Below are 121,896 nucleotides of genomic sequence, written 5' to 3'. Positions count from 1 at the left end.
AAAAATGAAATGCTGAAAAGGGTAAATTCGTTGCTACTGAAAGTATGTGTGTGCATTAATGGGCTCTCGGGTGGGGCGACTGACACTTTATAAAAACACAGACAATATACCCTTATAGCAGTGTCTCCAGAAGCAATGCTTCGTTTGTGTTTAAATAAAAAATAAGTCTGAGGCAAAAACAAGAAAAGGTGAGCAAGACATAATAGAATAAATAAATAATTACAATACATTATCGTTCAGTTTACCAAAATGTTTTACATAATAAACTTTAAATAAAGTTTTCACTTGTCGATTGGGTGCAACTGCTGTATTCTTATAGAATAGCCTACATTTATGTTTAAATCGCAATTATATATAACTTTGCTGAGGCGTTCAAATGTCACGAGTCTTCTTGATTATATCATTTCCGACAGCACTGGAAGGGGTCATGAGATATCTAATCTTAGCTAATCGTCTCCAACGAAAACCAGCTGAGAGAAAGGGTAGAGAAGACAAGATGGCGGAGTGAGTGGGTTGCGCTTTGTACATACGGTTGCGACCCTTGGAGCTAGAAGAAAACGCCCTTTGAGGAGTGAAAAAGCAACAATATAATCGGGAGTTTAATGAAAAGGCAGTTTCTTCCCCTCACTACGGAGGCGGTCTGGACTTTTTTTCCCCCGCGGCGGTCCTTGCGACAGCGCTAGCTCGATGCTAACGTGACCCAACGTTAGATTTTACTAGCTGCTACTTCGAGGTAGCTGGATGGTTGTTGAAGGCCGTAAACTTCAGATTTTTTTTTTTGGATGTATAGAATACGATACTGACACTTATTCCGTCAGGCAATTTTACTTGAACGAAGATCCATTGTAGTCGGTAGCCTATGAATAAAGCAAATAACGCCACGGGAAATCTTTTAAACACTTCCTTATTACGTTGGCTGGCGATTATATTGTTTGGAGTAACCGCTAACAAACGTTAGTAACCCTCACCAACACCAGCTGGAAATACAGGACATTATTTGTCCGCTGACAAACCGGCTAAACAGATTTTCCTTACGTGAATCGGGTGGGGATTTTCATTTGGTGGATATAATGGCGAGCAGCGGTGGCTCCAAAGCCGAATTCATAGTCGGTGGAAAATACAAGCTTGTCAGAAAAATTGGATCGGGATCTTTCGGTGACATATATCTTGCCATCAACATCACAAATGGAGAGGTAATTTACCACATCAACTCTGTTTTTTTGTCGGAGAATCAAAGTATGAGGCAGATTGTTGCATAGCTTTGTAAGTTAGTAAGGATATAGTTATCAAGCTTTAACATGTATTTGGATGAAGATGCCACGATTTTAAACTGCTCAGGTTACAGCGTGTGTAAATATATTTGTCATTGTATCTGGCGCAGTGAGAACTGAGTTGTAAGTATAAATATACTCGTTTGTTTGTGTCATTTTCAGGAAGTAGCTGTAAAATTGGAATCACAGAAAGCCAGACATCCACAGTTGTTATACGAAAGTAAGCTGTACAAAATCCTACAAGGTGGTGTCGGGATTCCACACATCAGGTGAGGCGAATTATTTGTGCACTGTGCTGTGCTTATCTACAATAACGTGAGCAAATACATTTAATTGTGTTTATATTATTGTGGTGAATAGGGAAAAGACAACCCAGTAATGTCAATGTGGCAGCAGCCTTGTTTGCATTAGGCCTGCTAATCTCCCTAACATTTCTTGTTCTATTCTGGTAACTGCCTTTATCGCGAATGCTTTAAAATTCCGTTGTGTGAACAGTCTACGTCCTAGGTCGTTTTGTATGAGTCGGGTGAAGACTCCAGGTGTGGGCTTATCTTGATTGACAGCTGTTAGGGGCGAGGGAAAGCAACTATGTCTATGGAAATGGCCGCTCCTTTTGTTAGCTCCCAACATGTCTTCCTCTACCCTGTTAGAAAATGGCGGCGGAGCTCAGACGCGAAAACAACAATCTAAGCTCCACAGTAGAAACGTGTCTTCACTGCTCGCTTTCGGTCCTTACGTGGCTTCGCTCTACCCTTTACTGCCTCACAATATGTTTGCTGGCTGTTTTTTTTTTCAAGTAGCTGGTAAGATTGGGATGTAGCCCAACCGAGCAAACGATAACGTTTGGGAGAAACACGCAATGCCACATTGTACACAGTTACAGTAGTATTCATACCTTGCAGTTTTACCTTTTTAATATGTTGTTAATTTTATAAATTGCTACATTAAATTGATGTGTCAATGCTGAGCAGCAACTGACTTATTTGAAGCTTTTGGTTTTAGTTAATTGTCTATATTGTGGATAAAGGCAAAATGCTGTGTATGCGTCTCCATTGAGGAAGACAAGAAAAATGGCCACCAGATGTACTAAAGTGGAAGTACAATGAACATAATTACATGGGTGTGTGCACTCTATCAGAGATGGTATAGACAAGTTGCACAAGTCTTGAATTCATTTGAAATTAATGCAAGGAGAAAAAAAAGTCAGGATTTTATGCATGATCTTGCAGATGGATTGTTAACTTATACCCATGTTATATGAGATGCATTAATATGTATCAAATGTATCTAAATAAATTGGAACTGTCACACAATTAAAAGCTGTCATTACAGAATTTTGAAAGAGCAGACTGAGTGAAATATTCGTTAACATACCTTACAGTCAGGGCGAGCCCACAGACATCACACAATCCTAGTGCTGATCACCTAGGAGACTTTTTGTAGTCACCTGGAAGTGAGTTGTTATAAGGGCACTGTTTAATAATTACTTCAAAACAAAATAGAAAGTTTATTAGTTCATAGCCTGTAGTTGAGACCCTTGTTTGTTTTTATATTGTATGTTTAAACCCATTTCAAATGATGAAACCTGTATTTTAACAATATGATATGCCAAAATTACAGCTGTTTTTTTTCCTTCTGGAACCTTAGCTGAAGTTCCCTACTCAAACAATACTTATATTTGATGAGGCTGAGAAAGCCAGCCATGTTTGTGGTTTCCTTTGGTTTATTATTTCAGATTATTTTGTAGCAAAGTTTTCCAGTGATCCACCTTTTTACTGTGGCAAAAGATTGCTTGTTGAATTTTTGTACTGGGAATACTGGTTTAATGTTGCAGCAAAGTCGTGTTCGAGCCTGTCCAACCTGCTGATCCTGCTGCCCCTCCTCCACTTTTATTACAACCTGGTTTACCTTTTCACATAGTCACCACCTATCATACTATCTGTCTTTTCCCAATTCTTGCTTTGTTCTTTAACACGGAATCAACCCTTTTGGAAAAAATATTTTTTCAGCTTTACAGTCTCATTAAAACAAGTTCGCGAGGGATTGGTTTTGTCTGCTTTTTTATTCACCATTTACAGCTGATAGTAGGCATAGCCGGGCATCATATCATCATCATCATCATCATTCAAAAAAAGGATAATTCTGTCCTTTGTAGGACCAGGCATACAGAGTTCCAGTGTTAATATCTGAACTTTAATATTCATAAGATTTTAAAGCTAGTTCCTGGCCTCAAATCCAAATACCTCAACCGCTCCACTTGTTCTCTTTGGTCCCTCCCTGACACGCTCTTCTACACCAACAAAGTTGTGCCAAAGTGAATGGACAGTCCCAACGGCCAATAAGAACAGAGAATCGGAGCCTCGCTCTGATTGGTCAAAGTGTGGTCAAAGTGTCAGCTTATGTTAACTTTGACCAATCAGAAATCGCATACCCCAGCTTTAAGAACCAACAGGTTGAGATTATTTCATTGTACAAATATATGGAGGTTCATATTGATCTGGTCATAATGTGATTTGTTTTTCTGTGGTCATTGTGCATATGGGGTGCTGTGATTTGAAGTGATAGCTTAGTATTTATGAAGTGGGGTTGTATGGGGTACTTGGGTATAGTTAATATGTTACCTTATTGAGATGGCTGTCAACGCAGGTTGAAGAAGTTTGCCTTGTACTGCACGCTAGATTGATGCTCTTTTTCACTGCTTTAGGGTGCCAGGCAACAGTTTATTTTTGCTCTTTTTTTCAGGTGTAGTTCGGCCATTGTAATTACTATGGCAATTTGCGCCGGTGCAGTCTTACGTATCACTCCACCAATCAACAAACTCAGAGCTACAGCGGCTTATTCAAGAAACACAAGAAAAAAACATAAGCTTAAGTGATTTTAAAGGTGACGAAAACTACCTGTAGTTCTGCGTTTCGCGGCAGTTCAAACAAACAAGTTTCACCAGAAGTTTCCCCTTTTTCTCGGCCCGTTCATTTTCCCTCTCCAAAAGTTATTCTTCTGTACACTCTGGTTCATAAAGGAACCCTATCCAGTGTTTCCCCCAGGAAATGTCTTAGTCAAGGTGGTCACTGTCCAGGGTCACAGGAGGAGCGACGCAAAGCGCCGCAGTGAACATTTTGGGGGTATTTTGCGCAAAGAAATAGACAAATGTTTATTTAAATGCAAAAATACAACAGACGCTGACCTTACAGTTGTGCAATTGTTTGCTATGTGCAGGTACAAATTTTGTGCAAACATGCAGACAGTACAACATACAATTAAAGAAAAATTCTACTGTTTTGATGCAATACCATGCACAGACACACTAAATACAAATAATGGACCATTCACTTAACATGTGTGTGCACATCAAAGTGCAAGTTCAACTTTTTAAAGTTCCTTTTTGGATGGGGGCTGTTGTGCGATTATTGTGGACAATAGGACTACTGTGATGCGATAGCCCAGGGTTCAACATAACTTTTTTTTCCCACTGGCCCGCTGGGCCAGTGGATCCGAGTTTTACTGGCCCCTTGTATATTTTCACTGTCCCTGCACACACTTTTTTTTTTCTTCATAATTTAGTGTCAATAATTATAATACCTTTTTATTAGAAAAATAACCAGATCTAAAGGGAATATCTATACTGTAACAGTATAGATATTCCCTTTAGATTTGGTTATTTTTCTTTTAGTTAATTACATGAAATGTTGATATTGCTCATACACATAATATAAAACCAGGCAAGCATATTGAATTAGAAGCCTACAACTGAAAGCATGTTGAACGAGTGGGCCAGTATTTTAAAGTCCAGTAGTTTGATGGTTGTTTTTATTCTTGAATTTGGGCAGTTTAATGAATAGTTCACCTGCAGAAGTCATGTTCAAACATAAAAAAAAATAAGAGATGAAGGTCTGATCATTCTTTGTGGTGTGGTAGGCTGTTTTTATTACTTTCTCTATATGCATTAGGGATGTGAATGTGTCGACCGAATGACCGGTTTTCCACTTGCGCTCAAGTTGACTTTAAAAATAGAATAGAAATCCGAAAATCAGGGGGTTATGCCGTTTTTTTAATGGGAGATTTCATTCATCTGGTCGTGGGCGCGCTGCAGGAGTGTCACTTCTCCATGAAGTGTCAGCTTCACATAAGAGTCCGGTGTGGGACCATTTTTTCAAACTATTGATTAAAAACCAATGCAGTGCAAAATATGCAGCATAAGTTAAACGCTCGTCTAAGACTATGACGTTAAATCACCTTAGAAACACACAATGCCTTCGTCCGATCACAGCAGCGTTTCACCGTGTGATCTCGCCAGCGAGTGAGCCGCCGCGCAGATGAACTGTGGTTTGTGGCTAAAATAATAACCGGGGATATTCTCCCCGTTAGCGATTTCAATGGGAAAGACTTCCGCGATTTGATTGAATGTCTCGAGCCTGAAAACACAGTGCCAAACTGCGCGACTATAGGAACTGTACAGTGAGCGGAGTCCCTCCGTTCGTTTCTGTCTACAACCGACACAATCACCGGAGACGCATTCACAGCGTTTAAATAACGCCTCTCATTTGTGTTACCATTGGGGCTTGGATGCAAGTACTGTAACATTACGGCGGCAGATAAAGGAAAAGCGCAGTTATCATTTTCTGCACCTCAACCTCTGCTGTGGGAAGAAAGAAAGGGAGCAAAGCAAGTCGATTGATTTGTCGACTCACAGGCGGACGGTAGGCAGCTCTGCCAACGGAGCGAGAGTGCACCCGCTTGTTGCTCCGCCTGTCAAAACGCCCACGCATCGGTTGTCCACTGGCCTTTCATTAAAAAATATATTTTATATTAGGTTTATTATATTGAGTCTTAAATAAACACTGCTTTCATTCCGACTCTCAACGCGCATTTCAATGAACCATGATATAGTCTACAAAAAGATACTGAACTGTGATTGGCCAGTCACTGGCCCGGGCGGGACAGTGACTGGCCAATCAACTTGCCCTGCATATGATTTTACTGGCCCCGGGCCATCGGGCTATACGTTGTGTCGAATCCTGTAGCCTATAATTCATTAATGGTTATTATTAGCCTACTTGCTTGATTTATTTTTAAATACAGAGGTTATTGGTCGGAACATGTATTTCCCAATATAAAACATAAAAATAAAGCGGCATTGATAATTCAGAAAATAAATCTTGTTGGCCTGCACTAGCATGCTGTTTTACAAATAACTCAATAGTTGAAATAATACAATGTGTTTTCCCCTTAAAATGACTAAATGCATTTCAAAGACAGTAACAGTGTGGCACTTCTGTAAACTTACTGAAACTTGCCTGAGCCATCACTCACCAGCATTCATCAGACTTTTCTCTGCGCTGTCAGAGCTGATAACTTGTGTTGCCACAGTGATGTGGAGTCTTAAACTAGTCTAGTTTTGCACAGCACTTCTTTCTGTTCAGCTAAATATCCCCATAGAACAGCGTTGCGTTTCTTTTAGCCACCCATGGCTCGACTCAATCAATGGCCCGCTGGCCCGGGGCCAGTAAAATCATATGCAGGGCAAGTTGATTGGCCAGTCACTGTCCCGCCCGGGCCAGTAACGGCCAATCACAGTTCAGTATCTTTTTGTAGACTACATCATGGTTCTTTGAAATGCGCGTTGAGAGTCGGAATGAAAGCAGTGTTTATCAATATAATACACATAATATAAAATATATATTTTTAATGAAAGACCAGTGGACAAACGATGCGTGGGCGTTTTGACAGGCGGAGCAACAAGCGGGCGCACTCTCGCTCTGTTGGCAGAGCTGCCTACCGTCCGCCTGCGAGTCGACAAATCAATCGACTTACTTTGCCCCCTTTTTTTCCTTCCCACAGCAGAGGTTGAGGTGCAGAAAATGAAGTGATAACTGCACTTTTCCTTTAGCTGCCACCGTAATGTTACCGTATTTGCATCAAATAAAGCCTCTCATTTGGTAATAAAAATGAGAGGCTTTATTTAAACGCTGTGAATGCGTCTCCGGTGATTGTGTCGGTTGTAGACAGAAACGAACGGAGGGACTCTGCTCACTGGACAGTTCCTATAGTCGCGCAGTTTGTCTGCCGACATGGCTCTGTGTTTTCATGATCTACAATCAGATCGCGGAAGTCTTTCCCAGTGAAATCGCTAACGGGGAGAATATCCCCGGTTATTATTTTAGCCACAAACCCCGCAGTTCTTCTGCGCAGCGGCTCACTCGCTCACTCACTGGCAAGATCTCACTGTTATCCGTCAGTTTCTTGGCCCGAACTGTAGTTGGGAGCGTGCTGGTCCCTCTTATCTTATCTCTTAAGCGGGTGTCCATGTTTTGGCTCTGCTAAGCTAACTAGCTTTAGCTGCCCGATCAACTTCACAGTAGCGTTAATGTCTTTGATCAGAGTGTACACTTAAACTGGGTGCATGAGTCACTTAAACGCAAAGTGAGAACAAACACACCTGTAGCATGGGCTGCACACATGGCTGTACCACAATAACACTCACACTGACTAATACATTTGTTTTTGTTTTTTTTTACTTTTTGAAAATAATGGGATACAGGCTTTATCTTCCTGGGCTGGCTGCCCAAGTAGAGCCTATGTATGGGAAACGCTGCTCATACAACCCCACCTCATAATTACTGATTTATCCTGTTTAAGTTCAGATAAAGCACAGACACCTCCTCATGATATCACTTTTGTGTCACCAGGTGGTATGGCCAAGAGAAGGACTACAATGTCCTAGTCATGGATCTGCTCGGACCCAGTCTGGAGGACCTGTTCAACTTCTGCTCTCGCCGCTTCACCATGAAGACGGTCCTAATGCTGGCAGACCAGGTAGCTACCACATCAAACGCCTTTATAGTCTTCTGAAGCAGTGAATGTGATTGACAGTGCTTACAAGGGCTGCACCCCCTCCTCAGCAATAATGTCCTGGTTCCAATCTGCTAGCTTTTGCCTTGTGTGTGTGTGTGTGTGTGTTGAGTAAGAGTAATATCTGCCTGCGTTTACTGTGGGTACTCCACTTCCCTCCCACAGTCCAAAGACTAGGCTTTTTTAACAGAAGACATTTGTCTTAGTAGGAAAAGTAGGTGTAACAAATAGCATTGTTAACATCAAAATGGCCTCTGCTAAAAAGCTCTATTGGTGACATGTAAATTGCCCATACTTGTGAATGGCATTAGGAACTTATCGTCCTGATGTTGCCTCTACATTTCTGGGCTGGATAAGAGATGTGTTTTCAAGCTGAATCGGTCCTCATTCATTAAAATATAAATGCATTTCAGGACGAGTGAAATATTTAACTTAACTATTGGGCCTTTTTTCGTCTTCAGATGATCAGCAGAATTGAATATGTACACACAAAGAACTTCATCCACAGAGATATCAAACCAGACAACTTTCTCATGGGTATCGGCCGGCATTGTAACAAGGTAAGGCATGTTCGCGCCCTATACATACTCTCAAGTATGTCTTAAGTATACTGTTGAAGATCTGGCCGACAGCTGTATTTCATGATAACCATGTTAACTGATCTATAAATTAAGCTTTTGATATTTCTCCATAGTGATGTCATATGTTCTATCTGCATTTAAAGTTGGTTTGAAGATGATGAGCTTCAAAGTTTACATTTTAAGTAGCAAAACTGATGAAGCAAGCAAAGACTAGGCCTGTCACGATAACGATTTTTTCTGTGCGATTAATTGCCCCAGAAATTATTGCGATAAGCGATAATATTGCCGTTTTGAGACCATTTTCAACAAATATAATGATAATGGCATAATAATGCAAGTACACCCTTTCGAAGATCAATAAACTTTCATTTTTAAAGAACACTGGAACTGGACGTCTGGAAGACATTTAAAATATCCAGAATAAATTAACAAAACAACCAAAAACAATAAATAAAATTGACTCAGTCTATTTGTTTTTTTCCCAAGCTGGGAAAACTGCATTGGGTGATTGTGTTTAAGGTGAAGATTCAGGTGTGTTGTATTGGCGCATTTGGTTGATATTAGAAAATGCTGTGCTCTAGGGATGTAACAATATACCGCAAAACGGTCGTTCGCGATATGAAAACGCCACGAATGTCAACCGTAAGTTTTTTCTTGTTATACCGCGTCACGGTATTGAGGCGAGCGTGCATGGTAAATGCGCTCCGTCATTGTGGAGAGTCTGGTAAGCAACGTTGTCATAAACGTAGCACTCAATCTAACACTGTATGGGCCACACCAACATTGGAAACCAAACAATAACACATTGACACAACATCTTATCACTGAAACATGACTTCTAACTTTAAGCTGAACAGTCACGTCTCACGTGGGCCGTTGTTTACACTAGCGCGTGCAGCTTCACAACATTGAGTCACGTAGCAGCAAAGAAGAGAGAGAAAGAGAAAAGGGAGAGATAGAGAAAAAGATCGACTAGCTTACCAGACTGAAGAGAAAGTTGCTCGCGGGTCAATTATATCATTATGAATCCAGGCGAACGTGAGGAAATGAGATTATTAAAAATAAAAAAAAATAAAAAAATAGAACAGAATAGAATAGAATAGAATCCACCGCCACCGCGCGTTAAATCCCCGGTAAAGTCGGCGAACTTCCGTGAAAGGCAGATGAAGGAAATAAGTCCAAAGATCCTTGATATATTCATCACAACTTCACGTGAACTCAGCAGACAGTAGCTAACAGCATGTTGCGCAATACTATGGAATCCCTACTATGTCAAACTTAGGTGACACTACTTTGGTCAAATGAAGGTGACGTTGCGAAAGTGTGAGGAAGGGAGGGTGAGAGGAGTGCACTCAAAAACATTGATTTTGAGACTGCAATTTAAGTTAATAACAAATAAAAATCATAAATAAATATTTTACAGAGTTAATTGTGCTTGTCATAATGTAGGCCTAATAAGGTAAAAGCATGGCTTGCAAAAATAGAGTTGATAAGCAAATAAAACATAAATAAATGGGGAAATTATCACACTATTTAAATTATTTTTATCTTATACATACTTTTACAGTTACAGACAAGTGACTAAATTAAGTTTAGATTTAAAATTCCTATTTCAGTTTGAAACATATGGATGTAAAGCTTCTTTAAAAACAGCAGTAGAGAAGCAGTGTCTTTGTTTTGGTGATAAGTTGTTTAAATCTCTCAGAAATCTCTTCTTCATATTAAGATATAAAAAATTTGAATTATTCTTGCGTTTATGTTTTATTTAAATCAGCGGTACAACATTTCATTTGAGGGGGTAGAAATGAATTCCGCGCTTAATATCGTATCGTGATATCGTGATATCAATCGCAATATCGTATCGTACCCAAAATTTCATATCGTTACATCCCTACTGTGCTCTCAGCAAGCGCATCATAATTGCGCAGGTCTGAGCAAGACGGCTCCTACTCAAACAAGGCTATTGTTTTTAAACAAATGCGACATGTAGGCTCGCTCAGGTTAGTTGGTTCGCCCCGGCCGTTGGGTTTGAAGCCGATGTGCTACCACACGGCAGCTGTCGCGTTCGGCTTAGACACCAACTTTTTATTCCTCCACATTTTTGTTTTGTTGCTCTCCTCCTCACGGGGCTCTCATGCTGCACTCTGTGTAACGCCAGGGCTCCGCCTCCCACACAGAGTCCATGCAAAAAGTGACTGACACGTGACAAGGTGGTTTACTCGTTGTGCCCTCAACTCGGCCTTAAAGGCAGCGCTGCAGGAAAGGCACCATTAACCATCACCGAATGCCCTAACCCTGCGCGCTGCCTTGAAGAATTCAGTTGTGGCAAAAAAACACCAATCCCGGCGAGAGGGCAGATACACCGGAGTAAAAACGTTTGATATCCAGTGTCTTTGATAGAGAGAGACACGAGGAAAACAAACAAGCAAATTATCGCAGCTGGCAAAAAATTATCGCTAATTTTAATTTATCGCGCAATTAATTAATTTATTGCATATCGCGACAGGCCTAGCAAAGACACCCCAATATTGGAACAGGCACCCTAATACTGAAGACATAATAGGCCATATATATTATTTTGTAAAGAAAATACACTGAAAGTAATAGATTGACAAAGTGATGAAATGTGATTAAATAATACACTATCAATAATATCACATTTTGAGTACCATTTTTATAGCTTGTACTTTGCAGGTCAAACACTACAGGGCTCCAGACTAACTTTTTCATCTAGGTGCTCCAGCATATATTTTGGGTGCACCCAATTAGTCCAGCATGATTTGGAGAAGTTGTGCATTTGCAATTATACTGGCCAATATTGCGATTTGCGATATGATTGTACTTGCTTGGTTTTCAAGGAAAATGAGAGATTATTGATAGTTTTGAAACACGAAATTGAATATCTCAATTTCAAACATATACATATTAAGAATCATTAAACACAACCTTTTCCCCTAGAATTTTTTAGGCCCGGTGTTAAGAGCTGATGAAGTGTATGTGTGCCGGGTGCGTATCAAATTTCTAGAAAAAATGGACCAAATTGAACCCCACTTGGGATGAGCCTCTTGACAGCCCGCTAAAAATGAGGGCATATGGTTGTGCTTTCACATTCGGTACAGTTTGTACATGTGGTGTTTCTCACAGGATTTTTAGATCCTGCTGTGTGAGAATGGACCTTCTAGGGGGGTCTGGGGGCATCCCCCTGCAGAAGAAAACCTCATCCTTTTAAAGTTAAATGCATCAATCTGGTGCACTTTGAGAGGCTAAATCTGATAAATGTTGTGCTCTGTAAACAACTGTCATATGTCCTGCGGCGACGCCTGCCACCGGAAGCGGCCGCGATGTCCTCGGGCCTGGGTTCTCACTGGGCGGGTGAAGTCTGGAGCGCGTGGGAGAGCACGGAGCGAAATGACTGCGACTACCTGTTTCGCGGCGGCGACGCCGAGAAACCACGAAGGCCACGGAGCCGACGGAACCGCCTTCCCGTGTTATCGTTGTCTCTGGACCTCCCTGAGCTGCTTTGCGGTTGATTTGATCAAGTGTGTAGGACGTGGAGGTGAATAACCAACGTGCGATATTTGCTTTGTCCAGCAGGTGGCGCTCTCACTTTATATCAATCAATCAATCAAACAACTTTATTTATCCAGAGGGCAATTCAGTTCAGCAGTCCTACACACACTAAGCAACACATAACAGACAATATACAGCGAATAAAAAACAATGAACAGGACACAGGATATGTCAGAGAGACACAATGGCTGGGCATGAGTAGGCCTGCACAGTTAAAAGAATAAAAAACATCAGATCCAAGTGAATAAATAAATAAATAAGGTACCTAACAACGACACTGATACCCAAGTGGTACAGCAACAAGAATCATGTCCAGACACTGCTGTCCAGGTTTAACAGCCTGACAGCAGACGGAATAAAAGACTGAGAATAGCGCTTCGTTTTCCTGCTTGGTGCTGCAAAGCGCCGGCCTGAAGGCATTAATCTGAATTCTGGGAAGAGGATGTGGTCCTTTTGGTTTACTATTGTTTTAGCTTTTTGGACCACGCGCCTCTCCCAAAGGGAGAATAAGTCGTTTTGTCGAACTCCGATTATTTTGGAGCACACCTTTACAATGCTGTTCAGGCCATTCCTGTCCTTAACACAGAGGCCATTGAACCAGCAAATGAAAGAAAAGGTTAAGAGACTCTCGATAAATGACTGGTAGAACACGATTAGAATTTTGTTGCAAATATTGAAAGATTTTAACTTCCTAAGTAAGTGGACTCTCTGTTGACCGCGTTTGACAATAGAATCACTGTTGACATCAAACTTTAACTGCGAGTCAAACACAGTTCCCAGATATTTGTATGTGTCAACAATCTCGACCTCCTCACCGTGAATAATGCTAGCCTTCGGTATAGTGTTGTCTTTTCTAAAATCAACGATGAGTTCCTTTGTTTTTGTCACGTTAAGGTCAAGGAAATTCTCATCACACCAAGTAACAAATGTAGATAGGGCGCTACCATGGTCTGAATCTGAACCCTGAAGGAGAGGCAAGAGGGCGGTATCATCAGAAAATTTTATCATGCAGCTTCCCTCCTTATGAGACCTGCAACTGTCTGTATAAAGAATAAAAAGGAGTGGTGACAGAACACACCCCTGGGGAGAGCCGGTGTTGGAGACCAGAACATTTGATATAGCTCCATTAACTAAAACTTGCTGCTTCCTCTCCATTAAGAAGTTTAAGAGCAACAATAAGAGCTGATCGGGTAAGTTAACCCTTTAGGCGCCGGGTTTAATTTTGAAAAATACTTTATTTTGACACCTACATTTCAGAAGGCTCTGGATTGAAAGTGGTTTGAGATAGAGACAAAAAGTTAATGAGACAAATATTGAGAATGTCCTGAAGTTTATCTAGGAATACATTTTTTCATCTAATTTGCATATTATGACGTCATATGGCGGCGGCCATATTGGATTATGTAATTTCCATGAAATACCTGATATTTTGAAAGAGAGTTGAATTTATTTCATCAGATTCACCCCCTCCATCTATTTGTAATGATGCCCACTTTGTTGTAAGCCAACATTTGTAAACTAGAACTAGAACTAAAACACAAAACGCATGTAAACAGCAGGCGTTTTTTTTTTTTTTTTTTTTTACACACTACAACTTTTACAGTACTTTTCGTCTTCTATTCTCCATTATTATTATTATTCATTATTGTAATTATCATTATATCATTATAATATAATAATAATAATAATAATAATAATAATAATAAAATAATTATAATAATAACAGTAGGCGTCTTTTTGCTGCAGAGGCCTAATCTGTGCCTATCTATTCAGATGACACTGTTTATAGTTTGTCACAGTGTGGAACCTCTCATTGCATGGCACAGCACACAGGCTGGGCAGAAATGGCAACGCATGCGCGATTCATTTGCAGCCTGGACGCGGAGGTGTCAGCGGAGCAGAGAGGAGAAACACACCCGCTCTGCCCTGACTGCTGCGCGGGGCTCAGGGGCTCCGGGAGCTGCTCGTTGAGCACAGTAAAAGCAGAGTGATACATGCTTTCACATCAGAGTCTCCAAACACCACAAAAGTCTCCAATAACACCAGAAAGGGTCGCTAGGAGGAGCGGGTGTGTGTGTCCTCTCTGCTGGCTGCAGGCTGGGACCGCTGCGCTGAGCTTCTGTGAGACTGACCGCCCGCGAGTGCTTTTGGACGGGGTAGGGGCTCCGTGAGCACCCGCTCCTCGTTGAGCACAGAAACAGCAGAGTAAACGGAGTGATACGTGCTTTCCCGTCAAGTCTCTAAACACCACAAAAGTCTCAAATAACACCAGAAAAAGTCGCTAGGAGGATATGACAAAAAAAATAAAAAATAATTTTTATGTTTTTTGGATGGGATTTTGCTCGAACATTTTGCATTGAAGGGTGACGTTTTTCTGAGCTAAGGTCTAGGTATGGGATGTCTGCCAACTAGTGGAGGGGAGTTTGAACAAAATATAACACTCTATTTAGAGAAAACAGCTGTTTGATTCAGTAAAACGTCTTGTCGCAATTTTGCGACTTTGGCGCCTAAAGGGTTAAAATAAGCAAGTAGACGAGTTGATCAGAATATTTGATTTGATTTATTAGGATCCCCATTAGCAACACACCGGAGTGAGAGCTAGTCTTCCTGGGGTCCGAAACATACAATATAGACAACAGACAATCACTTGTTTGACATTATGTCAAACCGAAATAGACAAATAATAACAACAATATTACACAACACTATGATTTAAAAACATCATAATTACAAATATAACAAAAGAAAATAAAGATAAGAAATCTACAAAAGGAAATGAAACATTTAAAATGTATACATTACATATGGACCAGATGTTTTTTTGCAGACTTTTTAAAGTTGTATTTGCTATTAATGCTAAAAGTAATGTTTTTTGGCAGTTCATTCCATAATGAAATTGATCTGTAAATTATAGTATTTTTAAGTACATTGGACCTTGGTCTAGGTAAAGCTAGATGTCCATTACTTGCACCTCTAGTGCTATGACCGTGTGTGTCAGACACACTAACTAAACCTTCAGCAAAGAAGGCAGGTATTTTGGTGGTTATGACTGACCTTAGGAACATCAAGAGATTAAGAGAGATCTTTTGTTTTACTGTGAGCCATGAAAGGCTAGAATGCATTACATCAGTGTTAGTGTGAATGGAGCAGCTCAGTGCCAAATGGGCTGCTTTGTTCTGAGCTACCTGAAGTTTATGAAAGTCTTTTTTGTTTACCGATGACCAGATAATTGTACAATACTCAAGGTTTGACAAGACCAGAGCATGTACAACTTGTTTGATTATAGACGGTGTAAGATACAATGAACATTTTCTTGTCATGCCAATCCCTCGACCCATTTTTGTTACAATGTTGTCAATGTGAACTGACCAGGACAGTGAATCAACAATGGTAAGACCTAAGAGTTTTATCGTGTTAACTTGTTGAATTGGTGTACTACATATAACTAAATTTAACTGAGGTTTTTTTGCCAGCATATATCTTGAGCCAAACACAAAAGATTTTGTCTTTTCAGTGTTGAGAGCCAGTTTGTTCTCATTGACCCAGTTAGACACATCATTTAATGAACCATTCAAGTTAGCTGTAAGCTCATTACACAGAGTGTCAGCACAGAAAACAGTGGTGTCATCAGCATACATTACAATATTGACATTCTTTGTGCACAGAGGCAAATCATTAGTAAATATGGGGAACAGTAACGGACCAAGGCAACTACCTTGTGGCACACCACATTGTATGACCTTTGAGTCAGAAAAACTGCCATTGAAAAAAAAAAAAAACTTTTGTTTTCGTCCTGTAAGATAGTCCTCTACCCAGGCTATTGCTGTAGATGAAAAGCCATAGCTCTTAACTTTTCCAATTAGCAGCTCATGGTCAATTAGATCGAATGCTGCACTAAAATCAAGCATAACTGACCCCACTAATTTCCTACTATCAATATTAGTCATCCAGTCGTCAGTCATTTCTGCAAGTGCAGTGCAGGTGGAATATCCTTCTCTATATGCATGTTGTGAGTCAGATATTAATTTATTACTGGTGAAATAATCCTGAATTTGTTTAAAGACAATTTTTTCAATTAATTTGCTCAATTCTGGTAAAATACTTATAGGCCGACTATTGGGGCCATTAAAAGCACAATTCTTATCTTTTATAAGTGGAATAATTTTAGCTTCCTTCCAATGAGCTGGATGCACACCTTGGGTTAGATGTGGTTGCATCTTGTTAAAAGCGGACGAGAAGTCGGCAAATAAAAGTCTTGCATGTGATTTTGGTTTTTCCAAGTGTTTGTAGACCCTGTCCAGGATGAGGAGTTTAGCGTCCTCCACCCCTTTACCTGCTTGATAAGCAAACTGTAGGGGGTCAAGTTTGTCTTTAACCAAGGAGCCAACTTCATCTTTTAAAATTCTTTCAAAATGTTTCATCACCAGTGATGTAAGAGCGACAGGTCTGAATTGGTTCGGTTCTCTTGGATTTTTTATTTTTGGAATTGGGATAATAGTTGAGGTCTTCCATAATGAGGGCAACTTGCAACCATCAGCACACATCTGAAATAATTTTGAAAACACCCCACTGAGCTGGTCGGCACAGTATCGGAGAGTGCGCCCGCAGACTGCATCTGGGCCAGCAGCCTTCCTTATATTTGTTTTTTTGAACAAGGCTGTGACAAATCCTTGAGATATCACCAAATCTTTCTGGGGTACAAGAGAATCCTTTAATTTGGAGACATTGTGCGTGAGGTCAGACCTTTCAAAACGAGAAAAAAAAGAATTAAAATAGTTTGGCAGATCTGCCTCAACTACTCCACTGATTCCGATCGGTTGCTTGGCCTCGCCTGCGTGGTTAATAGATGCCATCGATTTAATTCCCTGCCAGGCTGCTCTGATGTTAGTGGTGAATTGCATTTCTATTTTGTTCTTATAGTTCATGCCTATTGCATTCTTTACTTCTCTGGAGACAGCCTTCTTCTCAAAAATATTTTTTTCTTTTTGTTGATACTTGTTTTTAGCTCTTTCGTTACCCAAGGTTTATTATTTGGAAAGATAATAATTTTTTTGTTCGTAATTACAGAGTCCACACAAAAAGATATATAGGATGAAACTGTGTCAGTGAGTTCATCAACATTGTCACAAGAATCAAAAAAGCAATCCCAGTCGGTGCATTCAAAACATGCCTGGAGAGCTAAGACACTCTCCTCAGACCAGGTTTTTACATCCTTCTCTCTGCACTCGAGGCGTCTGAATGAGGGTATGTACATGGGCATTAAATACACGCTGTTATGGTATGACGCACCAAGAGAAGGCATGGGTAGAGATTTATAAGCGCCAATCACTGATCCATAACAGATCCAATGTGGAATGTGTGTTGGTTGTAGAGCAAGTGACATATTGTTCATAAGTCCTCATAGTTTTCCCTAGAGAACAATGGTTAAAATCGCCAAGAATGAATTTAGGGGCATCCGGGCAGATTGAGTCGAGTCGGTGAGTGACGTCAGCGATCAGCTGTGCAGCAGCGGACGCGTTGGCTCTCGGGTGGATGTAAACAACCGTGAAGAAAAGTTGCTGAAATTCACGGGGCAAGTAGTAGGGGCGCAGTGAGACAAAAGTTCAATATCGGGAGTACAGAGCTTTTCCCGAACAACGACGGTGTTACAGTACCGCTTGTTTACATAAAAACACACTCCTCCACCTCGACTCTTCCCGGTGATTTTGGGTGACCGGTCCAGCCGAAGTGGGCTGCCAAAGCCACTTATTTCAAGGTCCTCATCCCGGTCCTCTTCACTGAGCCACGTTTCAGTAAGAGCTAGGAGGCAGGATTCCTTGATTTCTTGCTTGAATTTGGCCCAAGCTTCCAACTCGTCTACCTTGTTCCTGATTGACTGCACGTTGGATAGCAGGACTGTGGGGAGCGGGGGAAGCCTGCGGCGGTTATCCAGACTTAGACGTTTCAGTCTTCGGCGTACTCCACCCCTCCTTCCTCTTTTCCGACGGGGAGGAAAAAGTCTGTTCGGACTGTGCGGTACAAAGAGCTCAGTCGGTAATCCCACCGGCACGTCGCCTCTAATCGATGCTCGTAATGACAGAAGAAGCTCGCGGCTGAAAGTCACTCGGCTGGCTGAGCCGCCATGTAGCCCTTCCACGTCTTGACAGAAGAACGCCAGCAACAGCGTTGACACGAATAAAAGTCCATAGAACTGTGCAAAAGAGCCCAAACTCCATAATGAATCTTGACATAAAAACCTCTCCACTCACGAAACGTTAAAAACAAACAAGACTAAAGGCCAGGACACACCAGCCCGATAATCGCCGTCGTCAAAAAAAAAGACGAATCTGTTTGGTGTGTGCCGTGACGTCGGCCGACGTAGAGGTCGTCGGGCTTGTTTTGAGCCTGTCGGCCGCCGATTGAACATGTTCAATCGGCGGCCGACCGTCTTTCATTTGGAGCAATTTGATTGGTGGAGGGCTAGCGAATCAGTGAAGCCCGGAAGTGAGGCGGGTAGCACAAACAGCTAACAACAGCTAGCCATCGTTTTAATGTGTTTGTTCGTTTCGTTTTGAGAGTACTCACATGCATCAACCCTTGTTGACTGCTCGACACCATGCTCGACACTCTCTGCTAAAAATTGTGCTCTTATGGTCCATAAATATAAATACGTATTTCTATCTATGTTTATGCTCTAGAGAGATGTCCAATCATTTCCGGCTTTCGTATTTTTTCGGGCCACAATACAGATTAGCGCCGCCTGCTGTTGTGGAGACATTACGTCCCGCGAGCGTACGGAAAATAAACAGTCGTCTAGGTGTGTTCTTTGGCCGCGACGGGAAGACTGGAGCTTCCTGAAACGGCCGACTCCATTTTTTGCGTAGTCGGAACATGTCGGACTGGTGTGTCCTGGCCTTTAAACAACAGTTAGTAGACTGCTAGGGTCGCACACGAGGAGCGCCCCACTCACCACACAGGCAGCGCCAGGAGCGTCATAGCAATATGAATATTAGCGTGCGGGACTCCTCAGGCCTTGGTTCTCATTGACCATAAAAAATTTGGAGAAGATGAGACAGAAGCTGCATTCCAATAGTAGTTGCACTTCCCTTCGTTCATTTACCCTCAGCCCTTGGTATGACGTAACAGCATACGTTGCACGGAGGGAACTTGGAGAGCGGAGGGAGACTGGGCGGGGGAGGAGCGGAGGATTTAAATGGACCGTCAGTTACATAGGTAAATCTGAATGCAAATAATACAGAATTATAACATTCTGCTAAGGTAGCTTATGTTGCAGAAAGCCATTTCCATAGCATAACAAACATTGAATTTCGACACGGTAACTCAGATTATCAAGATATTGTTACTTACACATGTAAATTGTTTGCTCCGACATATATTCTTATTTATGTTAGTCTCAACCAAAAACATTTGTTTTAAATAGTCCTCTAATTGGCAGCCATCTGTGTTATAGCAGCAATGTGTAAACTGCAATACATTCACTGGATTGTTCGTATGGAAATAGGATAGCCTAATTGAGGCGTTTTGGAATATATTTATATATATATATTTGTCCTGCGGGTGGCCGCGATGTCCCTTAAAGCATACAGTCTACCGGAAAATAAAAGGAGAAGAACACGAACTGCAATGCACTGTGGGTGATATCCACCTCGGAGTGACCATGGATGTTCACTTGATCACTCAGCCCTCCGAAGGTCTATATCACGAAGTTCACTTCAGTTTCCAGACAATTGGAACGACACTTAAGATGGCGGCGGGGATTCCCCCGAGGGCAAGTGCCTAGGACAAGTGAACGAGGGCATGTTGAACGGGTATTGGAACGCAGGGATAGTATGGTGGAGTTAGGCCAACTTCCTGTATTTTTGGCGAATACGTCAAAATAGAAGACTTCCTGTGTATTTTAGGGTGGGGCATCAAGAGGCTTTTTTGTTTGTACTGGGATTGTACATTGCTGTATAAAATTTGGTGCATCTAAGTGTAACACAGCCTGAGTTATGATCAATTAAAGGGTTCATGAGGTCCGTTTTTGATGTTTTTTGGCGAATGAGGCGCCGGTGCTGCAAGACGGTGGTTCCGATTAAAACGAGCTTTCGGGTATATCTTATACATCTTCCATGTCGGAGGACTTACCCTATCATGTATTTTTTTGCACAAAAAGTTGTTATGTGTGCACTTTACTCTGCAATCCTGCAGAGTAATGTGGAGTTATGACATTTGGCGACATTTTGGCGAATATTTGCCGGCATCTCGTCATAGTTATTTGGAATCAAACAACTTTTTTTGGTGTATCTTCCATGTCTGATTAGTGTCCCTAGAGTTTCCGTTTTGCTAAATATGTTCCTTCTAGGAGTTGGGAATTTTTGAACATTGTGATGATTTGAGAGTCAGAAATTCACATATTTCAAAAGACTTCCTGTTGATTTTGGGGCAGGGCTTCAAGAGGCTTTTTTGTGGGGCCTGCAAAGATACATTTGGGGTTTAAATTTGGTGCAGCTAGGTATAACACAGCCTGAGTTATGATGGATTAAAGTTTCATGAGGTCGGTATTTTGTGATGTGTACGTCAACTTTGACCCCCTTTAACTCCCTGGTACTAATGTGAATTTGAAATCTTTCCGCAATTTAACATCGGGCAAGCGTCTTGAGTACTTGAGCAGTGGTTTGACGTCCCTGCCGTAAAAACTCTAGGAGCCTTTCGTCGAAATGCAAAATTATGTAATATGGCGATTTTAGGCACTTAATCCAAAATGGCCAACTTCCTGTTGATTTTGGCCCAGGACATAAGGACATTGCATTTATGTGCGCCTTGGGCCATTACATGTTGTCCTAAAATTTCAGGCTTCTAGCCCAATTTGAGCATGCATTTCATGAAAAACTGTTTGGGGCCCCTGGGGGCCCATTGTTTTTGGAAACCACTGATAAATTGCAATTTCTTGCAGGTCTGACCTGTCCGCAAAGTTTTTCAACTTTTGCATGACGGGAAAGGGGTGAAAAGTGCCAAAAATTACTAAGAAGAAGAAAAATAAAAATCTGACCGATTTTCAATAGGGCTTCGCACCACTTCGGTGCTCGGGCCCTAATAAACACTAAGATCTAATATAGACAGGTTCTGTCTAGCACTAATTTCTGGAATAATCAGAATCACCTCACCTTGAAGCTAGCCTATTGAAAATTTTTTTATTTTAATTTTTTAATGCAAATAGCCTTGTTAAAAATAAATCTATTAACATAGGCTACACATCATGATTAGCCTATCAACATGTGTGCTACAGAAGGCAAATTCCATATTCCGACCATTATATTTCATCTAGCCCATTTCTCAATTTAAAACATAAAAATAAAGTAGCATTTGAAAATACAAAAAACTAAAACTTGCAGGCCTACAAAAGCCTGCTGTTTTCAAGATAACTTAACAGTTTAAACAATAAATAAATATGTCCCTTGAAAATAAATTAATGCTTTTCGGAGAATCTCAAATAGCTTAAAATATATATTTGCTTAGTATCTTTATAGATAGGATTTTTCACGTCTGTCTTTTGAGTCTTAAATTAGTTTTTTATTGTATTTCTGTAGAAATATCAGATAATGAAATGCCACAACACAAAATTATGTACAGAATTTATTTAACAGGCTTCTAAGTTAACAAAGTTGTTAGTGTTAGCTTGTACCTGGCCTTCATTTCGTGGTCTAAGGGGCAGTTTACACGGTGAAAACGCAACGGTTTTCCCCTTTACTTTTTCAAAAGTTTCCATGTTCAGATGCAATTGATTTGAAAAATTCACTCATGCACATGGTTTCGCTTCATGGAGGAAACGGGACGAAATCGCTGTAGGACGCATGCCAAGCCAGTAGCTGGCGGTGACACTTAGCTTATTACAATTTGATGCATAAAACCTTACTGTAACTGAAAATGAATGCAACTAAGCGGTTGGTCTAAGCTTAAGGTTGCATATATAGTATTGCAAATGACAAGCTTTCTGTCCTCTTATTTCACCGTGTAGAACCCGTGAACTGAAAACTGCTGCTAGTGACATAGCACTGCAGAGCTGTGAAGGGGCTGTGTCAGCAGCTACTTTCATGTTAGGTGTACTTAAAAATAAAAGTCAACTCACGTTTGTCCAGGGAAATGCTATTAATGTGAAGCCAGTGAAATGCTTTTATTGTAAAACCGCAGCCTTATTGCTCTGTTTGTTTTAACAGTAACTTAACTGCTGCGCACTAATCTATATATAGTGTTTTTTAATGTAGAAAGCTGTCCTTGGCATCACTGGTGGTGACACACGTTTAATTTGCATTGTTTCGGTTTTTAGTGTTAACAGCCTCTAAGGGTGCACTCGGGCCCAGTTGCCCCGTACCATGCCGAAGCATCATAGAACCCCACTCCCCCGCTAGCCAGTACTCTGACTGTGCACCGTTGCTTTTGGTCCATACGTCACCATGTCTATATATGTGCACTAGGGCTGGCCCGAATACCATTTTACAGGCTTCTAATACTCATTGGATTTTCCGAGCAAGTATTCGAATACTCGTTCTAAAGAAACACACCATCAAAACCAACATTAATAATACCAATACACTCCCTTTGTTGATGCTTACTTTTTCCCCATGGAAGTGAACAGCTGTTCCAAATCAGCTGTCCTTTGTGCCATCATAACCTTTGCAGGAGCTTTTCAATTCATCCCGTAACATTCATCTTTTCGGGGATTTCTAAATCCATACAAGGATCCAATATTGATAGTCTTTTGTGTCCATATTATATCCATTATTGACTGTGTATTCCCATTGTGCAAGCAAGTCACGGTTGATGGGCAATAGCAGCCCTGCATAGCAAACGTACACACACAGCTAAGCTAACGTTAGCTTTTTGCCAAGCATTGCTTTTCCTTCTGAGATTGCGCTAATGTTGTGTTATAAAGTTAAGAGAAACACATTCTACTCTCTCTACTGAGCTTGGTGCCACATTTAGTTTACCTCGCTCTGACAACGGCTGTGTTCAAAAAGCCATACTACTCGTCCTACTCGTACTCATTTTGAAGTCAATTTGAGTATCTGACGGTTGTGTATGCAAGTTTGTGTAGGCGAGAAATGCCCGGATGAGTACTAACTTCCGGGAAGATTTTGTGTATCGATAGATGGGATACTTTTCCTACTCAGCCACCCCACAATGCATTGCGTCTTTTCAAACGGATTGTAATTATTTTTTTTTCTTACACAATCGATCGTTAAGTAGATAGCATGGAGTAGATGTTGAGTATATACGGTCCCCTCTGAGGCCAATTCCTTTATTTTTGCTGTAGACTGGAAACATTTGGGTTTGACACCAACATATGAATATGAGACAATAGATCAACATTTCAGCTTTCATTTCCAGGTATTTACATCTGGATCTGATACACAACTGAGAAGATATCATTATTTGTAAAGGAACACCACATTTTTAGGGGAGCAAAAGTATTGGAACAGATACACTTAACATTAAGTTTTATTCACTTAAATTTATTTTGTTGCAATCAAATTATTTTGTGATGCTTTTCCAGGCTTTCACCGCAGCTTCATTCAGTTGCTGTTTGTTTTGGGGGGTTACTCTCTTCAGTCTCCTCTTTAGCAGGTAAAATGCATGCTCTAAAGGGTTTAAGTCTGGAGATTGACTTGACCAGTCTAAAACCTTCCACTTCTTGCCCCTGATGAACTCCTTTGTTGTTTTTGCAGTTTTTTTGGATCATTATCTTGCTGCATGATGAAGGATCTTCCAATCAGTTTGGTTGCACCTTTCTTTAAATTGGCAGACAAAATGTTTCTGTAGACTTCTGAGTTCATTTTGCTGTTGCTATCATGTCTTACTGTGTTGTTGTCAAGATGAACCTTTTACCAAAGTGATGGAAAGGCTAAAGTTTGGCGAAAGAAAGGATCTGCTTATGATCCCAAACATACAAGCTCATCTGTGAAACACGGTGGAGGCAATGTCATGGCTTGGGCTTGCATGGCTTCTTCTCGGATGGGCTCATTAATCTTCATTGATGATGTGACACATGATGGCAACAGCAAAATAAACTCAGAAGTTTACAGAAACATTTTGTCTGCCAAATTAAAGAAAGATGCAACCAAACTGATTGGAAGATCCTTCATCGTGTACTTCTTTATTTATTATTATATTATTTATTATTTACTCATTTTCCACTATTATGTTGGTTTGCACTGTCTTGTCCTGTCTGCACCTGTCTTGCTGTAAACTCCACTGCACCAAAACAAATTCCATACATGTTTACATGTCATGGCAAATAAAGACATCTGAATCTGAATCTGAAGATAATGACCGAAAACACACTACAAAAACAAAAAAATTGTTAATCAGGGGCAAGAAATGGAAGGTTTCAGACTGGCCAGGTCAATCTCCAGAGTTAAACCCTATAGAGCAGTGGTTCTCAAAGTGCGGACCGCAGGCCAATGGCGGCCCGCGGAAACATATCTGGCCGCCCGCATTGAATTATGGATTATATATAAAAAAAATATATATATATTTTATAATTATTATTTTTTATTTTTTTATTGAAACGCACGGAGGGGATGCATCCCCCGTAACAGTAAAAACAGTACAGGGGTCGAAACACTTAAATATCCCTCTTAATTGTTTATATTCATTCCCCAATTATTAATAATAACACCCCTACAGTGGACCATACCATCTTAAACTTGCCGACGTTCGGCTTGCCTCTGCCTCTCGTTGCAGACGGCTGGTCAGCCTCCCGCAGTGTAGTGGTCCCAATGTAAGTTGTTAGATAGTGAGCTTGTTAAGCCCAATACGATACACTTTCTCACCTTCAAGGTGAATTACATTGGGTTAAGTGTCTAAGGATGGATGCTAAAATTATCTGGTTTCTAACTCTTTTGCCTAAAGTTTAGCTAACAAGCTAACGTTAGCTGGCTGCTGATAGCTATGGAACTATCTGCCAGTTGACTGCTGAGAGCCCACCCTGTTTATTTCCAATGTATAGTGTCATAATAGTTAACACTGCTGCTGCATCATGAGTAGTGAGTCCTACAAAAAACACTCCAAAAGGTGATACGTTTTCAATGTGCAGAAAGTTTTGAACAATAAAGTAGAATAAATATTTGAATGCAATACAGAATGCCTCAGTGCCTTACTGATTTATATTCCATTAGATTTGCGTCAATGGGAGCTAGTTGTCTTTTCCTTAACATGTCCACCATACATGAATACAGAAGACACAAATTACTGCATAAAAATTAACCAGAATGCACAAAATGAAGTGTTTGAACCTCAAATTTTTCGGGGGGACAACCCCCAGACCCCGCTTTTAATGTTTCCCCCCCAATGTTGAAATACATTGGGGGGGGGGGGAACCTAGCCCTTCATTAATTAATTAAAATGTGTTAATTACACATTACTGGATGAAGACCAATACATGTAAACTGTAAAGACGCAACCTGGCCATTGAAATTATTTAATTTTCCTTCGGCGGCCCTCGGTCCAATGTTGGGTTCCTAAATTGGCCCTCAGCTATCAAAAGTTTGAGAACCCCTGCTATAGAGAATGCATTTTACCTGCTAAAGAGGAGACTGAAGAGGATAAACAAACAACAACTGAAAGAGGCTGCAGTGAAAGCCTGGAAGAACATCACAAAAGAGGAATGCAAAAGTTTTGTGATGTCAATGGGTCACCGGCTTGATGCAGTTATTGCAAGGGAAGGATTTGCAACAAAACATTAAGTCTTATTTACTTTAATTTATTTTAAGTGTATCTGTTCCAATACTTTTGCTCCCCTAAAAATTTGGTGTTCCTTTACAAATAATATCTTCTCAGTTGTGTATCAGATCCAGATGTAAATACCGTACTTTCCGCACTATAAGCCGCACTGGACTATAAGCCGCAGGTGTTATAATGTTTAATTACCATATGTAAGAATTTGTGCACAGAGGGGATTGTCGGGAAAGAGATGGTAGAGCACCTTGCATGGTCACCTGGAGTCTAGGCTACTCATTACTAACTGAGAGTAACAGGTGTCATCTCCCCTTTTTATAAACGTAATTTTATCATCTGCTTTGAAATAATTGGACAGTTATATTCCTGACAATGTTCTGGAGAAAGGAGAGACCGTGTTCAGCTCTGCGGTGCTGTGGAGAACACAGGCTGCGCTACGGTGACACGGAGGTGGCAGTTATTTGCAGTTGCTTTTTGACACAACGCTCAGTTTATTGCACTTGCATCAAAATATTTAATTTTGTTAAACTTTATTTTATCCGTTTTGTACACGTATATAACATTTTAAAATAGGGGCGGCCGCGGCCCGCCGGCCTAAAGGCTACAGACACTAAAAAAAAACAAAAAATGATTTTCCTCATCCACCAATCGAGTTAATTTGAAACGATGAGTACTCGATTACTAACGCCCATCCCTAGTAGCTACAGAACATATACTGTGCTGTGTAATAACAGGGTCGAAAAATTGGGAAAAAGTCGCGGCTTATAGTCCGAAAAGTACGGTACCTGGAAACGAAAGCTGACATGTTGATCTATTGTCTCATATTCATATTTTGGTTTCAAATCCAAATGTTTCCAGTCTACAGCAAAAATAAAGGAATTGGCCTCAATGTTCCAATACTATTGGAGGGGACTGTAGGAGGGAGGACGTTAGTATGGCTTTTCGAACACAGCCAGAGTCAGGTAGCCTACAGCTGGTATTACACCGGTTGCGCTTTGAAAGGTCAGCGGCAAACTAGGTCAAAGTTCAAATAATTTGATAATTTATTTGAGTGTTAAATTTGTATTTTAAAAATTGCTATATATATAATTTATGTATCTGAATATTAGTCTTTGCTGACAACATATATTGAAGATTAAGATACCTTTGCAAAAAAAAGAATGAATATTTCCAATACTGAATTGAGCTTCGAATACTAACTTAACAAACGAGTGTTCGAATACTCGGATAATTCGGGCCAACCCTAATTGGGATTTGGCGTGTTTTTGTACCCTATTTTTCATCCAAACAATTTTGCAGCAAACATTCCACTCTCATTCCACATCAGACCAGCACAAACCCTTCCGCAATTTAAAAAAAAAATGTCAGTCGCGTAATGGACGTATTGGGTCGCGGGGAGCAGTCTCATACAAATTGACGTCAGGATTGCTTTCTACGCTCCTGCTCGTGTGCATGTAGGCTCATTAGCATCTGTAACGTGCCCAAGCACCCCCCTCCTTACTGTGCAGGAGCTGAGGAAGTGTACCTTGAGTACAGAACGGAGCACTCTCACTGAAACAAACTAGACTTGAGGGGGCAAACATACTTGGGCACAGTACAGATGGCTTAGTGTGAGGGCGCCCTAAATGAACATTGGTGAACTCTGATGTATAACAAAGTTTTATACATATATATGCCTTACTGTTTAAACTCAGCAATTTTTTTATATGTACTGGTGATGACTGTATTGCAAAATCCATGTTGTTGAATGACCGACACAGATGCATGCTTTTTCTTGTTAAAAAAGATAGACGGCCAGGTACTCCTCTGCTCTTGATCCTTGGCATACCATCTAAACATACTTTGATTGTATCACGTATGCATCTGGCTCTGGTAAGGTTACGACAACAACAAAAAAACTGTTTGCTTTGTTAAAAGGTAATAAATACACTAGTCCACGATTCAGATTTGAGGGGGCTCGGTTTTACTTACAAAAGTTAACAATATAACTTGGTATAATTATTCTGGGATCAGGCCGCAGAGCATTGCTGGGACCTACATTTTTTGGTTTGGCCAGAAGAGGACAAGTCTAGCCAAGTGTTTGCACAGGTACTGAATGGGACCTGCTACAGTGTTTGGATACCATTCTCCCATAGCCATGATGTTACTTTAACCGCAGTAAATTGTGCTCCAACACATGTGCTATTTGTTTATAATTAAGTTAGCTAACTATATGTGGTGCTGACCAATAGATATGGTAACGAACAGTTTTAGGGCATATTCACACGTCATTTGTACCGTGCCCAAGCACGATTGAGGGTAGAAGTCTACTTTGCTTGACTAGTGCAAGTGGTCCATCCTGCTCAAGCACGCTACACTTCCTTGGCCCTGGCAAAGGTGTGCTTTTGCACTGTACGGATGCTAATGTACGAGCCGGCACGAGCATGCACAAATACTTGATCCTGTCGTCAATATGAGACTGTTCCCCACGACCCAATACCTCCATGGACCAACCGAGATTTAAGAAAATGTTGCTGAAGGGTCTGTGCTGGTCTGATGTGGAAATGGAATGTTTGCTGCAAATTTGGCTGGGGGCAAACTGGCTTAAGAACGACGCAGATCAATCGGGCCAAGTGTGAGTGTGCCCTTAGTTTAACAGTGGTAAGGATACAGTACATCAGAGGATATATCGATGTGATACAGATTGTTGCTAGTGTAAGATAGTCAATTAAATACAACTGGCTTATAACCCACTTTTCTCCAATATTAGCTCAACTACTACATATTTAACCCATTTATCTGTTTAGTTGTATATTATTTAAGTCTGTCATGTGAACAAGAGGAATGCACCTTATGTCAGTGGTGGGCTGTTAACAACTTTGATTAATTAATTAAAGCTTTCCTTTAAGTACATATTTAGTATGCTCTCTATGATTTGCTCGTCGAGGATGCATAACCATGAGGTCTTCTGCCCGAATTCCCCCTCTCCCGCAGGTATTTTCTGAACCATGGGGTTGCCTGTCTGCACTGGTCTTTATAGTTACTGTTGGACATGATATTGAAGTTTCAACATGTTCTTGCCTTCAGAGAAATGTTTGGCTACTTGTTGTACAGGGTTGATCGATGGTTGTCCTTAACAGAAGAAAATCACTGTCATGTGGTTTATTCTAGAATGATGGCCAGAATGATCATATCTGTACTAAAAAGATTTAAAGTGGATTTGTTTTGCCTGTTTAGGTTCAGTCTAGGGTGTACATAAGGAGGTACATATCCTAGCTGTACTGGACACTGTTAGTTGTGTCAAAGGGGGCAAACAATGTGGGTGCAACTAGAAGTGCCTCTTGTACTCATGCTAACTGTGACTGAAGGTGGATAGAGGCTGTGTGATTTTTGACCCCTGCCCCTCTACTGTCTGCCCTAGTGTTTAGACTCGTCAGTGGGGAAGAGGAAAAGAAGCTTGGCTGTTAGCTCTTCTCAGGACCCATCTTTCTCAGGATTAAACCAGGTGTGACCTTTACCACAACACCAGCTGCCTCACAACAGCAGTTGTCGCTTTGCCATCATACCTAACTACACTGGTTTAAAGTGAATCAGACCAACAGCACTTGCACTCATTATACCCAATTAATGTACTCATCCATTTAGTTTGCACGTTATGATAGTTGGAGAGGAAAGCAAACTTTCCATCAGTATTGCCTAAGGAGTAGCTATTTGTTGTAACAAGGGGTCCGTATGGTTGCTCAAAGTAAGAGCATCTTGCCAACGATGAAAGCCAGTTCCGTGCCTTAAATGTGTCCTGAAAATAGTCAAAGTAATTATTCAAATGTAATTCAATTATATATTCTAGTTATTACTATTCAACCAAAATCAAAGCTGATGTCAGAGCTAAGGAAGTATTGGATATAACTGAATTAAACCTGGTGCTAAAAATATATAGCAGGCTAGCTGACAAACACTTTTTTTAATGGAAGTCATAATGACAATAACAAAAAACGGTATGCATCCTATCAAAAAGGAGGGGAAGAAAGCTTGTCTTAAAACGTATTTATATTTTCGATGCAAGATTTATATATTTTGTATCCTTTCATGAAAACAAAAAGTCAGCATTAATCCTATGTTGGGTAATGGCATCCGAATCCTTGTGGGTAAACATTGGGAACATCCAAATGATGTGTTAGAAGAGGTTTTATTCTGGAACATTAAATTAAACTGTTTTTGATTTAAGAAAGTGCTCTACACGCAAATTATAAACAACCTAGTTTTTTCTATGTTAGTAGTTTGTGAATATTTCTATTCGTGTTTGAATCACATGTGAATCACAGCAACTTAGATTTGTAGTACAACTTAAAGTGCCCATTTTCTCTTGTAAAAAATAAGGTGCCTGTTTGTGTAATTAACTGCCGGCTATAGAAGAGTATTGCGGCCATGGGAGAAAAAGAAAAAAAAGTCTTATTGATGTTTTTTTTCATTATGCACTTCGAGAAAAAAGTCAATGTCGCAAATGAAGACGTAATGCGTTCTCGAGAACACACTCGACCGTTTAAGACAGCTGGAACTATCCTCTAAGCTCAACTAATAACTGCACTGCTATGTATAAGAGTGAATGAATTGAACAGGGCTCGACAATAAGGATGGCCCGAGGCAAGTAAAACGCCACATCGGGCCAGTAACTATGACAACCCGCTTGCCTGAACAGGAAACCGGGAGTCTCCGCTGAAATAATATTTAAAAAAATGTATAGCGCCAAATACAAGTCATCTATCCACGGTCTATTTTCACACAGAACTGGTGCTAATTATTAAATAAACGCTTATGTTATTTATCTTATTTATGTGCGCGTAGTAGTGTCTGCCGCGTTGCATTTCTACTCTGCTCCATTTTGTGAATGGGGGCGGGGCTCCACCGCCGCACACACACACACACAGTCAGAGAAATAGAGAAGATAACTACACGCGTTATGTTGGTGTGACAGAGTCCAAAAGCCAACGAGTAAATTAGTCTACCCCAACTGTCTGAAAGCCGTGAAAACATCCGCCTTTTTTAAATGCACCCAACGTGAATCTAGTAGTAGCGAGGATGCTAATGTTAGCTCTGTTGCTAGAAGCCTACTACCAGTTAATGTGCATGTCAACACAAACATCAGCAACAGTTATCAGAGGAACATCTTTACAGCCTGCATGTAGATCTCAATAAATGGGCCAGAGGTGTCTGACTTCACATACCAGGAGGCAGTGGAAGCTTGAAAGTAGGCTACTGCTGAGCGCCCCTAGCTCAGTTGGTAGGGCGTCCCCCCCGGGCCAGGCCCAGCAGCAGACCCGTGTTCTATTCCCGCCCGCGGTCGTTCTCTGCATGTCACTCCCCTTTCTGCCCTATTTCACCTCTGTCTCTCTGCACTATCAATAAAGCATAACAATTCCAAAAAAATATCTTAAAAAAATAATAATAAAGAAAGTAAGCTACTGGAAAAGTGTTCAAAACAGCCTATCCTAAGCAAAATTGAGATTGAGAAAATAGTTTTAAAGAATTGCTGTTGTAAAACGAATAAGGTAAAAAAAAAACATTGGTGTGACCAATGCTTTTTTTTAAGTGCTGTTAAAGTTCTTTGATTTTTGACATGATTTGTTTGCATAAAACATGTCTCATTTGCAGTTATTGTAGGTTAAGAAACTAAAAAATTACAAATGTTCCAACTCAAATATTTGGATAATGACCTCCACTTTCAGTATGACCCTTAACTCATCTATAACACTGTCCATGATGCGTTTATACAATGTAAATAAAGAGCAAATATAACAATTATTTGAACACCACTAATAAAAAATTAAAAAATTGTATAGGGGCCAGTAAAAATGTACTTCGGGCAAGCAGAATTCAGACCCACTTGCCCGCCCTGGCAAGTAAAAAAAACCTTAGCGTTAAGCCCTGTTGAATATTTTTTCGCTTATTAGTGTCTCTGTGCTCTCATCTCACAGCCCACTACACAGACAGAAATGTTATTAGTGGAGCTTAGAGGATGTCTTGTTTTCGTCAAAATTATGTTACAGCCCATTGTCTGCATTATGACGATAGCAAAGATAAATTGTGCTTATGAGTTCCTGATGCCTGAAGTTCGAATCGGTCAATATCTTTCCAACTTTTCTCTAACAGTCGAATTTATTCATGACATCATATTTCATCTTTATTCTCAACATTTCGAGTTTTTTCTCGAAATGCATAACGGAATATTATTATATATTTTTTTCGTTGCCCAAATATAAGGCTTACTTGATCATCTGCTTTGTGCCAGTGTTCAGATGTCATTTAAAATGTGTTAATGAGTGCTGCTAAAATACGAAGGATATTTTTATCGATACATTTTTTTTTAAAATGTTGCTGCTGCTGTCTAATTTCCATAGGTACCATATGGCCATGTGACTCACATTTATCTAGCATTAGCCCCAGAGAGCTTTCATCATCCTGCTAGTTGGTTAGCAGAAAGCACCACAAAACCCACTCCTTTTTTATGTTTTATCATTTTGGTCCTGCCACAAACTTAAGACTATTCTCATGGCAATACAAATATCACAGGCTTTACCAGGAACAAGCAATGTCCTTGTTTTTGTTTCAATCTGTAAAGTATTAATTACATTTATTTTTAATTGAAAGGTATTGGTGTGCTGCATTGAGTTGGCAAAATTGTGCAAATGAAAATCTCATTGGGTAGCACCCTGAAATACGTCTTCATGAGCCTAAATTACACAAACTATAAAAGCTGAACTCCATTTAAAGTTTGAAGCTAACTGAAATTGTACATTTAAATCACAGCTATCTAAAGTTTGCCCTGAAGCAGGTTGCTGACTTAGTAATTTCACAATTGTAAAAGATAATGGATAGTGATCAGTATGGGGATGTACTTCATCTGAACTAGGGGGATGTGGACCTAAACTATCAGAAATGCAGCCCATTCCCACCTGTAGTTTGTCATAATTGACCAGAATTTCCAGACAATGTGTAAATTGCTATTACAGATTATCTGGTATGTTTACAATTGTTCGTGGATGTTTTAGTGTGTATGTGGAATGTATGGAGTATAATGTTGTCATGCTTTCTATGTTGTGACCACTTCAACATGTGAAATACATTAAGGATTCTCTATGATAATGCAGCATTTGTGGGTGGGTGCTGCTCTGATTCTGTCTCCCTTCCGGTTGTGTTCCCTCTGACAGTACAAGTTGCACTGTAAATCACTTTCCTTTTGACATTTTACAGCTTTCTGCTTCAGTGTAGGATGTCACATAAATGTTTATTTTATGTAATATAATGACAAAGCCCTAGTGTCAAGATGTTACCCAAATCTAGGACATTTTGTTGATGTTCATTTGCACTGTTTGCATTCCCAAACAACATGGCATATACTATTTAAATGATAAGGACAATTGACGTTGATGAATAAAGTGAAACACTTTTATGAGATCTATTTGTTAAATTCAGGTTGAAGATGCAGAAAAAAAACTCAATGTTGTAGTTAGAGAACAGCTGTTATTCTAACAGTTGCAGTCTGAACAGCATAACATCTTGAAGTTTGTTGTGCATTTACCATTGAGGAATTATACGAGTAGATAAGCTGACACAGGATAACTTGAAGTCAGAGCTCTTAGCCTGCCAATGGTAGCTCTGTTTAACTATTACGCTGACACAGATACTCTTGCTTCTAGTCCCAGACGTCATACGTTTGCTTTTTGGGGCCAGGCCCAGGAAAAACATAATTTTTGGCTGTTGCTAGATACGCATTTAGGACACAGCCATGGTGAGTTTGGGGTATGTTTAATGTGTCTTTTTGGTCTGCTGGTTTATAATGCACTCAACTTGAGTATGATCAATGAGCATACCTTATCATACCATCATTGACCCGTAAAAAAAAATTAGACTGCAACCCAGTTGCAAAAGCTCTCAATATTATTTTAAGTCGCATAATCATCCCACAATATAGCTAACTAAAAAGCACAGTTTGAGCAGAGCATCTGTTTGACTGGACAAGTCTCTAAAACATTGTAGGAAATTTAATATGAGCATCTTGCTTTTGAGTCAAATGCAAAACTGAGCAACCTCACAGTCATACTATGGATCAGCACAGTGTTAACTTTATTCCACTGCCGATTCTTATTCGAAAAAAATCATGTGTACCACATTTTTTAATAGGCCATTTCATCAAGTGTGGTCCTACAGCCTAATGTCAACAATGTGTTGTTGAATACCACCGTATTTATTTTTAAGTTTTTAAGAACATCCTTAAAGTTCTTTACTGATTAAAACAAAGCAACCACATGGTACAATCATAAAGTGAAAGTAAAAACCTGCTTCCACAGCTATTGTATAAGAATATAGTTGCTACATTGAAGCTATAAGAAGGGATGTAGTTTTTAATACAACACTTTACCCCATGGACATGTAAACGTCATAAGGATCTCTTCAATGAATGCAGTAATGTTTTTGACATTTGTTTTTTACAGCAGGAGTCTAATTATTGTATTTATAATGAACATATGTTGATTTTATTTTCTGATTAACTATTGGAACTGTGTGCAATGTCACTAACAGATAACCACTTTGTGTTCTCTCCCTGTGTCAGTTGTTCCTTATTGATTTTGGTTTGGCAAAAAAGTACCGAGATAACCGAACACGACAGCACATCCCCTACAGAGAAGACAAGAACCTGACTGGCACAGCACGTTATGCCTCCATCAATGCACACTTGGGCATTGAGCAGAGGTCTGTGCATACATTTAATATTTTAAATCAATGTTTTTTGTTGTTTTCTTAAATGTTTCTAGAAAATCAATGCAGTAATTATTGTCCTGTGTTTGGACTGTTTGGCATTTGAAAACTTGGGAACTTGTTTCTCAGTTGAGCACATCAACCCAACTAAGAATTTAAGTTGGCTTTCAGTGGAACCTTTTGAAGTTGCAGTGTTTTAGGAAAAATGGTGCAACCAGCCTTTCACAAAATTTTAGAATTTCCATCCCTGTAATAAATAAAATGTTACACACACATTCCTTTTTTTATGTTGGATGTAGTGACAAGAAACAGACTTGTGTACTTGACAACTAATAAAACATTTTTCTCTAGTCGCCGTGATGACATGGAGTCACTAGGCTACGTGCTCATGTACTTCAACAGAACCAGTCTGCCATGGCAAGGATTAAAGGTATCAAAATGTCTTTTATTACCCTTCATTGTCAAACCTAGTTTTGCTCTTTTTTTTTTTGCATTGCTTTGAAAGCTTTTATTTGACTTATGAATTCACAAACACATTGTTTTTTAGTGTTTATTTTTTAGAGCTAAGTTATAAAGGCTTTAACAACTTAAAGCGAACCGTAACTATTGTTAGTGGTCCACTTGTCATGTCTAGGTAAGAAGCATGCAGGGCAGTTAAAATAGGGTAAGTGAGCATTGTACATGTGTTGTGTTTCACAGGCTGCAACAAAGAAGCAAAAGTATGAAAAGATCTCAGAGAAGAAGATGTCCACCCCTGTTGAGGTCCTCTGTAAGGTAAGAAAATGTTAAACAGTAGCCGTGGTGGAAGTTCTTACTTAACGTCAATACAACTCAATTGTATGAACGCATGTTCCCAGGGTTTCCCAGCGGAGTTTGCCATGTATCTGAACTACTGCCGTGGCTTGCGCTTTGAGGAGGCTCCAGACTATATGTACCTGCGCCAACTATTCCGCATTCTCTTCAGGTAAATACACCTACTCATAATTGTTGGCAGTGGCCACTTTGACGGGAGGGATAATTGAGCTCTGTCCTCTATGCTAATGACAAAATTAACTTAAGAAGTTTGTAACACAGGACAGAATTATTGCAATACTACATATTGTTCAGAATATTCTGTTGATGATGTGTTTGTATGTTGTAGGACTCTGAACCACCAGTATGACTACACATTTGACTGGACCATGCTCAAACAGAAAGCAGCACAGCAGGGGGCCTCCTCCGGGGGCCAGGGCCAACAGGCACAAACCCCCACAGGCAAGCAAACTGACAAACCCAAGCCTAACATGAAAGGTTAGTAGCAAACAGCCAAGCGACGTTTTTTCCAGACACCAATTGCTCATATATATATTTATTAAGTATTGTATTAAGCACTATTAGATTGTTTTATTTCCTAACCCACACCCCAGTGCCCATTTTTTTTTTTAAGAAAAATAATAATATTAATTATAAAAAGTACAAACACTAAATTGGAAATCAAATGCAATTGAAGCTTATTATTCCCATTGGAATGATGAAGCCCAACAGCATTATAAGTTTGAGGAGGCACCCGTAAAAGAACAGAACATTTTAAATGAAAGCATTTGACACAATTGGTCTGTCTTGCAGAAGCAAAGACGTCCTTGGGGAATTTGACTACTAACTTTGCTACCGTGCTATTCTGTTCCTTTGTTGGGGCTGGAAAATGGGCTCTCTCCGTTGTGATACTGCTCTAATGCTGACAAACTCACTCAGATCACACACCAATGACCCTTCTGCAGTCTGTCTCTATTAACATTCCCTCTCCAATTATCCAAACTGGATAATGTTGATTATATATTTTTTTCCCTCTGTTCTTGACACTATTTTCCATTGCCATGTGACTTTGTTAATGATCCACACCTAGTGTAAAGCAGATGGGGACTGGTTGTGGCACATCAACCTGAGGATAATTGGTCCCTCTGGATTGGAATAAGGCTGTTTCCCACTTCCCATGACTTTTCTTACAAGGATCAGGGATTTTCCTGCATAGAGACATTTTTGGTGGCCGCCAAAGAGGATTTATCCGGCGCCAAAGGAAGATCTCCAGCGCCAAAATGATAAAGATTGAGAATAGATATAGCAATTTAAAACCTCTCTAAATTGTGCCCTATTTGAGTCATCCTTCTTGTTGGACTGGGCGATAACTTGAATTTCAATCTCGATCACTATAATGGCTTCCATCTATCATGAAAACAAAATCAGTAATTAAACTATAATTGTACCGCACGCTGAGGCATGCAGGCTTTGCAGCGAACCCTTAATTCAGCCTTGCGCTCTGCCCCTCCCCTCCATCACCTGATACTTTAGCTTTTGGCTGGTGCAGAGTAGGAGGGAGACGGTGCGTTTGCCGGGTGTTTTGAAAAACTTCTAAAAGACGGCAGAAAGTCCGCCTTTGGTTGAGAAGAAAAGTCAAACTAATTGTATTGTCTGAAAACACTTCAGATTCACAACAGAATACATTTTTTATTTGTATTTATCCTATATTTAACCAGGTTAATCTCATTGAGATTAAAATCTCTTTTTCAAGAGAGACCTGGCCAAGATGGACAGCAGAACAGTTACACATAAAACACAATACATCAAAACAGACATGGGAAGGATTTTTACCTGCTCCGCCATTGTAGGCGCATAAACATTCACCGATCTGTCGCTCTGCGCGTGCACCGGCAGTGAGACGGGTGCTGGTTTGTAGCGTTCTCTCTTCTGATTGGACATCAGTTTCGGGATCCCCGAAAAGTTTATTTGTCGATTACATGCAGAGCGGGTGACTGAGAGATCGGCTTTTTGAAACGTGCACATTATGTCAGTGATCACTGTATGAATAAAGAGTGATTTAACACTTATATTAACATAAATAAATCGCTTACTTCACCTTTAATTCTCCTCTCAAAGTGCACCAGATTCATGCATTTCTCTTTTTAAAACGGTAAAAAACACAGAGGAGTGATGCACAACACTACTCTACATTAACACTCGCCAAATGCGGTCGCAGTCTTAGGCGAGTAAGTTATTGAGTCCACCCGCCACTTTGGCTGGTGAAAGATGTGTGCTCGTGCGCCTTTTCTAACGTCTGATAAACTCTTGTCACCGCTGGTAGCCTATGGGAGACACACGGCTCTCTACCTTAACGCAGTTAAGAAATGTTCCGTTTGTGCAAACAGAACATTTCCTGTGCACCTTCACATTGAAAGCCTGTTACTAGCCAAAACGCTAGTTGACTTTTATTTTGAAGCGGATAGGAACAGGAAGTTCTACTTCACAGCCCTGCAGCGCACCATTTAATAGCAGCATCTTCAGTGTTATCAGAATTACGCTGCGAAAACAGAGGACAAAAAGCTTGTCATTTGCAATACTTGCGGATGCAACTAATATTCATGAGGCTTTTATAAAAGCTGCATGACTTGAACAGCTCTTGAAAAAAAAATTGGTCACACCATTGTTTTTTTTTTACCCTTTTCTTTTTTTAACATAAATTCTTTATTTTAAATAAAAAAAATAAAATTATTTTAAATTTTTATTCAAAATCTCAAATTGTGGCTTAGGACAGGCTTTTTTGAGCACTTTTCCAGTAGCTTACTTTCAAGCTTCCTGGCCTCCTGGTAGGCCTAAGTGACACCTCTGGCCCATTTATTAAAGCTCACATATTATGCACTTTGCTGTCAATTTTATATGGTCTAAGTAGTCCCTAATACTTATTTTTTTAGATGTTTGCTGAAAAACCCGTTCAGATCATTTATTGTAGCAAGCCTCTATACCCTAATTGTCCTCTGGTCTCAGGATGACCTATATTTGTGCGATCTGGCTGGCCCCTCCCACCTCTCTGCCGGGCTTTCTTTATATGTCCATGGGGCTCTCCCACCGTCTCTGCCGTGCTCTCGCGATACTAGAGAGACACTGCGTGACTGCGAACACAGTGTTTACCCGGCCGGAGCTAAGCCATACTTTGAGAACAGTTTGACATGACCTGACATGATTAAAACCAGTGAAAACAGTAGCTTCAAAGTTTTATTTCTACAGGAATATCTTCCCATCCTTTGTCATGTTAAAAACAAGTCATTTTCAGACTGCTGTGGGGAATATAAACAGCGTGTTATGAGCAAAACTTGGTGCTACAACCGAAGCTACATGGGCGCTAACGCTAAACATAAGACTAAAATCAGTGAAAAAAATATCTTCAAAGTACAATTCCACAATATTAAGTTCCAATCCTTTGTCCTGTTAAAAACAAGGCATTTCCAGACTGGTGTGGGTAATAGAATTGTGTTTTTATGCGCAAAAGCTGAATGCTTGTCTCGAAGCTAGCTCGGAAGCTACCGGCTAAAAATACCACACAAATCAGTGAAAAAAAATATCTTCAAAGTTGACTTCCACACTATTAAGTAGGGGTGGGAAAAAAAATCGATTTTCCGATTAATATCGATTCTCTCTCGAACGATTCTGAATCGATTCAGAAAAGTTAATCGATTTTTTTTTTTTTTTTTTTTTTTTTTTTTTTTGTAAATACTAATACTTCCTGCGCCATTGCGCATGCACACCACATGTGCGAGTTGTTTCCAAAGTGGCTTCAAAAGGGCTGAGAGCAGCAAACCCATGACCTGCACCGGCTTTATCTCTGTTTACGTTTTTGTATGAGAGCTGAATTCCAAGCCATACTTTTTGTACAATGTGTTGAAATGACATAGAAAATAATAGATAATAGAATAGAAATCCTATAGAAACATGATTTACGAGATTAGAAATAAAATAAAACTGAATCGGTTTAGTTTTTACATACTTCCATATTGTGTTGAAATGAAAGCTGCATTGATTATTGCACTGGTCATAGAAAGTCATATTTGTGACAAAAAGCTTTTTCTCTAATATAATATTAGAGAAGGTAATTCATCTGTTGATTGTATTTAATGATCATCACATAAGTAGGAAGTGATTAGCAAACTCTGAGTAGCAAACTCAGATGTGCATATAAATATATTTTTGAAATTCACACATGGGTATGTACATAAAAAATGTTTTGCATTGAGATGCATTGAAAATCGATTTTGAATCGAATCGTTGACCTCCGAATCGGAATCGAATCGTGAGGTGCCAAGAGATTCCCACCCCTACTATTAAGTTCCAATCCTTTGTCCTGTTAAAAACGAGGCATTTCCAGACTGGTGTGGGTAATAGAATTATGTTTTTATGAGCAAAAGCTGAATGCTTGTCTCGAAGCTAGCTCGGAAGCTACCGGCTAAAAATACCACACAAATCAGAGAAAAAAATATCTTCAAAGTTGACTTCCACATTATTAAGTTCCAATCCTTTGTCCTGTTAAAAACGAGGCATTTCCAGACTGGTGTGGGTAATAGAATTATGTTTTTATGAGCAAAAGCTGAATACTTGCTTGTCCCAAAGCTAAATAGCTATACACCAGTCAGGCAAAAATACCAGTAAAACATTTCTTTCAGTTTCACCGTTTGAAAAAACCCACAAGTAGCTTCCTATCCGTTGTTATTAAAAACAAGGCATAGACTGCTGTGGTTAAGATAAATTAGTGGAGTATGAGCAAAAGCATTCTGTGTTTATGTATGTAACATTCAGGCTGTAGGCTACTATGGGCATCTTGTCGCTTAGCGGGGAAAGCAACATGGCTGTCACTCGGAAAATTTTCCAACAGATCTCGGGGCCGTGGACCAATAAGACATGGGGGGTTGGGTTATCAAAGACTACTGCTAATGTGGGGGGGAAGCATGGACATATAAAGAAAATATGTGGCTGTGCAGTTTATGACGTCATAAACCGCGAGAATTCTGAACGGAGTATATTGGGGGGGAGGGGTGGGGGTTTCAGAAAGGGGGAGAGTGAGAAAAGGAGAGATTGTTATTTTTTTGATATTTTGGCAGTCTCTAGGCACACCGTGGACCCATGGATATGTTGGAACACATTTAAAAAGTGCATTTACAGGGTTCAACATAACTTTTTTTTCCTACTGGCCCGCCGGGCCAGTGGATCTGAGTTTTACTGGCCCCTTGTATATTTTCACTGGCCCTGCACACACTTTTTTTTTCTTCATAATTTAGTGTCAATAATTATAATACCTGTATTAGAAAAATAAAGAAAGATAACCAGATCTAAAGGGAATATCTATACTGTAACAGTATAGATATTCCCTTTAGATTTGGTTATTTTTATTTTAGTTAATTATATGAAATGTTGATATTGCTCATACACATAATATAAAACCAGGCAAACATATTGAATTAGAAGCCTACAACTGAAAGTATGTTGAAAGAGTCGGCCAGTATTTTAAAGTCCAGTAGTTTGATTTTATGATTTTTGATTGTTTTTATTCTTGAATTTGGACAGTTTAATGAATAGTTCACCTGCAGAAGTCATGTTCAAACATAAAAAAAAAATAAGAGATGAAGGTCTGATCATACTTTGTGGTGTGGTAGGCTGTTTTTTACTTTCTCTATATGCATTAGGGATGTGAATGTGTCGACCGAATGACCGGTTTTCCACTTGCGCTCAAGTTGACTTTAAAAATAGAATAGAAATACGAAAATCAGGGGGTTATGCCGTTTTTTTAATGGGATATTTCACCGTGTATGTGAGTTCACGTCTGGTCGTGAGCGCGCTGCAGGAGTGTCACTTCTCCATGAAGTGTCAGCTTCACATAAGAGTCCGGTGTGGGACCATTTTTTCAAACTATTGATAAAAAACAATGCAGTGCAAAATATGCAGCATAAGTTAAACGCTCGTCTGAGACTATGACGTTAAATCACCTTAGAAACACACAATGCGTTCGTCCGATCACAGCAGCGTTTCACCGTGTGATCTCGCCAGCGAGTGAGCCGCCGCGCAGATGAACTGTGGTTTGTGGCTAAAATAATAACCGGGGATATTCTCCCCGTTAGCGATTTCAATGGGAAAGACTTCCGCGATTTGATTGAATGTCTCGAGCCTGAAAACACAGTGCCAAACTGCGCGACTATAGGAACTGTACAGTGAGCGGAGTCCCTCCGTTCGTTTCTGTCTACAACCGACACAATCACCGGAGACGCATTCACAGCGTTTAAATAACGCCTCTCATTTGTATTACCATTGGGGCTTGTATGCAAATACTGTAACATTACGGTGGCAGATAAAGGAAAAGCGCAGTTATCACTTTCTGCACCTCAACCTCTGCTGTGGGAAGAAAGAAAGGGGGCAAAGCAAGTCGATTGATTTGTCGACTCGCAGGCGGACGGTAGGCAGCTCTGCCAACGGAGCGAGAGTGCACCCGCTTCTTGCTCCACCTGTCAAAACGCCCACGCATCGGTTGTCCATTAAAAAATATATTTAATATTAGGTTTATTATATTGAGTCTTAAATAAACACTGCTTTCATTACGACTCTCAACGCGCATTTCAATGAACCATGATAGTCTACAAGAAAGGTAGTCTACAAAAAGATACTGATCTGTGATTGGCCAGTCACTGGCCCGGGCGGGACAGTGACTGGCCAATCAACTTGCCCTGCATATGATTTTACTGGCCCCGGGCCATCGGGCTATACGTTATGTCGAACCCTGATTTAGCATAATATGTGACTTTAAGATGTACATGCAAGCTGTAAAGATGTTCTTCTGTGAACTGTTGCTGATGTGTGTGTTGACTTGCACACATTAACTGGTAGCAGGCTATGTTACTAGCAGCAGCGCTAACGTTAGCATCCTCGCTACTTCTAGATTCCCGTTGGATGCATTTAAAAAAACGCGGAGATTTTTGCTGCTTTTCAGGCGGTTGGGGTCGACTAATTTACTTATTGGCTTTTGGACTTTGGCACACCAACGTAACGCGTGTAGTTCTCTTTCTATCTCTCTGACCGTGTTAGCACCAGTTCTATATGAAAATAGACCGTAGACGATGACTTGTATTAAAAATTATATTAAAAAATAATAATAATAATTAATTATTTCAGCGGGTTGTCATAGTTACTGGCCCGGCGTGGCGTTTTACTTGCCCCGGGACGTCGGGCAATTTTTATTGTTGAGCCCTGTAATTTTTTTTTCTTTCAGGACTTTTAGAGAAGGAAATGTAGAGAGGCTAATATCTTACTAGCTGCTGACACCTACACTAGAGGCAGGACGGACGTGTGGCTGTGATCCTCATTTAAACGTAGAAGAAGAATTTCAGGTTGCCATTACAGTCATCTTTTATATTTATTTGATGGTAAATGCAGAGGCACATTGTCTTCATTCAGACTACTGAACATTTTTATTTTCTGTCATTAGACAGATTAGTAGTTGTTGGCTAAAGTGCATTGAATATTTGTTATTCAAACTTAAAGGTGCTGTAAGCGGAATGGTTATTTTAGCTAACTTCCTGTCAGTTACTGCAGTTAGCAGCAGTCCCCTTGCTCGTCCCTACGTCACCACATATTAATGTGATGACCGCATAATGCATTGCGGTCTTCAAGCAGCGAGTTATCTAGCATCATCTCAGATCCAAAAGTGTGATAAAACATGATAAAAACCATCAAAACAGACAGTGGGAAGGATTTTTACCTGCTCCGCCATTGTAGACGCATACACATTCACCCATCTGTTGCTCTGGCGTGCACCGGCAGTGAGACCATGGAGTGTATATACTATATGAGTGAGACGAGTGTCGGTTTGTAGCGTTCTCTCTTCTGATTGGATAAAAATTTTGGGATACTACAATAAGTTTATTTGCCGATTACATGCAAAGCAGCTGACTGATAGATCGGCTTTATGAAACGTGCACATTATGTAAGTGATCACTGTATGAGTAAAGAGCGATTTAACACTTATACAGGTCCTTCTCATATAATTAGCATATTGTGATAAAGTTGATTATTTTCCATAATGTAATGATAATAATAGAACTTTCATATATTTTAGATTCATTGCACACCAACTGAAATATTTCAGGTCTTTTGTTGTTTTAATACTGATGATTTTGGCATACAGCTCATGAAAACCCCAAATTCCTATCTCAAAAAATTAGCATATTTCATCCGACCAATAAAAGAAAAGTGTTTTTAATACAAAAAAAGTCAACCTTCAAATAATTATGTTCAGTTATGCACTCAATACTTGGTCGGGAATCCTTTCGCAGAAATGACTGCTTCAATGCGGCGTGGAATGGAGGCAATCAGCCTGTGGCACTGCTGAGGTGTTATGAAGGCCCAGGATGCTTCGATAGCGGCCTTAAGCTCATCCACAATGTTGGGTCTGGTGTCTCAACTTCCTCTTCACAATATCCCACAGATTCTCTATGGGGTTCAGGTCAGGAGAGTTGGCAGGCCAATTGAGCACAGTAATACCATGGTCAGTAAACCATTTACCAGTGGTTTTGGCACTGTGAGCAGGTGCCAGGTCTTGTTGAAAAATTAAATCTTCATCTCCATAAAGCTTTTCAGCAGATGGAAGCATGAAGTGCTCCAAAATCTCCTGATAGCTAGCTGCATTGACCCTGCCTTTGATAAAACACAGTGGACCAACACCAGCAGCTGACATGGCACCCCAGACCATCACTGACTGTGGGTACTTGACACTGGACTTCAGGCATTTTGGCATTTCCTTCTCCCCAGTCTTCCTCCAGACTCCGAATGACATGCAAAATTTGCTTTCATCCGAAAAAAGTACTTTGGACCACTGAGCAACAGTCCAGTGCTGCTTCTCTGTAGCCCAGGTCAGGCGCTTCTGCCGCTGTTTCTGGTTCAAAAGTGGCTTGACCTGGGGAATGCGGCACCTGTAGCCCATTTCCTGCACACGCCTGTGCACGGTGGCTCTGGATGTTTCTACTCCAGACTCAGTCCACTGCTTCCGCAGGTCCCCCAAGGTCTGGAATCGGCCCTTCTCCACAATCCTCCTCAGGGTCCGGTCACCTCTTCTGGTTGTGCAGCGTTTTCTGCCACACTTTTTCTTTCCCACAGACTTCCCACTGAGGTGCCTTGATACAGCACTCTGGGAACAGCCTATTCGCTCAGAAATGTCTTTCTGTGTCTTACCCTCTTGCTTGAGGGTGTCAATGATGGCCTTCTGGACAGCAGTCAGGTCGGCAGTCTTACCCATGATTGCGGTTTTGAGTAATGAACCAGGCTGGGAATTTTTAAAAGCCTCAGGAATCTTTTGCAGGTGTTTAGAGTTAATTAGTTGATTCAGATGATTAGGTTAAGAGCTCGTTTTGAGTACCTTTTCATGATATGCTAATTTTTTGAGATAGGAATTTGGGGTTTTCATGAGCTGTATGCCAAAATCATCAGTATTAAAACAACAAAAGACCTGAAATATTTCAGTTGGTGTGCCATGAATCTAAAATATATGAAAGTTCAATTATTATCATTACATTATGGAAAATAATCAACTTTATCACAATATGCTAATTATATGAGAAGGACCTGTATATGTATTGTGTTTTAGGTCTTAAATTTCATTCAAGGTGGTATTAAAAAGGTCTTAAAAAGTCTTAAATTTGACATGCTGAAACCTGCAGATACCCTGATTAAAGAATAACCTATCTGCATGTTATTGGATTCATTCTGATAATATTGAGGTGGAATACAGCCTATTACTTTTACACTGACGCTGTTCTCGATGCCTCAGTCAGGCAGACAGGAGTGCACAGTTCCATACACTAATCATAAGCCTACTGTACATCACATACTGTGCTAATTTTTCACGGCTTTTAGTCCGTTTTATCTTTGTGTTTAAGCACGTCGTAACGGTGTTTTTGAAAGGGACTGTGAAGTTTATTATTAACCCTCCGCCGCCCGTCACTGCACCGGGATGAATTCTCCGAATCTGTATCTCATGGGGGGTCTCAGTGTCCCCCGCTCGTGGCACAAACACTGCTGTGTGAGGATATGCACTTTTTTGCGTCCACTTTTATGTCGGATCGCTTCTTTTTATTTCGACCACAGCGTTCAGAGATCGCCACAGGCTGCACTCTGACGCCTTTACCCTCACACTGTGCCACCAAACTAAATTTTCCCTGGTCGCCACTTCTCCAACGGGTACTTCGGCGTGACTGCAGTGACCCACACCGTGTGGAGTCTATTTTTCCATTTCCCTTTCATTCGGCGATTGCCACTACCGCCTTCATGCACTCAGTAAATTATATTAATTTGGGCGTGTCAATGACTATGTATGGGTAAATATGGGTGTTACGTGAAGCCCGCAAAGGCTGCGCCACATTTAGAGTTGATTGTGATTTATAAAGGGAAACAGGTGTAGGACGTGAGTGTGCACTGTTTTATAAATCAGAATATTTTTGTTCGCACGTACATCCTACATTTCTTCCGTACGCCAGCTTCCACGTGAATCCCACGCAAAGCTTTATAAATGTGGCCCCAGAGCACCATACAAAGGGCTCTGGCCCACCCATATCAGATAGAAATATTTGATTGGTAGCTCAGGATTTCATGATATATTTAATGAGCTTCAATGGAGAGTGCCCAGACCAACAGGCACATCAAATTTAATTTGCCAGCGCCTAGTGGCAGGTCTGGAAATGCCAGGCTAGCAGATACCCTGTGATAGGCTACTTTCTTACTAGCTGCTGATATACAGTGCTGCTTGAAAGTATGTTAACCCCTTGAGCCTTATGGAATTGTATTTATTTTAACCATTATTAATTTATTTTTATCAATACCAGTATTTTTTACATGTAACAGATGTTTGTTTATCAATTCCACATTTTTCTTTTCCGGAAATCAATTGTTAAAACTGATAAAACAAATGGTTTGCCAACTTTTGTATGTGCAAAAGTTTGTGAACCCTGAGCTGCATTGCTTAAATCGAGTAGGTAAACACAATCAGGTGGGCCAAATTGAGTGATGACAAGGACCAATGTAATGAGAGATCTTTAGGGAAGAAATTAGGCGGCCCTAGATAAAACAGAGATCAAACCAGATCAGTTTAGGCCCACCAAAGTGAACCCATACAGGTCAGACATGCCATAGGGAAAGAAAATCTCTGCGGATCTCAGGAATAGAGTTGTGATGTTGCACATTAGTCTGGGGACTAATTAATAAACTAACTCATTAATCTGCATATCATCTGCAAATGGAGAGCTCTATGAGTGACTGAACATCTGCCTAGAAGTGGACTTCCTTCAAAGATATCCACAAACGCCACATGAGAGTGATTTTTCAGTTAAAAGCCAACCCAAACATTACATCTTGTGATTTGAAGACCTCTCTTGCAGCATCTGGGACAGTTCCACAATAAGAAGAAACCTCAGTCAATGTGGCTTTCATGGGAGGGTTGCTGAAAAGGCCTCTGCTCTCAAAAAAGAACAAAACTGCTCGTCACAACTATGCCAGAGAGCACCTGGAGATACCTGAAGTCTTCTGGAAGTCTATTCTGTGGACAGATTAGTCCAAAATTGAACAGTTTGGGCATAACCAAAACCGCCATGTTTGAGTAAAACGCAACTCTGCCTACCACCAAAAAAACCTAATCCCAAGTGAAGAATGTTGGTGGAAAATGGTCTGCAAATCTCCAGATGTAATGTTTGGGTTGGCTTTTACCTGAAAAATCACTTTTCTTGTGGTGCTTGTCGATATTTTTGAAGGAAGTACACTTCTAGCCAGATGTTCATTCACTCTTAAAGCTCTCCATTTGTAGATAATTTGCCTCACGGTGGGTCGATGGAGCTCAAACTTTTTCTAAATTAATGTATAGCTGTCCCCAGCAAATATGCAACATGTCTGACCTGTATGGGTTCACTTTGGCGAGCCTAAACTGACCTGGTTTTATCTCTGTTTTATATATTGCCGACCAATTTCTTCCCTAAAGATATCTCATTACATTGGTCCATTTCATCACTCAATTTGGCCCACCTGATTGTGTTTACTTGCTCGATTTAAACAATGCAGCTCAGGGTTCACAAACTTTTGCACATACAAGAGTTGGCAAATCATTTGTTTTATCTGTTTTAACAATTCATTTCCGGAAAAGAAAAAGTTACTTTCAAAGGAGTCAGCCAAGGTAGATGAGATACAATCAGAGGGCTCAGGTTAAAGAGGGGTTGTGGCGAATATGGGTAAAGGTTCACATGGCAATTAGGTGTCGCAAAATCAAAAGCACAATGAACAGTATCATCTGCTGTCGGTTTAGTCCAAAACATGCTGGTAATACATCAGTAGGCCTAATATAGTTAAAATTGGGAAAAATCTGAATAGTTGTATTGCAGGTCGATTAATGTGTGCCCCTAAATTTTCCTAGTAAAAAAGGTTAGTCTGGACTGGAGCCCTTATTTTGAGGATGCACTACAATGTTACTAATTGTTAGAAATGTCTTATTAATTACTCAATAAATTTAATTTTCTGACATGTCTTAATATTTGTGGTGGTCTTAACAAGGTCTTACAATGTCTTAAATTTGAAGAACCCTGATAACTTCATGCTGCATCATTAATTATTAAGTACGGGCCATCGGCCCGTAACTTATTGTTATCCACCATACTTATTCTTCTTCTGTTTCTTATTCTTCCATGACATTTTTCTAGCTCCTACTCATCCCACACCGTTACGCGCAGACATTCCAAATTTTCACAGAACGTGCGTCCGTACCCCACGGGGTGTGCTACCTATTATACAGTTTTTTGATTTTCCACAAGGGTGCGCTGTTAAGCCCTGGCTGAAGAAACTTTGAGAGGCCGCGCACCGTAAGTCCGATTCACTTGAAATTTCTCACACGTGTATGTTAGGGTGCTCTACAAAAAAGCCTCGGGGACCATATACGTTGCCTGGGAATATTTTCCGCTAATTAGCCAAATTGCTCACAAAGCCCCGGGGCACTATGGTTCACATGTCCATACAATATTAGTAATATAGGTTGAAAAACATGGCCGCCAAAGCGTTTACGCAGGGCCGGGGCTTATTAGAAAATCGCCCATAACTCCTTAACCATATGTCCTTTCATCATAAAACTAGTTGGATATGTGCAGAAGACATGTGGTAGCATGTCCGTCAAAGCTTATCGAGATTAACCCATAGGGGGCGCCACAAATGCAATGTTTGACAGGCCACGCCCCTTTCCCCCCTGACTCTGATTGACTTGAAATTTCTTACACGTGTACAGCTCATGGTGCTCAATACAATAAAGCCTCTTTGACCATAGGGGTCAGCCATGATTTTTTTTTCTTCCCCAATTTGCATGACCAGAAATACAGTCCTACTTGGTGGATTGGGACCCATCTTCCAAAAGAGTGCGGTGATGATTGGTTAAGGCGTTTCTAGCCGGGCCGACGGGGGTGGGGGTGCCGCAGATGCAGGGCTGGCTGTCGGCTCCGTCGTGTCGTGTTTTCCAAGTTGTGTTTATTTTCTTTTTTTAATCGGGTGGAACACTGGCTGTGCTCTCAGAAGCGGCCGGAGCGTTTGTGCGCTAAGAGAGAGAACGCTTTGTGTGGAGAGAAAAAAGAGGCACGGGACAAAGCCGATTCAAAGCCTCAAATCATTATGTTGCGAGCCAACGTGTCAGAGGCAGGAATCGGCAGAGCGATCGACTGTGGCTTTTTAGCTGCTGCAGTTGTGCTGAGGAGAGATGCCAACTGCGCTGTCCTTTTACGCACTAGCACTGCTGCTGTAATGTTCAGATTTCATCATTTGCATCAAAGCCCTAATGATTTTAAGAATGAGACGCTTTATTTAAACGCTGTCCATGTGATGGTGGTGATTGTCACTTTGTGAGCTGTAAACTGAAACCAACGGAGATCTCGGAGGGCTTCCCCTCGACAACGTTAACGTGCCCCGGTTATCATTTCAGCCTTAAACCACGGTGTTATAGCTTTCGTTTCAGCACTAGGCTATGTGATTAACTATGAGCATTAAACAAATGCTGCGTCTCAGATGCCGAGGACAGCAGCGAGGATGACCGAACCAGAGCATAGGAGAGATGACAGCGAGAGCGATCACAGCGGGGCAGAGGAATTTGCGTGTGAAGAATAGTCTGTGGTGAACACATCAGAGTTCGGTCTATTTGCACTATCCTACTGTTTATTTGCAATGAAGAAAAGTGTTTTTTTCAATGCGTTTTTATTTTCGTATATTATTTAAATAAATAAAATTGATTGAGTTGAGTTTTGAAAAACGGGTGGTTCGTCTTATAATCGGGGGTTGTCTTAAACTCGGACCAATACGGGTACAGTGTTTTTTTCCCCACACAATAAAGACATGTAAATAAACATTTCCTTTGTAAAATTTAGAATCAAAAACTTGAATTTTAATTGATAAATAAATGGGGGCGAAGTTATCATCTTCTACGCATATGCGCACCTAGTTTGTGGCCTCTACATTCATTCTCGCAATTTATTTAAAATAACTGGCGTTCTAATTTTATTTCCATAACAAGTGTTATGATGACGGGGTTGTTTGCTCCACGGTCATTTAAACTTGATGCAATTGTTGCTCAACGTGACAAAATATTAGGCTATAATATTTTCCCCATGTTATCTGCTTTTTGCCCCTTGTTGTGATCGTGATTATTTTATTATGTGTGTTCTGGTCATTAGAGCATGATTGAACATGCCACCTTTAATATGCCTATTAAAAAAGCTTGTTGCATTTTTATTTTTTTTTAAGGTGTGGGGGTGCGTCAACCCGTTTGGGACATAGAAGGGGGTGCGTGGCTAAAAAAGTTTGGGAACCGCTGCACTACACCAAGCGCTTGGTCAGCATCGTGAAAGGGACTCTTTTGCCAGGCACCTGGCCTGGTTTTGGGGGTCTCAGAAAACTCAGTCTAGCTCAGAGTCAAGCTGAATGTTAGCTTCCACACAAATGTGTTCAGATTTTCTTTTACTTATTTAAAACGGTCTCATTGTGCCAAAAAGTGATTGTGTGCCATAAAATTATTAAAGTCCACCATGTTAAAGCTATTGCCCAGTTATACTGTAAGCAGGGAGGGGGATCATTCATTTATTTTCATATTGATACCATTATAAAGACTCAATAATCCAAATCTTTATCGATACTTTTCTATTATTTTGTTAAAAGAAAACTGGTATTATTGCTTTAATTGCTTATAAGATGAGCAGAGCTAAGGATAGGACTTTAAACGGGTCATAATTCCATATTTAGGCCTAGTATTTATTTTATATTTCTGGGAAAACAAGTTTTTCACCCAAACTGTATTATTCAAGCTTCTTGTGAAAAACTAAAATTTCTTTTTTTCTTGATGTTACATTTGAACACATCATGTCATTTTCTTGACCTTTGCCTAATCATTTTACTGAGCCGACCTGAACACATCACATGTGAACCGTTTGCGATTTTTTTTTTTTAAGCTAACTAGTTCTTATCCTGCAGATTTGAATAAGGATTTAAAAACAATCAAATTGTTTAACTGCGGGACTTGCTGCACAGTCTCTAGTTTGTTGATCACCGCTGCTTTGAATGAATGTTGAGACGGTGCTGAGCCCGTCTGCAGCTCTGGGAGACAGAGTTGAAGCAGGTTGAAGGAGTTTCTTCAAGACAGTCGAAGGAAGAATACTTTTATTCTACGATTCTCTCTCTCCAAGATAGAGAGAGAGAGCGTGATGCTGCTGCGCACAGCTGCTCAATTGCAAATATAGCCGATCTATTTGGTGTGAGTTAGCGAAAAAAAAATGTTTTGCAGACTCTAAAACACATGAATAAATAGCCAAGACTACTGACAATCCCTCTAAAATCCACTTGCCCGTTCGGGCAACCAAAAAGCAATCTCAACTTGCCCGAACATTATTTACAGTTGCCCGGGCAAGCGGGCAACCGTTAGTGTCAACCCCTTTAGGCGCATACACATTCACCCATCTGTTGCTCTGGCGTGCACCGGCAGTGAGACCATGGAGTGTATATAATATGTATGAGTGAGACGGTGTCGGTTTGTAGCGGTCTCTCTTCTGATTGGATAAAACATTTCGGGATCCTCCAATAAGTTTATTTGCCGATTACATGCAAAGCAGCTGACTGAGAGATCGGCTTTATGAAACGCGCACATTATGTAAGTGATCACTGTATTAATAAAGAGCGATTTAACACTTATATTAACATAAATAAACCGCTTACTTCACCTTTTTAAGTTAGTGTTTTGTCTGATGTTGCTTTTTCTTGTCCCTCAGTACTAACATTATTGTGCTGTTTGTTGAGCATTTGAGATTCATCAAGTCATGAGGCAGATAGTTTTTCCACTGGTGTTTTGCTGTCCAGTTTGGGCTTCAGCTGATGATTTCAGGCAGAATCATGACAGGAGAAACTTAACTTGAAAAGGAAACTTTTGTGAAGGGCTTTGAATGTTAGCAGCAGAGTTTTGTTGTTCTGTTGCAGAGTTATGAATAGCTTGGAGACGATACAGAAGTTTATTTGTGGTGTCGGTCAGCATTGCGTTGCAGTAGTCAATGTCAGATATGACCAGGGCGTGAATAAGGACTTATGGTGTAGTGAGTTGTAGGGGTGTAACGGTACACTAAAGTCACAGTTCGGTACGTATCTCGGTTTTGAAGTCACGGTACGGTACAGTACGGTACGCTTCATAGTTAACGGAGAATGAACAGCTTTAGCTGTCAGTAACTAGCTGACAGTATGTAACATACAAATAAAATGCATAACACATGCAATTCTCCAATAAATAAAATACTTATTAAATACTAGTGTAGGTGCAGCATAAACTAAAATTGCAATGAAAAATTATAGTGTTAATGCTCAGCAGGCTCTGTAAGCTGGTGTAAACAAAGAGTATGTCATCTTTAAGGGTCTTTTTGACTTTAAAAAAATATTGCTGCAGCTCTCTTAAACTCTAAAGTGCTCTTAAAAATATAACAATTATCAAATAAAAGTGCTACTGCTGCATTAATTGAATGACAGCTTGTTTATGTTCAGTATAAAAAAGAAAATAGTGTCTGGGTTTTGCCCAGCTCGTTTTTCTTCACAGTAATGGTGATAGTATGCGCATGCATGTTCGACGTGTTGCCTCCTACATAAGCGATCGCGGTGAAACAATAACCTGTGTGCCGACATTGTTCCACACGTCTATCACTGTTTTCATAATTCACCTGGAATCCGAAGTTATCCCCCAAACGGGATTTGAATGACAGGGGGGCGCCTGCTCCGGTTTCCTGTTGTCTTTCGCCATGCAGTTCGCTCTCTGTTCGAATGTATAACATTTTGATTTGCACTACGCATAGACAGTAAAAGAGGGGGGAAATGCTGCTACAACAACTGCTAATAGTGATGCAAACGGAACACTAGAGCGGAGAGGTGTGTATCTCTTGCTCTGACTGCAGCTGGGAGGGACTGCTGCGTGAGGACTCGGCCGCCTGTCAGTGCTCTGGGAGGGGGGGGAGTGGCCGTTGAGCACCCGCTGCTCGTTTAGAAGTGTTAAGAGCGATACATGCTTTAGCGACAGGGTCTCTAAAAGTCACCAATAACACCAAAAAAAGTAGCTAGATTGGTCGCTGATGGCTTTTTTTTTTTTAAGAGTCGCCAGAGGGGTTTGAAAAGTCGTTGAATATAGCGGCTAAGTTGCTAACACTGCCTGACCCTCATGCTCACCATGGAGCTAATAGACTCTCAATCGCTGGCTGCTACTGCGCACGTGCGAGCCGAGCCGGAGGCTAAATGGTCCGGGGGGAACTCCGACGACAGGTTTTAAGTTCCACACCGCAAAACAAGCCTGTACATTCGCCATATATTAACGCTATGTAGGCTACGCCACAAACGGACCGCGGTCCACCTCTGTAACACCAAATACGTGCCTGTACCGTCACGGTACGGTACAAATACGTGTATCGTTACACCCCTAGTGTGTTGGGAGAGGGAGATACAGAGTCTGGAGATGTTGCGGAGGTGGTAACATGCAGTGTGTGTGATGTTGCTGATGTGGAAACAAATTTCTTACATTGTTAGTTTTAATAATTTGTTAAGTACGGGTCCTCAGTTTACTTACTTATCTCGCTCTTTCCTGTGGCTCTCTGCCTCACAGACTCACATGCATTGGCAACTCACTCACTCCCCCTCCCCTGTGACATAGCCTGCAGTGAGCGCTGTATGTGTGTTAACTTTTGCTTTTACCGCTATCTGAAAACAACGAGAGGGGGAGAAAAAGACGAGACGGAAGAGGGGGGCAAATTCACACAACCACGGCAGTACATTTATTATGGGCAGCCTCTTATAATAGATCCATGGCAGCACCAAGGGAGGTACACACACCGTTTATTGTGAACAATTTACTAAAAGTCTATGAAAAGTAAATTTGCCTGTATTTTTTTATAAAATAAAACATACTATTATGGAGCAAAACCTGTTCTGCATGTAAAGTGATGCTGCTATCTTAGGGGTTAGTGGTGATAAACTGTGGTTGTAATGAGTCATAATTAGTCCCCACTTTACAGATTAACAGAAGATGGAAAAAGACAAATATGTTTCCAAATAAAATAGTGCTGGATCCATTGTATGGGAGTGGTGAAGGATGTGGAATAATCAATGAAATGCGCAAACTCTTTGCCATGTGCAAGTTTCAAATTGTTCCAATAGAAAGCACTAAAGAATATACTGTAAACAAGATGTTGTTCCATGTCATGCATCGTTAGAGTGCAGACACATTTTGCAGGGACTATTTAAATCATATTACTGGTGTGATGTTATGCAAATAATTAATTAAATTGAGCTTTATGTGCTTTAGAGGAGATTTGAAATATATCGATATATATATATCGTGTATCGAAAAATAGTCCAAAACTATCGAGATATTGATTTTGGCCCATATCGCACAGCCCTAGTTGATACTATAGTTGTATCGTTACAAGCACCAGGCAAGTAATGGCATTTTTTGCATTTAAATGTGCGGGCTCGCCTTTGCTTGGCTCAGCTCGTCCCGTCAGCCCAGTGCGGAAGGGGTTTGCTTTTCGTTAACAGCAGGGCTACATTTCTGTGGGTGTGCATTCAACTGATGATGCACTGCCCTCTGGGGCTTATGTGAATGTACTTACCACATGGTGTCGCCTCTGTTAACCTCACAAAAACACAAGTTAAAAATGATGCGCCGCCCTGCGAAGATGAAGTATAAAAGCACTGACCTCGTTTGCCGTTCATAGCGATGTGGACACGGGCTTTATACGTCCATGGTTTAAAACCGTAAGCGAAATGCTAATTGTTGTTTGCGCATCTATGGCATTTCAATTTATAAGCTAGCGGACTTTTCTTCTTTTTTTAGGCCCAGTTATTTGGCACATGTGGTTGTAGCAGTTATGCAGGGCATTATTTGGGCTTCTATGACAAACTGTATTGTGCGTTGAATATTTATTAGGGCTGTCAAGCGATTTAAAAAAATGGATCTAATTAATTACAGGCTCTGTGATTAATTAATCTAAACTAATCGCATACTTATATGACACTTTTATGCCTCTTTATAAACAACTGTACAGGCTAGCTTTTGTTTCTAATATTTATACATTTAAATAGGCTATGGGTTTCTTATTTGGATGTCTGGTTCATCTGACTAAGCAATGGAGACTATTCACATATCGCTAGAGGGTCGGGGGTCACTGAACAATGACACTGTTTCGTCAGCCCATTTGGAGGCGGGGCCGGCCTGCTTCGGCCCCACTCAAAAGAAGGTCCATCCTGAGCGCGGCTCGGCGCAGTTAAAGTGGTTATGGAACACAATATCAGCACGGCAAGGCGCAGCCAAAAGTGGCAGTGGAGTAATGCCATAAGTGACTACGTACTTTCCTGGTAAGGGTCCACTCACAACATATTTGGGACTGAAACTATATTGTTTCAGAAGGTGAAACTGGTTTGTGGGGTTGCCTCCCTTATGTGGCACACTTCAGCAGTTTGCAGTGGCACCCTGCTGTCAGATTTTTTGTTATGGTAAAAAGCCAATTGGCTGTTCTTTTTTTGGACATCTGCTCAGTTTAGAAGAAAGAACATGATTTCAAGAATTACAGGTATTCTTTTATGGCCCACTCCTACTGTCATTTTCTCTTGCACCTTTATGGAGACTATTACTTAATTGTATGACTATTATGTACCATTCGTTCCTTCTTGTTTCCCATTCTTCACAGCTGAGCTTCTGCTATCAAACACTAACCTACTGGTGTGGCTGAGTGGCTTTATGAACACTAGTAATGATGCTGCTTGTCTTTGTCTGTTTATAGGTTTCTGAGAGGTCTGTGCCTACAGCAGAGTTGCAGAAGCGTTGGTGACCAGGACCAACAAGTCTCTTCCTGGACAAGCGACAAACAGAAAGTCTATGTCTCTCCTTCCATAATAACTATCTATGTAATGGAAATATATAGATTTACACATGGCCTTTGTCAGCTGTGTTGTCTATATATTCAAATGTATATATAATAAATCTCTGCACTCCGAAATAAGAATGAAAAAACAGGTTTTTTTTGATGTGGAGGCTGTAGACCCCTGCCCCCACCCCAAATACACACACCTCCCCTATTCATCCCCTTTTCTTTCCTCCTTGAGTGTTGACTTATTGTAAGGTTTCTTCGGAAACTGAAATTCAGAAGATTGTCAGCTGAGCGTCTGTTTTTCTCTCCCAGTGGAAACTCAAATCATCTCTTATTCACTTCATCACTCCCTCCGCTAATGTTAAACAATGTAAACCTGAAAACTGTTCTCCCTTTTTGTTTCTGAAATAATTGAATGATGCAACCCTGGATGTTATTTACTAAAAATCAAAAATGTTGGATTCTTCTTTTCTTTTTGTTTTCTTATGGTGATTAGGAGTTTGCCTGTTGACGATATACGCAGCTTATGGCAACAGTCAATGGTAGAATGATTCTCTGGCTCTCTCTCTCTTTAGAGCTCTGAATTATTATTATTATTAAATCTGTTGTAAAACCCATGGTCTTCTCCGAAAATACCAATAAAAACATGACATAACTCAGACCTCCAAGCAAAAGTCATTATCAATAACCTGCACAATAAAAACACCCGGGGAAGATTTGAAGAACCAGTCATGTATAATCTGTCTGGCCATGCCCAGCTCAACACCATGAGCACCTTTTTAATGATATGCATTTGCAGTTTAAAATCAAGTTCTTTAAATTAGTTTAAAAAGTTCTCATTTTACGGCTATAGTGTTTTTTCCCCAGTTAATTTGCCCCTTCACACCATTCTATTTTAAGAATATGGTAAACATATCTAGTTAAATGTGTTGTACCAAAAGTGGGTCAGTTATTCTGCTCTCACTTAATCTCTACACTCCTGCTGCACATTCACACACCCTTCAGGATTGAGTCACATATTAACTGGAATTATTTAAAAAAAAATCATATTGTGCATCATTTTTCTGTGCAGCTTTGAGGATTTTCTGGACGACATGTAGTTAATACAGGCTCAACATAGAGGGAACCTAACGCATTTTTGTAACATAATTTACGAATCATCTGCATTATCAGATCAGGATACAGGTGTACTGTATGATATAACTAGTCTGGATAATGTCACCCTTATGTCCGTCATTAGATTAATTTTGATTAAGTTCTCAAGTGATTATTTAATCGATTAAAGGTAGAGTCAGCGATACTGCAAAATTGTCAAATTTCTTTGGTCTTAATCGGTGAATACTCCTCGATCCGCTACCTCAACGTACTGTGTGTGCACTGAAAATAAATCTGGTGTTAAGGGGGGTCTTGTGGTGTAGTGGTTAGAGGGTCCCCTAGGCCTAGAGGCTCAGTCCTCCTTGCAGCAAAAAACGCCAAAACATAATCTAAAAAATAATATTAATAATCTGGTTTAAATTTCATATCCTTTGTTTACATACACACTTATAGAGCCTTGGCTGCGTAATAACACCGGATTTTTTTCCAGCAGGGACACAGTACAGACAGGTAGTGGATCATGATGAGATATTCACTGATTTAGACGGAGTGATTTTGACAACACGCATTCTCCAGAATTACTGACTCCACCTTTAAATTTGTATAGAGTATAGAAATATATATATTTGAGTTAAATGCATAAGTATTGGTTTTTGTATTGTGGATAACAGTGGCAAGGCCATGAAAAGATAAATTAATATTAAATAATAGTTTTATTCTCCCATTTGTAGGCTACCAACAAGAATGGTATGTTTATCCAAAGCCTGATAGCCATAGTTTATTTTGACTAAATCCAATTTACCGTCCAGATTCCAGATATATTCACCAGTTTTTCTAGTCTTTAATTCATTCTTGTTTTGCTTTTTTTGTGAACAAAAAAGAGGAACTTGTTTGATATTGAGTTTATAAAACTACACAACATGCAACATAGAAAATTATAAAGAAACACAGAGGTTCTACTATACTGTAATTTTAGCAGCTGTGGCTACTCTCGTAGTTTACCACCACCGGTATGACTGTGTGTGAACGAATGGAACCTGGAACCCTGTAAAGCGCTTTGAGTGCCTTGAAAAGCGCTATATAAATCCAATCCATTATTATTATTTAATTATTTTCGCAAAATCATTGAAAACACTGTTTTTGACGTTTGTGTTATAATTGACGTAGGCGGGCCTGTCACCGCCCGCCTACATACTTCTGCTCAATTTTCATTTCCCTTCAGTAGTCAGTCTGGGCCTGCGGTCAGGGCCGGATCTAGGCATAGGCATTCTAGGCACGTGCTTAGGGCCCTTTTCTTCTAGAGGGCCCAGTGAGAGGGAATACTTTATTTTTTTAATTATATATTTTATATTAATATTTTTATGGAAAATCCATGTGTCTTTCTTCAATAGTTTTTAATTCTAATTCATCCGAGCCAGTATCTCCAAATTATTTGTTCCCACAAAATTCCTCAGATTTAGCCTCTTAATTTCCCTCTCAAAGTGCACCAGATTCATGCATTTCACTTTAAAAAGGGAATGAAGGCTTGTGCCGGCTCTGCTCCCCGGTTATTATTTTAGTCGTCAAACCAGAGTTTTTCTGTGCAGCGGCTCACACCGGCGATGTCTGTGAATTTCGCCGTTACCCACCACAGAGTTCCACACCAGGTTTTACCAGGTATCGCTGCTTCGCTCGCGCAAGGCTTTTGTGTTTGGATCAGTCTTGGACGACGTTTTTAACTTTATGCTGAATAAAGCATTGCACTGCACTGTTTTTCATCCAGTTCGAAAAATTGCTCCCAAAACTGGACTCTGCACGCACCTTACAGAAATGCTCCTGCAGTGTGCTCACGAACAGACGTGAACTTGCATACACGGTTACGTTTCTCTTTACTCCCGTTTACAAACACGCAACTCTTAAACAAAGATTTCATCAGTAGTTTGTCAATATTTGGTATCTGAACATAATTTATTTTGCCATTTCGGTGGCCGAACTTTCGGTGAATCCCTAAAATATATAGGGCTATGTTTTCAGCTATTGTTACAATATAACAATTTGCATATAAACCGTGTAACAAAGCCTGAAAGGTGCTTGAAAATACCTGAATAAATAAATGAGCATAATAATCTTGTGGCAGTTCAAATGTATGTAGTTTTTTCACCAAATCATAAAGTATCCGTTTGGAGAGGGCCCGAAAAAATTTGGTATGCCTAGTGTAATCTTTCCACTTAATCCGGGCCTGCCTGCGGTATATTCTTAGGTTTTCTCCGACCAGATTTTTGCAGGTCCAATCAGCAAACAGGGAGTGGCTCAGAAGCCGGAGCATGACATACGTCGTGACCAAACATTATGGGATTGGTTAGCAGATCCAGTGGCACTGGGCAGGTCCAATAGTTTTAAACTTCAACAGACACCCGCCTTCAAGTGAGTTAACGTTTGTCAATTGAGCGTTTCCAGACCTTCTGTACAAATTAAATGAGGGGAAAATGAGGTCATGTGAGACATCGGGTAATGTGAGACACCCCCTGTATCTAGGCAACGGAACACATTTTTGGTCATGTGAGCATTGTTTTCAAACCCCTCTCAGTTCCCCTTGGCCATGAAGGATAGGACCTCATTGTGCTTTTGTAAGCAGTTTTTTTTCACAAAAATATTTTTTTTTTTGCATGTAAAAGTAAATTTTCTTGCTGTCAACTTAATCAACTGTTGTGCCAAAACGAATTGATTCAGGTAGAAAAACTTCTATCGTAAACGTTGATGAACTACCAACATATTAAACCATGTGATGATGATAACTGAAGATTAGCCTGAATTGCCAAGAGAGGTTGTTTTTCCTCAAATTGTGGCGGTGGGGTAAAGTGAGACAGTGTCTTTGCCCTCTTTTAACGAATCCATTATATTTATGGTAGCAAGGAGACTAGTTTGAATAGAGACAATGCGGGCCTGAGGTGGGGGTTGAATGGTTGAAGGGGTGTCGGCAAGGGCACGGTTTGGCAGGTATGTGTGTGGGGGACAGGAGAATTACCTTTAATATCAATGGACTCGAAGCAATGCGTCTATTAAGGACAAGTGGAGTGTTCTCCATTTCTTTAGATCTAATTTGACTTTATGAAGTAGAGGAGCAAAATTTTCCAGGTAGAGGTTTTTCATATCTCTTGTGATGTTAATGCCCAAATATTTAAAGCTGTTTCTAGACATTTTAAACGGTAAAACATTATCCTGGATTTGAAGAGCCAAGTTGTTAACAGGGTAGTATTCACTTTTACTAAAGTACTGTGGGATGGGACCCCAAACGCGTTTGCCTTCGTTGTAGCGCCACCTAGTGGCCGGCATGTCTGAATTTTTTTGTCTGCGTACCCAGCCTGAACCTGGATCTAGTCATCCAATGGCATGTCCCAACCTTTTACGGTTTGGGCTGTGAATGCAGTTTTATTGGACCAAAAATAATAAAAATCTGAATAATAATAACTAGAACTGCAAGCAGTTATGACCGGGGGCCAAGCCTCCGACGCAACTCGGACCCGAGCGTCATCAACCGCGGCGCCGGCCGCTCACTTCACAGAATCCGGGGATGTAAAGTTTTTGAATGTGGGATGTTTGGTTGGGAAGATATGTGAAAAAAAAGATTGGCTGTGTTCGGAAAGCCATACTAGCGTCCTACATCCTACATCCTCACCATCTATATACTACATACTGTCTACTCAAAGATCGATTGTGTATGCGAGGTGCGTCGAAACGTTTTCAGTTGACGTATACTCAAGCAATAAAGAATTTCTTCTTCTTCTTATAAGATTCAGGCTGTTTAGACTGTTTAGCATATAACCACCCTCCACAGGTTAGATATTGAACTAGATTTTTACAGTCCTGTGTTCATCATCTGTGTTTTAGACCTCTTGTTTTATAATCTAAGTTGGCCTATCTTTAAGAACACTAATCACGTTTCGTGGCGACTCAGTAATGAAACTGAAAGTAGATATAATATCGCTAATAGCCTAAATGAAAAAAGACGGTCAAAACAGCGTCCAAATGAGCTAAATACAATAAACAGTAACATGGCATGTCTGAATTTTTTTGTCTGCGTACCCAGCCTGGACCTGGATCTAGTCATCCAATGGCATGTCCCAACCTTTTACGGTTTGGGCTGTGAATGCAGTTTTATTGGACCAAAAATAATAAAAATCTGAATAATAATAACTAGAACTGCAAGCAGTTATGACCGGGGGCCAAGCCTCCAACGCAACTCGGACCCGAGCGTCATCAACCGCGGCGCCGGCCGCTCACTTCACAGAATCCCGGGATGTAAAGTTTTTGAATGTGGGATGTTTGGTTGGGAAGATATGTGAAAAAAAAGATTGGCTGTGTTCGGAAAGCCATACTAGCGTCCTACATCCTACATCCTCACCATCAATATACTACATACTGTCTACTCAAAGATCGATTGTGTATGCGAGGTGCGTCGAAACGTTTTCAGTTGACGTATACTCAAGCAATAAAGAATTTCTTCTTCTTCTTATAAGATTTAGACTGTTTAGCATATAACCACCCTCCACAGGTTAGATATTGAACTAGATTTTTACAGTCCTGTGTTCATCATCTGTGTTTTAGACCTCTTGTTTTATAATCTAAGTTGGCCTATCTTTAAGAACACTAATCACGTTTCGTGGCGACTCAGTAATGAAACTGAAAGTAGATATAATATCGCTAATAGCCTAAATGAAAAAAGACGGTCAAAACAGCGTCCAAATGAGCTAAATACAATAAACAGTAACATGGCACACTTATTTTTAGGTAAGCTCTAATTGATTATTTATAAAATTTTTCCCACGTTTATGTTTTGAGGCAGAGGATCCCTCCGACGCTCTCTGTCCGGCTCATCAGACAGCACTCAGCTGTCTGTCAGTTGAGCTGGACAAGCCGTGTGGAACACAGCATTCAGTTCTGATCTGATTTTATATAGGCTACTATCTATGGTTCTGATCTCTTTCCACTATCAGACTGGAATCACTCATTTCACTTAGTAACTCTAATGTTGTTAGGTATTTATCTTCATCTCTTAGCCTATCTATTGTAAGAGTTTATGAATGACTGCACGTACAGTTGTCAGATCGCGGACCCCAAACAATGTCGTTGCCTAGCAACTTGCTCGAAAATATTTCATTTTCCTGTGCGGGTAGAATTGACCCAGTGCATTGTGGGGCGGTTGAATAGGGAAAGTATCCAATCGATCCATACCCAAAATCTTCCCGGAAGTTACACTCAACAAAAATATAAACGCAACACTTTTGTTTTTGCTCCCATTTTTCATGAGATGGACCTAAAGATCTAAAATTCATTTCAGATACACAATTGTACCATTTCTCTCAAACATTGTTCAAAAATCTGTCTAAATGTGTGATAGTGAGCACTTCTGCTTTGCTGAGATAATCCATCCCACCTCACAGGTGTGCCACATCAAGATGCTGATCTGACATCATGATTAGTGCACAGGTGTGCCTTATACTGTCCACAATAAAAGGCCACTCTGAAATGTGATTTGTTTTGCTTTATTGGGGGTCTGGGGACTCAGAACCAGTCAGTATCTGGTGTGACCACCATTTGCCTCATGCAGTTCAACACATCTTCTTCGCATAGAGTTTATCAGATTGTCAATTGTGGCCTGTGGAATGTTGGTCCACTCCTCTTCAATGGTTGTGCGAAGTAGCTGGAGACGGCTTATGGTGGAGAAATTAACATTCAATGCACGAGCAACAGATCTGGTTGACATTCCTGCTGTCAGCATGCCAATTGCACGCTCCCTCAATGCTTGTGGCATCTGTGGCATTTTGCTGTGAGACAAAACTGCACATTTCAGGGTGGCCTTTTATTGTGGACAGTCTAAGGCACACCTGTGCACTAATCATGATGTCAGATCAGCATCTTGATGTGGCACACCTGTGAGGTGGGATGGATTATCTCAGCAAAGCAGAAGTGCTCACTATCACACATTTAGACAGATTTGTGAACAATGTTTGAGAGAAATGGTACAATTGTGTATCTGGAATGAATTTTAGATCTTTAAGTCCATCTCATGAAAAATGGGATCAAAAACAAAAGTGTTGCGTTTATATTTTTGTTGAGTGTAGTACTCATCCGGGAATTTCTCGCATACCCATCCGTCACATACTCAAATTGAAGTCAAAATTAGTATGAGTAGGACGTTAGTATGGCTTTCCGAACACAGCCATTGTCAGCATTGACAAAATGGCGGCCGGAAGTCCCGCTAGCCATTGCTAACAACACAATTGCCTATGCCAGAATTCAGTGAATCTGTGGATATAAATTTTTTGGATGTGAGATGTTTGGTTAGGGAGTTATGAGCAAAAAGAGATTGTCAGCCTCTACATTGTAAAGACACTTTTTGCAATTTGCCGCCCTCATTTTTTTTTCTTAATAACTCCCGCCCACATTAATTTTTCTTGACCATATTTTTCATATAGACTCAGGTATGCCCCATGGTGGTCCCCCTTGAGTTTTATGCGACTAATTGCGAGAGAACAACTTTCCCCGTTTATAGCGCCCCCTTATGGCGAAACTTCCGAAAAATATTTAACATAACTAAGGTTAGCACCAACATATGTCTTAAATTTGGACTTGATCCGATTTATAATTTTGGATTTATGATTTTTTTGGCATGGTGACGATCAGTCTGTGGCACTGCTGAGGTGTTATGGAAGCCCAGGTTGCTTTGATGGTGTGTCTCATCTGCCTCTTGACATTAATCCATAGATTATCTATGGAGATACGGTCAGGAGAGTTCTAAGGCCAATCCAGCACAGTAATACCATGGTCAGCTATCCAGTTACTAGTGGTTTCTGGCACTGTGGACAGGTGTCAAGTCTTGCTTGAAAAGGAAATGGTCATCCCATAAAGGTAGTCAGTATACAGAAGCATGAAGTGCTCTAAAATCTTCTGGTTGACGGCTGTGTTGACTTTGGAATTGATAACACAACAGCAGCAGATGACATGATACCTCAAATCATCACTGATCCAAATGAAATGTTGCGTTTCATTTGGAAAGCAAGGTCCCACAGTCTAGAAGAATAGTGGAGAGGCACATAATCCAAATTGCTTGAAGACCACTGTCAAGTTTCAACAGTCAGTGATGATTTGGCGCACCATGTCATCTGCTGGTGTTGGTCCACTGTGTTATCAAGTCCAAAGTCAACACAGCCGCCTATCAGGAGATTGTAGTGCACTTCATGCTTCCATCTGCTGACAAGCTTTATGGAGATGCTGATTTCCTTTTCCAGCAAGACTTGACACCTGTCCACAGTACCAGAAACCACTGGTATCTGGTTGACTGACTGGGGTATTACTGTGCTTGATTGGCCAGACAACTCTCCTGACCTGAACTCCATAGAGAAACTATGGAGTAATGTCAAGAGGCAGATGAGACACACCAGACCCAACAATACAGCCAAGCTGAAGGCCACTATCAAAGCAACCTGGGCTTCCATAACACCTCAGCAGTGCCACAGGCTGATAGCATCCATGCCATGCGGCGTTAAGGCTGGAATTCATGCTAAAGGGGCCCAAACCAAGTACTGAGTACATATGCATAATTGTACTTTCTAGAGGGCCGACATTACTGTATTGAAAATCCCTTTTTTATTGGTTTCATCATGTAATATTCTAATTTTCTGCTTTAAACCATAATTATCAAAATTATAATAAAGGCTTGACATATCTCACTTTGCATGTAATGAGTCTATTTAATATATTAGCTTCACCTTTTAAGTAAAATTACTGAAATACATCAACTTTTTCATGATATTGTAATTTATTGAGCAGCACCTGTAATTTGCATGTAATTTTAGCACCTGTAATTTGCATGTAATCTTAATTTAGTGTAATGGTTATGAACACATTACATGCTGAAATAAAAGGGGAGTACTTCAATTTGCCATTGTACTTTGATGAAAAGTTATTTTTTTACCTGAGAAAGAATCTATAACACAAAATGAGTCTGGCTCCACGGATTTAGAAAGTTGAGATTGGGCCAATAGCCAATTATAAATCTGATGCTCTAGGGCAGCTTTGCCTCCTCTGTCACTGGAAAACTGCAATGTGTGGAGGGCAAGATGAATTCTATCAAATATCAGGAAATCTTTGGAGAAAAGGTAATATGATCTGGGAGGAAGCTGAAGCTTGGTCGTAATTGGACCTTCAACTGGACAATGATTCCAAAAATACCTCACAGTCCACTCAGGATTGGTTTCAGAAGAAGCCCTGAAATATTCCTACAGTGGCCATCACTGTCGCCTGACTTGAATCCCTTAGAAAATCTGTGGTGGGATTTGTAAAAGACAGTTGCAGCACGGAAACCAAGAATTAACATGAACTGGAGGCCATTGCCCCCGAGGAACAGGATAAGATTCAGAAAAGCGGCATTTTTCATGGATTTGGAGAAACCACTTGTGATATTAGTTATGTTGAGCTTTATTAATCATTCTTGTTTTATTTGTTTATTGTAACGGCTTAAAGTCTGTACATTTTGCCAATAAACCTTATTCACAATGTGTTTGAAACATTTTAATTGGAACTATCTAAAAACTGTTATCTAAGAAAGGGTTTCCCAATACACATGCATGTCAAAATTACTCAGATGTCCCATTGTATCTGGTCCCATTTTGCAAGCCAGCATTATTTTTTGGCTATTCTGCCCCACAGTCTGTTGTGCAGCGAAACTTGCGTAATGTCACATGGAATGAGTCACAGAGGGCAACCATGGACTGACATATAAACAAGATGATCAAAGTTCAAGGTGCAATGTAATAACTAAATGGTATATACCAATTGTGAACATACCATATGCAAAGTACATGCTTTTTTAAGACGGATACAGTAGTATAGTACAATGAAAAAGTATGCTATGATTTCGAATGAGGGCGAGTTTCCCATAATCTCTGACCTATATAACCTATAATACACTCACCGGCCACTTTATTAGGTACACCTGTTCAATTGCTTATAAAAAATATATATATATATATATCTTCCAATCACATGGCCGCAACTCAATGCATTTAAGCATGTAGACGTGGTCAAGACAACATGCTGAAGTTAAATCCGAGCATCAGAATTGAGAAGAAAGGGTATTTATTTTATTTATGTAAGATATTTTTTTGGTATTTTTCATGCTTTATTTGACAGTGTGAAGAGACAGAGGTGAAATGGGGCAGAGAGGGGAATGACATGCAGAGAACGACTGCAGGTGGGAATCGAACCCGGGTCTGCTGCTGGGCCGGGCCGGGGGTGGGGGGGGGGACCCTACCAACTGAGCTAAGGACACCACCAACAAAGGGGATTTAAGCGACTTTTAACGTGGCATGGTTGATTGTGCAAGGCAGGATGGATCCATGCTTTCATGTTGTTTACGCCAAATTCTGACCCTACCATCTGACTTTTGCAACTGCAATCGAGACTCATCGACCAGGCAAGACTTTTCCAATCTTTTATTGTCCAATTTTGGTGAGCCTGTGCGAATTGTAGCCTCAGTTTCCTGTTCATAGCTGACAGGAGTGGCACCCGGTAGGGTCTTCTGCTGCTGTAGCCCATCTGCTTCAAGGTTGGTTGTGTTTTGCGTTCAGAGATGGTGGTATTCTGTATACCCTGGTTGTAACCAGTGGTTATTTGACTTACTGTTGCCTTTCTATCATCTCGAACCAGTCTGCCCATCCTCCTCTGACATCAACAAGGCATTTTTGTCCATACAACTGCCGCACACTGGATACTTTTTCATTTTCGGGCCATTCTCTGTGAACCCTAAAGATGGTTGTGAGTGAAAATCCCAGTAGATCAGCAGTTTCTGAAATACTCGGACCAGCCCGTCTGGCACCATCAACATTGCCATGTTCAAAGTCAGTTAAACCCCTTTCTTCCCCATTCTGTTGCTTGGTTTTAACTTCAATAAGTTGTCCTGTCCAGGTCTACATGACGCTGTACCGAGTGTACATTCACCGGCCACTTTATTAGGTACACACAAGCTCAATTTCTTAACACATATCACTTATCAGCCAAACGCATGGCAGGAACTCAATGCATTTAGGCTGGTGCAGGCAGTTCTCATTTCTAGCCCAGCTCAATCCTGGGTTGGGATCAAAATGGTTTTTCGGCGGTGTGAAAGGGGCAATAGTAGGGTCAGAATTTGTCGTAAACAACATGAAAGCATGGATCCATCCTGCCTTGCACCATCAACCATGAGACGTTAAAAGTCACTTAAACCCCCTTTCTGATGCTCAGTTTTATCTTCAGCACGTTATCTTGACTACGTCTACATGCCTAAATGCATTGAGTTGCGGTCATTTGATTGGAATATTAGTTTTTTGTTTTTATAAGCAATTGAACAGGTGTACCTAATAAAGTGGCAGGTGAGTGTACTTAGACTCCGCTTTCTGAAACAGGCCCCAAACTTTGTTAGTGATGAATACAAAAGAGAAAATAGAATATAAGGAGTCCTTGGCATCAAGATAGTGATAAGGAACTTTTTCATTTGGATCAAGCCTGCAAGCAAAGCCTGTGCTACATTTACAGCAGAAAGCGAGGGAGAAAGAAATCTGCAAAATCTATTTATTTTGGGGCTGGATTTTAAAGGCCTACTTCACCGGTTTGAATATGAAGGTGTATTGAATTCTGAGATCCTATGTAGTATAAATGTGCGAAAAAAATTGAAATCGGTTCATCCTAGCCTGAGAAAAGGCAGAAAGAGTGTTTTTTTTAACCCTATATTTCTCTTTCTCGTGACATCACAGAAAGAGAAATATAGGGTTAAAAAAACATAGGATCTCAGAATTCAATACACCTTCATATTCAAACCGGTGAAGTAGGCCTTTAACTGACACTAGGTGCCACAGACTAGGGCAGGGAGAGTGGGGGTTGAAAGTCCTGATGTTTGCAATGGAATCCATTCCCATGTGTATTACACAGCATGGTATAAATTAGTATGTTTCATTAAAGTGTTCCTCTACACTAAATGTAGGTGTACAGAATGTGTGTGTAGTGAGTCAGTGAAAGTTCAGGGAAGCCACACCCTGCAAAGTGATTTTCTGTTGGTTTAAATACACACACATGGGGAAGTGTGTGTGTGTGTTTTGCTGGGCCACTCCTTTCTGACAAATCTTCACATTGAGTTTCAACAGGCTATTGGCCTCAGGTGTATGTGATGTACTGTGGGACATGCTTTTACCTGTTGACACCCCCTCCAATGACACACATAGACACACACAGTTTTGTTTGTTAACTTGTCTAACCAGCTTTATGTAGTTACATCAGTAAAATATCCGCTGGAAAATGGCTGCTCAGTTTCTGTTGCAGCTAAAAACTGCAACACATCTATTCATCTGTCAGATGCTTTAGTGCAAAGTAATGTACAAATGATGTAAATCCAAAGCACATAAGTGCTGCACACTCAAGTGTTAGTCAGTACACGTAGAGGAAGTCAAGCAATAGCATACATAACTCTAAATCTCTTATGTAGAGTCTGTCCTGAAAGTAGTACTTGAGTTAAGGTGGAGTCAGTGATTCTGAAGAATGCTTGTTGTCAAAATCCCTTTCTGTCAATCAGTGAATATCTCCTCACGATCCACTAAATGTCCATCCTGTGTTTGGCTGGAAAAAAGTCAGTGTTAAAACACAGCCTAGGCTCTGTAAACTGGCATATTATGTGCAATGAATCCAGAATATATGAGTTTCACTTTTTGAATTAAATCCCGGGAAACAATGAAATTATCCTAGATATTTTACATTTTTAGAGGCACCTGTATATGTTATTGTTTGTGTAGGAGAGCAAACAGTAAGAATGTCATTGTACAGTGCAACTGCTGGTTTTCTAATCACTTTGAGTGTCCTCAACCAGAGAAATAAATGATAAAGTAAGTAAAGTCACTAATGATCAAGCAGCCAGTTCTTAATGAGTCATTACTACTTTTTTCAACGGTAACACTTTGCAATAAGCTACACAAAATTATAGTACCTATACATAGATAGGTAGTACCTACTACATGTTTTTTTTGTGTGTTACCTACTACACAGGGTTTTTTTGTGTGTTACTTACTTCATAGTTTTTTTTGTAGTACCTACAACACAGGTTGTTTTTTTTAGTTCCTACTACATAGGTTTTATTTTTCTTGTAGAAGGAGAGAACGGGGTAATCTGAGACACTTTTTACATTTGCTTCCCTCTAAGGGAGCTAAAATGATTTATCACTCAAATTTACACATTTCCCATTAATTCAGGATGTTTCCTAGAAATGGGCATTAGCAGAATTTATTCAAGACAAAGGGCAGTGAAAATATGATCGTTTAAAAAAAAGTTGGCATGTGTCTCACTTTACCCCAGCTGTGGGGTAGACTGAGACAGACCAGAAAAATCAAGGGGGTAAACTGATCCACTTACCTTTTACACTCTGAAACTACTAACTAATCCTGACAGCTAGCTTGAATTTTACAAAACTAATGTCTTACTAGTAACAGAATCATAGGGTATGGTCAATTAAGCAAAACATTTTTCTAAACACTTGAAAGTAACTCTTATCAAATACAACATATAATTCATATTCAATAATTAACATCCAAATGACAGATAGAACCAGTTAGATTAAAACACAGTCTGCGGGTCAGAACACTGGACCCTTAAGGCCAGGACACACCAGTCCGACTACCCGAAAATGGAGACTGCCGATTCAGGGAGCTCCAGTCTTCCCGTCGCGGCCGAAAAAGTGCAAAGAACACACCAAACCGACTGCTGACTTTCCGTACGCTCTGCGCTTGCGCGGGACGTAATGTCTCCATAACAGCAGGCGGCGCTAATCTGTATTGTGGCCCGAAAAAATACGGAAGCCGGAAATGATGGGACGGCTCTCTAGACCATAAACATAGATAGAAATACGTATTTATATTTATGGACCATAAAGAGCACCATTTTTAGCAGAGAGTGTCGAGCAGTCAACAAGGGTTGATGCATGTGAGTACTCGCTGAACGAAACAAACACATTAAAACGATGGCTAACTGTTGTTAGCTGTTTGTGCTACCCGCCTCACTTCCGGGCTTCACTGATTCGCTAGCCCTCCACAAATCAAATTGCTCCAACTGAAAGACTGCCCGCCGCCGATTGAACATGTTCAATTGGGTTCATTGAACATGTTCAATCGGCTCAAAAGAAGCCCGACGACATCTACGACGACCGATTTCACGGCACACACCAAACAGATTTGTGTCCCCGCCCCATCCCGACTCTACGACGGCGATTATCGGGCCGGTGTGTCCTGGCCTTTAGATTCAGCTAGTGTCTGGGGGTCAAAGCAAAGGACAATCAGAACCAGCTAGAACAGCCTGGGACTCACTAGACCTAGCTGTCTTTTTCTTTATCTTTTGAGTCTTTTTTTCTGCATTTGTTTTATTGGGATCATTCATTGAATAAAGACATATTACTTAGAGTCTATTGATGTTAAAGGTCACTCTCCTGTCCCCCACATACATACGTGCCAAACCATGCCCTTGCTGACACCCCTTCAACCATCAACCCTCACCTCCAGCCCGCATTGTCTTTTGTCTTTTCAAACTAGTCTCCTTGCTACCTAAAATATAATGGATTCATTAAAAGAGGGCACAGACACTGTCTCACTTTACCCCACAGCATTTGTCTCACTTTAACCCACTGCCACAATTTGCTACTCTCAGCAATTCAGGCTAATCTTCAGTTATCATCATCACATGGTTTCATATGTTGGTAGTTCATCATTATGTGTGATAGAAGTTTTTCTACCTGAATCAATTTGATTAGGCACAACAATCGATTAAGTTGACAGCAAGAACATTTACTTTTACATGCAAAAAATACATTTTTGTGAAAAAAAACGTGCTTACAACATGTCATCTGCTGCTGTTGGTCCACTGTGTTATCAAGTCCAAAGTCACCACAGCCATCTACCAGAAGATTTTAAAGCACTTCATGCTTCTGTCTGTTGACAAGCTTTATGGAGATGACAATTTCCATTTCCAGCTAGACTTGGCACCTGCCCACGGTACCAGAAACCACTGGTAACTGGTTGACTGACCATGGTATTACTCTGCATGAATGGCCAGACAACTCTCCTGACCTGAACTCCATAGAGAAACTATGGACTATTGTCAAGAGGAAGATGAAACACACCAGACCCAACAATACAGACGAGCTGAAGGCCACATCAAAGCAACCTGGGCTTCCATAACACCTCAGCAGTGCCACAGGCTGATAGCATCCATGCCACGCCGCATTTAGGCAATAATTCATGCAAAAGGGGTCCAAACCAAGAACTTAGTACATATGCATGATTATACTTTAGAGGGCCGACATTTCTGTATTCAAAATCCTTTTTTTATTGATTTTATGTAATATTCAAATTTTCTGAGATTTTGAATTTGGGGTTTTTATAAACTGTAAGCCATAATAATCACAATTATAACAAATAAAGGCTTCACATATCTCACTTTGCATGTAATGAGTCTGTATAAGATATTATTTTCACCTATAAAGTTGAATTACTGAAATAAATGAACTTTTGCACGATATTCAAATTTTTTGAGTTTCACCTGTATGTAGTAGGTAACACAAAACATCCCTATGTAGTAGGTTCTACAACAACAAAAACACTATCTAGTAGGTAACACACAAAAAAACTATCTATATAGTAGGTACTACAATTTTGTGTGCCTTATTGTAAAGTGTTACCTGTCCAACATAGTGGGTGGTTTATAGTTGATCGGGAACAACTCAGTTGGTCAGTTAGCAGCTAACAGTTAGTTGATACACATATTGATTAACTACTCAATTACCTAATGACTCATTTATACAGTAACTCCTCTGTTGACCAGAAACATCATTAGTCATTAGTGCTCATAGTCCTCATTTGCTCCTCATTAACTTCACACATTGTAGTGTACCTGTGAGTTGCCTGCATTGCACATACTGTCTCAGAGTAGGAAAACTGCCACAACCGCTACTATTGTATCTCATAGTGTAGACTGATAGCAGCTCCATGCTCCCCTGCATGACTTTGTGTGGGTGGGGCCCTGCTGCCTGCTTCATCTTGTTTGTCTGCATTGCTCCATGCTCTCTCATTATATATTGCAATGGTCTTTTATTATACAGCTTGCTCAACACTATCTGTAGTTCAAATGTTGCCTTTTCACCTGATGTTTTATTGTTCTTTTTTCTTCACAATGATTATGAGGGTGGCAGTATCACATGAGGAGAGAGCAACACACTCAAGTTCTGAAGATCCACAGTTAAGTAGACTTTCCTTTTTCAGGATCAAGTCCAGCAGTCATCTGACTGAGAGAGAGGTGTTCTAATCCAAAAATTAAACAATTTGTTTAGCCAAGAAAGGACTCCAACATTGATTTGGTGTGTGTGTGTCTGTGTTTATACTTCTATGATCAGACACGGGAGGAGTTATGCGTCTGTTTACTGCTGTCAGATAGCGAAATCGCAAGTCGGCTCCGCACACGGGAACATGGGGCACAATCAGCACAGTCATCCTAAACATGCATTCTTTGTGTCTGAAAATGGAATGTTTGGAAGAGAATTGATCTGTGTGTTTCTGTGTCTTCATTAACAAGGGCTGTGTGCAGCAACATGCTCCAACTGCTCCACCATGTGGTCATAAATCATAACTCCGTCCTCTTGGCAGCTTTGTTCTGATACCGTCTCAGTTGACCATGTCTCCACCTTTTTATGATCATTATATTGTCACTACAGACTCTAAAACGTTTGTCTTTTTTTTTACTTTTCCTCAGATTGTAAACTATTTTCCTCATAGCTCTTAGCTCAGTTCATCTCTAATCCTTCAGTTTCTTTTTGCTCATGGCATTTATGTAGTTTTATTTTAAAGAGCACCTTTTATGCTTTTTAGTCTTTTCTGACCTATAAATGTTGTTATAATGTTTTATAGTCATGTTAAACATTACTAAAGTATCAAATAATGACGTACATGCATTAAGACGTATTCCCTGTCTGGGGTGGCTGCACCCTAGTGCCTAATTTCCTGGATTGCGTGACATGATCGACACAGATTTTCCATGTATGGTACTGCTGCTACATGCTCTGGCCCGTCCCTCCCCTGCCTGCTCAAATCTGCCCGCGTGTTGCAGTCCACTCTTCACCTTTCACATTGTAGCTAATAGGTCCATGCAGAGTAGCGGTGCCTGTTTTCACCAGGTTGCAACAAGGGAACCTGGCCAATCAGAGCAGGCTGACCCTGTCAGACAGACAGACTGTTTAGGCTCTAAATACAACGTCTTCGCTGAGAGGCTATGGCTGTGTCTCAATCGAGGGGCTGCAGCCTTTGAAGGCTGCATTTGAAGACCAATTGCGTCATAGCGGCGCGCAAAGGCTTGTCCCATTTGGAAGGCTCCTTCATATGCGGCCGAGAAATGCAGCCTTCGTTTCACGGTTTTGAAGGGTCCAACAGATGTATCCTTCGCGGCCCAACATATCCCAAGATTCATTGCGGTTTTTTCAGAGATGGCTTAAAATAAAATAAAAAATAACGAAGATTATTTTTTGGCATTTTCAAGCTTTATTAGATAGTACAGAGTTGAAATGGGGAGACAGAGAGAGAGGGGGGATGACCTGCAGTAAAGGTCCACGGGTCGGATTCGAACCACTGCAACAAACGCCGGAGGCGATATGGCTCTATCCACTACGCCACCGGAGCACCCTTCCTTTCTTTTTTTCTTGTCTTTTTTTTATTTCTTCTGTTCGTCTGGTAGGCAACTTCTTTTTCTTTTTTCCTCCGTTGACTAGGCTGTTTCCGTTGGCAGCAATCAGGGTTGCTAGGCAGCACAGGAGCGGCGAGTCGTCACGCAAGGTAATGGCTTGTTACGCAAACCGGAAATGCTCGTAAACGGAGACCTGCGGAGACCGTCTCATTTAACAACGCTTGTTCGGCCTTCCATTCGGCCTTCACGGGCTATGGCCTTCATAGACCGCGTAGACCGCGTCCCTAGAAGGATGTGGCCCCTCGATTGAGACACAGCTTATGAGACAAAATACAGCAATGCCAATGTGAGAAATAAAACGCGATTTTTGGACACTACACCATGAAAACAGTTTCTAGTAGAGTCAAAAAAAATAAAAATCTGAACCCAAAAAATAGCACAATATAGGATCTTAAACATTGAAGAGAGAGGACTTACAGTCCCCTCCAATAGTATTGGAACGGTGAGGCCAATTCCTTTATTTTTGCTGTAGACTGGAAACATTTGGGTTTGACACCAAACGATGAATATGAGACAATAGCTCAACAAATATTTTGTCGCAAATACTTTGCTTGCAATAACCGCATCAAGCCTGTGACCCATTGACATCACCAAACTTTTGCATTCTTCTTTTGTGATGCTTTTCCAGGCTTTCACCACAGCCTCATTGAGTTGCTGTTTGTTTTGGGGGGTTACTCCCTTCGGTCTCCTTTTTAGCAGGTAACATGCATGCTCTATAGGGTTTAAGTCTGGAGATTGACTTGACCAGTCTAAAACCTTCCACTGCTTGCCCCTGATGAACTCCTTTGTTGTTTTTGCAGTTTTTTTGGATCATTATCTTGCTGCATGATGAAGGATCTTCCAATCAGTTTGGTTGCATCTTTCTTTAAATTGGCAGACAAAATGTTCCTGTAGACTTCTGAGTTAATTTAGCTGTTGCCATCATGTGTTACTGTGTTGTTGTCAAGATGCACCTTTACCAAAGTGATGTAAAGGCTAAAGTTTAGAGAAAGAAATAATCTACTCATGATCCCAAACATACAGGCTCATCTGTGAAACACGGTGGAGGCAATGTCATGGCTTGGGCTTGCATGGCTTCTTCTGGGACGGGCTCATTAATCTTCATTGATGGTGTAACACATGATGGCAACAGCAAAATTAACTCTAAGTCTACAGAAACATTTTGTCTGCCAATTTAAGGAAAGATGCAACCAGACTGATTGGAAGATCCTCCATCATGCAGCAAGACAATGACCCAAAACACAATAAAGGAGTTAATCAGGGGCAAGAAGTGGAAGGTTATAGACTGGCCAAGTCAATCTCCAGACTTAAACCCTATAGAGCATGCATTTTACCTGCCAAAGAGGAGACTTAAGAGAGTAACCCCTGTGGTATATTTTCTTGGTCCTTTACTCAGAAAGCCGGCGTTGGTAGTTAGTTGATGGAAGAAGACACAGTTGAATGCAGATGAGGAGGTCTCAGGAACAATTCTTTTATTTACAACAAAACTCATCCTGCAGTCAAATCGAAGCCAATAAGAATTTAAAGTGTTTGTAGCCAAATAACTAATAGAGGTATCTACATAAAACCAAAAGCTATGAAAAGTTCCTGTATCCTAAAAGACCTAACTTTTCCAGCATTGTGGCTGGTTTTAACCTGTCAATCTAAGTGATCTGATTGGTTCTTTAGGACAGTACGCCCTGCTCCTCCTAACACCTAATTGGTGTACCCTAACTAGCTCCACCCTAATGAGTCAGAGGTTGTCCTCCGGCCCCTAGAGGACATCTGAGTTTAATCATCACCTGGAGGCGATATGTCACGTTGGCCAAGAAGTCTGATTCAGCAACTTTTAAGACAATGCTGATGATGATGATGATGATGGTCGCCAGGGTCAATAAACTACTGTTAACTCTTAGCCAGACTGTCTTTGATTAACTCACAAGACAGTCACCTTTGTGTGAAATTTGAATGATCTACAGGTCAGCCTTGAGGGTTTCCTCACTCAGGCAGCTGACATCCCTGACTTTGCCCCCTGCCAGATGAGGCATTGTCTTTGTCCTGCTCTGTAGCAGTATAGGCCTTAATATAAAATGTATAGTAACATAATACACTACAGTAATCTTAGAATGTGTCATAACAAAATACACTACACCCCCTAACACAAACAACAACTTAAAGCTCCCATATTATACACTTTTCGGTACTATTATACACCATATTATATGGTCTTAGTGGTCCATAATACGTTTTTCTTTAATTGTTTGCTGAAAAAAACTTTCAGATAATTTATTGTACTATGCTGATGTTCAGCTAATCTCACAATGGCCTATTTTTTAAAAAGAGCTGCAGCTCCCCTCGTAAATATACAATCTTTGAGCTCCCCCCGCCCCCTGTCCGGAAGCGAAGCCAGATACGCCTCACCCTCTGTCTGTCAGGGCCGTGAACCAATAAGAAATAGGGGTGTGGGCTGCACAGTGGAAGCTTCTGGCTTTCCAGTTTTTGAGGTCAGAAAAGGGGAGAATTCTGACTGGAGTATATTGGGGGGGGGGGAGGGGTGGGAGTTTCAGAAAGGGGGAGAGTGAGAAAAGGAGAGATTGTTATTTTTTTAAATATTTTGGCAGTCTCTAGGCACACCTTGGACCCATAGATATTTTAGAACACATTTAAAAAGTGCATTTAGCATAATATGTGACCTTTAAAGAGGCTGCGTTGAAAGCCTGCATCACAAAAGAAGAATGCAAAAGTTTGGTGATGTCAATGGGTCACAGGCTTGATGCGGTTATTGCAAGCAAAGGATTTTGGTTGATATTACAAATTAAAAATAATTGGTAATTTAACCTAATGGTTAAAACAGATGCATGGGAAATTAGGAATATGGAAAATCTGAACCTGCAACCCCGTCAGACATTTGCTTTTCACGTCATTACGATGGCTACTCTCGCCCGTCCTAACCCCCACAGATTTCAAGTCAACATTGCAGCTGCTGTCCCCGCAGATATTTCAGACCAGAGGAATTTGGAAGTTGGATTTAAATTTAAAATAAAAGGAAAATAATGAATAGCAAAAGGGAGGCCTATGCCAGCCTAAGCCAGCCTTGGACTGTTTTACATCAGCAAATAGGACAAGCAATGTACAAGCGTATCAAACGGACAGGTACATGAACGAAAGGATCGGCTAGCTGTGCTATCAGTCAGCGACTGGGTTGCATTCTGCTTGCTTTTTCTACAGTCAGGGAGTCAGATTGGTCAGTCAAAAATTATGTTTGGGTTTCTTGAATAAATAATTTTGGAGGAATTGATGCCGGGTGCAAGCCATAATGCCTTTTATATTATATTTATAATATATTATATTTCATACGTCTGTGTGTGCGTGCGAGAAACAGAGGTAGAGAGAGAAAGACAGAGTGGAAATTATTTGAAATTGGCCGTGCATGCGTGCGTGCCTGTTTGTTTATTGTTTATTGTTTTTCGATTAAACTATAGGTTTAGAGTAGGGGTGTAACGGTACACAAAAGTCACGCGGTACGTACCTCGGTTTTGAAGTCACGGTTCGGTTCTGTACAGGACGGTTAAATGTATAAAAAGAATACTGCTGCAAGTTCTCAAATAAATAAAATGATTGTGCAGCATTAACTACAATTGCAGCTTATAAGTCTTTTTCAGTATATAAAAAAAATGCTGCCGTTCTCCTGTATGTCTCCCGTTCTGAGCGGAGCATTAACGGTAGCCTACAAAGGGGAAGGGGAGGAGTTTGACAACGCTCCGTCAAACTTCATTTTCCGGGAGCGCTATACAAGTTGTCCATATCCGGTCAGCCAGACTAACTTACCATTTATAATTAAGCATTAACAGGAAGTTAATGCTGTTTAAGCAGTAACTACACATGAACTAACCATAAATAGCATAAACTAAGCATTAAAGCTCGGGTATGTGATTTCTGATTGGTCAAAGTTAACATGAGCTGACACTTTTACCAATCAGTGCGAGGCTCCGATTCTCTGTTCTTATTGGCTGTTGGGACTGTCCATTCACTTTGGCACGACTTTGTTGGTGTGGAGCAGGCATCTTCAAATGGTGGACCGCGGTCCGGGTCCGGACCGTGTGACAGCCGTATCCGGACCCATGACCAATTTAAAATAATGCTATTTTTATTTAATTTTTTTCAATATAAAAAAAAATACAAATTGTATTTTACTATGTTAATAAAGACATTTCTCACTGAAATACAAATTGGAAACTGAGCAGAATAGTCCGTAGTACACATGGACATATAAAGAAAATCATAAAAACAACAAAAAGTAATGATCTTCACAGAGCGAAGATAATGCACTCGTCGAACTCCCCCCTCCCTCCGTCTGTCACGGCATGTAGCGTCACTCAAAAAACAGCCAATCAAATTGTTTGTTTACCGGAGGAGCGGAAGATTTGGAATGAGAAAATGGCTTTCTCGAAAATTAGGAAAGTTGACCACGAAAACATGGTCTAAATTAGATTACAGAAATTATGTTTTATTTTTGAAACATGATCGGGTGATTTTGCAGTGCAATGCCCGCAGTGTGCTGCACGGACAAACAAGCGTTTTCTGCAGCGCTGCTGCCTTGACAACGCACGCTTCATTATCGTGCGCCCTGCATCCATGGACGGACTATATGCGTTATAAAAAGCCTGCATCCACTCAGTATGAATGTGAGACAAAACAGCGGCACCTGATGATGCAGTTCGACACTCCGAGTTCACCTGCTCGGTTCCCTCCGACAGCGCACCACTGCAGTCACGTTTTACCTGGTAAAGGATATGTGTTTTAAGTTATGACAAAAAGTTAGTTTGAAAGAGTCTGACAGTAAACTATGTCAACACTTTTTAATGTCCAGTTGGTTAAATTGCGCACACAGATTAAATCTGGTTTAAAAAGGTAGGCCTTCTTTTTCCTGAATGGCCTGTTTTTTCTATGTTTTTGAGGTGAATGAATGTGTTTATTTAATTACAGGCCTAGGCTACATGCCATTCATTCTTAGAATTGAATCATTCATAAATCTGTAATAATTTTGAGGAACCTGGAATTAAACATAATACTACCATATGATTATCAACAAAACTGTTGCCCCTGAATTGACTGAAACTTGTTAATTAGTCTTAACCAGTATGAAAAATGAATTGGGATAAAAACAAGATCGTGATCCTGGCATAAAATAAAGGTAATATGATATTTTTGCCATAGCACAGATCATTAGCCTGTTTTATTTTGCATGCATAATGGACATTAAAGCGGCTATGAGTAACATTTAAATATCTTTTAAACAGCCTCATGTTTCCTCTGATAATCATAAATTACCTTTAACAGCTAACGAGACCATCAGTGCAAAGAAAGACGTTTTTAAATAGTTTTTATTACTGCTTTTGGTCTGGTCGCACACCCAGTCCGATTTTCGGTTCGCTCGTGCAAGCTCTATGGTCACATATCCGTATTGGTCGCAGATTTCAGTGTGGCGCAGCAACGTGAATTGAGAAGCCTATCCCTCCAGGTGAGGGAAGGGGAGCGGGAGCCTTGTTTGAGACAGTTATTTGTCGTCATAATGACTGATAACGGGGCTGAACCATCAAAGAAAAAAAAAGAAAATGCAATGAAGAAAAGCTAAAAGGGAGAGTGATGTAGGCTACGGGGGACGAGGGCGTTGCCAAGCAACGTGTATACAATTTCACTAGAGCGAAACTAGACTGCAGTGTTTAGCCTACTCCTAAATGAATGAGCGGTTGGTACTAACACAAAGTTTGCTTTGCTTCACCATCATCAGATAACCATTATCTGAAATAGCCATTATTTACAACAACATAAACACATTACCTCATCGTGATCCATACTAACTGCCGTCTCTCGTTCATTCGCTTTCTGTGAGGAGTCGGACACGGACTCTTTCAGCTCCGTGAGAGAGAGTAGTGAGAGAGTGACGCTGCTGCTCAACTCATTGCAATCAGGTGCGTGTGGCAGTGACTGGCATTAGTTCATGCAGTGTCAAAACCACTCTCACGGAGCTGAAAAGAGTCCTCACACTTTCAACACACGGACATGCACTATATTGCTCCCTTCTCAGTTCACACTCACGCGCCTGACACGCGCTAGAAAACAGCTTTGCGACAGCGGGCGTCGTAAAAATACTACCGCTTTTGTCCAAAGGGGACGCCGACGTGCCATGTTACTCGTAGTGGCTTTAAGTGTCTGTTTTGTGTAAGTATGTGCTACTTTATGCCTTTCCTTGTCCATGTTTAAAGTAAGCTATTTTGAAATTAAAAGTAAATGTGGTAAAAATCATCAGGAGTTGTGCGGTGTTGATCATATTTGATCGATAAGGGTTCGCTATTGGATTCAGACATTATGAGGTTCGGACCTTTGCTGCAAGTAAATGTTGGTTACTGGACCCGTTTCAATTTTAGTTGAAGACCCCTGGTGTAGAGTGTGTCAGAGAGGGACCATAAGGGAGGGACCAAAGAGAGGAGTGGAGCGGTTGAGGTATTTGGATTCAAATCTCTATCCCAGCTGCCATTTTCTCCCCAAATCCTCCACCCCAGCTTTAACTAACAGTTTATTAATTTTACCATTTTTCCTTTCAAAAACTTCAAATACTGAGTGTAGGCTGTGGATAAAGTTATGTGGACGTCCTCATACCCAGTTCAACCCCTCACAGGTAAAAAAAAAAAAAACATCTGCTGTATTGCATACAAATGTACAGTATAGGGATGAAGTGCAAGTGTTAATATTGTATTTGTATTGCACATTGCCCTGGAACTTGTGGATAAAGTGCTATGTGCTAAAGTGCTAACCTATTTATTGCACCTTATTCTATTGCACATTGTTCATCAGCTTAATGGATGCTGGGAGAAATGATCATTTAAGGCGGTTAGATTTGCATCTCAGCACACGGAGTCCTCTCCCTGATGGCAGGGTTTCATATTATGGCAGGGTTACAAACAGTAGAATACAGACCGCAAGCACAGAACAGTGACAGGAGAAGGAGTGATTTGGTTTGGTTAGTTTTATTTTGAACAACGTTATGTTTCTTACATATATTACAGAATGTTATATGTAAATGTAATAATGTGAATTGATTTGTGCATGTTACACGCCCTTTAAAATAATGACGAAAAGTCTTCTTACATTGTGCATTGCTAGGTAACCTTAGCTATCTATCTAGCTCTCTGTGTGATCACGTTAATGTTTTATTTTGTAGAAAACGTGCTATCAAGGGGGCGCTGACGGGTGGATCACATAATGTTTTTCAAGGACAACATTGGTTAAGTACAGTGACGTTATTATTTTCGTAGAGTTAACAAGCTTTTTGATTAAAATAAAACAGAGGCTAATGCAATGTTTTAATTTCTTATTCATCGACATGCTCCTAAAAAAGGTACAGTTTGTACACATCTATTTTAAGTCTCAAATCAAAGTGATATGCTTGCACTGAGAGCCCTGCCAAGCCTTGAGGACTATGAGCCCCTACCTTTTTTCCATCTCTTAATTTCTGCCCAAAGGTCACATCAGACGGTCATTTGTGCCGGTGAGTGTTTGAGTGCCACCTGTTTCAGCCAAAACTAACATTCAATAGTTGTGGCCTGTCAGCCCCATAGATAATTTATAAAATGGATGTAGCATCCGGGCTGACCTGTTATTCCTACTGCATCCAATTTTCCTGGCTTATGCTCGTCGCCATCTTGTGAGATTCTTACTCCGCCTCACTCCTCTTGCCGAAAAAGGGCAGTAATGTGACGTCGGGGGGAGGGAGATACGCCCATCTCGCTGACGTATACCTCCGAAGCAAAGTGAGGGACAACGGGCGGCTAGCTGTCACTCAAAAGATTGCGCCCCTAATTATTCATACATTTTAACCTCCAATAGAATAAAACCTAGCCTGCTAGAAAAAAATCCCCCACCCCCCTCCCTCAGTGTTGTCATGGAGATATGACCTAAACATACAGGCTAGAATGGTTTTGTGGACCAGCCCGTATATAGGTTTAATAATGCTGTGAAAACGGCGTGTTTAACAAGTGAGTCAATGAAAAATTGCTCACTTTTGGTACCACCCCCTAGTGGCCACCAGAAGGTACTGCAATGTTTGTCACTTCCTCATTGGATGCTGGTAGAAATCGCTGTAGTTGGGGCTTGGTCAGCCCCCACACTCCTGAGCACAGTTGGGCTCCACATTTGTTCACCCGGAGGAGGTGAATCTGTGCATGCTCCTGGCTGTGCTTTCATTGTTTTACTTTAACTACAGGAAGCTGAGAGTAATGCCAAATCTTCTAATGTGATTGTTTATTACAGCAAGCTAACAGTAATGTCATTCTTCTAATTTAATTGGTGATTACAAGAAGCTGAATGTACTGCTTTATTTACTGTCATATGACTGTTATGCTTTATGAACAAAAAGCAGATATCTTTGTGGTATGTTTATTTTACACAAGTAAAGTATGTTTTTCTTCCCAAACTGAAGTATTCACATACAGCATGGGACAAAATATAAATATTTAATTTTATTTTTAATATTTATTTAACAAGAGTAATCACACATTTTACAGAACATTGCAGGCCCTCGGGAGGGCTGATTCAAACCCACGGGTGATAAGTGACATGACATGTGACTTTGAAGAGGACTGAAAAAAAACTTGTTTCCCTCATGTCTAAACATAAAATCAAGTCAAATCTCATACCGTAGAAACCTAGAACATTATTATACACAATAATTGTATAATACTGTACATGGAATTGCTGAGAGACCACACCCCCAAGAACAGTATTTCCAGGAATCCCCTTTTCTGATAGGTCAAGGGATTCCTGGGAAAACTGGACCCCAGGAGAGAGGAGAAGAAGCACAAGATATTCCTCTTCAGATGGAATACATCTATTATTACATCAACACCGACGGATGTATAAGTCCAGCTGTGGTTTCCGTTCTTCTTGTTCATACATTTCACATTAGAAGCTTTGAAACTGTCACTTCATTATGTTTTCTCTCCGCCTCTTGAGGCTGCCATTCCTAACCCCTTGATCATGAGATCGTGTTATTGAATACTTGTGGTAAACTTTATTCATACCAATGCTTAAATGTTCAACTTGATTCAATTTTGGTAGAAATAATTGAGACATAAATCATTCAACAACCATTTTTATTAAATGTTTATTATTCTCTAAATATTTTTAACTGGATTGAGCAAGCAAAACTGTGAAAAATAAAATGTGACCTTAATGCCAATTTTGTGATATTTTCTATAACTGAAACTTTGTCATGAAAGTTATTTCTGTTTACAATGATAATGAAATGGGTAAATGTGCAGTTTCGTTTCAAATCCTGGCTGGTGTCTCTGAGTGTAGGGCCACAAAGAGCTGCTGCTGGGTGTTGTTTTGTTAGCTAGCACTGTCTGTGCTCAAACTGAAGCTCTCTCCTCTGTCCCGAGCTACAGTGCTTCATCTCAGACTACCAGCTGACCAGAGATGCAGCACTGCACCACGGGCCACAGGGATGCACCAGAAATCAACTGGAGACGAACACAGTTAGTTGGTCATTACATCTGATGCACATATTTCTATTATTTCCTAAGTAGACATGGTGTTCTTTAAACATCATGGAGGACAGGGGCTTATTCTCTAAAAGAAGGATATTAGAAAACGAATTAACGAACCCTGAATAAAACATGCACAGTGACCAATCCCATTCACACACAAAACACTGTCAGTCTGACTCGATGGAAGGACCGGTCATAGTACCACAATGTCTTCATTTTCAGCTAAACACAATTAAGTGTCAATGAGACAAACAAGAAAAATGTGTTCATTTTGAAAGAGAGAGAGAGAAAGAGTGATGGGAAGCAAAGCACAAACATTTTTGTTGGGGAAAGGTAAACAGGAAATTACTTTAAACCCCAGTAGACCTATGTCATAGCAACTTCGATTCCTGCTGCAGCTCCCTCTGCATGCCAATGAGTGTGTGTGTGTGTGTGTGTGTGTGTGTGTGTGTGTGTGTGTGTGTGTGTGTGTGTGTGTGTGTGTGTGAATAATACTGATCTTCCTACTACATGCTAATCTCTGACATCAGAACCACAATACATACTTTGTTAAGCAATAGACATTACCTCAAACAGTTAAAGTTCAGACAACATTCTGTAGAGCCTTGAAGTTGTTGTCTCTTACCACCAGTCACTGTTAGATCTTCATCATCCCAACAGCATCACCTGATTTAATAACACAAAGAACGAAAATTACATTTATATACGTATTTAATAAACCGTATGATTTCATGGGCTGTAAATGGAAAGTGAGCACTAGCACAGACACAGTTCCCTCCTATATCAGTTCCCCCCTATATCACGGAAAAAGGAGACAGGGAGAAGCCGGGGTGTTTTCCAGGAATGCTCTGACTGCCTGGCTGGATACTCCCCGTCAGCCCATATAAGGCCTGAGCAAACCTTTTATTTTGGGGATCATGGAAAATGGGATTGTTGCTTTGGATAAACATTCCCTCCTTCAGCCTGCGATTGCTCCCACTGATAGTCTCTAAACCCCCCCCCCCCCCCTCACCCCCCCAACCCTCCTCCAGCAGCTCGCTGAATACATTCCCTTTTCTAGTCACAGTGGTGGGAGACTCACTTAAAAGGAGAGGAGGCCTTTATCTCATTCAGTACTTCTCTCACTGCTCTGGGCTCAACAAGTCCATATTAAGAAAAATGTCTTGCTCACTCTCTCTTACACTCTCACTCACCAAATTTCTCCCTTTTACACACACACATTCACACTTACACACACGCACACACAACAAACACACTCACACAAACACAAACACACACACACTAACACACACACACACACACACACACACACACACCATACACACAAAGCTCCACAGTAGGGTTCTCAAGGTCTATCCTCTGGAAGTGTTGCTGTTACTAAACTAAGCCAAGAAACAAACCTACCATGTCCCAGCCTGACTGTGTGTGTGTGTGTGTGTCTGTGTCTGTGCGTGTGAGCGAGCGTGTGAGTGAGCGTGTGGTTCGTAACGTCAAACCCGTCAAGCGTGTTACACACCACAAGCAGCACCCCCCTTTCTCCATCATTACAATCATGATCTTCATCATCAGCCTTGAATCAAATACTTTTATTTTTGTGTAATTTGTTGGTGCAAAGCTAGTGCATTCTCACCAGCTTTGTAAGATTAATCAAATTCCAACACAAAGGTCCATTGTGTTTAATATTGTGTTGCAAGATAGATCCTCTCCCACTCTTGTAAACAAAAAGAAAAGCTTAAGACCTATGCTGTAGTGGGTAGCAAAGATAAATTCTCAGATTTTTGTGTAAATTCAGGTGAGCTTTTAGCTAAGACATTGGTGCATGTCACAAACACAGAATCAGAATCAGAAATAAAACACTGGGTATAATGGCTAAAGACAACATTCATTCCCTTGTGCAAAAAACAAACCCTTATCAGGTATCAAAAGAAATTGGTTCAGTAGACTATATACTGGATCAAGATGGGCGAGTAAAGTTGCCTGCTCCCATTGTCTTGCCATAGAACAGAAAACAATATTTCTAATGGTTAAATTATCTACAAAACTGTTCATACAAGAACGAAAGAATGTTGGGATGTTGGGAATCAAGAGAGCTGATGTATATAAACTTCACAGTCACTGTGTGTGTGTGTGTGTGTGTGTGTGTGTGTGTGTGTGTGTGTGTGTGTGTGTGTGTGTGTGTGTGTGTGTGTGTGTGTGTGTGTGTGTGTGTGTGTGTGTGTGTGTGTGTGTGTGTGTGTGTGTGTGTGTGTGTGTGTGTGTTTAGACAGGCTGTGATAACAGTCAGAGCCATCTCTCCTGTTGAGCCAAACATTGCCAAATATGGTCTTCTTTCTCTTTCCCCTTGGCTCTGTAAATTACACACAGGAAGCCCTCTCTCCATTTTACACTCTGTCATACTTAATGTCCCTCTATCTCACACACACACAGACCCACACACACTGAATGGCTGTGTAATGTGAAATGTATTTTTTTAAACTGAAAAGCTCCAATACAACATCCCAGAGTCAAAAAAAAGTTTGCAAGGATTAACTACTCCAGGGACCGAATAACTAAACACTGGGTCAGACTATGATCGAAACAGAAATAGACCAAGTTCAACCGATAAAAGTCACTGTAAAAGTGGGTCTGAAATTCAATGACCAAAAATGGTAATGCTGAGCTGAGCACTGAGTCAACCACTGGACCCTGGTCAGAGCAGCTAAAGAAGGATCACAATGGCTGTTGTTTAAGGTCTCTGAAAGGAATGAAATAATAAGTGTTGCAAGTAACTTGGGGGGGGATTCCTACTGGGAACCGAGGAACCTAGGAGTAGTATAAATTGGGTGGATTTGTGAAGAGGAGTGTTGTAATGGCAATGGGCTCTCTTACAGGTAGAGAGGTAAGAGGCTTACAATTCGGAAGGGGCCTGCAGTGTGTTGGACCTCCTGTCACTATGGCTGGTCTTGACAACACAATATACCATATACATTTATTCAAACATTTGCTTTTTGTAAAGTTGCTTTTAACCCAGTAGTGAAATACCTGGGAGCTGCATTTGTTTTCATAGAACAAACACACATCTTAAATGTCTCACAATGTTGCATGTGAAACATTGCATGGGGATTGCAATTTAGGTTGAGAATCAAAATGGTTTAAGAAGTCAGTTAGACCAATATGTAAGCATGTCAAATTGAAATAAACATTGAATTGTCGTTATATACGTAGCATTGAATGCAGTTAAACTGAAAGAGTGGACAGAAACTGAAAATGTCAATTGAACTGTAGATGATGAAGCAATTTATATTTGATGAAGCCGAAGCATTTGAAATAGTTGAAGAGTGTGCATTGTAAATCCATGACGGTTCAGTTTTTCTCACAGTGAAACCAGAAAGCTTATAGTGACAATGGGGGCCTCTTTCAATCCTTACAGATACTTTTCATCAGTTCACAGCGTTTATTCTAAAAATGAGTCAAACCTTGTACAGGGATAAATAAGTACAGGGATCCTTTGGTAATCACATCACACATTGAATGGAGTAAGTGTGGATTGATACTTTGGTAAAAAGGGAAGCATTGGAGTGTGAATCTGCCTTCAGAGGAGTTCATCTATCGCCATCTATTTCTCTCTTTCTACATTCTTCTCCCTCCCACTTCTCCCATGTGAAACTGACCCTGGGAAACCCAGTCTTTTGGTCCCAGTGGGGGCTGGTTTGTGAGTGTGTATGTAAGGGGTTATGTGAAAGTCCTCCTAACCCAGTGCCCTTAAGACTTTTAACTTCTCAGTAAATAAATATAGCATTTCCGCTTGTCCTCCCTATGTACACTTTCTCATGTCATCCCAGTCCTGGCTGCAGGGGGATAACACATATTTTATTAGCTGGACTCTGGGAACAGGGACCTCAATACAACTCTTCCTTACATTATCATTAACCTCCTCAACCTTTCTGTCAGTATTAGCATCTAATAACTAACTATAGTCTGATAAAGACTACATTCAGGAGGAAACTAGGATTCAAGAGTACAACTAGACAGTCACATTGTACCATCAGCTACTTACAGGAACAAAGTGTGTAACAATGATTGGTTTCCGCTGGGTGAAAGCATGAGTATTCAAACATGTGCTGTGTTGTGTGGACATGTAGGCTGACATTCATTACTTCAGAGGACAGTTTGAAGGTTAAGATTGGTTTTATGTTCAGGTTAGGTTAAGTGGTTTAGGAAGAATTGAAAGGAAGTGTGTGGTGTTTCTACCTTACCTGTTTCTTCCACACCTTCTGAGTCTCCTCTTGGTTTAACACCCACTGCCTATTCTACATGTTGTCCATGGTGTACAGTTGGTTCCAGTCACTGATGTGGAACTACTGTGTGAGATGAAAAGTTGTCAGGGATTGATGTCAGCCAAGAGAGTTTCACATTAGATGGTTGCTCTGTTTTTACCATGTAAGGACATGTGTAGGACTAGGTGTGTTAGCTCTTTAAATGGATGGGCAATACAATAAATACATAGGATTACTGAAAATATTAATGTATTAATAATGAAAATACCATTTAGATAATTTTTAGGTATTTTCAAGACCCTACACATTTCGTTTGGTTTGTGGTTAATCCACCATAGTTTTAAAAAATGCATATAAATCATACATCTGAAGCCCCCTACTCACTATGTGATAGCAAAAATATTGAAGGTTCACTGAATGTGCACTGCTGTGCAAGATGTAATGCAAATTTGCAGCTGCCGGTTGTAAGATATCAGATAAGAGGAATGTCAGATTATACGATGAATGTAAAAAGTAAAAGCTAAAACAGTCCATTAACTCAGAATAACCAAAAAATAAGATTTTTTCTTTTCATTGTGAGAATTTATCTACATTTTCTGAGACTGTCTAAACCTAATTTAGCTATAAGTGGACATGACTAAAAGAAGTGAGCTTTGGTACCTCTTCTTTGGAGTGACACCTTTTGATATCACTGTTTTGCTCATGAATCTGAACTTTTGTCATCACACAGTGCTGAGAAGCCTTTCTGTTGACATCAGCATATGATTTATTGGCATTGTGCTGTCTAGAATTTTGTATTGAATTTCCAAAACCTTACTTTGATGACTTTCAAGTATGCTGACATTGTGTCCATTGTGATTGAGGACCTTACTAAAGCAAGTTTGTAGTTACTACCAGATGACAGAAAAAAAACATTGAAATTACACTCACACACAATAAGGGTACATCAATGAACGAATAGTCAATGCTTAGTTAATGCCTAATGAGCATTAACTAAGCAGTTACTAACTTACTTAACTGCTTTGTAACTTAGTATTAACTATCCATCATTAGTTAAATAAGCATAGTTTAGTATTCAGAGTATGCAGTTCATGAATGTACCCTTATTGTAAAGTGTTACCCATATGGCAAATAAGATTAAATTAAATGCAGTAAGCTTTGAAAAATGTGTCACAGTAATGTTATGTATAGATGATCTATAAAAGCACTACAACATTTGTAAACACTGGTAAGAAAAATCTCTGAGATCGTACCTTAGTGACTGCTCCAATGCAAGTCAGCTGAGGTGTTGCCCGGACATCTGCAGCAGCTGGCTGGCCGCTTGCTTCACTGCTGGACTGCCTGTCATTTCCATTGGTTGGTCCATTGGTTGAAATGTTTTTTGAATTTTACAATGGTGATGAGATGAGGAGCAGGTTTGCCCACTGGCATCGTTCTAAAGTACTCTAAAGCCTTCTTTTAAAGTTGAAGTATTTAACAGTGAGCAGACTTCAAGTACGACTAAAAAAGGGGTTGCTCATCAGTGCGGAACACCCTCTGCTCTCTTTGTGTGTCTCCCTCTTAAGAAGCAGATGGACTGCCAAGCCATGCATTCCACTGTTACCTTGTATGGTCACTGGGGGGAGGGCCTTTCACCAGGGAATGCCCCCTCCATATATGACTGATTTTCTTATGTCAGAGGAAACAAGAAGCCTCAACCAGTGCCCTATAGAGTCTTTCTGGGAAGACACAGATGCATAAACAAAGAAGAAAAGGGAAGAGGGAGAAAAAGAGGGGAGGAAGAGGGGACAGTTTGGAGTGGATGAGGAGAAGGTGACAAACAAAGGGGATGGGAGAAGAGAGAAAGGAGAAGGGAAGAAGGACTGAACTAAGAAAAAGAAATAAAGAGGAGTGTGGTGATTTACCTCAGTGTATACAAACAATTGACAATTTTCATATTTCTTCTAAATTTGGGCTTTTTCTGCATCTGGCAGCTGACTGGACTGAACCATTTACACTGCTGATAGACTATTTTAAAAATACTCTATTTATATTTTTTTTATAACATACACACATAAAAAACACTGAAATAAGGAATACAAAAATAAAAGATACAATAAAATAAACAACAAACATAGTGTACTCTACTATACAGGTTTCTACGGCAAATGGCAAACTGAAAATAAAAGGTAGTTGAGGTGTCAAGTAGGTCATTTGAGTACTGTGATATAGTCAAGTGCTGCCACACTTGATTGTTTGCTTTCCCTGAAATCTCATGTAGAATTTTCTCCATATATAAAGTACTGGAGAGCCATATGAGCCAGATGTATATACATTATACATTTTTTTTGCTGCTTAAAATTAACACGCAATGAGATACACATACAGAGATCAGGGGCCTATCATGTGCCAGTAAATATATTTCCATAAACCTTTTTATATTGAACATTTTCTTTTTCTCCAAACAAACAATAAACATTTATAACCCCCACCCACCTCACACCCCAAACAATCCTTGGGCATAATAAAAAGAAATAAAAAACATATGTAAAAAAAACTACATGACAATGCCGGTCAAACATATCACACGTAAACACATTTACACAAAGGAAAGTGACTTTAGCTTATGAAATAAGAAATAAAGGGGCGCCACCTACAATCAAACTTCCCCAAAGAACCTCTCAAAGAAAATTTGATCTTTCCGAGCTTAACAAAAAACATTACAAGAAGATGACAGGGGAGGCTTCGGAGACTACCACTCAAAAAGTATTTTTCTCTGAGCCAGAAGACTACTTGCGCTGTAGAGTAGGCAGAAGGCACCAGGGGGACCCCAAAAATGGCTGTCAGAGGACATGGCTGAAGATTTAGCTGCAGGACGTCAGACAATGTTTTGAAGACAGAACACCAAAAATTGTTCAGTCTTGGACAAAGAAAAAACATATGACTGTGGTCAGCCGGGGCAAAGCCACACCGGTTGCAGCTATCGTCTACGTCGGGGATTTCTGCCAATTTGGCTTTAGAAAAATGGATCCTATACCTTAAACTGAGCCCTAGACAAGCACAGGGTGATGTTGAGCTCATTCTATCAATTGCCTTAACCCACCAGTCATCTGTGAAATCCAAATTTAGCTCTTTTTCCCATGCAACATTAGCTTTGAGCACATGTTTGTTATTGAGCGAGATGAGGCCACTATATACCCGGGATATAAGAGCTTTCTGATTGGGACTTAATTTAAGTAATTCCTCCCAGGGCAAAGTGGGGGGTGGTGAGGGAAATGAAGGATACTGCGAGCAAATGAAGTGCCTTATTTGTAAGTAACGAAAGAAATGAGAACGTGGCAAGCCAAATTTTTTGATCAGATCTGTAAAACTGGAAAAAACTCCATATTCATGCAAATCCAAGAGGCAATCAATGCCTTTTGCTTTCCACAGAAAGAATTATGCATCTAAAGCAGGGGGAAATAGGTGGTTACCCAACAATGGGAGCAAGTATAGACGAGGATAAGAATTTGAAATTGCGCCGGAACTGATACCAGATCTTAAGGGAAGCCAACACAATTGGGTTTTTGGTGTGCTTAGACGGGACAGTTGTTAGAGGGGAACACAGCAGCGCTGAGAGAGATGTTGACAAACAGGACTTTGTTTCAATGGACCCCCAAGAGGTGTTAACTGCATGGAACCAAAACAATAGTTTTTGAATATTAGCTGACCAGTAGTAGTACATAAAGTTTGGCAGAGCAAGACCCCCTCCAAATGTACTAATTTCTAGTATGTTCCTACTCATTCTTGGGTGTTATCCTGCCCAAATTAATGATGTAATAAGCTTGTTTAACGATTGAAAGAAGGATTTTGGTAAAAATATTGGAATGGATTGGAATAAGAAAATAAATCGGGGTAAAATTGTCATCGTCACAGAGTTAGTTCTGCCTGTCAGCGTCAGAGGGAGGTTACCCCATCTCTGAAAATCAGATGTAGTCTGGTTAAGTAGGGGAGTGAAATTTGCAGCCATAAGAGCTTAAACGGACGGAGTGATATTGACCCCTAAATATTTAAACCCTTAGCGGCTAAAACAAAATGGCAAATTCAACTGCTGGAGGTCTGAGGGGGGGATGTTAAGAGGGAAACACTCATTTTTCTGCAGGTTGAGCTTATACCCGGAAAAAGAGCCAAATTATGCCAGTACATTTTTGCATTACATTGTTCGTGGCTATGAAGATCAGGGGCCTATATTGAGCTATACTGTATATAAAAAAAAAAGACTTCACAGAGAACCTGTACATTTTTTATTTCTGCTTTTTGGTAATTCTGTGTCTCCAAATTATTCCAGAAAATAGAACTAAATAGCTTACATAGGACGCAGCTGATTAAGCCTTTGTTTTCTTCTCAAAATGCACCAGATTGATACATTTTACTTTAAAAGGTTACATTTTTTCTTCCGGGGGGGATGCCCCCGGACCCTCCTAGAAGGTCCTGAGTCCCCACCACAGTCTCGCAAAATCCCGTTAGAAATACTGCATTACCTTAAAATGATTTGTTAGGGCGACCGTGGCTCAGTTGGTAGAGCGGGTTGGCCAATGATCCAAGGTTTGGCGGTTCGATCCCCGCCCGGCCACCTGTGTCATGGTTGTTGTGTCCTTGGGCAAGACACCTCACCCACCTTGCCTGGTGTGAATGTGTATGACTGCTGTATGTTTGAGGTGGTGGTCGGAGGGGCCGTTGGCGCTGAATGGCAGCCACGCTTCCGTCAGTCTGCCCCAGGGCAGCTGTGGCTACTATCGTAGTTTACCACCACCGGTATGACTGTGTGTGAATGAATGGAACCTGGAACCTTGTAAGAGCTTTGAGTCCTTAGGGAATGAAGCGCTATATAAATCCTATCCATTATTATTATTATTTTATTAATCAAAATAAATACTTACATATTGGGGGCCTACGAAACCTCTCAGCCCCAGGGCCTAATGGCAGGTTGAGGCGGGCCTGGCAATATGGGTTAATGCAGTTCTGCAAGGTACACCAACTTATATTGTACATGAATACACAAAAAATTATCAATATATCCTTCCTCATCTGACATTACGTTTTATGACTATTTCAAAAACCTGCTTAAAGAATTAGATACTAAGAAAGAATGTATAGTTCTAGGCAGGGCTGTACAGTGCGACAGTTTTGATCGCATTTGCTACTGAAATTGATCACGTGCGATGATGAATACAAATCCATTCGCACTCATGCGACAGGTTGATAATGAGGAGAGGCTGTCTTTGAAACACAGAGGAGCGCTGCACAACACTGCTTAGAGGGCTCTACATTAACACTGCGGGTAAATGAGTCTTAGGCAAGTAAGTTATTGAGTCCACCCTTCACTTTGGCTGGTGAAAGATATGTGTCCTCGCGATCTGTGCTCGTGCAGCGATTCTACCTATAAAAACTTCACCAACGGCAATTACCGGAAGGAGACGGCACATTACCGCAGTTAAGTTAGCGCGTGTACAAACAGAGCATTTCCTGTGCGCCTTCACATTAAAAGCCTGTTACTAGCCAAACGTGAGTTGACTTTTATTTTGAAGCCGGTAAGAACAGGAAGTTAGCGCTTTTTTCTAGCTTGAAAGGCAACTCATTCAGCTGCAGCGAGCAGTCAACAGTAGCCTAGTCTATTTACAAAGTTTTAAATAAGCCACTGAAAAGCTACTCCCAACACATTCACAACAACCTATTTAGGCCTAATGTATCCTAAATTGTACCAATATGTATACTTATTTATTTAATAGGCTATGTTTAATGTTTTAAAGTTTGGTTTTAATTAACAGAAGCAATTGGCAGGTTAGATTATTTTTTCTAAATTGCAATCAGTGCACCCCTATTCATTTTTCCATAATTATTACTACACACACTAGGATATAATATGAGTTGAGAATCTCAAATGAGACCAAGATGACATGCTCAAAGGTAATTAGAGCGAAATGCAAGGGTTAAGGTTATGCAAGTTTTCAATCATACTTTGTGTGCTACCAAATTTATTTTTGTGCTACTGAATTTTTTTGCTTGCTAGCACCAGTGCTACCACCTAAAAAAATAAGCGTACAGCCCTGGTTCTAGGTGATTTTAATTTAAACTGGGTAGAAAAAAACACAAGAAAGAAACTTAAAGCACATACAAATCAATTTGACTCAATTAATAGATGGACCGACAAGAATTCACAAATTCCTCAAAAACACAAATTGATACAATTTTTTGTAATAAGCCTGAGAGAATCACCAAATCTTTTAATCTCCTTACTGGTTTGTCAGATCACAATATGACACTTATTTCAAGGAAATTAACAAACAAAGGATTTACCTATCGCCAAGACACAAATAAACACTCCCATGGAATAAGGAAACAAGACATGAATACATTTAAGGAAGAACTATGTCAAATTGAGTGGACTGATGTTCTACAAACAGATGATCTAGACGCTTCTTGTGAATCCTTCATAGGCACAGTAAATACAATTAAGGAAAAATACAACAAACCATTTAAAAACAGACGTGCTAAGAGTAACCTTACTTACTTACTTAAGCCCGTCGCTCCGCGTGGTGCATAGGCCATCAACGACTCTTCTCCAACCAGCACGGTCCAGGGCTGCCTTCTCTGCCTCCCCCCAGCTGGATCCGTGCCTCTTGAGCTCTGCCTCCGTGTCTCGTCTCCAGCTGTTCTTGGGGCGTCCTCTCTTCCGTTTCCCCTGGGGGTTCCAGGCCAGGGCCTGACGTGTGATGGTATGTGCTGGTTTTCTCAGGGTGTGGCCGATCCATTTCCACTTTCTTCTCAGGATCTGCTCTGCTACTGGCTCCTGGCTACCTCTCTGCCACAGCTCTGTGTTGTTGATTTTGTCTGGCCACCTGATTCTAAAGATACGCCTCAGACAGGTGTTGATGAAAGTCTGTAACTTCTGTAACGTCTTCTTCGTCATTCTCCAAGTCTCTGAGCCATAGAGAAGGATGCTTTTGACGTTAGAGTTGAAGATGCGCACTTTAGTTAATGTTGCTATTTCCTTGGAGGCCCAGATGTTCTTCAGGATGATGAAAGCTACTCTAACTTTGCCTACCCTGGCCTTGACATCGCTGTCTGTGCCCCCCTGTTGGTCTATGGTGCTGCCAAGGTAGGTGAAGGAGTCGACTACCTGAATGGGTCTGTCATCTATAGTGACAGGGTTGGTGGTAGGGGTGTTAATCCTCATCAGTTTGGTCTTCTCCTTGTTTATCCTGAGGCCTGTTCCAAGGGATGTTGTTGCCAGTCTTGCAGTCTTGTCTTGCATCTGATTGTGGTTGTGGGACAGGGTAGCCAGATCGTCAGCAAAGTCGAGGTCATCAAGTTGTTTCCAGAGGGTCCACTGGATGCCGTTTTTCCTTCCTGCTGTCGTGGTCTTCATAATCCAGTCAATGACTAGGAGAAACAGGAATGGTGAGAGTAGACATCCCTGCCTGACTCTGGTCTTGACCTCAAAACTGTCTGAGAGCTGGCCTGCGTGTAAGACCTTACAAGACATTCCTTGGTAGGTGTTTTGAACCAGGGAAATTATCTTCTCTGGGATGCCATAGTGCCTCATTAGTTTCCATAAGGTCTCTCTGTCCACACTGTCAAATGCTTTTTCATAGTCGATGAAGTTTATGTATAGGGGGGAGTTCCATTCTATTGACTGCTCTACAGTCAATAGAGTTGCTCCGATAAGAAAAAGAGTAGCAAAATACAGAGGAAAAGAAAAACACAAAAAAAAAGGAAAATGTAAATAACTAAAAACACAACAGGTGATGACTCATCAGCTAAACCCCCAGTTAACACCAACCCACCCCACCCAGACCCCACCCCATATATTGCTCTAAACAGCAAACCCCAAAAGACCCTTACTAGTCTCACAACAAACATTCCAAGCTTTAACTTCCTGACCTATGCTAGCTCCCACATAGGTCTTGTACAGTTCACCCCATAACAGCCTAGTAACACTATGAACAATCCAGCAAACTGTCAAAATGACAACGCACTAAAAAAAAATACCATGCTCACCCAACAGATTCAAAATACAAAAAAAAAAAAAAAAAAGCGTGAGCTTAGACAAGCTGTCCAAATGGCAAAAAAAAACAAAAAACAGACACGCTTATCCAGCCGTTTTAAAATAGAGATACAAATAAAAAAAGCGAGTGAGTTAGACAATACGTCAAAATGACAAGCAACAAAAATGTCACGCTCACCCAGCTGATTTACTCATTTTAAAAAAGGGAGACAAAATGCGTGTAGTACCATCAGTCTGAGAGATTGGCTGGGGATATGAAAAGAGCATTTGTCCAAAATTGTATACTCACAGCAGGCCATCGTATTTACTACGGACTCACACCCAAAGTAGAGATGTAGTTAGATGCTTCAGAGACGGACCGCAACCACCTTCTCTCGCCGCTTTGAGAGTAATGCGCAGCTTCGCAGGGAAGAAGAGAGAGGGGCACAGCCATGGCCCCCTTGTATTCAGCCCGCTGCTTCAAGACCTCCGCGCTGTAATCCTCGTAGAACCGGAGCTTGTGGCCGTGGTATTCCAGCTCGCCTTGTTTACGTGCCTCTCTCATGATCAAGTCTTTAATCTGGTATCGGTGGAAGCGGATAATGACGGGCTGTGATCTCTCACCCGGGCCAGGTTTGGGTGCCAAAGTGCGGTGAGCTCTGTCCAGTTCCGGGGAGGAAGGGAGAGCTTGTTTACCAAAAACCTCGACGAGAAGCTCGGAGAAAAAGGCGGTGGGGCGTGAGCCCTCAAGTGACTCTGGTAAGCCCACAATACGAACGTTCTGTCTCCTACTTCTCCCTTTCAAATCCGATAGTTTAGATTTCAGCGACTTGTTGTCTTCCTGCAGTGAGGAGCACGTAGCCTCAAGTTGCTCCAGGCGTCCGCAAACGGTTTCTGCATTTTCCTCGAGATCGGTTATACGTTTCCCCTGGCCTGAGACCACGGCCTGGATGTTGTCTAGCTTAGTGTCCATTCTGGCAAACGATGACTTGAACTCAGCGGTTATGGCTGCTCTATGCCGCTCAAGCAAGTCCGGTATGGAAGCCATTGAGCTAGCATTAACGTCCATGCTAACCACGCTGTCCGAGGACATATCTGACTCTGCCGAATCTCTTTTTGCGTTTTTCTTTCCTCTAGGCATTTTTCCGAATCAGTGTTAGTGTTACCGGCAATACAAGCACAAAAAAAATCGATGAAAATAGGGTTTAATCAGTTAAGTCTGAAATAGTTAGTGGGAGCTAGAAAGTGAACGCTCCTACTCCATGCTCTGTAACCCGGAAGTCTCGAGTTGTTTTATTATTCTCACTTTAACAGATGAAAATAAACAAGTGAGATGGGAACATTTTCGTTTTTTTATTTAGTTGCATAATAATTCTGCATAATAATAGTTGCCTAATAATAGCAAAACATATATATATTCTCGTAAGAAAGACAAAACCTCACTTTTACTTTCGTAAACATTCAGGTTTAGGTTCATTAACATTTTGGATTGACCGAGAGCACTGTAGTTGTTCAATAATAAAATGTATCCTCAAAAATACAACTTGCCTAATAATTGTGCACACAGTGTAGTAATTCTACTTCTCAGTGATTTGAGTAATGTATAAAAAAGTACACAGAAAAAGTGCAAATATACAATAAGTTCACCAAACACTTGACAAGACCAATGCTGCAGACTGAGGAAAATATCATTTATTTCTCTCCATACACCCAAATCAGTCAACATGGAAAATCACAACAAAACATGTCTGCAGTAGTCTGCATGACACTGTTATCCCAGCAAACAACAACACACATAAAATACTGTATCCAGTACAGGTTACAAATGACAGATAATACTGTAAATAAATTTAAACATTTTGATAAAGTAAACAGAAAATACAGTATAGAAAATACTAGACATTATCTCTTCGCCTAGCTGGATCTGTCCAGAGAATTTCATTCACATCCTTCCACCGCCATGCAGAGAAAAACTGGATAAGGAGAGTATGGTGGAAGGTATAGAACTGTGAACTGTGCCCTTACATATTAGCCCTTACAACACACCTCACATACTCACATTTTTAGACTGATTGCAAAACATAGTCACAGCAGGTAAACAAATGCACCAGACGCAATACATTGTCATTTGAGACAATTTGTCATTCTACCATGCTGCTCTGGTCCAGTACTGGTTTCAACACCATCCACAGTTCACAGTTATATACCTTCCACCATACTCTTCTTATCCAGTTTTTCTCTGCATGGTGGTGGAAGGATGTGCATGAAATTCTCTGGACAGATCCAGCTAGGCGAAGAGATAATGTCTAGTATTTTCTATACTGTATTTTCTGTTTACTTTATCAAAATGTTTAAATTTATTTACAGTATTATCTGTCATTTGTAACCTGTACTGGATACAGTATTGTATGTGTGTTGTTGTTAGCTGGGTTAACAGTGTTATGCAGACTACTGAACACATGTTTTGTTGTGATTTTCCATGTTGACTGATTTGGGTGTATAGAGAGAAATAAATGATATTTTCCTCAGTCTGCAGCATTGGTCTTGTCAAGTGTTTGGTGAACTTATTGTATATTTGCACTTTCTCTGTGTACTTTTTATACATTACTCAAATCCATGAGAAGTAGAATTACTAAAAGTGTTTAAGGTTAGCAACAGCAGTGTGTAACTGCTTCAGACAGAATTAAGTAATATGAAGCGTGTGTGTTTCATATGGTGACAAAATGTGGTTTTTAGAAAATAGTGTATAGTTTTGAAAATATTGTTTCATTTCGGGTAGATTATGAATCCTTTGGATACCGTCTCCCGTTTGCATCTGGCCACATTGCCTCATCCACATCACATGCAATGTCATCCTTTGAGAAGCAACAGCGTAAATATTCCTGATATCCAGTATAAATGTCCTAATTATGGAGCTATTGTGTTGTTGGGCTGGACTCTCTGCCCAGGCTCATATTGTTAGCCCATGATCTATAACAGTGGTTCTCAACCTTTTTTGAGCAAACGCCCCCCTAACCTTACCGAGATACTCTAGCCCCCCCCTCCCCCCCCAAAAAAAACACAAACACACACACACACACACACACACACACACACACAATTAAGAATATGTTTTGGCTACATCCTCTATCAACAATAAAACATATTTTCTGTGCTGTTTTGGTTTCTTAAGAATTATTTTAAAAAAAAATCCCAATATGAGCCTATTCTATGATAGGCAGATTTAACCCACTGTCAGGTGGTTGGTTGCATAAAAAGAAAAAACACTATCAGCATTGGTTGTAATCTATTTTTTCTTTTTAATCAATGGAAACATTGAACGTAGGTAACAACATGTGTCATTTTATAATGGAAAAAAACAGGTGCACATCACGTGAACAGCATGCACATTGTATTAATTATGAGGTGAATAACCGTTAACTGTTCAACCAATCACGAAACAGAACGTGCACGAGGCCTAATTAGGCCTATTTAAATTGGGGATGTAAAATGTAACGGTCATTTTGTGAAGACGCTCAGAGCAGCTGAATAATAAATTAGTGAGAGCCCTGCGGTTGGTGGCCCGCTGCCAGCGCCTTGACGTTGGGACACTGAGACGTCAATTTCAATCGAAGAGCACCAGAGCTGACTAGGTTGAGACGGTTGCGATATTTTGACTGCATGTGCAGTGCTTGGCTGAATCCCTGCTCAACGAGATAGGACGTGGGGAAAGCGAGGAGGAGAAGGTGGACTCTCTCCCACAACAGAGGGAAACGCTGTCCGTGTGCTATCCACAATGCTCGCCAACCAGAGGTGCGAAACGTGGCCATCGCCTCAGCGTCATTCTGGAGGTCAATGAGGCTCTCTTTGGATGGCCTCCTCGCTGCTGGCTGCGTCGTGTTGGAGCGGCTCCATCACCCAATCGGGAACGGCCAACTGGTCCAGATCGCTGAAGCGGACCTCCATATCAGCCTTGACGGCCTTCAAGTGGTCCGCGTACACCACCAGATGGTCATCGGTCAGTTCATCCAACACCTGAATGTAAGTCATTACAGTAGGGCCTAAGTTATTTTATTGATGACAATGGCAGACTAATAATTAAGCAATATCACATGCTACAAGGCAGTGGGCCGAATGCCGAAAATAATAAGGAACACCTGTAGAGCGGAGTGACACATGTAGGCTAGTTAAACGTTTCGGCCAATCAGATTGTATAAATAATTATTAGCCTACCTTAGCCAACAGTGGGAAGTTGTTGAACTGACGCCTGCTCAAATTGTGTCCATACAGCTCCAGCTTCGCGAGGAGAGTGCGTATGGCGGCCTTTGAATGGATTAGCGTCACACCATTTCCCTGGAGCTTCAGCGACACTTCGTTCATCTTCCCAAAGAAGTCGGAAAGATAGAAGACGTCGTGGCGGCAGCCCCATAGCTGGACTTTCAAAGTGTCGTCGGTCTTCTCCAGGAATTCGAGGACAGTGGGGAACAGCTCACACAGCCTGGCCAAACAGTTCCCCTTGGAGAGCCAGCGCACCTCTGTGTGGAATAGGAGGCGCTGAAAAGACTCGTCGTTCTCTCCACAAAGTTGCCTGAAGAGCCAGTCATTAAGCGCATGGGATTTTATTTTGTTTATCGCTTTGACCGCTACATTAAGGGACTGATGGAGCGAGTCGGATATGTGCTTTGCCACCAAGTTGTGACGGTGCAGTACACAGTGCACGGTAAGCACATGTGGCACCTGTTTCTTCAGCAGCGTCGCAAAGCCGCGGTACCTGCCGACCATAGCCGGCGCTCCGTCCGTGGCACAGGCGATGATGTTCTCCATCGGGATGGCCCTCTCTTGCAGGAACTCGGCCAGGGCGGTGAAGATGCTCTGTCCGCGTCTGTCGGTGGTGAGATACTGCCCAAACAAGAAGTCCTCCTTGAGATCCCCCCCAGACATGAACCGAACATAGCCCATTAAGAGGGCATTGTTGTCGGCAGTTGTTGTCTCATCTAACTGGATGCTGAAGGGACACGCACGCAGGGTGGCACACAGCTGCTGCTCAGTGTCGAGCGACATCTCCCGTATGCGCCGGGCAACAGTATCGTTACTGAGCGGGATGGCTTTGATGACTGGCACAGCATCCCGCTCCATGACTGTCGATATTGCTTCTTTTATTGCCGGAATTACCAAAGACTCACCCACAGTGAACGGTAAGCCAGACTTAGCAATTAATAAAGCGATGTTGTAGGACGCCACCAACCCGCTTTCGCTTTGATTGACGTTCCGGGCGAACAGAGAGTTGATGGTGGGCCGTCTTGAATGTTGATCCCTCAGAGACTTGAAGTAGGATGGATCTTTAGCTGATTTTTCGGGATGTTTTTTTCACTAAATGTTCCTGTAGTCGCGAGGGTTTCATGGCCTCATTAGAGAACGGTTGGTTACGTTGTAACCTAGGTTCTCTGAGTGGAGAGACTATCTCTCCACCCTACATATTCCATATGTACGGGGACTGACCCCCACGGGGGCAGTTGACGTGGATACTCTTTAAGACACACCACTTGTGGCGGCCATGCATGATTGGCCAGCCATGGCTATATAAGCCACACGCATGCGTGGCCTCTTCGGTTAACCTTGATTGGAATGCGTTTCTGAGCGGCATCTTGGCTGGAGAGATAGTCTCTCCACTCAGAGAACCTAGGTTACAACGTAACCAACCGTTCTCTATCGTGTCAAGACTATCTCTCCACCCTACATATTCCATATGTACTGGGACTTCTGTAAGACACACCGCGAGGAAACCAAGCAGACGTAGCTGCTCCTGCGGGAGCCTAAATAAAAAAAGGCAGTTGAGTTCGAATGAAACGTCACCACCACCAGAGTGTTCACCCATGTGCCCAGTATAAAGGAACTATTTACAACTATACATTATGTACACACTTATCGCCAGGCGCCAGACGCTACCAAGGCTAAGCTGGCCCTGCAAGATGCCAAGGCCAGCCCTGAATGGGTAGATGGCCTAGCCCAAACGCGCACCGTCCTGCTGCATTGAGCCCAGCACTCGCTCCGAGAATGGGGTGCTGGCTGCCACATTCATGCAGTAGAACCGGATAAAAATGGACGGGATCGACCAAGAGGCCGCCGTACAAATCTCCGATAGAGGGGCACCTCGCCATAGGGCCCATGACGTAGCCATGCCCGTGTGGAGTGCGCCCGCACCCCTACTAGGGTTGGCTTGCCTGCCCTCTCATATGCCTGCTGGATAGCATCCTTCCCAGTGGGAAAGCCTGGCCTTGGAGACTGCCTGTCCAAGACGGTTAGGCTTGTAACAGACAAAGAGCTGGTCCGTTGCCCTACGGCCACGTGTCCGATGCAGATACACTGTTAGGGCCCTGTCTGGGCACAGTAGTGACCGCCTACTCCACCCTGCTTCACCTCCCTGAGGAGGGTGGAAGGGGTGCAGCTCAATAGATCGACTGGTGTGGGACTCAGACCAGACCTTACGGTGGAATGCAGGGTTCGGGCGCAACACCCCCCCAGTACCACCTGGCAAGAGCGGCTGCAGCCCTCATGCACTGAAAGAGCATGCCGCTCTCCCATTCTCAGACACAATTGCGAGCTCAAAAACGCTGTCTTGAGAGAAAACCATTGTAGCCTAGCTGTATCCAGGGGCTCGAATGGCTCATTCTGCAAGGCCAACAGCACCACCTCCAAATCCCATGGGGGGACAGCTGGCCTTCTGCGATGTGGAGTAACCCTACGAGCACCTCTAAGAAACTGAGCAATAAGGTAGCAACAGCCTTCTGCCAGCTCCCGAGGTCCAACACGGGCTGCCTTATGGCTGCCCCTATTCCCCTCAATGTCGAGGGAGATTTGCCCACCTCCAACATTTCCTGGAGGAACTGGAAAATGTTATGGGCCGTGCAGGCGAGGGGATCCACCTGTCTCGAATTGCACCATGATTGAAACACTCCCCAACGATAAGCGTATGCCGCCCTCGTTGAGGGAGCCCGGGCTCCTTGTAGAGCGCTAACCACCGACTGGGGCACTCCCACGGGTGTCCCTGAAGGAGGGGTGCAATCGCTGAGAATCAGATCATCTGGGGCCAGCCTTCTTGGGGGCCACCAGGATGAGGCTCACCTGTTCCACCTGAACTCTCTGTAGAAGTGGATGAAGGAGGGTGAAGGGAGGGAAGGCATACAGGAGGCCCTGTGGCCACTGGTGTGCCATGGCATCCGTGCCTCTCTTCTTCTTTTTTTCCCAATCGCTGAGAACCAGATCATCTGGGGCCAGCCTTCTCGGGGGCCACCAGGATGAGGCTCACCTCTTCCACCTGAACTCTCTGTAGAAGTGGATGAAGGAGGGTGAAGGGAGGGAAGGCATACAGGAGGCCCAGTGGCCACTGGTGTGCCATGGCATCCGTGCCCAAGGGAGGATCGTCCCTTTTCACTCTTGCGAGAAAAAAGAGGGGACCGTGCTCTTCTTTTACTTACCTGACCCGGCACGTGCATCGCCCCCAGGGACTTGACCCGCAGATACGCCCACTCCCATATTATCTGAGCCAATCTGCAAAGGCGCGGGGAACCCAGGCCCCCCCGCCTGTTTATGTATGCCGCTGCCGCTGTACTGTCTGTCCTTACCAGTACATGGCGGTTTCCCAGCTCTGGCAGGAAGTGCAAAAGAGCTAAATGGATAGCCTGCAATTCCGACTGATTGCTGTGCCGTGTCAACCAGGGTCCGTGCCATTGGCCACTGCGCCAAATAGGCTGGTTCCTCCCACCTGTGGAGAGCTATGCGCAGTATGCGTGACACCTGGCATGCAGATCTCTCTGTGGACAAAGTCCCAGGCCCAGGAGGCAACGCTGCACCGGGTGCATGTTCAGAAGGGCCAGGGGCACGATGTGCACCGTGGCTGCCATTAACCCCAAGAGTCGGAGGCAGAATCTCCAGGTCACTCTGGCCCCCAAACGAAACCGGGACAAGCAAGCCCTGAGGGCGGCCTGTCTCGCCGACGTCAAAAAAAAAAACATGGCATCCAAACACATGCCCAGGAACTCTGTCGATTGTGAAGGCTGCAGCCTGCTCTTCCTCTTGTTGAGGCGCAGGCCCAGGTGCTCCAGGTGCTGCAGAAGCCGGGTCACATTGATGCGACACTGTTCCTCTGAGCGAGCACAGCCCAGCCAATCGTCCAGGTAATTCAGGATGCGAAGACCTTCCTGCCGCAAAAGACCCAGGACTGCCTCCATGCACCTTGAACGTGCGAGGGGCCAGTGATATCCCGGATGGGGGGACGCAGAACTCGAAGATTTGGCCGTTGAAGGCAAACCCGAGAAAACGTCTCCCTCTCATATCGGGATCTGGAAATAAGCATCATCCAGGTCGACTGTGGCGAACCCGTCGCCTTGGAGGATAGCCTGTCGAACCCTCGGCACAGTCAGCATCCCGCATTGTAGGGGCCTCAAACACTTGTTGAGCCCCCTTAAGTCCAAAATTGGTCTGAGTCTCCCATCTTCCTTCGGAATGAGGAAGTACCGTGAGTAGAACCCAGCCTGCCGAATGTTTTGCTCCACCTCTCTGATGGCCTTCTTGGCGAGGAGAGTGCGGATCTCAGCGGCTAAAATCTCCCTGCGCTGTGGGTCTTCCACCACTGTAAATGTGGCTGACCTCATCAGCGGGGGTGGGTGCCGAAACTGCAACCGATAACCCTGAGTCATGGTGGAGACCACCCCGGGAACCCCCCCAAGGGTCTCCCAGGACCACAGCCGTCCCGAAGGGCGGCAAGGGGGGGGGGCTGCGTTCCCACACTGCCAGGACCGTGGCTGACCCCGTCTAGCCCTACCCCGCCGGCTGGCCTCCAAGTGGACCCTTAGGTAATCTGGAGCCCCAGACCGCAGGGGTGGCCCGGCTCGTGGAGTTGTTGGGGCATGCTGTTCACGGCCCTGCCGGAGCATTACCGTCACCTCCCGAGCACAACGGCGAGCCTCTTGGCCCTGCTGGAGCATTTTACCTGCATTCGGCCAAACAAGGCAGGTGGCACCACAGGCCGCCTGAGCAGACCGGCCTGGTCCTCCCCTTGTAGGCGTGACTGACTCAGCCAGAGGTGGCGCCTCACCATCCCGAGAGAGGCCATAGCCCTGCCTGTTGCCACTGCCTGCTCCTTCATTAGCTTAGCTAGGAGCGAGGACACCTGCTGTATCTCAGCAGCTAGAGCAGAGCCTTCCTGCTCCAAACGTTTGGACAACTGGCGCTGACACAAGGCTAAGACAGCCCCTGTATTGACCAGCTGTCCCTGGGTTGCCATAGCTCCATGCACTCTGGTGAGTATGGCATCCATCGTTTTAGTGTTTCTGCTTGGGCAGCCTGGCTTCCCCAGAACCGACCTGGTGGGGGACACTAAGGCCCCCAAGGTTTGATCCATGGTAGGTGGTGGTCCACAGCCTATCCTCTCCCGACCTTGCACACACGCTAGCCGTCTGCATAGACCCGACCAGCGATGGGCTTCAGCTGGTTTCTCAAATTGCTTCAGCACCAGTTCCTCTAGATCGGGAAGCAGCGGTACGGAAAAAGAGCGCGTCTGCCCCGTCTCTTCATCTTCATCAAAACGGGAGGCCGTCCGGCCCTGCTCCGCTGGCAATTCGACACTCCAATGCCTGAGCAGCCCCGGTGATAGCTTGCTGATAGAAAGGAGTCGAGCGCTCCTGCTCCTCCTCTACCTCTTGCTGTGCCTCCACACCCATCTGGCCGAGGGGGAGGTCTTCCCCCTCCGAGTCCATCCCAGGATGTCAATTTCCTCTTCATCCGACGCAGGGTACCCCTGCCCCAACCCCCCCCCCCCTCCCTGCTCTGCCAGTGCAGAGGTGGGGGGCTGGGTTGTGGATGGGACCATCATTGCTGCTGTAGAGGAGGGGCTTGAACCCTCCAGCAGCCACACCTGGGGTATGAATTAATGAGTGAGGCTCCTCCCCCATGTGATCATTCCAAACCACTACCCTTGGCTGCTTCGCCCACTGCAGCTGCCCAATGAGTGTGCCGTGGCCGGATTTTTGAGAGAAAATGCTAACGCCGTAGCCTCCCTCACCCTAGCTGGCAGGAAAAACAATTCATGCCGGAGGCGGGGTCTTGGCTGGCCATGCGCGCATGGCCCCGCCCTAGACAATGCACACATTGATCGTGACCGTCCTCCAATGGTATTTTTACCCCGCAGCCCGAGCAGGCGTGGCCTCTTGGGCTAGACATTTCCTCTGGACCCAACATTTTGAATGCTTTGTGAACTTTGGGAGATGTAGCTTATGCACGTGGCACTAATCACCCCGCTGACACCGAAACTCCCGCTATCTGCGGGGACGTGCCCTCTGAAACAATTTACTGTTTGTTTCCTGGAATTTACCCGCGGCTTAAAGTACGCCCGTTCGCTTCCTCCTACAAGGTCGGGCTTCACGAGGGACTATGGCTGTGGCGTTAAACGGCACCCGTTAATACACACAGCCACACTCTGGCCACTCTTTCCTCTCGCTGGTTCAGCGATCAGCTGTGAAGCACTCCACCGCTTCCTCCGACGGGTCGGATTTCACAGGAGACAATGGCCACAGATCGGCAAGCCGATCAAGCCACGCTTCCAACAGCCTGCTCTTCTTAATTTACCTGCGGCTCAAAGTACGCCCGTTCGCTTCCTCCGATAGGTCGGGTTTCACGAGGGACTATGGCTGTGGCGTTAAACGGCGTCCATTAATACACACAGCCACACTATGGCCACTCTTTTCTCTCGGTGGTTCAGCGATCAGCTGTGAAGCACTCCGCCGCTTCCTCCGACTGGGTCGGATTTCACGGGAGACAATGGCTACAGATCGGCAAGCCGATCAAGCCACGCTTCCAACAGCCTGTGCAGTAAAGACAATACAGCGATCCAGAGAGGGGCCCGTAGACCTGCTCTCCTACTCACTAGGTAAGCGGACAACGCTGATGTCACCACACTTGCCACACGACTCAATATTTTCCTTCTTTGCTTTGCTTTGCTTTGCTTTTTTTCTCACACACGTCTACTGCTTGTCCGTGGAAATCAAGGAATCGAAGAGGCCACGCATGCGTGTGGCTTATATAGCCACGGCTGGCCAATCATGCGTGGCCGCCACAAGTGGTGTGTCTTAAAGAGTATCCACGTCAACTGCCCCCGTGGGGGTCAGTCCCCGTACATATGGAATATGTAGGGTGGAGAGATAGTCTTGACACGATAGAGAACACCCGATTGCAGAGCAGGCACATTGGTAAAGTGGTGTTCATCGGTGACGGGATAAATCCATAACTAATGTAATTGGCATTGTACTGCCGGCACTTTTTCTTGCTATCCGCCATGTTTGTTTATGTTACAATGAATTGTGTACGTTTTCATTGGTTGTTGAACTGTTATCCCGCGAACTAGCGCTCATGACGTAGCTGTGCTTTGCTGCTGTCATAGGGCTGCTGTACAGGGCTTCAGTGAGCCTCTCGCGGTGCACATCGTTTAGTATATCGTCCCTCTCCAACATATGAGGGTTGTGTCTTTAACATGGTTCTGCTTGTGTGTTAGTTAACTCCATGCTTTGGCTGATTACTCTGTGTTTTCTCCACCTCAGAGACAATAGTTAGTTTAAGTTTGAATCTCGCTGCGCTAGCATTAGCAATATCAGTAAACGTCATTATACTAGTCTGTGATTGGCTGATTCCTCTGCCGCTAAGGCTTTGATTGGCTGGTTGTTCTGACTCAAAGACCTCTGATTGGCTGTCTGCAGAGCCTTCTCTTTTCTAAGGCTGTGACAGTCAGCAGACCGCAGAACATTGGAGAGAATAGTTAAAAATAGGTCGAGGGGTTAGAAACATGAAAAGTTAAAATAGGCTGTTTATTTCAGCTTACCTATTTTTGCAGTCAAAAGATTTATAAGATTTTTAAGAAAGTTTAAAATATATTTATTAAAAAAAAAAAAAAAAAAAAAAAAGCTCTCGTGTCCCAGCCTGGTCCCAGCGCCCCCCTAGGTTGTACGAACGCCCCCGTTGAGAAACCCTGATCTATAACATTGTCCACCACAGTGTCCCTGTTGTATGGGTCTCCGTCTGTTGCCGACTGTGGGGCGACTGTGGCTCAGGTGGTTAAGCGGGTTGGCCAACGATCCAAGGGTTGGCGGTTCAATCCCCGCCCGGCCACCTATGTCATGGTTGTTGTGTCCTTGGGCAAGACACTTCACCCACCTTGCCCTGTGTGAATGTGTATGATTGCTGTATGTTTGAGGTGGTGGTCGGAGGGGCCGTTGGCGCTGAATGGCAGCCACGCTTCCGTCAGTCTGCCCCAGGGCAGCTGTGGCTACTCTCGTAGTTTACCACCACCGGTATGACTGAGTGTGAACGAATTGAACCAGGAAATGTAAAGCGTCTTTGAGTGCCTAGGCAATAAAGCGCTATATAAAACCTATCAATTATTAATTATTATTAATTGCCTTCTTTGTTCTTGTCCTCCTGCCGCTCTCTCTTGTCCTCTTCCCCTGACTCTTACGGCCTCCATACACATCCTACCTCTACTGCGTGTCTACTGCGCATCTGCGTCTGACTTTTTTTCACCGACCGTGTAATCAACCTAGAGCGGCCACACATCCAACCACTGACACGCTGCCGATGCCCGTCAGAGGCGAGTCTGCAGCGACGCTCCCCTTCACCTCAGGAGGCTCGCCTATTTTTTTCTGAGAGACACGCGTCTCTCTCGGGTCTCTCTGCTTTAACTGATAGAGAAATACTCTGCTCGGAGTCATATTGACTTCATACCGGCAGCTTTCGCTGTAGTTTCACCATTTCCTGGTGTGACCCTTTCAAAATAAAACTTCCAACAAGCGAAAATGTGGCAAAAAAAAAAGGCAATGGGGCGCACGGATTACTGTCGAGACTCAATGTTAGACTCAATATAAATCATATGCATCATAAATGACATGAAAAAACTTCATTTTTAATGGGAATTATCTATGAAAACTCTATGTAGAAAGACAGGGCTTTTAAAAGTAGCGCTGCAGCAGCAGCAGCAGCAGTTGAGACGTTGTATGTGTGTCCGAAAAAAGCGTGAGAGAGGCAGCAGTAAGGTAAGGCGACGCACTCCAGAGGTAGACGCAGGATGTGTGTGGAGGCCGTTACTGTCTCACAAAGAAGCTCAAAGAGTCAGAATAACAGTGAGAGTGAGGGTGAGAGGGGGAATCCTCCGTCATGCCAATATTAGCCCTTACAACACACCTCACATACTCACATTTTTAGACTGATTGCACAACATAGTCACAGCAGGTAAACCAAATGCACCAGACGCAATACATTATCATTTGGGACAATGTGTCATTCCACCATGCTGCTCTGGTCCAGAACTGGTTTCAACACCCATCCACAGTTCACAGTTCTATACCTTTCAACATACTCTCCTTATCCAGCTTTTCTTTCTTTTCTTCAAGCAGTTTGTCACATGTCCAACAAGGAATCACAGGACTATCAATTTGTTTTATGCCAACATCAAAGACAGTTACACATCCACCGCTCTCCCAGCACTTGGAAGCTCTGACCATAACCTGGTGCTGCTTTCAACCAAATACACCACACAGGCCCGAAAACAACCCACATCCACCAAACCAGTCCGTGTGTGGTCTACGGAGGCATGTGAAGAATTAAAGGCCTGCTTCGAAAGCACATACTGGTCCATGTTTAAGGACGAGGACAATGTTGATAGTTTTAACAGGATTGACAGTGTGGCTGATTGTGTTTCTGATTACATAAAGTTCTGTACTGACATGATCATCCCCTGTAAATCCATCAAACTCTTCACAAACAAGCCGTGGGTCACTAAGGAAATAAAAACTGCTATTAACAAAAAAAGGCTGCCTTCATGAGTAGAGATAAGGAAACAATTAAATTAGCACAGAAACATTTAAACATTTACTTAAACAGGTCATAAGGCAGGGTAAGAGGGATTTTAAGGTAAAGGTGGAAAGTAAACTTGAGGAGTGCGACACTAAAGGTCTATGGAGGGGCCTTAAGTCAATTACAGGTTATGGCACTGCTAGTTCTCACCTCAAGGAGGGTACTTTCACACCTGATGAGACCAACCAATTATTTGCCCGGTTTGAAACCATGGACCTCCCAGCTGTGGATATGGCAACCCACTCCACCCTGGGGGAGTCGAGGGGATGCCTTAGCCCCTGTCCCCCTATAACAGTCACAGTGGATGAAGTACGCTCACTACTTTTAAAGGGATAATTTGGAATTTTGGACATAGGGCCTGATTCCCAAGTTAGCCTGAGTGTTATTTATCATTGGAGACAGTTTTCAACACATTTCATTCAGTCCTTCTAGTTGCAGAGTTGGCTCGTGCTAGGCTAGCGCACGGGATTGGGGTCAAGCAGAGCTGCTACTAAAACAGTCTTACCCACTCCACAGTACACCCGAGGCTAATCAATTATAACGCTAGACTACAGATATAAATGTCTGTGTTGATAGAATCATTTTAGAAATAAAAACAACCTTGCATTTTGAGAGACTTGGTGTGTCTCAGCAGCAGTGTTTATATGCGGCAGCGGCGGACTGATACCTAGGTTACCGGATCTATAATGGGTATTTCACCTGCCGCTGTCATTGCTACAGACGCAGAGTAGCCTACAGTGCACGAAGGAATTTTATTAGCCTATTCAATAAACAAGATATGGCCACGTTTGGAGGACTTAGCGATGTGTCTGCTTTTGAAGATGATTATGAGGAATTTGTTGTATCCACCGAACCGTACCTGTACGAGCCGGAATACACTGATGAAGAACTGAGAGAGATGGATGCTCAAAGGGCAGAAAGAGAAAGAGCGTCTGTAGAGACGGACAGCCCCCGCTGGAGCTGCAGTAGAGGACCGGTGTGTCAGATCAACTGGTGATCAGGGTAGCTGGTGGTGGTAGCTACGTCGATGCCTAATCAAAACCCCGTAAACGTCAAATGTTTAATATGTTCATGTTGGCCGTAAGAATCCGATCTTCTTAATATCGGTTTACACTTCCATAGCCTTTGAGTGGAATATACAGGTCCTTCTCATATAATTAGCATATTGTGATAAAGTTGATTATTTTCCATAATGTAATGATAATAATTGAACTTTCATATATTTTAGATTCATTGCACACCAACTGAAATATTTCAGGTCTTTTGTTGTTTTAATACTAATGATTTTGGCATACAGCTCATGAAAACCCCAAATTCCTATCTCAAAAAATTAGCATATCATGAAAAGGTACTCTAAAGGAGCTCTTAACCTAATCATCTGAATCAACTAATTAACTCTAAACACCTGCAAAAGATTCCTGAGGCTTTTGAAAACTCCCAGCCTGGTTCATTACTCAAAACCGCAATCATGGGTAAGACTGCCGACCTGACTGCTGTCCAGCAGGCCATCATTGACACCCTCAAGCAAGAGGGTAAGACACAGAAAGAAATTTCTGAGCGAATAGGCTGTTCCCAGAGTGCTGTATCAAGGCACCTCAGTGGGAAGTCTGTGGGAAGGAAAAAGTGTGGCAGAAAACGCTGCACAACCAGAAGAGGTGACCGGAACCTGAGGAGGATTGTGGAGAAGGGCCGATTCCAGACCTTGGGGGACCTGCGGAAGCAGTGGACTGAGTCTGGAGTAGAAACATCCAGAGCCACCGTGCACAGGCGTGTGCAGGAAATGGGCTACAGGTGCCGCATTCCCCAGGTCAAGCCACTTTTGAACCAGAAACAGCGGCAGAAGCGCCTGACCTGGGCTACAGAGAAGCAGCACTGGACTGTTGCTCAGTGGTCCAAAGTACTTTTTTCGGATGAAAGCAAATTTTGCATGTCATTCGGAAATCAAGGTGCCAGAGTCTGGAGGAAGACTGGGGAGAAGGAAATGCCAAAATGCCTGAAGTCCAGTGTCAAGTACCCACAGTCAGTGATGGTCTGGGGTGCCATGTCAGCTGCTGGTGTTGGTCCACTGTGTTTTATCAAAGGCAGGGTCAATGCAGCTAGCTATCAGGAGATTTTGGAGCACTTCATGCTTCCATCTGCTGAAAAGCTTTATGGAGATGAAGATTTCATTTTTCAACAAGACCTGGCACCTGCTCACAGTGCCAAAACCACTGGTAAATGGTTTACAGACCATGGTATTACTGTGCTCAATTGGCCTGCCAACTCTCCTGACCTGAACCCCATAGAGAATCTGTGGGATATTGTGAAGAGGAAGTTGAGAGACACCAGACCCAATACTGTGGATGAGCTTAAGGCCGCTATCGAAGCATCCTGGGCCTCCATAACACCTCAGCAGTGCCACAGGCTGATTGCCTCCATGCCACGCCGCATTGAAGCAGTCATTTCTGCGAAAGGATTCCCGACCAAGTATTGAGTGCATAACTGAACATAATTATTTGAAGGTTGACTTTTTTGTATTAAAAACACTTTTCTTTTATTGGTCGGATGAAATATGCTATTTTTTTTGGATAGGGATTTTTGGTTTTTCTTAACTTTTTTGCCAAAATCATCAATATTAAAACAATAAAAGGCTTGAACTACTTCAGTTGTGTGTAATGAATCTAAAATATATGAAAGTCTAATGTTTATCAGTACATTACAGAAAATATTGAACTTTATCACAATATGCTAATTATATGAGAAGGACCTGTACAATGTGAGGTAAGATTTGTGTCACAGTGTGCGTAACCAGCATGAAGCATGGAGCCAGCTGTTGGCTGTGGGGCAACGTCTGACGAGCAGATTAGTTCGTGATAGCACATCGACAAATACCACCGATCGTATTTAATATGCATCACCTATGTTTCCCAGTCATCACTATACATTACTCGGAACCCGTCCAGATTGTATGACTCTCAGTTTGAAAATCAGAGGACAGTAAATTCAGAAAACTAACGCGTTGCGTGGGAGACTTTTCTTTTTTCTTTCGTAGGCTACTGAATACATTCTACTGTGTGTATGGCATACTTTGGGTAGGCTATGTGACTGAAAACAGTTTTTATCATGATGTTTTAAAATAAACCGACAAATTAATGCGACATATAGACGAAATACCTAATCCTGGTTCATGTGTTGGATTATCTGGTGGTGACAGGCTTGGGAGGATATGGAGCAAGTAGCTAGCTGACTGTCGATACCTGTCAGTTTTAAATTGTACATGTAACGCTATTATTCAGATTTAGGCCTAGGCATACTTCAGAAGGATTGGTGATTATTTGTCCATACGCCTTTAGTGAAATGTTGTTTGTGGTAAGCTAGGCTATTTGTGTGTAACCATTGAAGCGTGGAGGTGTGTGTTAGCTGGGGTTTACTGGGATATCAGTTTAACTAGTGAATGAACTCTACTACCGTGTTTCATACTGTGTTCATATCATCACTATGTGTTTTTCAATACTCGGAGCCTATTATATGGATGTGACTGATATGATATCACATTACACTATTGTCAATGTATAAGGAAAGCAGCAGCATTTTGCTATTGTAGCCTACGTAGTTAGTCGAGGTGGACATAGAACTGCAATTCGCTCATTTTACACAAGTTTTTTTTTATTATTATTATTTTTTTTAAATGGTGATAATAACAAACTTGCACAGATGTTTTTCACCAAATTAGTGGCGTACTGATAAAATTCTGATACTGAGTAGTTGAGATAGATATGAGGTTGCTGGTTTGCCTCTTACTGATGTACTAATTATTTTTCTTTTTTGGTTGGGGGCAAATGTAATGATTCAGATCAGGGCAACTGGTGACAGTAGACTCGATGCCTGCAAACGTGACATGATTATGCCTACATATCTGATCTACTTAATATTTAGACTTCCATAGCCTACAGCTTGTTGGTGGAACAGTGCGAGGTAAGATTTGTGTCACACATGTGCATAACAGCACGAAGTTTGGAGTCAGTTCTTGGCTTTGGGGCAAATTGTGGCGATCAGATTAATTTGTGACAGCACATCAGCAAATAGCCTACCACCGATCGTGTTTAATATAGCATCACCTGTATGTTTCCCACTCATCACTATGATATCCTACATTACGCGGAACCGTCCAGATTATAAATTACTCTGTTTTTAAATCGGAGCACAGTATAGCCTATAGGCAGTGTTGGGAGTAACGCGTTACAGGAAGTAATGCATTACTGTAATGCATTACGTTTTGCTGTAACGCGGTAATGTAAGGCATTACAGCAAAAAAATGGTAATATGTAATGCGGTACATAGCTCAGAAACGCTCGTTACAATGCATTTTAAACCCGAAATTGACTGGTTTGTTGTTTTTATACAAATTGGCCAACACCGCGAGTTTCGCAGAGGAGAAAAAACCCACGCTAATGTTACTGCTAGAGGAGAAGAAAACTCGATTTGCTGCTACAATTGATTTCAAAGATGCGCTAGCCTACTGGCTTCCGTCTCACTGCCCAAGTTATTGAAAACTTTTGTAGTGTTTGGAGACTCTGTGCTCAACGAGCAGCGGGTGCTGCCGCGAGCCCCTCGAAGGCGGTCAGTCTCGGAGCAGCCCCTCGGAGCGAGTCCCAGCCTGCTGTCAGAGCAGAGAGGTGACACACCTCCGCGTCCAGGCTGCAAATGAATCGCGCTGTTGTTAGGTGCAAAATCGGAGATAGTGTGCCACGAAGCTATCTATGCTGAAGCGGTATTGCTGGATTTAGGAGTTATTTAGAGATATGGCAAGCAAAAAGTTGACGAGTAGGGAGTTGGTGTTCACTCTTTCTACGGCCCCGGTCACGGTGCGTCCATGCGCAGCAGTGGTGCAGCCATGCGACGCAGCATTATATATATATTAATATTATCATATTATAATGATAATAATGATGATAATAATATTAATGAAGAATAGAACAAAAATTAAACAAAAATGGTGGTGGGTAAAAAAAAATCATAAACGCCTACTGTTTATATGAGTTTTGTGGTGTAGTTCTAGTTCTAGTTTACAACTGTTGGCTTACAACAAAGTGGACATCATTACAAATGGATGGAGGGGTGAATCTGATTAAATAAGTTCAACTCTCTTTCAAAATATCAGGTATTTCATGGAAATTACATAATAGCCTACAACATGGCCGCCACCATATGACGTCATAATATGCTAATTAGATGGGAAAATTTAATCCCCAGATAAACTTTAGGTCATTCTCAATATTTGTCTCATTTACACTTTGTCTCTATCTCAAACCACTTTCAATCCAGAGCCTTCTGAAATTTAAGTGTCAAAATCTAGTATTTTTAAAAATAAAACCCGGCGCCTAAAGGGTTTGCTTTGATGCAAATGATGAAATCTTAACATAACGGCGGCAATGATGGTGCGTAAAGGACAGCGCAGTTGGCAAGCTCTCCTCAGCACTAAAAGTGCTGCAGCAAAAAAGTCACAATAAGAGTTGATCGCTTTGTCGATTCATGCCTCTGACACACACGTCGACTCCCAACATAATGAGTGGATGCTTTGAATTAGCAAAGGATCTAGGCCTATATTTAGGCTACTATTGTTATTATAAAATGTCACGCAAGAGAGACGATAAACAAACATAATGGGCTGTTATCATTTAGATTAGATGGCAAGATGATAAGGCAGATTCTTTGGAACAACTAAAAAAGGCAAAAGTTGATGATGATGTGAACAACTTGTTTGTGCTTTTAAGTCGCCAGAACGCAAGAAACAAATCTTTGAGGCTCAATTTACTTTTTCAATCTACAGTAGTAGGCTCTAGCTCTATTGATATTAATATAGGCTAAACAAATACCTAAAGATACAGTATTTCTATTATAAAATGTATTGCACCATGAGCCATAACTGTGACCATTATATTATATAGCATAGGCCTACTTGTGTTAGCCTTAAGCCTAGCTCAGTCATTATGCCATACCATGTCACCTCCTGCTGTGTAATGAGCTGCATTGAACACAAGAAGATCTATTGAGAACACCAAATCCATATTTCATGTTATTTTGGTGAAAGTAATGCAAAAGTAATGTAAAAGTAGTGTAATGCCTTACAATTCAAAGACAGTAATATTGTAATGTAACTAACTACTTTGAAATGCCAGTAATAAGTAATAAATACCGCATTATGCTTTTGAAGTAACTTGCCCAACACTGCCTATAGGCTACATTTAGAAAACTAACGCACGGGATACTTTTCTTGTAGACTAATTATAATTTCGTACTGAATACATCCTATTGTTCATGTTGTCTACTTTGGTTATGTGACTGAAATAAGCTTATCATGATGTTTTAAAAATAAACCGACAAATGAATGTGACATAGACGAAATATTCCTGGTTTATTTGTTGGATTATCTGGTGACAGCTAGGAGCGTGTAGGTGACTGTGTCGATGCCTTGTGAAAATAACGAAACGTAAATAAGTTGATAGGCTGTGTGTGGTTGAATACAAGATGTTCTCGTCAGTTTTAAAAAGTTGGACATATATCGCTATTATTCGGATATACTTGAAAAGGGTCTGGGATTATTCTTTAATTCAGCTTTTTAGTGAAATGTAGCCTACAGTTTGGGGTAAGCTATTTGTGTCACAAATTAAGCGTGAAGTTGGCTGTGTTAGCTGTGGCTGTGTGATAAAACCAGTTTAATGTGTGACACTTTGTTACACTTGGGCAAATACCATCGTATTTCAGACGTTTTTCTATCATCACTACTACAATGTGTTATTCACTACTCGGAACCACAGTCATTGCTTAAAACCAATGTAGATTGTACATGGTCAAATTCGAGTATGAAGATTGAATGATAGCTAGGCTATTGTTACTTGCTGTAGTTTGGTCTGGCTTTGCGAGAGGTAAGTGTAGAAAACAAATGATCAGGGGTGTGCAGTCTTTCTTAAAAGGATGCTATTTTACACATTTGTAGATTTTAATCATAGGGTTTAAGGGTTTTAGAGAGCAATAGCTGAAGCGAGATATGGTGACACTTATGGACATTTAAGACGTGACGGAGTGTTGATTCTTTCTGTTTGCTTACTGACAGTAGTGCGCATTGAGGTGTGTATTTTTGTTTGAGGTTGGTTTGGGGAGTAGCCTATATTTGTAATGACAGTGACAGTGTGGTTCATGTAGGCCTATATCTGTTATTTTGCTTTGTTGTAGGCCTATTTATTAGTCTGTGTGAGTGAACAGGAGAGCAAACAGTGGGAAATGATGTGCAGGAGATACTGTAGGTGAGCCAGGTAGAGGTAGGTGCAGAGAGGTGAAAGCATAAGACACAAGTCTAATATTTGAGTCTAATTCAGACGTTTTGCTGGACACTGTGGAGTGGATCTAGGGTTCTTGCGTTTCTGAGTGCAGTCTGTGGAAGTTCTACCACACTGGGTGTAGTCCTACTGTTCTTTTACTGACACTATTTCTGCACTGCTTGTGTTCAATAAAATCTCGTTTTAATGACCATTTTGTTGTCTTTTCTTTTGTGATGCTCGTCTCTAGGACATAGAGCTTGTATTGCATATTTGAACTTTGATTTGAAACACTGTATGTGAAAAGGTAAATAATAGATCATCTTGAAACGTTGCCAGTTGATTACTTAGTTTAAAAAATATATTTTGTGTATTACAATTTTTACAGAAATGTTTGAATGAATATGCAACTTTCCTATATAGACCTTTATAAATGCATTTTCGGCATGTATTTCCAGAATAAATGTATCATTAATCATACAACTAACAACATAACAAATTATTCTGTAATAAACTCCATAATAGTGCTAAGAATTTGAGGTGTACAAGTGAATGTTATAGAAAAAAGAAAATAACTCATGTTGAGATAATGTCCGTCAAAGATGGGGAGAAATATACAGACGCAAACAGACAACGATTAGTCAAAGAAACACCTAGCCTACATTTTGGACCGTTTATTTGTACTACACTATACTGCAATTTGCTCATTTGACGTGCATTGTACATATGATTCAATATTTGCCTATGTGAAAATGATAAAATCCTACTAGCATGATTTTTTTCGTCTGACTTTGTGGCGCACCGTGTAAGATTCGGGCTGAGTAGTTTATTATGAATGGGTTGATGAGATCGCTGGTTCGACTCCGCCAAGAATAAGTTTTCTTCCCCCCCCCGCGCAGAAGACAACTAATTCTTTATGTACTTTGGGACCAAAGGTAATGATCCTGCAAACGGTTTATGGCATCATGTATACAATAAACCGATAAATGAATGCGAAGAGAGACAATGTTTTGAATAGGTTTATTTCCGGGTTTTTAGACTAGGGGTCCTAAATAGACACGCCTACGAAACATCTGCAAATCCAACCAGTTACCCTGATCACCAGTTGATCTGACACACCGGGACAGAACAACGGGAGTTTTCAATTAGCCCCGCCAGGTATCTGTAGCTATACCATTAGCTAACGTTGTCACTCTCCAAAATGCATGTCATCATCAATTTGTCAGTAGGCTAACATTATGAAAGGGGAAAGCTTTATTAGCTAGTGTAGCCTACCAAAAGTTATTACCTGTTCATCAGTGCCTGTTGGTGCATCTGAAAAGACGGATATGGCACCGCATTCTTTTTCAGGGATTTCTTATTGCGGGTTTTCTCGAAGTCGTCCGGTCTGAAATTATCGCTACAAATACACCGTTCGCGAACAGTTTCCGTCGGTGTATTGATGTCCAAGCCAGCAGCAACAAGCCACAGTTGCGTCCTTTCTGGATCTCGCACTGGAAATTTGTGGAAACTTTGTGGTGTCCATCTGTAGGGTTTATTTGTACAATTCCTGAATGCACACTGACGCACCATGTTGCCTAGTCGTTCGTTTCAGTTTCTGTCCCACGCTGCTCTGTTTACTTTCTGCTGTAGTGATTCGGTTACATAGCAAAGTAAAATTCCGCTTCTGCTGAGAAAGTAGTCCCTCAAAATGCGATAATTCATGCAATGCGAGGTTGTTTTTATTTCTAAAATGATTCTATCAACACAGACATTTACATCTGTAGTCTAGCGTTATAATTGATTAGCCTCGGGTGTACTGTGGAGTGGGTAAGACTGTTTTAGTAGCAGCTCTGCTTGACCCCAATCCCGTGCGCTAGCCTAGCACGAGCCAACTCTGCAACTAGAAGGACTGAATGAAATGTGTTGAAAACTGTCTCTAATGATAAATAACACTTAGGCTAACTTGGGAATCAGGCCCTATGTCCAAAATTCCAAACTATCCCTATAAGGCTCAATGTAAATAAAGCACCTGGTCCGGATGGGGTCATGCCACGAGTTTTAAAAGTATGTGCTGATCAGCTGTGTACAGTATTGCATTTTATATTTTATTTGTCTCTGTCCCTGTCTAACATTCCAGTTTCATGGAAAACCTCATGTATTGTGCCCGTGCCTAAGAAACCTAACGCCAGAGCACTTAAAGACCTGAGACCTATTGCCTTAACCTCTCACATAATGAAATGTTTTGAAAGGACTGTACTAGGGCACTTAAAGAAGCAGGTCTGTGCCTTTCAGGACCCGCTACAGTTTGCCTATAGAGAAGGGCTGGGTGTGGACGATGCCCTCCTCTACCTGTTGCACAGGGTATACAGCCATCTGGAGCAAACCAATGCATCTGTACAAATAATGTTTTTTGACTTTTCTAGTGCTTTTAACACACTGCAGCCACATATTTTAGCCAGCAAGCTTTTACATTTTAACCTCAACAGCTCCACTGTTGCATGGGTCACAGACTACCTCACTAGTAGACCCCAGTTTGTACGGCTTCATGGTACTAGCTCTGGTATTATTACCACAAACACTGGGGCCCCACAAGGTACGGTTTTACCTCCGTTTTTATTTTCAATGTACACCTCTGACCACAGGCACAGCAGTGAACTTTGTCACTTACAAAAATTCTCGGATGACTCTGTCCTAGTTGGCTATATAACCAAATATGTCAATACGGCTTACCAAACGGAAGTTGATAGCTTTGTCAATTTGTGTGAGGAAGCCCGCCTGATTCTGAATATTGATAAGACAAAGGAGCTCATTATTGATTTTAGAAAGAAAAAAGCACAGGCAAACCCCATCCTCATTAGGGGACAGTCAGTCGAGGTGGTCCCCTCGTACAAATACCTCGGTGTGCATCTGGACAGTACGCTTGACTGGAAATTGAACACTAGTGTCATTTTTAAAAAGGCCCACTCAAGATTGTTTTTTTGAAACTCAGGTCATTTGAAATCAGCAGATCACTTCTTAATGTTTTTTATCACGGTATTGTTGCAAGTGTCCTTTTTTATGCTGTTGTTTGTTGGGGTGGCAGCTTGACAGTAGAGGACAGGAACAGGGTCAACAAACTAATAAAAAAGGCAGGATCCATTATTGGTATGAGCCATGATTCTCTGGAGGTCATCACAGAGCAGAGAACCAGGAGGAAGTTTAGGACTGTCCTGTCACGTGATGACCACCCCCTGCACTGCACTTCTGTTAGAAGTGGCAGGAGCGAACGTCTCCTGTTACCGAGATGCTCTACAGAGAGATTCAGGAGGTCTTTTGTTCCTGCAGCAGCTAGGCTTTTTAATCAGGACTACTGACTTGATTTCTGCACATTGCTCATTTGCACATCATAATATTGTTATATTGTTATTTATTCCCTTTTTTTAACCTTCTATTTTTACTAAGGGAGTTGACCCTGTGACCATGCTTGTTTTATGTTGTTACTGCATTCCTGTGTTTTATTGTATGTTCTACGTTGTACAGACCATGGTGGCAAACCAGTTTCCCCATTGGGGATTAATAAAGTAAATCCAATCCAATCCAATTTTCTGCATGGCGGTGGAAGGATGTGGATGACATTTTTTGGACAGATCCAGCTAGGCGAAGAGAGTCTAGTATTTTCTATACTGTATTTTCTGTTTCCTTTATCAGATTTTTTAAATTTATTTACACTATTGTCATTTGTAACCTGTACTGGATACAGTATTTTATGTGTGTTGTTGTTTGCTGGGATAACAGTGTTATGCAGACTACTGCAGACATGTTTTGTTGTGATTTTCCATGTTGACTGATTTGGGTGTATGGAAATAAATCAATCATATTTTCCTCAGTCTGCAGCATTGGTCTTGTCAAGTGTTTGGTGAACTTATTGTATATTTGCACTTTCTCTGTGTACTTTTTATACATTACTCAAATCACTGAGAAGTAGAATTACTAAAAGTGTTTAAGGTTAGCAACAGCAGTGTGTAACTGGTTCAGACAGAATTAAGTAATATGAAGCGTGTGTGTTTCATATGGTGACAAAATATGTTTTTTTATAAAATAGTGTATAGTTTTGAATAGAGTGTTTCGTTTTGCAAAGGATATGAGGGGCTGTTTATACGACAACACGAAACGGTGCATACGCGAATAAATTTTCGCGGATGCACTGTATCATTTACATAAAAACAGCAAACGCAGGCATGAAACCGCAAGTTTTTAACCCAGGGAGGATTTTTTGGAAAACACAACGGTTTTGGTTTCTTGTAAACACCGAAACCATTTTCCCTGGTAACGCTGACGTCACGGCTCCACTTCACGTATACGTAGTCTATAACATTTGCTGTCAAAATACCCACATGCGAGTTATAAAGTTAGAAGACAAAATAACATCCAAGGTGACTCCGCGGCACCATCACTGTGAGTGATGTGCAGGGCTCAAATATAACACTCGCCAATTTAGTCCAAGCGATTAGTAAGTTATTGAGACCACCCGCCACTTTGTCTGGGGAAAGATTTGTGCTCTAAACATTAATAGCGTGAATATTTCAAATAAATTGTGTCTGAACAACAAAAACGGGACAACTGTCACGTTTTCACCGTGTAAAGGGCCCCTGAGGTGTTTTGGTAATTGGGTGTTTGGTGTGCTAATTGTGTGTTTTGAGAAATCGGGCCCTGTTTTCAAAATCGTGCTTAAGCAGTCGAAAAAAACTGTATCCTTGTATACCGTGTGCTTCATAAATTCAAATGTGGTAATTTCCGGTACAACCCCTTCAGGTGTCATTGGGAATATAGGCCTTCAGGGGTAAATAGTTGCATACTGTAGCTAATTTAATGCGCTACAAATATGTTGTTTACACGCTCTAATCAATAGAATAAAAACATATTTGAATAAAAAACTTTTGAACCATCATGTTGTTTCAACATTACCTCTTAACAGTTAATGAACGTCAAAGCCTGACTGCTTTTTCAATCGGAAATTCATATTTAAGATTTTCCGAGGAGCAGTTGAATGTTGCGTTTGCCATTGCACACTTCGCCCCGGCATCCCTCATAAAGTGTCCTAATTGGAGTCACGAAACTCTGAGAGACCAACCCAACAAAACGGATAACAAAGCAATTTT

General features: G+C 41.6%; 2 protein-coding genes across 3 annotated transcripts; one reads left to right on the top strand and one right to left on the bottom strand.

Moving 5' to 3' along the window:
• The first annotated feature begins 464 nt into the window (after nt 1-464).
• csnk1a1 (casein kinase 1, alpha 1) lies at nt 465-56,608 on the top strand. 2 transcript variants are annotated; one of them, XM_080035181.1, is made up of 10 exons: nt 465-1,193; nt 1,434-1,540; nt 7,958-8,084; nt 8,582-8,680; nt 34,575-34,714; nt 35,072-35,150; nt 35,420-35,494; nt 35,578-35,684; nt 35,862-35,974; nt 55,861-56,608. In XM_080035181.1, exons 1-10 carry the CDS (start codon nt 1,071-1,073, stop codon nt 55,866-55,868), a joined length of 978 nt encoding a protein of 325 aa, XP_079891307.1. In that variant the 5' UTR covers nt 465-1,070; the 3' UTR covers nt 55,869-56,608. The 2 variants fall into 2 exon arrangements, with proteins under 2 accessions (XP_079891307.1, XP_079891306.1); XM_080035180.1 differs by having other exon boundaries at nt 35,862-36,010.
• Nucleotides 56,609-94,130: 37,522 nt separating this feature from the next.
• LOC307256621 (putative transposon-derived protein F52C9.6) lies at nt 94,131-95,165 on the bottom strand (the record flags this gene model as incomplete). Its single annotated transcript, XM_080035655.1, has 1 exon — nt 94,131-95,165. One exon carries the CDS (start codon nt 95,163-95,165, stop codon nt 94,131-94,133), a length of 1,035 nt encoding a protein of 344 aa, XP_079891781.1.
• Nucleotides 95,166-121,896: the final 26,731 nt, after the last annotated feature.

This window comes from Ammodytes marinus (assembly GCF_949987685.1).
Source record: "Ammodytes marinus genome assembly, chromosome: 10".
NCBI classification, from domain to species: Eukaryota; Metazoa; Chordata; class Actinopteri; order Uranoscopiformes; family Ammodytidae; genus Ammodytes; species Ammodytes marinus.
This window is presented reverse-complemented; position numbering and strand designations above follow the sequence as displayed.

Bases quoted from the DNA above. Each gene is read 5' to 3' on its own strand.
- csnk1a1 (XM_080035180.1), top strand. From the start codon at position 1,071: ATGGCGAGCAGCGGTGGCTCCAAAGCCGAATTCATAGTCGGTGGAAAA. The intron at 8,085-8,581 runs GTAGCTACCACA...TTTCGTCTTCAG, and splicing joins TCCTAATGCTGGCAGACCAG to ATGATCAGCAGAATTGAATA. The intron at 34,715-35,071 runs GTCTGTGCATAC...ATTTTTCTCTAG, and splicing joins CACTTGGGCATTGAGCAGAG to TCGCCGTGATGACATGGAGT.